Raw genomic sequence first — 119257 nt, 5'->3', positions numbered from 1 at the left:
AGGAGTCCCCGAACAGTGCCCCACTTTTTAATAAATGTCATGCCCTATGAAGACGATGAGCAGTCAAGCAGCAAAGGTCTTCTCCCCAGTGTTCAGTTAAAATGAGCTGTGAGAGGTACAGTGGTATGGCAGAAGGAGGGGGTGGGTGTCCAGGGCCTGGAAGAAAGCATTCCACCAATGGGAGGCTAATGCTACCCCTAACGCTGCAAAGCTCCACTGCTTCAGCTGTAGAACCCACCCACTGAGCATGTTTCCTGCAGACCCAGAGATGAACTGGAACTAATAGGCTTAGCTGCCCTAGGGAGATGACCTGTAGCCAATCTGTGGGGTGTGTGTGTGTGTGCTTTCTCTTAAATGGAAAAGTAGACATTCTGTTCAATTTGAAGCATTAACTTTCTATTCTCCTTCCACTTGGATAAAGAAGCAGGAGTTTCCAGCCACTCAGTTGAGCTTCCACATCTTTTTCAGTTTGAAATGAATTTTATGCCTTGTCATTTGGATGACAACTTGCAGTCAATCTGTTTACAACCCAATCTGATGAGTAAATCCAGTGTACGTTGGAATGCAACCTTAGGGCCAATTCTAGAAAGGTTTCCACAATAACTTCCTCCTACGAAGTCAGCATAGTTTGGGCACCTAAATACCCACAATTAATCATGGCATGACTTTTTTCATATAAAGATAGCTCCTTCATAGGTTGTTTGGTACCACCGGTCACATCATTAGTTTCATGAGTATATCTCTGTAGGAGAAGAGACATCTTAGTAACAACAACAACAACAACAACAACAAAGTTGGAAGGGACCTTGGAGGTCATCTAGTCCAACCCCTTGCTCAGGCAGGAAACCCTATACCATTTCAGACAAATGGCTGTCAAGTCTCTTCTTAAAAACTTCCAGTATTAGAACATTCACAGCTTCTGGAGGCAGGTTGTTCCACTGATTAATTGTTCTAACTGTCAGGAAATTTCTCCTTAGTTCTGGGTTGCTTCTCTCCTTGATTAGTTTCCATCCGTTTCTTCTTGTCCTGCCTTCAGATGCTTTGGTAGAATAGCTTGACCTGTTTTTTGTGGCAGCCTCTGAGATATTGGAATACTGCTATCATGTCAGCCCTCACCCTTTCTTCATTTATCTAGACATTCCCAATTTCAGCAACTGTTTCTTATATGTTTTAGCCTCCAGTCCCCTAATCATCTTTGTTGCTCTCCTCTGTACTCTTTCTAGAGTCTCAACATCTTTTTTACACCATGGTGACCAGTCTTCTTAGACCAGTCTTTCATAATCTACAGTACATCCTCCAGAGGACCGCAATTCCTGCAGGTTCAGGTCAGCATGGCCAGAGACTGCATGGGCTGGGGATTTTGAGAATTAGGAGAGCATTAGCCAGGTAGGAAAAAGATTAGAATGTAGGGGCTTGCTCTATAGATCAGGGGTCTTCAAACATGGCCCTTTTATGACTTGTGGACTTCAACTCCCAGAATTCCTCAGCCAGCATGCCTTTGCATTCCTAGAGACTGCTCCTAGCCAAGTTAGGGACTTTAAGCATTTAGTGTCAGTAAATTGGGTTTAGGATTAAAAAACTAAATTTTGCTGTGTTTCCAGATGAAAACACACATTAAAGAATTATGACAATTCAACTCAATGTTTCCTAAGGCTCTTCCTCTTGATTCAGTACATAATTTGTTTCAGATCCTGAATCAGATTTGAAACAAATGCAAATGGTTTCTTTTTCCTTGGAGGCATCTTTTCTCTTCAAATAATACATGACACCTTTAATCCTGCAGCAATACTTTGGAATTAATGATTGCAAATTAAATGTTTAAAGTTCCTTTACAATAGTATTTTACAGACTGAAAATGAGAAGCAGCACAGCCTATCCATCTTCCCATACCATTATCCTATTCATGTATTTTGGGCAGGATTGAACTATATCCCCAGGGCCTAGAAAAGCAAATCCTTACAGTGCATACCAAGCTGTAGACTTCTTAATCTTTAGAATTTTAGTTTTAGGCAGCATTTTAAAAATGCCAAGCTCTAATAAAAACTGTTACTCATTTTTATTACATTATCTTAGCATAACATGTTATACAATTTGCTCTATCCCACACACCCTCCTACAAAATTGATGGAAGTTGTACTTGGAGTATTAATTTATTTTTCTGATGTGATGTACTAAAGGAAGAGAGTCACCGTATGCCTAATTACACCCACTGTAGTTTAATTTTGGCACTAGCCTAATACAACCTTTGGTCACATGTACTGCTGAAAAGTGGACCCCATAAGTTTTGGTTGAAATAATGTGGAAACAAAGGAAATAGATTTTTAAATTAAGAGCAAGAGCCTGTCTCTATGAATAATACATTCTAGACAGCTTTGGGTGACCTTTTATTATGGACAAAAAAATAAGATTAAGATTCAGATTAAGTTATGGAATGTATATATTTGCAGTTTTGCCAGTGAATGCTAATAAAACAATTTGAAATTAAAATACTACAGAGTTTTGAAGTGGTTGTAGCAGTGTGCTAATGGGCCATTTAATGACAGCCCATCTTTAGCCTGTGAATAACCACAAGCCTACTTAATTTATTTATTTATTTATTTTATTTGTATACCGCCCTTCTCCCGAAGGACTCAGGGCGGTGAACAGGGCAGTACATATTAAAAGACAAAATACAAAAATTAAAAAAGATTAAACAAAATGCCCATGAATAAGTTAAAACACATTAAAAAAGTAGGTTAAAACACATTAATAAAACCCAACCCCATCCCATCAGGCCAGGCCAGCTTGTTCGAACAGGTAAGTTTTTAGATCGCGCCGGAAGGAGCGGAGGTCAGGTGCCATCCGGAGCTCGACCGGAAGATGGTTCCATAAATCTGGCGCTCCCACAGAGAACGCCCTCCCCCTGGGGGCCACCAGTCAGCATTCTTTGACCGGTGGTACCCTGAGGAGGCCCTCTCTGTGGGAGCATACTGGGCGGAGGGAAGTTGACGCCGGCCGCAGGTGCTCCCCAAGGTATTCCGGACCTATGCCATGTAGGGCTTTGTAGGTCATTACCAACACCTTGAATCTCACCCGGAAGACAACTGGAAGCCAATGCAGCTCGCGGAGCAGAGGTGTAACATGGGAGTGTCGGGAAACTCCCAACACAACTCTCACGGCTGCATTCTGTACCAGCTGGAGCCTCCGAGTGGTCTTCAAGGGTAGCCCCATGTAGAGAGCGTTGCAGTAGTCCAGACGAGAGGTCACGAGCGCATGAGTGACCGTACATAAGGCATCCCAGTCTAGATAGGGCCGCAACTGGCGCACCAGGCAAACCTGGGCGAAGGCCCCCCTAGTCACAGCTACTATATGGTCTTCTAGATAAAGCTGTGAATCTAGGAGGACTCCCAAGTTGTGAGCCCTATCTACGGGGGGTAATAACTCACCCCCCATAGAGAGAGATGGGATATCCTGAATATCCCGAGATGCCGGTACGCACAGCCACTCGGTCTTGTCAGGGTTGAGTCGAAGCCTGTTCCTCCCCATCCAGACCCAAACCGCCTCCAGGCAGCGGGACATCACGTCGAGGGCATCACTGGGGTGGTTTGGGGTCGAAATGAAAAGCTGGGTATCATCAGCATATTGATTATACCCAGCTCCAAAACCACGAATGATCTCACCCAGCGGTTTCATGTAGATGTTGAACAGGAGAGGCGAGAGGACCGACCCATGAGGGACTCCACAAGCGAGAGGCCTCGCTGTCGACCTCTGCCCCCCTGCCAACACCGACTGCGAGCGTCCCAGGAGATAGGAGGAGAACCACTGAAGGACCGTGCCTCCCACTCCCAATCCCCTGAGACGCCGCAGCAAGATACCATGGTCGATGGTATTGGAAGCCACTGAGAGGTCTAATAGGACTAGGACAGAGGAATATCCCCTGTCCCCAGCCCTCCAGAGATCATTCACCAGCGCGACCAATGCCATCTCCGTGCTGTACCCGGGCCTGAAGCCCGATTGGTATGGGTCTACATAATCCGCTTCATCCAGAACCAGAGGAAGCTGATGCGCCACCACACTCTCAACAACCTTCACAAGAAAGCGAAGGTTGGAGACCGGACGAAAGTTATTTAACACAGCTGGGTCCAAGGCAGGCTTCTTGAGGAGAGGTCTCACCACCGCCTCCTTCAAGGGGCAAATGAGTGAAAACTGATTTCTCATTATCGTATCTGATCCTAAGTTTTAAATTTTATTTTTCCTCATTACTGAATGCTATTTTAAAGTCAACCATTCATGACTGCGCAGGTATCTTAATTTCAAATCACACTAAATCATCATGTATAAGAAGCTTTCAGGAATTCCTTTGTGGCTGCATGCTGAGGCTAGAGAATGCAGCTCAAGGAAAGGGCAGCCATCTCTATAGCCCAGATTGCTTTACAAAGTGGTTATTTATTACTACTATAAGCTCTGTCATCATATCTCCTGAGACTGCAGAGCCCCAATGAGACCAAGCAACATCAAGAATTCTTTCATGTCCTTTTCTTCAAATCCCTTATTTCCACAGTCAAACAAGTGAGTTCTACATCCAAAAGAAAAATGGAGAATGCAGAAAATAGGAATGGCAGGGAGGAAGCATTTCAAGATTTGGATACATTTAAATAGTAGATTTTAAAGTGCACTTCCTTGACCCTGGTGCCTTTTGGGGATGCTGACGAGCAATTCCCATAGTTATCCAAGGGAAATAGTTGAGGCTGAAAACAAGTTAAGGAACGTTCCTTGATACTCACTATGTTCCAAATTCTGTAAAATCTCAAGAAACCATCTAGTTTGCTAGATCATCATCATCATTGTAATTGACAGCCACTGTGTAAGCATGTTTGAGCATGTCTGATAGTGTGGAATTTGGCCTCAGCAATTCCTGGGAGTTGCAACAAGCAATTCTTTCTTGGGAGTTTACTTCTTGTTCCTGATGTCCCTTTTGGACTCTAATTCCACATACATTTGTCTTCCACAAACCTGTGTGACACTCTTACCATCTCCTAAATTTAAGTTTTTGTTTTCCTTTTTTTATATAACTCAAAGTGGCAGCAATAACTAATTCTCTTGCCTCCCCACAACCACCCTGCAAGGTGGATCAAGCTGAGAGAGAGGAACTGGCCCAAAGTCACTACCGTATTTTCCGGCGTATAAGACGACCCGGCGTATAAGACGACCCCCTACTTTTAAGAAGTTTTTCAAGGTTTTGTCTTATACGCCGAAAAATACTTACATGCCCTGCCCGTCGCAGAGGAGGCGAAGGCCCGACTGGCCCCGCCGGCCCTCCCACTGCTAACGCGTTTCTGCCGGCCCCCGAGGCGCAGCGTTTCCCGGGCGGCAGGCAGCGCCGGAGGGCAGCCGCCACCCCGCCACGGCCGGCGCCCCTCCTGCTTCCCCCCCAGGCCTTGAACTTCTCCCATTGGGCGCAGGGCGGGGCAGATCCGCCCGCAGCTTCTTTTTTAGAACTCGTGCGCTTCCCTCTCACTGTCAGCCGAGGTGCGCTCGGCCCGGGCTCCCGGTCCCTCTTCCCGGCCGGCTTCCCGCCCTGCCCCTCATGGAGCTGGACTGGGCGTGCAGCCTCTCGGTGTGGCTGCTTTTCCTGGGCAGCCTGGCGGTGCGGCTCCTGCGCTTGGACCTGTTGCTGAGCCGGCGGCTGCTGCTGCGCGTGGGGCTGCTGGCCGTCCTGCCGCTGCCCCTCAGCGCCGTGCTCACGGCGGCTGCCTGCTGGCTCTGCTTCTCCCGTCCTTGGTGGCTCGCACTCCTAGTTGCAGCGCATTGGAGTAAGCGCCGGCAGAGGCTGCTCTTTGGTCACCCGCCAGGAAACTTGCCAAACCGGGAGAGCGACTGCCGCGCCCACGCCCCTCCTGGGACGCCGCGCCTGCCTGCCTCTTAAAGTGCCCACCCTGCATCCCTCTGGCCAAGGCAAAGGCAGCTGATGAGGACACCGACCTCGCTCCACGGGCGGCGAGAAGAGCTGCCACGTCTGGGGACTCCTCCTCCTCCTCCTCCTCCTCCTCCTTCCCCCCTCCCGCCGCCCTCTCGCCTCACGAAACGGCCGCGCAGCTCCGATCCCGGCCACAAGGCTGGCTCATCTCCGACAGCACCGCCCGGCGGAAGCGCATCCCCACGGGGGGGAGAGCGGTGCTGGTGACAGGTGAGTCCGGCAGGCGCGAGGCCCTACCCTCGGGCCAAGAGCCAACGGGCAGCGCCGCCTTCGCGTGGAGAGAGCCGCCCGACGCTCCCGCCCAGCCGTGTCCCGGAGCCGCGCCGGAGTTAGCTCAGTTGCGCGGGGCGGCCCGGCTTTGCAAGAACGGGGACGCTCGACTGATTTGTTTTTTTTCCGGCGTATAAGACGACCCGGCATATAAGACGACCCCCCAACTTTTGAGAAGATTTTCATGGGTTAAAAAGTCATCTTATACGCCGGAAAATACGGTATTATTATTCCCTTTTCCATCTGAAATATTTTATTTACTTATTACAGTTCTTTTACTTTTAAATGGTTTAATACATTTTATGTTAAATACTAAATTGCCCCAAGCGTCTACGAGGGAGATGATTTGATGTAGTGATTAAAGACTTAAGAAACTTCTAGTCCCACCTAAGGCACAAAGCCACTAGTCACTCTTTCTCAGCCATAGAAAGCAGGTAGTAGCAAACTACTTTTCAAAACCTTACCAAGAAAACTGCAGGGATTTACCAGGCAGTTGCCAGAAGTCAGACAGAACAGAATAGCAGAGTTGGAAGGGAACTTGGAGGTCATCTAGTCCAACCACCTGCTCAGGCAGGAAACCCTATACCATTTCAGACAAATGGCTGACCAGTCTCTTCTTAAAAACTTCCAGTGTTGGAGCACTCACAACTTCTGGAAGCAGGTTGTTCCACTGATTAATTGTTCTAACTATCAGGAAATTTCTCCTTAGTTCTAAATTGCTTTTCTTCTTGATTAGTGTCCATCCATTGCTTCTTGTCCTGCCTTCAGGTGCTTTGGAGAATAGGTTGACTCCCTCTTCTTTGTGGCAACCCCTGAGATATTGGAACACTGCTATCATGTCACCCCTCGTCCTTCTTTTCATTAAACTAGACATACTCAATTCCAGCAGTTCTTCATATGTTTTAGCCTCCGGTCCCCTGATCATCTTTGTTGCTCTTCTCTGCACTCTTTCTAGAGCAGGGATGTTAAACTGGCGGCCTGCGGGCCAGATGCATCATGCGCAGGCCACACCCACCCCGGCTTCGCAAAGGCAAAAAACGTCATGATACATCACAATACATTACGTGACACGATCGAGTTTGACACCTGTGTTCTGGAGGCTCAATATCTCAATATCTTTTTTACATCGTGGTGACCAAAACCAGATGCAGTATTCCAAGTGTGGCCTTACCAAGGCATTATAAAGTGGTATTAACGCTTCACATGATCTTGATTCTATCCCTCTGTTAATGCAGCCTAGTATTGGCTTTTTTGGCAGTTGCTGTATTGGCTTTTTTGGCAGTTGCAGCACAGTGCTGGCTCATATTTAAGTGATTGTGCAAGATCCCTCTCACAGTTAACTGCTATTGAGCGAGGTACCACCTATACTGTACCTGTGCATTTAGTATTTCTTGCCTAAATGTAGAACCTTACTTTTTTCACCATTGAATTTCATTTTGTTAGATAACACCAAACACACACGCACACTGTGGGTGCATTCAGATTAACGCTTTCCTTTGCTCAGTGAAGATGCAGAATGCTTCCACAAGGGGGAGAAATTCCATAGGTGAGCAACATGAGCCAGTGACAGATTAAGATAAAGGCGTCTTCCAAGTCAACCCTGACAACAAAAGAGAAGTGGTTTCGGCAAGTGCCATTGCATTCTGGGATTTTTGTTCATTCAGCATTAGCCTACAGCAGTCCTTGTATGGTTTAATGGTCTTCTATTAAAATGCTAATCAGACCCGAAATTGGGTGCTGCCTTGTACTATGTTAAAGCGTCAGATTAAGTTTGTTTTGTTTGATTTCCTTCCGTTCTGTGACATTTACTCTTAGGAAAGGGCGCCAAGGACAGCAGCGAGGAAAGAGAAGCCAAGTGACAATTGTGATTATTTCGATGTGATACTCCAGGCTGGCACTTAGATTGCGGTCTCCTCGGGGCACATCTCCATCCTTCGATTTACTGTCCCGTGAAGTAACGTGCTTAACAATATTAGGCGGAAGCCAACTGCGTCGAATGGGCGACAAAGCAAACTCGGAATTAAGGCAGGCATCAGAGAGGGAGAAAGGCAGACGCGCTCTGGAAGAAGCCGGGAAAAGGGAACTCGGGGGAACGGATCCCGCCGGGCCGCGCTGCTTTCTTCTGATTCGCAGAGCAGGCAGCTAAGCGGGAGGGGGCGCCTTACCTGGCTCAGGTACGGGACGGGAAGTACCTGCTGCTTTGGGGATCACGTGCCTCGGAGGGGAGGAGGCGGCGGCGGCGGCGGCGGCGCTGTCGTCGTCGCGGGAGAGCGACTGCTGGGTCAGAGCGAAGGTGCTCGGCCGACGGCGCGGAGCAGGTAAAGAAAGGCGGGCATGGCGGCGGGGAGGGGGAAGGGAGAGGTGTCCTCTTCGGGGTTTGCGGACTTTGGCATCCCCACCAGCGAAGGCGAAGGCTTGGAGCGCTGCCCGGGAGAAGGAAGGCAAGCCTGCTTCTCCTTCCCGATCCTCGGAAACCGAGGGTGGGGGGGGTTGTTTGTTTTCGCTTGCTTGTTTTTGACCGGGTGTCCCATTATTAAGCCGGGGCTTGTGCGGTTTTCCCTTCAAGCGAGAGCGGTTGGCGCGCTCTGCCTGGACCTTCCGAGCCCGGCGCCGGAGCCCACTTTGGCGGTTCTCCCCTACAACTTCCAGCTGTTTCCCGGGAAAGGGCGGGCGGAGCAGGTGCCCGAAATGCGAAGGGAAAACGGCTCCTTTGAACTTGTGGTGGGGCTTTCGGTGCGCCCTCCCGGTCTTTACTTCTGCTGGGAAGGGAAACATCTGGGGGCATCTGGGGGGAGGGGGAGGGGATCCGATCCGGCCGAGGCCACGAGCAGTTCGTTGGTGCTGCTCGCTGTTTGAGCGACTTTTCGCTGGGTTGTGCTTCCTCAGCGGCCGGGTTAACCATTGAGTAACCTGCTTGAGTTTTCTCGCACTCCAACCTGGGAAACCGAGTAGAGGGAGAGTTTGTCTTCCGCTAGGAACGGAATTGAGAGTTGAGCCAAATCTTGTAAAGCAGGGGATGAGGAAATTCATGGACTTTTGCGATTAGGAGATGCAACGAATCTCTCTCCCTGTGTGTGTTTCGCGTTGCCCTGGCTTCTTAGAAAAGGCTGGCATTCCCTTGATCCCCACAATACATTTTACAGTTCTGTTCTTACATGTACGTAGTGTAGAGATGTACTCTTAACTCCACTTTCTATTTGTAATTTCCAGCCTCATTGTTTATAAACCATCTCTCCCCCCATATATATTTCCTAATTTAGAATCCCCACTCTGTGCACCTGATGAACTGAACCACAGCCTAGCAAAGCTTTTGCTATATATTTGTTTCTGAAAGTGCTACAGGTTTCCCTCTCTGTAAGCATGTACCTTTAAGAACCTAAGCCCTTTGTGGAAAAGCCTAGCATTTCTGCAACCATCCCAGCAGGTAGCCTACTGAGAACAGCCTACTAGACTGTGGGTTACTTTTCTGCTCACCTCTCTTTGTCTAAAGTAGACTGTGCAGAGGACAAGATTTTTGAATAAATAAAAGCAGTGTCATTGGCACAGGTAGGAGGTGGAATATGAGCAGGTGTAACTCCTTTGCAGTTTTTCAAAGTACTGAGGCCTTGGCTCCCTTTGCATCTGGTCACACTGGAGAATTGTTTTCTGCAGAGGGGAAAAGTGACTTTTCTTGCCTTGTCAGGAAAGTTGGTCAGAATTCTGTGAAATTTAGTTGTAGGAACCAGTGAGAAGATAATGTTCATAGAAATTGTAGACACTGGTCTGCCAGAATTCTCTTTGTTAAACTTTCAGTTGCACAGAAGTAAACATTAGATCAGATTTTTTCTAAAAAAAATGTGGAAAGCCGTGTGCTTGTTCTCTCTGGCTGGATTCACACAATGCTCTAAGCTAGTGGTTTTCAAACATCTTGATCTCGGGCTCTCTTTACATTTTTAAAATAATTACGGATTCTGAAGAACTTTGGTTTATGAGGATTTTATCAGTAGATATTTACTGTGTTAGAAATTAAAACTGAGAAATGTTAATTTATTTGACCTTGAACATTTGCTGCTCAAATCCATAATGTGTTTTGATTTGCTGCTCAAATCCATAATGTGTTTTGATTTAGGCTTATTGTGATACATGGAGTCAACCATATGACTGTAAACCATAGTTTGAGGTTTAGGATTACAGTACTGTATATGTGAATTAGACTACTGATGCTTGTTGAAACTTACCAAAATAGAGTGTAAGTGTATTAATCTCGCCCCTTGCTTACCTGTAACTGTTTAGAATACAGATGGATTGCCAAGATTTGAAATCATTGTGGTTATACTGTATGTGTGCTGATGGGTAGGGCCTTCATATGACTTGACCAGGCTTGAAACTTTTCAGTGGTTCAAATCAAAAGGAAGAGGAAGAGGATAGGGAAGATTTACTCATACCACGCAACCATAAAAGAATTGGCAGCTTTACACTGTGTTTTATAAGGGTGGAACTTTTGCTTGGACATTGCTTCATCTGAAAACCGCCCTATCTGAAATCTAGGATGGCCCAAGTTCCTTTCCCCACTAGACCTCTGTGCCTTAATGGCCAAGCAGAGATCTGATGACATGATTACCTGCTCAGCAAACATAAGTATGTCCTGATAAATCTTGCTCTTTTTGAAAATGTGAAAAGTGCAGGAACTGTGATAACAAAAAGAACACAATAAAAGTCCAGTTTTCTCTCTTTCATGCCTTGAAGTGGTAAAATTAACTTGAATATACCTCTGAAATAAAAAGGTTCAGATTCTCAGAACTTGGTTGTTGTTAGAGAAGGTAGATCAATTTGGAACAAAGTGGAAATGATTCGGGATATCTCTAGGTTCTGTCTAACGCACAGTCAAAAACTGCTGAAACTGTGGTATTAAAGATAACACTTGGTGTAAGCAATCCCTGTATAGGTTACTCTGTGATTAGTCCCTGTGGTGCTTGTCTTAGAAAAAGAAGTTCAAAGGTAACAGGAGAGGTTTACCGGCTTGGACTTCTGGATCGGCTCAAGGACTTGCTGAGCAGCCCTCTTGACTCACTGGCAGAATACAGACAGTACTCTGAATTGTAGGCTAACGTCCATGGATAGGTTCACACATGGCATGAAGATAAAAAATGGTAGGCTGACTTTGGGGGCTTATTTCTTCCTAAGGGAGCTTAGCTCCATACTATGATTCCAGCGGCATGAAATCAACTTGTCTCAGTGCAAGAGAATTGGTGCCACCTTTTGACCAGTGACTCATGAAAGCTTCCTAAAGATCATGGGAATGAGTCTGTCTCACAGCTGACTTTTTGCTCGGGGCTTCCAGCATTAGAATATGGTGTCAGAAGGAAGAAGAGGGGAAAACAAAACACCCCTCTGAGTCAAGAGACGTTGGCAACTGCAGACTTTCTGTGTGGAAATACACAGAAATTAGTTCCTGCATCTACTCCAAGAAAGCACTGTAATCTAAGGCAGTGCTTTTCAACCTTGTAGGATGCAGGTGGTCCTTGATTTATGACCACAATTGAGTCCAAACTCTGCTACTTGTCAGGTGAGTTCCACCCCATTTTACAAACTTTCTACAGCTAAGTTAGTAACACAGTTGTTAAGTGAATCTGGATTCCCCATTGACCTTGCTTCTCAGAAGGTTGCAAAAGGCGATCACATGACCCTGAAACATTGCAACCCTTTTAAATATGGCTGCCAAGTGTCCTAATTTTGATCTCATGACCATGGGGATGCTGCAATGGTCGTAAGTGTGAAAAATGATCGTAAGTCATTATTCTCAGTGCAGTTGTAACTTTGAACAGTCACTAAATGAAAGATTGTAAGTTGAGAACTGTATAAAATATACTTGGATGATCAATTATTCATTTAATCTAGATCCATCTTGGTAGAAACAAAACACACCTTTTATTTTATTGGTGGCAGCCACTAAGGACTTACTTAAGTGTCAGGGATTTAGCTTGGTTCCTTGGTTCTCACATTTCCCACAGGAACCAAGCTAAAAGTGGTACATTTACTATCTTTTGAGATCTACTCATGTAAAAGAGTTTTTCCTTGCTAGCCAGATGTCAGCATGAGTTAAGACCCAAGGTGAGTCCTTCCTAAGTAAATAGTTGGGAGTTTTATGAAAATAAGAATGTAATTATTTCAAGAGCTAGATGGGATAACTTGTTAAAGTGCAAGGAACAAAATCACTTGTTGATGCTAAAATATTTATTATTTTTGATGCAAGAAATATTTAGAGATATTAGAAGTAACCATTTACAGTAGGCGTATTCTTATTGGCTGGGGGTGATTCTCTCTCTCTCTCTCTCTCTCTCTCTCTCTGAAAAAAATCAATATCACAATTGTTCCTTTGTTGAAATGGTACACTGAGATTGTTTGAAAGTTCCACAGAAACGTGATGTTTAATAAGATAAGAGCAGCCAACCTTTTTTTCATCCTACATAGACAAAGGCATTTTTCTGTTCCTGGTAAGGAGGGAGAAGACAGCTCTTTGGAAGCTGGATTGCTTTAGGGATAATCAGGTTGATGTGGACTCTGACGAACCTTCCCAGACGGGATGGCAAAGAACCCGAAGAGGATGTGCTTGTCTCACTCTGCCAAACTGGAGTAATTTGGGGGGAGCATGGTGATCTTGAGACTGGGACTAGCATGGGGAGGGGTTAAAATTTTCCTGCCACGGAGATCCTGATGTAGGTGCTATTTTTCCCCTCCCTGATAATTGCAGTGGGGAACAAGTAATTTTCATAAAGATTGTCCAGGACAAAGTGGTCTTGACATGCTTCCCAGCAGCCTTTTTTTTTTTATCAAGGTGGCTGTTTCTTTGAAATGCTGGGACCTTGGATTCCTGAAGCCCAGTGTATATTGGAAGCCTGCCCATGAACCTGATCAGAGCAAATGGTTGTTGTTTCCTGGTGTCCTGAGCAAGCACTGGAGCAGAAGATAATGGGCAACCTTGCAAGCTTTCCTTATTGAACATAGCTGCCCTTTTGGTATTTGGGCAAGCTTTCTTAGGCCATTCCTTTTGCTGATGAAAGTTTTTCAATAAACGTCCTCAAATTACATCCACTTTTACCTATGCATAAAGTGAGGTGAGCAACGCTTTTTAATGCACCGTGCAGAGGCTGCTTTCATAGAAGGTGAAACAACTATCAATATCACAGGCACACTTTTATGCACAAGGAACATAGGCTAAGATGTAAATGCTGTATACACGTGTTACATTAGAATATATCCAGAGCTGTTAATACAACTTGCATCTGGAGTAATCCTTGATTTACAAGTTTAAGGTCAGATTAGTTTGGATCTTTTCAGGGTGATCAAATTACATTTCTCTTCCCAGGAAAGGGTGTGTGCATGTGTGCGTGCGTGCATGCATGCATGTTCAAAGGGCAAAGTGGAGATAAATCCGAAAGCTGTGCTGAGGGAACAATATAGTATTTCTTTGGGCAGGCCTAAAATAGCTCTTTAGGTCCCTGCTACTGTGCATTAAACAATGAAAGTCACTGCCATAGGACATGCTAATGCTTTCAGAGATGGCTGGTGGTGTATTCATTGGTGGCTATTACCCACAGCCTTTTGTTTGCTTCACGGCTTGTCTTGCTTGGGAACCTTTCCATCATAGCATCTTGTGGGGTGGTTGCTGGTAGACTGCCAGATGAGGTGGATGTGTGATCCGACTCAGTAAGTAAATTCCTCTGGTGTGCTGATTATTAAGCAATCCGGTTTTGCTTTCCGCCCAGGAAATGAAGCAATTGCTGATGTGTACTCCCATTGAACTAGAAACTAGAAACTTGAGGGTATGTTCTCTCCTGACAGTCTGGCAGGCAGTTGACGGGGGTTCCTGGAGTGAAGAAATCATGCATGGACCTGGCTAAATGGGAAACAATCTGTTCTGTTTTTTAGAAAAGAAAGAAAAACTTAACGTAAATATCCAACTATAAAGATTTGATAGAGCCCTGGAACCCCCTTGATGTTGTAGTATAGATGAGTGAACAACATCTACTGTGCACTCTTCTTTTGAAATGTTAATTAATTTACCTTTTGGCTAATTGGCTTCCTGTGAATACGAAATAACTCTTTATTCCCACCTTATCCTGAAGATCTCACTAAATTTATTCATTTATTAGATTTTTATCCCCTCTTTATTACATTATAAGTAACTCAAGGTAGTTGAACATGCCCAATGCTCCTCCTTCCTCCTGATCCTGAATCAGTGTCCTCCACAATTCCCTTATCAGTCCGAGGGGGCATGCTGGTTATGACCTACATGTAAATTATTGACTAGTCCGGCTGGGGAACTCTCATTGCTGTGTATTTGTTTGGTTTTATCCATCCTTGCTGAGTGATGTGAATCAAAACGTAACTTGCTCAAAGCCCTTGGACCGCTCTTCGTCTGGGTCTCAGTCCTGCTTCCACTGGGCTGCTTCTCTAAGAAACATAATCTAAAACAGGGGCGAGCATCTAGCAGGGTCATCTAGCCCTTCAGCACTCTCCAGCTGCACTGCTGACATTGGGAATAAAAAGGTTAGGTGTTTGGTGAAGAGATATTGTTGCTCCGAAAATAAGAGCCCAGCCCTATTTATATGGTAAAACCTAATTTTCCTGACTTATTCCTTATGACCTCAAAGTAAAAATTACAGGAACCCATGTTAAATCTTAATGCTTAGTCTTTACATTTCCCTTCATTCCATCCTGAGGACATATTGCAAGGTAGGGCAATACTGTTATCATTTATACATAGTTCTTAATTTGCACCATTGGTTTAGCAATCGTTCAAAGTTACAACCACCGTCCCCACACTTGCAGTTTCCCCATGGTCATTTGATCAAATTTAGTTGCTTGACAACATGTATTTATGATGGTTGGGCAGCACGCAGGTCATACGATTGCCATTTGTGAACCTCCCAGCTGGCTTCTGACAAACAACGTCAAGGGGAGAAGCCAGATTTGCTTAAGGATTGCACAAGTCACTTAATCATTGCAGTGATTTGCTTAAAAACTATGGCAAAAAAGTCATAAAATCAGGCACAACTCACTTGTTTAGCAACAGAAATTCTGGTCCCAACTGTGTTGAGGACTAGTTGTACAGTTTGTGAGTTAGTGGGTATCTTCCTTAAAGTCCCCTTAATAAATTCATGCCAGAGGTGAATTTTCAATTGGGCCTTTCTGGTATAGAACTACGGCACTCAGGCTTTCAACCTTTGTGATATGCTAGTTACATATAGCTCCATCCTATACCTCACTCATGTTACAGGTAGCTTTTGACTTGCAATCACAATTGAGCCCAAAATTTCTGTTCCTAAGCAAGACCATTGTTAAGTGAATTTTGCCCCATCTTATGACCTTTCTTGCCACAGTTGTTAAGGGAATCACTGCAGTTGTTAAGTTAGTAACCTGGTTGTTAAGTCAATCTGGCTTCTTCACTGAGTTTGCTTGTGAAAAGGTCACAAAAGGTGATCACATGCCCCCAGGACACTGAAACTGTCATAAATACATGCCAGTTGCCAAGTGTCCGAACTTTGATCATGTGATCTCAGGGATGCTACACTGGATGTAAATGAGAAAAACAGTCATATCTTTTTTCTCCTGTAACTTCCAACGATCACTAAACAAATGGTTGTAAGTTGAACTTACCTGTACTCATAGATTTCAGCAGAACAACTTCTAAATGAACCTGTATAAGAATGTAACCCTGGTCCCTTGAGCACCCTGGCCCGTCTGCTTTTTTTGGCCCAGAAGGCAATATGGCTCATTTCCAGTGATCACTCCAGGCACCTTCCTTTTTTCTGCCCAGAGGGGGATTGAAATGTGCATTAAGATTACTTTTTTATCTGCATCAGGAGAGGGGAGAGGCTTTGGGATGTTGCGTTCACTTTAGGGAGAGCAGCAAAAAAAAAAAAAAGGTCAGTGATGAACAATATAGCTGGGTGGATTTTGAAAACCTGATGTAATTGGGTATTGAGAAAGAGTGAGTGAATGAAAGTATTGAGTTACAGGAAAGGTAGAATTGGTCCTGACTGTTTCCTTGAGTTGTTATTCAACAAACAATATTTGGGGCATGCAATTTGGGGGAATGATCGACTAGGAAAAACATCTCTCTTTGTCGCAAAGTTCAGGGATATGGAAGGAGAGGGCAGCAAATGTAATGGATGGATGGGATCAGGGAGATAATTGGGATGTCCTTGCAAGAATTGCAGAGGGTGTTTGCCCATATAATCAGCAGGGTTGGGCCTGACTTAATAGCCTTAGCTAACCAAATACAAGTTCGTAAATGTTGAAGTATTTCCATCTCAGTGGAACATATGTATGTTTTTGTGGGGACGGCAACAAACAAGGATGTCTGTGGAGATTCTCAGTCATTCGTGTTGTCTCATAGTTGTCTCAAAGGTATTTTTTTTCTGGGCTGTTTTTTGTTTTGTTTGAGGCAGAAGAAGAAGAAAATGTTTCACTTCTCATGCAAAAAGCTTCATCAGTTCCGATGATGGGAGAGAGGGGAATGGGAGGATAGGTAGTGACAATTGAGACTGGATGGTAGAGGGATGGAAGGATAAGTTGTGATAGGATGGTAGTGTGTGTGAAAGGATTATATTTCTTTGCAGTCTTCTGGTCTCTCCAGGCAGTACAGTTTGCCTCACATGAAATACTGAAACAGTACTTTCATCTGAATGGGATTTCTCATCAAATCTCTCTTGATTTTGTAGTTTTCAATTTTTTAAAAAACAAATTATTTGATTTTTCAAGTGTGTTAATGATTTAACATATAAAAGGAGGAAAAGCACCATACAACAACACAGAAAAAAACATAAATAAAATAAACTAATAAGAGAAAAAACTGTTAGAATACCTAAATATAAAATGAAAAGCTCAATTCTTAAACAAATTGAAATTCAATCAGATAAAGAACAATTGAATGGCTGACCTCAGTCTATCCAGTTCATATTCCATCCAGCGATTTATGTCAATGTGAAAGAATAAAACAATATATTTAGTTATATCCCCTGTATAGGAAAGCTAAATCTCCATAACTGATTTTTCAAATGTGATTTAACTTCACATTGACATCTTTAATGTTTGTTTTCTCAGAAACTTAGTGAATATTAAACCAAAATAATGGCACAAGAAAACAAGGGCAAAATGTGTGAGTTGTGTCTCTTCCAAAATATTATATTTCTAATATACAGAAACCCAATCTATACAACATACAAGTAGTCCTCAATTTACAACCATTTATTTAATGACCATTTGAAGTTACAAAACGGCACTGAAAAAAGTGATTTATGACCATTTTTCTCCCTTATGACAGATGTAGCATCGCCATGGACACATAATCAAAATCTGGCCGCTTGGCAACTGGTTCATATTTATGACAGTTTCAGTGTCCTGGAGTCCTGTAATCATCTTTTGCAACCTTCTGATGAGCAAAGTCAATGGGGGAAGCCCGATTCACTGAACAACCACATTACTAACTTAACAACTGCAGGGCTTCACTTAAGAACTGTGGCAAGAAAGGTCGTAAAATGCAGCACTTTAACAATTATCTTGCTTAGGAACAGACATTTTGGGCTCAATTGTGGTCATAGGTCAAGGACTATCTGCATTGTATGGTGCATCTAATATTCTCCAGAAAGAATCTTTGGTTACATTTTAAGATTGCAAGATAGGGTTGCTTTATTAAAACAAGATATTCCAGGTCTTTGTTCTAAATTACTTGTAGGTTATACCCAGGGCTTTTTTTTCTCGTAGAACGCTCAGAACGGAGTTCCGGCACCTTTTTTGGATGGAACCGTGTAGGGTAGGCAAGGCGGGTTGTATGACATGTGTGAGTTCCGGCACCTTTTTGTTTTACAAAAAAAGCACTGGTTATACCTATCTAACCTTATATCTATCTAAGTGCTATTTTTCAGTTATACATAAAAATTAATAGTTGTTTGGGAACCTCCAACTCTTTTTCCAACAATATTAATCATGTAGGAGTTTTGGGCACTGCTAACGCATGTTTCAAATAGCAAGCATCAAAATAAAATTTATGCTGTCCATATTTAAGTCATTTTTACTATAATCTGTTGAATGGGAAATGAGACAGAACCAGCCTTGTAAATGAAAAAAGTAATACTGTATTAGCTTGTTTAGCCAATTGATTAATTATGTGTCACCAAAGCATTCCAAGTGATCACAGATAATCTGCATGATTAGTCAAATTACTGGTTTGTTCTTGTTCCCATTTTAGGTGTCCTTGCCTGCATCTGATTCAGAAAATCATTTAGGCAGAGCTCTAAAATAATCCAGTAGTAATCCAGCAAACTATAAACCAAATCCAGAGATCTTGTTAAGCCACAGTTGTAATAAATAAGCTAATAAACAATGGTATCAAACTCTGGCTTACTTAGTTAAACAATCCATGGGTTACCACTGGTGCCATTGAGAATTATTCTAAGCTATAATGGCTAAATGAAGTGTGCTCTATCAACAAGAAGCAACAGAGTATTCTGTCTTTCTTGCATATGTGCTTGAATGCCGCTTGTCACTTAGCATTTTGCAAACTATGCTTCATGTTTATATAAGGGTATGCTTTAAAATACTACAAAAGACAGTGGTGAGAAATTAAATGCAGGCAATGTCTCCCAAGGAACAAGTTTATGAATAACAATTTATGGAGCATCCTACATTTATGGAGGATTATATTACATTGCAGGACAGAATGACTGATCTATTGTCCCGTTTTTGTGTGTGGATGTGGGGTGAAAAAATGATCAGAATTGCCATGTTGGTGGAGAGCAGAATGTTCCGTGGCTATACCAAAAAATGCAGCAAGCCAGTTGCAATCCTGTTCCACATCCCTAATGTGTATTCATTCAGAAGAACATCTAATTGACCATTTGTTCAATGGAAGAAATATCTTCTGATGATTCCAGACAATTTCTGAGTTGTACTAAGATTGTGGGAGGCCCAGATTTAAATCTAGCAGTTGTCTAGATATTTGAGTATCATTCACTTTGTCTCTTTCTTTTCCAGGGGCAAACAAGCCTGGTGTTTCTCTCCCAGGACTTTCTTGCAGCAGAAGAACTACTTGAAGAACTGAACTACCTTTGGGAAGCTGCTGCAGTACAGGCAGAAGTTGGTGCCAGCAGCCTTTCTTCTGCGGCAGTGGGGACTTCCTCCCCTCATCCTGTCCCTCTCCTGGTTGGAGAGGTGGGCAATGGCTGGCTCTGGACAACTTGCATTCCTTCTGACAGTGTCTCTCCAATCCCTTTTGCATCCTGCATGGGGTCAGGGTGGGTGAGCTACCTTTGCTGCCATAAAGGAAAGAAGAAAGGGCTGGCTAGAATTTGGGGAGGGAATTTGGCATCTCTGCTGGCTGGTGGTTTGTGCAGTTGCCTGTCTGCTAAGTGATTGCCTGGAAGAGTGGATTGTGTCCAACAGTCAGAATGTCTTCTCTAAATTACTTTTCCCCTCCCTCCCGAAACTTTGAAACTCTGTATCTGCAACAGTTTGGACAGTAAATATCCAGCTTATACTACAAATTCTAGGAATTCTATCTCCAGTTGAAGTATGATTGGCTTTCATTGACTGGCTTTATTTTGATATCTTAGACTGTAAAGTATTTAGCAAGAGCACAATGTCATAGTTAAACAGTGCTCCATGTCAGGTATCATTATATGCTTATTTTTATTTGATTTGTTCTACTTACAAGCCCCCCCAAATGCTAAAGCAAATCTAAGGGAATAGGCAATAAATTAATGAAAACATTTGAGGGGGGAAAAACAGGGAAAAAAATCAATGATAAACCAGATAATGTACCATTAAATACCATGTTCTGAGAAAACAGCATAAATAATAAACCAATTAAAATATTCAGTTATCAAATTAAATATGGAGCCAGAAATCACTTTTCCCCAAGGCCTGCTGAACAAAGCCAAGTCCTCAAGCTTTCCCAGCAGGCATGGGTGGCTATGGTGAATGGCTGCCGCGAGGCCCTGTTAGACTGCAAGTTTTAGTGTAGGACCAGGAACACCTGCTTCCATTGTTTATTTTGAGAACGCTCCATTTATTTAAATTTAATTAAGTTGAATTCAATTTAACCCTTGAATGTTTGATTGTTTTGCATAGCTTTCATTCTGAACTGGATTTTAAAACTTGGAAGAGTTTGAATACAAACATTTCAATTTTGTTGTTGAGTTTATTCTGTTGCACAAACTACCTTAGGGGACTTTAGTCCATAAACGTAGCTTAGAAATAGTTGTAATAAATAAACTATGCAACATTATGCACACAATCTATTAAATTTGAAGTGTCATGATTTGCCAAATACATATTTGGAAAATATTTGACTTCCAGTTTGGTAGAGCGGAGGGGCAAATTAGTTTGTGTTCAGAGAGATCACAATTATATACGTGCCTTGTTCTTGTAGTTTTGATTTCTCTGCAGTCTGAGAAAGCCCGTAGCCTTCAAATTTCTGCTCATTCAAATATAGTGAGACATTAAAATAATAGATCAACTAAAATCCAAATCCTTTTCTTTCCTCCGTGGCTGAATTCTGAATTATTTCTGAATTTTTTGCCTCTTGGCTAAATCTCACCTACAAATTGCAAAACAGTTTCAGGGTATAGCTCAGACTCCTTCAGGCCAGGGAATGAGATCTGGCTAAATTGTTGGTGCCCTCCTATCACTCTGGGCGTGGATTCTCTGAAACTTGGGAAGACTGCTGAAACCTGGTGGCTCCACCTCGTACCTTCTCATACCTGGAACAGCGCTCAGGCCAAGGCAGAAGTGGAATGCCTGGGAGCAGAAACTGTTCAAACACGAGCCACACCTGCCCCAAGAGCAAGGTGAAAGCATGTCAATGGAAGTTTCTTTAAAAAACAACACCACCAGCAATTTTGTAGTCAAGGGAGTCATTTCCTAAATGTTGCATTTCTGGGTGAGGCTTAACAATCTTGCTGGTATTTGGGACATTTTAAAAAGGAAACTCATGGATGGAGTATTCATTTTGAAAAGATCGTTGAGCCCTGTGATAAAACACAGATTTCCAAATGAGTCTGAAAATGTATTTATGTAGGCAGGATTTGAATTAAACTCTGTGGAAGTAGTGTATCTATGTTTCTGTTTCGCTAATGCCAAAACTTTAACTTAGGTATAAATAGGGCAGGCAATGTCCCAGTAGTAAGCTTAAATGTATGAAACAACCAACTCTAACTAGCATTGGGAATTAGTGAATGATTGAAGCTATTCCTTGATGACCATTTCTTTCTGGCACTACTACCCGGGATTGTCCATGGATATTTTATTTTATTTTATTTTATTTTAATTCCATTTATATCCCGCCCTTCTCCGAAGACTCAGGGCGGCTTACAAGCTTAACAGTAGCCTTCATTCTATGTATATGTCTGCTTATTAGGGCTTTTGCCCCCCCCAAGCGGCATTATTACGAAGTCAGCTTAATGCCCCCAACAATCTGGGTCCTCATTTTACCTACCTCGGAAGGATGGAAGGCTGAGTCAACCTTGAGCCTGGTGGGACTCGAACCTGCACTAATTGCAGGCAGCTGGTGTTACTTACATTATTTTTATTCAAACAAAGAAGAAACAATCCAGGTGAACAGGTTAGAAAACCATCTATTTGCCACATTACAAAGATGCCTGGGTATATTATGTCATAACGGTTAGTTACTGGGTGGCATTCCATTTAGTTGTGTATGGCTGGATAAAAAAAATCCCATTACCTTGGATAGATTTGATTTCTTGGCTGGTGTGTTATTACAAATCAACTTGAAGGAAAGACATGAATGGAGTATCATTGAGATCTGTGCTGAACCCTATGATGTTCCATATTTTTATTCATGATTTAAATGCTTCTGTAGGGTGTTATTTTAATCAGACTGGAGATCTAAAGCATGTTTTATGCTCCTGCATTTAGGTCCAAGAATAAAGGTAACTGAGTAAGGTGGCAACAGTGTGTATGAAAAGTCTAAGGGCCGACATTGTTGCCAAGCTGACCATGATCCAGCAAAGTGGCAGAACCACTAATAGTAAAGGCTAATTTTCATTCAGCAATGCTTTCATCTGCAATACCATGTCCTACTTATGGTTAAATGATATTTTAAGAAGAATTGCAACTGGAAAGTCCAGAAAAGCAGCCACGATGGTCAGGGGCATAGACATGACAGAATAGGGAAGAAATTGACTAGGGTTGAGGAGGGAAGATTGGAGTGATATGATATCAATTGTCAAATATTTTGGGGGAAAATAACATCTAGAACAGGCATATCAAACTCGCGAAGTCACATGATGTCGCGTGACGTATCGCGACTTTTCCACCATTGCTGGCAATGGGGTGGGCGCGGTTTCAGGATGATGCGTCCGACCTGGGGCCTGGCAGTTTGACATGCCTGATCCAGAAGATGGAGCAGAATTCTTTTTTGTGTTCCAGAGAACAGAAGTTATTCCTGAAGACAAATTAGATGTGCAAACCCAATTAGAAGGACTTTCCTAATAGACACCAATTTTGAATAGACTATGCTATGAGACTGTGTCCTTATTTTTACTGGAGGGACTTAGGGAGAGCTTCAGTAGTCTCCTATCTGGAATGCTGTAGTTTGTAACGGAGAAGTGTTGTACAACATCATTTGCAAGATTTCTTCCATGGCATTAGAGCCAGGTATGGGGCTCTTCCTGTATTTCTAATGCTGTTTTATGTCTCTCCAAGGTTCCTCCACTGACAACAGTACTGCAGGGCCTACAGCAGCGCCATCCACTTCTTCCAAAGGCCTGTCGGTAGGTGTCTCGGAATGTGAGCTGAGTTACTAATAGTTCTTGAGGGAAAGGTATAGTAACCCTAGAGCAGGGATGTCAAACTCAATTTCATTGAGGGCTGCATTAGCATTGTGGTTGCCCTCAGGGGGCTGGGTGGGTATGGCCAGGGTGGGCGTGGCCTACTGGGTGGGCATGGCTAGAGTGCATATGGCCTACTGGGTGGGCATGGCCCTTCCCTCACTGTTTCCAGGATGGCTTCGCGGGCCACATGAAACCACTTCGCGGGCCGGATCCGCCCCCCAGGCCTTGTGTTTGACATGTCTGCCCTAGAGCATTTTCCCTTCTTTCCAGTGAATGAGAAGAACACAGCTGATGTTTGTGTTTGATATAGTAAAATTGAGAATTTATCATTATACTAATATAAGATTGGCAATGTGGAACATCACCACTAGATGGTGCCTATTGACTCACAAAGTACTCAGCTTTTTAAAAGAGACAGATCTTGAAAGATAGTTGTGTTCTCACATGAGTACCTATAAAAGTGCAGACTTATACACAAACATAAGTATGCATTGGCAGTGGGAGGCTGGATCTGAGCTGTATTTTTGGTATTGGAAACAAACAAATATAGAAAATCTTGCACAAATTCTCTGCTTTCTGTCTGTGTGTCCATCCATCCTACCATAATTGATAAGGGCTCTGAACCTGAGAAGAAGCTGTGGCAGTTTGGTGAATCAAATAATGAAGCAGTGTGTCTTTAATGTGATTCTTAAAGCAGATGAATCTTTTAAGCTTTTAAAATGACAGTCTGTTTGTTTTATGGAGAGTAGGGGTGCTCGGCTTGTGCGAGATCTCAAATATCTTTTCTAAATATGTGCTCTGGCTTAGCACATAAACAAAGCTGTGGCTTTGGATAGCAACATTTTCTTTAGAGAGTCCTCGAGTTTACAGCCGTTCATTCAGCAACTGTTAAAAATTACAATGTCACTGAACGAGGGACCCTTATGATGGATCCATGAAGTTGTGCCCATTGCACCTTCCCTGCAGTCACGTAATAACTATTTGTGAACTTCCTTGGTCACTTCCCACAAGCAAAGTCAAGGAGAAGCCACCAGGGAAAGCCACAAGCTGCTACCATAAGTTTGCTTTTTCCACTTTTTTTCCTGAGGAACCCCACTACGGAGTATGTCTGCAATATCCCCCTGCTTCCCATGCTCCATAACGTCAGGTGGTCCAGAGGTTGTTGCAGTAACCAGGACTCCTGGGGTTTATGCGTTATGACTATATTGCTTAGCAACAGCAATCCCAGTCCCAATTGCCATCGTAACTCATGCACTGCTGTACCAGTGTGCTACAACTGTTGATTTGTGCAGCACAGACTGCAAGGGGTGGGTAGCAGCTTTTTCATGTTGGGCTCTGCCCTGCTCTGTTTATGTGCTGAACAGCAACTAACTCTGCTCTCCTCCTTCAACTCTTCCTCTCTGCAGAAGGCGGAACTTGAAGCTGCCATAGCTGTGCCTTGTGTTTTTGTAGGCCTCCTGCTAATTGGCCTTTTGGTTTTCATGGGACTCAAAATTCGGGAGAAGCGTCAGACAGAAGGGACCTACCGGCCCAGCAATGAGGAACAGGCAGGTACCCGGGTGGAACCGCAGACCAACCTCAAGCTGCCTCCAGAAGAGCGACTTATCTGACAGAGGGAAAAAGGACTCACGTTTGGTGTGCCTCTTTGGAAAAAACTGCTTAGCACACTGGACTAAAAAAAAAAAAAGAGACTGAGGAATGGACCTGTGAAACGAGAAGATCCCCAGTATGGTTGGCCGCATTCCCAGCTGGCTGGCTAGCTATGAATAGCTGTCAGCGGAGAAGTCCTAAATGCCAGGAAGAGGATTTGAAGGCAGCCCGGGAGGTGGTGAGACCTGGTAGAGATGCAAGGTGGGATCCTGCTCTCTGCACCTGGAAAGAAAAGGCCCACCTGGATGCTGTGGGAACTGACCGTGCTGGTTGGATACCCTCTGTTTTCACTGTCCTCAAGGACAAGTCTTCCTAGACAAGGATTGACTGTGCAGCCAGTGGGAACGGTTGGTCTTTCTGAAGGGAGAAGGACAGGAAGGCTGCTGCCTTGGCCCAGCTGGTGGATTCTGGGAAGGGATTTCAAGTGTGTGCTTTTTTTAAGTGTGTGTTGACCTCTGCTTTTAAGAATACCACTTTTTAATAAAAGCCAATCTCCCTTTTTTTGATAAGGGAAACAATGGCACCACTTCGTGAACTCTGCGGTGGGGAAGGGGTTAATGCACTCAGTTCCTCGATAGAAAGTTTATTCTGAAATGATCTAAATACATAAATGGAGGACATCACTCACACCAAGCAATAAAATGAAGGAAACCATAGAAAGTCTCATTCAATCTTACCGAGCCATCTAGAAATTTTTGCTAGACCTCACACATATGAAACATGCTGTCTATTTATTCTTTGGTTACAAGTTACATCTTTCACGTGTCTCATTTTGAAACACTGGGTCATTCAATTTATATCCTATTTTTATTTTCTGTAACTCAAGGCTGGGTATGTAATGCTCTCCTGCCTCCTGTTTTCTCCACAATCACCACTTTGGAAGTGGGTTGGGCTGAGAGAGAGTGACTGGCCCCAACGACCCAGCTGGCATTCCTGCCTGATGGAGGACTCTCTTTACCCAATTTTCTGGGCCTTGCATAGAATGCACGCAGCGTTTCTTTGATGCAGTGATGAATTAACTCTGGAATAAGGGCATAAAGAGACATCCAGGCTTCTGTACGGGCAATCCTTGGCTTATGTCTATCTTTTAGTGATCATTCAATGTTACAGCAGCACAGAAAAAAAGTCACTTTTGACTGGTCCTTGCACTTACAACCATAACAGCATTCCTACCATCACATGATCAGAATTTGGGCACTTGGCAACCATCATATATTTACGATGGTTGCAGCAATCCCAGGGTCATGTGACCACCTTTGTGATCTTTCCTTTCAACTTTTGACAAGTAGAGTCAATGGAGAAAGCCAGATCTGCTTAACAATTGTGGCAACAGATCTTAAAATCGGATGTGACTCACTTAATGACTACCTCATTTAGTGACTGACGGCTTGGTTCCAATTGCAGTTGTAAATTGAGGACTACCTGTAGCCATCCAAGTTCACGGGTGAAAAGCTTGTTTGGTGTAAGAAACTTACAAAGGAATATTTTAGGCTTTGGCAGACACTAAGTGGCAGCACAGTACTGCATAGCAGGGGTTCCCCAGCCCCTGGCCCACTACAGGGCTGTGGCCTATTCAGAACTGGGCCCCACAAGAGGTGGGCTAGTGTATGTACGCAGTTCCACTTGCATGAACGGCTTCCCAAAGGCTTCTCTCCTGCGTGAGTGGAGCTGCGTGTGTGCATGCACTCTGGCCCGCCTCTCACGCAGCCCAGTTCCCCTCTCCCCCCCCCCCCCGTAACCAGGCCGCCAAGCCACCTGCTCCCAATGCTCCAAAAGCAGAGCGATGAGAGCAGAGGCTGAGTGGGATGAGTGCACTCTGCTCAGCTTCACTGACTCACCGAGGCTGCCTGCGCAGGACACCTGATCCATTTTTGGACTGTCGGGGCAGCCTCCGTGAGTCTGAAGGAGCACGAGACACTGCCCCCAAAGGCTTCTCTGTGCCAAAAAGCTTTTGTAAATGGATGAAAGGCTTCGGGGGAGCAATCTCATGCTGCTTCAGGCCTTCCGTCCCTTTAAAAAAGCTTTTGGCATCGGGAAGCCTGAAGAAGCGCGAAACTGCACCCAAAAAGTACACATGTTCCAGCCCACTGCTCGCGCAGCCCAGTTCTCCTCTTCCCCCCCCCATCAGACCACCAAGCTGCAAAGGTTGGGGACCACTGCTGTATAGTACCATATACAGGTAGTCCTCGACTTACGACAATTGAGCCCAAAATTTCTGTTACTAAGTGAGACAGTTAAGTGAGCTTTGCTTCATTTTACGACCTTTCTTGCCACAGTTGTTCAGTCAGTCACTGCAGTTGTTAAGTTAGTATCAGGGTTATTAAATGAATCTGACTTCCCTATTGACTTTGCTTGTCAGGTCACAAAAGGTGCTCACATGATCCTGGGACACTTCAACCCTCATAAATATGAGTCAGTTGCCAAGCGACTGAATTTTGATCTGAAAGGAGGATTTTTAACTCAGGTTTGGACAACTTTATTGTGTGTGCATGTATGTGTGCAATGGAAGCTACAGCGGGGTAGATAATTTCATGTATTTCTTATTTTAAAATAGCAAGAATCAATGTTGCCTATAGCTGGAAGCACTTGGGGGGCTACCAAAAAGTATCTATCTTAACAGAATAATTAAAGTTGACCCAATGCAACTTGGAAGCTGAAGAAGTCTTTAAAATCACCCACTAGATTTTTTTTCCCCTTCAGGAGTAACCTCACCCTTATCTCTTTTAAGCCTTAAGGGATCTTATACTACCTTACTGCTGCTTGCTAAAACTAGCTATTTCTGGCTGCTCTTCCGTAATTATTTGCATAGCAACTGGACCTAGAAAGGGCTTATCTTAGTTCTGTATTATTGGTCTGATGGATCCCTAGCTTTATCAATGCAGAGGGGCAAAGGATTAGTTTACAGTTTACAGAAAAATGACCTGCAAGGGATCTCTCTCTCTCTCTCTCTCTCTCCTCCCCCCTCCCTCCCTCCCTCCCTCTCTAACTAACTAAGCTACTTTTCCTGATATGCTGTTTGAGAAAGGTTGACATGGGAAGCAGTCTTCCACACTCGGCAGAGGAAAGGGGCTCTGCCCAGCTCAAGAAATTCATTTATTGAAATAGGAATGAAGCCCTGCCAGTTGGCTGCACATGAACTAAGTGCTCCTTTTCCTTTGTGCCATTGACAGACACATCCCCACCATCTTCTGCTGCTCGCAGTATTTTTATGTGCCTGGAGAGATGAAGCCCTTCTACACTGCTGCTCCCTCTCCAAAGGCCTCCAGGTTCAAAGGGTAATTATGACTCAAACACAGAAGGTTCTTTTCTCTTAAACATTGTCTATTTTCAGGATGCTCTTTCAGGCCTCAAATCTTTTCTTCAGTTCCAGCACCTTAGGCTGCATCGATTGCCGAGAAACTAACTGGGACGGTAAGCTGGTGACTCTCCCTAGGTTCTTCTTTGCTACAGAGTCATTGGCTTTTGTTTGTAAAAAGTCTGCAGATGCTTGGATGGTGGAACTACTAGCAATCAACGACTCTACCTTTGGGTTCTCCTTGATTGGAGGTTCAAGGGTCTGGTCATTCCTACATTCTTGTGGCAGCTTGGTAGCAGTGTGGCTCTGTGGTGTAACTGAACTAGGAAAGGCAGTTTCAAGATCTGCCTCCTGGGTCAACGCTGCTTCTGATGGCTCATTGCTAGCCTCCTGGAAGGAAAGAGTGGGGGTGTCCAGACCAGGACTACCTTGCAGCTCAGGGGAGCTGTGGACCAACACCTCATTACTTGTGCTTGCAGCTCTGGCAGACAAAAGCAAAGTGTTTGACGCGTTCTCTTCATCCGTGTAGCCCAGGAACACTCTGTCCTCAGACAGGGAATCATCAGCATGGTCCTGTTCTTCAGATAGGGCTTCATAAAGAGCCTCTCTACTGGGCCTCAGCTGCAACAGGTCAGAAGACAACGGGGTCAATATTCATGCCTTTCCAGTGGCAGCTCCATTGCTGCAGTGGCACCTCTTTACAGGCACCCAGAGTCTGAGCTGGTGGGGCCTACCTTAGTATAGAAGCTCTCCTCTTCTAGGTTACAGAAATCCAAGCTGCGGGTTCCGTAGAGAGGCTGTTGAGCTTGGCTGGACTCCAGCAAGTTTAGTGTCTCAAAAATTTCACCTAAGAGGTCAAACGTCTCTGCATTCAGGCATCTTTCACCTCCCTCAGGTTCCACAGAGGAGTCTGGGGAAGGTGATTTGAAGGAAGCTGAAACATCCCTGGAAGATAAACATAGGAGAGCTTGACATTGTGAGGCAGTTGATAAAATAGAAAGGAAACAATTTTATTAGCAATTGGATTTAAGTAAAGGATTTGCTAAAATGCGTGTGTTTCACTTCGTCCTCTCTGTAAGGCTCTTCTCACAAAAGGTGCAAGGGAACTAATTAATAAAACAGATGAATTTGTGTTCTGAAGCTGAGATTCAAAGTTAATATTTAGGGAGCTACCAGATAAGCTAATCTCAGTCTGGGCTTGCACAACGCCACCAGTGGCATTCATGGGGTGGTCAAAGGGGAGGAGCCAAATTAAAGCAGCAGCATTTTGTCTCTGCCTCTTATGGTTATGTGGTGTGATGCTGCGTACACATACGAAAAGTGTTGGAGCTTGTGAAACCACAGGGCTATGCCACTTCATTTTGAAAAAACCTTCAGTCTTGCACAGAACTCTGAACACTTTCACTGTATATTAAAAAGCACCCTGAGTGGCAAGGTTTTTTTATATTTGCTGTGAACACAGGCTATATGCAGACCCTATGTAGACTTTTGTTCCATGCTCTTTTGAAAACTCTCCCCAAAGAAACCTCTCCCCAAAGATATATGTCTGGTTTTGTTCAAGGAGGGTGAGGTTCCTGCATTTGCCCAAATGAGGAACTCTTGATAAGTGGTACTCATCTAAATTCCACATTGCCACATTTTTAATGAATTTAAATTGAGGTATTTAGCTATAATGCATTAGCAGAGGAAATAGTATAGGTTTGACTCTCTCACTAAAGAGTAATTATCTTGTTAATTTACCATTAGTTAAGAGTTAGTGACCCCTGTTCCAATGGGTTTGAAAATATGATTTGTAACAGGGACAATCTTTTGGTTACTATTTTTTTTCTGCAGCTGGATTTTTGACTCCATTATATAAATGAGGGTGTTTCAAGTACTGTACCCAACTGTTGCTCTTCAGCTAGTAAAGGTAAAGGTAAAGGTTGCCCCGCACATGCGTGCTAGTTGTTTCCGACTCTAGGGGCCGGTGCTCATCTCTGTTTCAAAGCCGAAGAGCCAACATTTGTCTGAGGACGTCTCCGTGGTCATGTGGCCAGCATAACTAGACGCCAAAGGCACACGGAACACTGTTACCTTCCCACCGTAGTGGTCCCTATTTTTCTACTTGCATTTTTTACGTGCTTTTGAACTGCTAGGCTGGCAGAAGCTGGGACAACTAACAGGCGCTCATTCTGTTATGCGGCACTTGGGATTTGACCCGCCAAACTGCCGACCTTCTGATCGACAAGCTCAGCGTCCTAACTCACTGAGCCACCGCGTCCCTTTTGCTCTTCAGCTACAAGGATTTAATTACTCTTCCCACTTCAGGGGATCCTCAGTCTTTGAATGTCTAACATCTATGTGTGTTTTCATCCATCTCTTACATTACTGCCTATGTCAACAACCACATATCTTACAAAATCTTTTCTTTCTTTCTTTCCTTCCTTCCTTCCTTCCTTCCTTCCTTCCTTCCTTCCTTCCTTCCTTCCTTCCTTTCTCTTTCTTTCTTTCTTTCTTTCTTTCTTTCTTTCTTTTCTATAAAAATATGCTAAAGTGATCTAGGCTTTGGAAATTGCAAGTCAATTTTCTACAATCTGAACAGAGATAAAAAGGTCCATGGAAAAGTAGATAACTGTATGATGAACATACCCTGTATAACAGGGCAGAATTAGTTTTTCCAGAGCCAATACTCAAGGTGAAGGTGTTTTTCTTTTTACCCCTGAACATTTTCAAAAGAACAAATATGTAAATCCCCAAATTTTGAAAAAAAACCTTTCAGGGCAGAGGTTTCCAACCTTTTGGGCACCATGGACTGGTTCTGTGGAGAGAGGTTTTTCCGGGGACCAGAGAGTGTGTGGTTTTGTGTACTGCCTGCACCCCATGGATGGGGCTTTGCTTGTTTGTGCGGATCAGTTGCTGACGTGCCATGGACTGGTACCGGTCCACGGACCGGGGGTTGGGGACCCCTGTTTTAGAGGATTTAAAAATCTCAACCTAATTCTGAAACATGACAATTCTGTAGTGTTTCTATCTTGTTTCCTGAGAAGTAAATTTTAACACAGCTTACAGCTTGAGGTGATGTGTACAGAGTTGAATTGCAACCCTTTGATTGAACAAAGGCTTTTGGTTTTTTTCACATAGGCCTTCCCTTTTTTTGTCAGTGTGGTTTGTGCAGAAGCATTTCCTACAGGCTGAGCCCCTTCTCCCCCCTCAGGCATCAAAGGTCCTTGGGACAGACCTGAGACCCTACAGAACTCAGCTAAGAAAGCAGAGCAGCGGTCAGAGTAAGAAGAAGCTAGTGGAACCCAGCTGTCCTCCATTTGTTCAGTTTGTCCTACCGTTGAGTCTCCAGTTCTGTCTCGCTGTTTGTTCTTTGTGGTCGTCTGGGGCGAGACTGAAAAGAAGAGAGGGAACTTCAGTCACCATGCAGCACTGGACTTGTAAGGGAACAGCCATCGTTTTTCTTGCCAGTACTTTGATGTTCTGAGGATAGACAAGTTAATGGAACCTTTCCTTTGGGATTTAGAGCTGTCTATGGGTATTCCTTGATTTATAACCATTTGTTTGGTGACCATTCAAAGCTACAACGGCACTGGAAAAAAAATGGCTTATGACCATTTTTCACACGACTGTTGCAGCATCCCCATGTCACCTAATCCAAATTTGGATGCTTGGCAACTGGTTCATATTTATGACCATTGCAGTGCCTGGGGCCATGTGATCACCTTTTGCAACCTTCTGACAACCAAAGTCAATGGGGAAACCAGATTCACTTAACAATCGTGTTACTAACTTAAGAACTACGGTGATTGTGGCAAGAAGGCCATAAAATTGGGCAAAATTCACTTGACTGTCTCACTTAGCAACAGAGGTTTTGGGCTCCGTTGTGATCATAAGTCAAGGAATATCTGCATTCCTCACTTGAGTCATCAGAGCCCGAAGCCCCAAACTGACTTTCCTGCAGATATGGTCTGGCACTTCAGTCCTCAAAAGTCTCAGCAATGGATCTTGCTGTCTGAGGATTTCTGGGAATTGGAACCCAAAACATCTGGCAGATGACCAGTTGGCTTAGTTAGATTCCTGGGATGGGATGGGGGAGGGAAAAGATTCATTTAAAGATTTCCAAAACATCAAAAATGCAGCTTTGTGAGGCACTACCCTTTGATATTATTTTGACACTTGTAGTTGACAAAAAAAGTAGTGGCATATAATTCTTTTTCTCCAGGGTTAGAAAACATGCCTGCAAAAAAGGTTGTAACAGAAAGAAAGCAATGACCCTTAATTCCTCTAGGTGTTCTCATTTCTGTCCAGAGAAAGCTTTTGTTCACAATCTCTGAATCAGGCAATTAAATATTTTGAATTTTGCCTGCATGCATATAGATGGGTAGAAAGTCCCATCTGCAAATATTTTGCGTTATTGTCCTTTTACAATGAATTTAAAAGGAAGCATGCACCTGTCTGTTATTAAGAGTCTGCCATAGAAAATGTCTAGGACTTTCAGAAGGCTATAATTCCCAAATTATTCAGGGGAAGCCATTAATAGTTCAGCTGACACAGAATAAGATAGTTTTATCTTGAAATTTAAATTTATTTTTTATCCTGTGGTACTGTTACTTTCTGCTTTGTGAAAAATATTTTGGGGTTTAGGCATATTAGAACTTAGATGAACGTTAACTGAGTTCACTTCACATAACTGCTCTTCTGAGTTTTCTTCTGCAGCATACAGTATACAAAATCTATTTGTAGTTAGCTGCTATTAATATTCCAGTTATTTTCTCCCCTTCAGCCCCAGGGCACAAGAGCATAAAATTGCATTCTAAGAATAATTATGAGACATAAAGGGCCATGAAAGGTCTATTTTGTAAACCTATGGCTGGTGACGATAAAAGTCTTGTTTTTAAGCACCAAACAAAATGATTGAGACTGAGCTATACTGTACAATATATGATGGCCTTAAAGTATCTTATAATTTGGATTCCTGTTCAATTACTTATGTTTTACTCCTCACTACTGCTTATACAAGTTGCACACATTCAAAACTTTCTGCCCACATTTTTTAAAAATAAAAAATATGCCCTTCTCTAGGTTTTTTTTTAGTTTTGATGCAAGTGATTCCAGAATCTTGTACAATTGCTGCAGAGATCTGCTACAGAGGACACCCAATACTGTATCTGGGCCATGAAGCAAGGGACACCAGACCTGTTCCTCTGCTCTTGTTCATTTCCTTCCCCCAAAGCTCCCCTCATCTGGCTCCTTCCAGTCTTTAAGCCATTAACACTTCCATTCTCTCAATACCTTCCCAAAGTGCTGGGTGATGGGCAGTCTGCTCTGCAGGTTCTCAAACTGTTTGTTTCTGGTAGGCAGGATGGGACTGGAGATCTGACTGTCATTCAGGGACTGTTCTTGCTCTCTGGACTGGTGTAGAGTGGAATCCTAGAAGAAAACAGCATCTTATGGAGCATTAGCTCTGCTTTCCCTCCCTACTGTATTCTTCCTGGGGAGTCAAACAAGGCAATAGCCACACATACAAAGTCTGAAATATGGTTGCTAATGTGACCTAATGACACAGTAGACCAGTGATGGTGAACCTTTTAGAGACCGAGTGCCAAAACCACAACCCAAAACCCACTTATTTATCGCAAAGCGCCAGCGCCGCATCAGCATTGTGGTGTCCTCAGGGGGGCCATGGGGGTATGGCCCACTGGGTGGGCATGGCCCACTGGGTGGGTATGGCTGCGGTTTTAATGGCAGACTGGGTGGGCGTGGCTGGGGTGGGCATGGCCACTTCAATGTTGCTCATGGGGGGGACGCCTGTGGGGGCCGGGTAGGGTTGGGGGACACCCAGGGGGTCTCTGGCAGGTGGGGTTGTGGGAAGGAGGACCAGCATAGATGGGGGGAGGCATGCAATCCTAGCTGAGATTGGGGGGGCCATGGCGCCGATGGGGATCTGGCTTTCCCTTGGCTTGCTGGGAGTGGGTGTGCTCTACCACCTCTACTTGAGCTTGCTAGCTGGCCACTTTGCTCCTTTGTGCTGGGTGGGGCTGCCACTCCGGGTGGCGGTGGTGGCCTAATGGACCTGCGCAAGCTGCTGGCAGCGGTGGCGAGCATGCCCACAGAGAGGGCTCTGAGAGCTGCCTCTGCCATGCGTGCCATAGGTTCACCACCTGGCAGCACACCTGGCAGCACACCACCACTGCACTAGATAAATGTTATTCAGGCAAGACAACTTGCACAGAAAAAGACCTAATATGAAAGGGCTTTGGTGACCTCTGAGGGGGTTATGCTACATTAGCATACTACATGCAGTGTTTTTCATCTTTGGCAACTTGAAGATGAATCAGCTTCAACTCCCAGAATTCCTCAGCCAGCATGGTTGAAGTCCACATGATTTCAAATTGCCAACATTGGAGAAATACTGATTTACTACCTGCTTTTTAAAATGAATTTATTCCTGTTCTTTTTACCTCCTTGTGGACTTTGCAACAGGAGTAGTGTAACATGCAGACATAACTGCACTTGTATGGTAAAATATACTACTATCACACTGTTCCCCCCCCTTTTGTAACATTTTTTAAAAGTAGAAGATTGAAATAGGAAAGAAAATTGTCTCTTACTTTTATGCGGCTCCTTATGTTTTTCAACCTGATTTTGGCATGACCTTTGGCCTGGAACATACAAAACAAAGTGATAAGTATAATTTAAGGGCATGTAGTAGGAGGGAAGAAGACAGGCATGGATCATCGCAAGAACCAGCTTAGTTGTTTGTGTGTGTGTGTGCATGTGTGCATGTGTGTGTGTGTTTGTGTGTTTCCCCCTCTCATTTCCCCAGAGACATTATTACCAACTGTCCTTTGAAAAGCATTTTCAAGGCATCTCCATTTGTTTGATTTTAATGAATATTTGTTATACCGTCACCCAGTGTCACTTTGCAGAGTGAAATGGAGTCAGTATATAAATTTAATAAAATAAATAAGTAAAATACTATACTGTACTTTTATTTACCATTGTTCCGGAATGGAGCTTGTCTCAAAGGAGGATTAGCCTGAAATGCTTCTAAATTATGCACATCTATATCCAGTATTTATACATCTAGTGCACCTGTCCATCCATATATATATATATATATGTTAAAAAAATTGGCAAGCCAAAAAAATTTACACAAATATGAGCTGCCATTGCTGTGGCTACTGCCTGTAGATGGCCTTGGGCTAGGCTGAACAGGAAATAAGATTTGTCCCGTGTCTGGGACTAAGCAAGTGTATTCTGAATGCTCAACAAACATTTAACATATATATATAAACACTCCTTTTCCATCAGGCTGGCCTGGACTGACAGGGATTTTAATTATGTTTTTAATTTTTAACTTAATTTTAATTTTAATTTATTCTACTGGGGCTATTAATTTAATTTCTTTTTAACTTTTGTATTATTGTATTTTATTGTTGTTAGCTGCCCTGAGTCCTTCGGGAGATAGGGCGGCATATAAGTCCCAATAAATAAATAATAAATAAATAAATAAATATTCCTATGTTTTCTTTACTTTTTTTATTGCAGTTGTTTTTTATTTTTCTTTGTTTTCAATTCTGTTTTTTTTAGTTTTGCAAACAATATATTTAAAAATAAATAAAAATATTATTGTAAGACATTTCAGGAGATGTGTGGAAGAAGAAGAAGAAGAAGATTGCCTTACATATTGATATGCATTCTTAACAGCTGGATTGGTCTTATTCTTCACAGTACTGATCAGGGCTCCTCCACTTTTCTAGTGAGAAAAGATCAGAAATGACTATTAAGAGCAAGGCATTCAAGCCACATTCCACTGCAGCTATTGAAATAAGACAAGGAGACCCCTGGGTGGTCTGACTGAGTAGAAGAGCAAAGGGAAGTTATGGGAAGTCCTACAACAAATCCCAAGTGGACAAGGAAGCTCATCCAGCAAAATGGTGCTGAATTTCTAACATACAACAGGTCCTTTTAGCAGCCTATTTAAAGGAGACTCCCTGTAAGGTAGATTGGAATTATCCTCATATTGGAAATGTGTGTAAGATATCTTTGTGGCGTGGACAAAAGGTTTAGGACCTGGAGAGCAGGTCCATGACAAAATTAATATTCCTCCTGATCTCATAGCATCACTCTCATAGATTAGACTGGGGATCAACATGCAGTAATTGAGGAAATTCAGAGAGCAACGTCTTCAACCTAATCCTCCTAGAAGATTATTAAAATTTGGGTTGAATTCTGGCAATTCTTAGGTGATTTGTCTTGAGATTTATGGCTGTGTTAAGGAGCCTTCTTATGATACCAACAGAAGAGAATATATGTAGCTCAGGGTTGAACTGTGGAATCCATGCTGCTCTCTGAACTTGACTGTTTGCTGGCAGACATTTCATTACCAACTAAGTAACATCATCCATGCTCAATGATGATGAATGCATGGATGATATTATCTAGTTGAGTAATGAAATGTCTGCAAGCAAAAATCCAAGCTCAAAGAGCAACAAGGACTCCACAACATACTTGTGAGCATATTAGAGGAATGTCTCTCAAACTGGTTTTTTATTTAGGGTGACTGCACAAGGGTTGCACAAATTCTTTGCTCCATCTAGTAGTAGTCATCTGGATTTTTGCCTTCCAGATCTATCTTCAGTACAGGTCTATTGGCAGAGCCTTGTAATAACTCCCCAAACAAGAACAAGTTAATCATAAACATGAGAAGATAATTAGGTGAAGACATAACTGCTATTAAAAGATAAATGTCCTTAGATGAAAATGTATTTCTTTACCTTGAGGTTCTCCACCCACAGCTGATAAGAGTGCATACTACCTAGGAAGGAAGGGGGCACAGATGAGTTGTCAATCTGGCTGCAGGCCTTACAGAAAATGAGACTTGAACTGCATATTCAGCATAATGTATGTATCTGACCTACAATGTCAGTGATCTCTCAGTAGTTCTTTTTCTATTTACTTTGTGTATTTTTAACAGAAGTTAAAAAGTAGCCCACAAAGGAGAGGATGTTAAGAAGAGCTTAAGGGCTTTTGCATATCCATTGACCCTCAACAAGGAAACAAAAGAAGGTGGGGTCTACATTACCTGGGGACAAGCTGCTGTCAATCTCTTGTTCAAAGAGGTCAGAGAAATCCTCATTTGCATTTAGCTTTTCCAGCCGGTCATTGATGAACTGATAGCATTGCAAGATTGGGAAGAAGTAGAAAGGACCTTATTAGAATAAATAGGAAAGAACCATCTTCCTTTGAAGCGAAATATTTGAGTTGTTCAGCTGTGGGTTTAGTATGCAGAGACACATTTATGGTCTCCTCCTGCTCTGAGATGTGGGAATATGACAAGGAAGTAATATTAAGGAGATTTTTGAATTCTCAAAAAGGCTGAGGGAAAAAAAATCCACTCCTTTTTATCTGATCTTTCAATTCAGCCATCCCTATATAGTAGAAATTTGAGTGGATTAAATATTCTAGTAATGGACCATCGATTTGTATAAAATGTGTAGGCTCTTTGCTTGCATTACTCAGGAGTCCATATGTAGTTGACTGTTTCCTGTATTTGCCCGGGGGTTGGCTTGTGAAGGTTTTTGCTTTGGGGGCTGAATATGATAGCAGTCCATTTTCCGCCTCCCCCTGGATTTGCTTGAAGAACTAACTGGGAATCCACCTTGTTCACCATTGTGTACCTCCTTAAACAGCTGCAGATGCACAGCCCGCTGGAGGAAGTCCTGCATGGCGCTGGATCCCTGCTGTAGGAAATTCTCTTGGGAAAAGGAAGTATGCTTTTCCTGTGAGAAAGAGGGACAAGGAAAGGAGAGGTGATTGACAGCAAGTGTGTGACCAGGGTGGATGGGCAGAGACTGGACTAGGGAGGCTAAAAAGAAGAAGTGGTGGAAAAAATTAGAGCTGGGGAAAAAAGAGGAACATCCCTGGAATATCCTCCTGGATAATGAACACAACAGTGGAAATTGTAGAACCTGCTTGCTTTGAGAATTTCTTTACAGATCTATCCCAAACAATGGCATTCACTTGCAATCCCAGATCCTAAGCAGTTTCTATCTGTCCAGCAACATCAAAGTGGTTTTAGATATGGACTTAACCGAATGATGTTTGCAATGATGCTATCATGTCTGTGTATGACCAGATACTGATTTTCTTCATTGGAAACTTGTCTCTGTTCTAGAATTAAGTATGCTTTTTCCATGTTTAAAAACCCTTTAAACAAAATAATAAAAGTGCACTGTTGCATGAGATAAGGTTTCAGATTTTTAAAGGCTCATTTGTATGAACATCTTTCCCTTTAGTATTTCACCAAATATGAAAAACATGCCTGGGATTTTATTGAGGATTTTTTTTCCACCCCCCCAACTAAATTAGTCCTGGGAAAGCTTAACCTCTATTTAACATGTTGATTGTTGTCACCACAAGGGGAGGGGTTTCTATTGGGTGTTTTTATTTGGGGGTTTATTTCTATAAGCCACTCAGAGTCACCATGTGTGAGTTGGGCAGCCACATAAATTTTCTGAATAAATAAAAATAAAAGCCTAGCCTCCTGCACCTGTGAAGCTACCATACTGACACCCCTTGAGCTTGAAGGCTCAAACAAAAAGCAAACAAAAAAGCAAAGGGGTTTCCCAACTACCAAAAGTGACCACCCCCAAATTTGTTTTTCTTTACACACACACACACACACACACACACACACACACACACACACACACACACACACATATATATATATATATATATGTTTTCTGAGGTTTTCGCGGGTGCCTGTATGTGGATCCTTGGTTTTTCGGGTTTTTCCCCGCGTAGAACTAAAGGTGTGGGCGCAACGTTTCGACGGAATCCCATCCGTCATCATCAGGCTTTAGCTTCCTTCTTCTGGTATGAAGAAGCCTAGCCTACGAAAAAATCTACGAAAACAAATATATATATATATATATATATATATATATATATATATATATATGTATATATATATATATATGTATATGTATATATATATATATATACAGTGGCATAGCGTGGGGGGTGCAGGGGGGGCGGGCCGCACCGGGCGCAACATCTGGGGGGGCGCGCTCGCACTGAGCTGCTCAGGGAGCCCCAAGGGCTGCACAGAGTCGGCTTGGCTCCGCTCTCGAGCTGCTCTTCCTTGCAAAGCGAAACGAGTCCGGCAGGTGAGATGGGCGGCCACATAAACTGAATAAAATAAATAGAAGCGCCCAACTCTCCGCCCAGGCTCAGGCCAACCGCAAGCGCCCCGCAGGCGCCCCGGCAGGCTTGGCCGAGCGAAGACGGACCCGCCGGCCGGCTGGCCTAGCTTCGTGCGCATGCGTGGCTTTATTTAGCGGGGCTCACGTGCGAGCTTGAATGCAGCGGCTCTTGCAGGTCGGAGCCCCGCCCAGCCGCCCTCGAGAGGGACCCGGAAGCATCCCGCATGCGCGCGACTCTTGGAAAGTCTACGCCGCTGCGGGGCGCGTCTTTTCGGCGGTGCCATGACGTCACCGGGTTAGGGGGCGCAAATTGCCTCGGGTGCTGACAACCCACGCTACGCCACTGTATGTATATATATATATATATATATATATATATATATATATATATATATATACACAGATGATTCTTACTTAATGTGTTTTGATTAATTTCATGTTGTAAATCCACCGTAAAATTGGGGGGGGGAAAGGAAAGGTATTTTTCTTTCTTATTATGACTCTCCTTTCTTCTCCATCTCCAAAGTTTCTGTGGAAGAAAAGGGAGCTGTGTAGAACTTCCTCTTCCAGCTGGTGGCTGAATGAAGAGAAGAAAGCACTCACCAGACTGCAAAGGAGCCCCTCGCGATAGCTGCCAAAGAGAAGCGCTTGGGCCCTGAGAAAGGCTCGGGCAACTCCATCCCCAGTGGCTGCAGATTGCTTCTTAAGCTGGAACTTCAGTAGGGAGACCTGGAGACACAGAGAAGGAGAAAAATATATACTCGCCTAAAACCCAGAAGCCTTTCCTGACACTGACTGGGTTGACACATTTCTACTAAGCAATGCTATGCTAGAAAGAATGATTTATAATGGACAATGGTTGGGTCTACATGTACTAAGATGTCATTGCTAATACAACCACAGTTCTACACGGTGCCCCAGGTGTCACTAGAGCAGTATCCTATCCTGTGTGTCAAGACCTGTTCCATTAATTTTTTTTGTGATCCACACCAATGTAGTGTGGTGTGAAGGTTTCAGATTGGGCTAAATCATGGTGCTTGTTGGATAATTTTGGATAAGTTACTCCACTTCAGCCCATCCTACCACATGGAACTGGTTGTAAAGATAGTCCTGGGTGTCATTTTAAGCTCTTAGGGGAAAGAGTTGGTGTAAGTGTAATACATCTAAAAAATTGAAAATTAGGACCTTAATGATACCAGACCTGAGCAAAGCAGAATTCTTCATGACCACTAGATGGCAGCAAAGGAATATAGAACTCCTAACTTCCAGATTTTTGCAGCTGAGGTCTAATAACTTGAGTCCTCACTTGTAAACCTTACCAACCGCTGACACCAGCTCAGATTTTTCTAATTGCGGCTAACTAGTTTTGCATTTTGCAAGAAAACATTTCAAATCTTCCAGTTGGGAAGTGTCCCCTCTTCCAATTATGCCAGTGGTATTTTCAGGAAACGTGGGGGAGGGGGAAAGGAGAGAAAAACTACGTAGGGTTACATATAAATGCTTTAGTTAATTTAAAATGAAAATGAAACATTTGGAATTAAAGTTCACATGATTTAAATTTTACATCAGGAGAAACCAGAGTGCTGGCAAGGAGGTCAGAGCTCCTTATGTAGAGAATAATAAAAGAAGGCTCTGAGTAGTCATAAGGATTCTAAAACACTTGCATTTTTTTAAAAAAAAAGTCTCAAGAAAGTAATACTAACAACATCACTTGGGAGATTTTCCAGGTCTTGGAAGGGTGATTCCATTGTATTGCTATCAATGCTGAGAATGACGACATCTTCCAGGGCTTTGGTCCTCACGCTCTAGAGAAAGCAAAGGGAGAATTGAGAAGCCAGAAGAATAGAAATTTCCTTAGTCTTCTTAGCTTGGCTCACCAGAATCAACTGCTATTACAAAGATGACAGGAATGAAGAAGTAAATAAGGCCAAAGGTGTACAAATGCTCCAACCTGCTGCTAAAAAATATCCACAGAACAATCTTAGGCCAATCTTAGGCCAGTTATCCTAAGGACAAGGTAGTTTTGCAGTCTCACCTCCATAAGGCTTGTGTGGACTCCGATGAGATAAGGCATAGGGGCGCTGTTGGTGAAAGAGATAAATGTTAGAGCTAGCACCAGTCATTTCTGGGTTCCTAGCAGGTTAGGCCCTCCTAGACCCAGTTTTTTTAAAAATACACTGTGATACTTTTCCAGTCCCAGTTTTCTTCCCTCTTTTAAGAAGTGCTGTTTCTTTAGGAGTAAAATATATTTGAGAAGGGCAAGAACGTGCAGGGCTGAATTCCCTTTTGACGCAGATCTCTGCAGTATGTGAAGCCTTCCCTTCACAAAGTCTTCCGTTAAGATGTAACCAAAATGTGGCCAGCTCAGAACAGATGGTAGTGCCACAGAAAACGGACTCCTCACATACATTCTTCAGGCACCTCCTCACTAACTATGACTAAACCCAAGAACTACAACCTAGCCATACAAATGTCCTCAAAATAGTCTCATTTGGGTGATAAACAACATCAAAGTCAATATAATGGCTGGGGAACCATTGAAGCTGCTCGGCCTACAGAAGCTGACTCTCAATTGAGGAAGGTGCAGCCACTCACCAGCAGTAGTCCAGGAGGTGCGGAGGCAGTGCAGGGATAAAGATGTGCTGCCAGTACATGGGATACAACAGGGAGGAGGAGGCCTGGACACAGGCTGTCAGCTACAGGGAGATGAGAGACACACCTTACATTAGAGTAGACTGACCCTGCTTGGAAGCTGAATAAGGAGGCAGGGCTTTGCATAACTCTTCTTCCCAAAGTGAAATGCAAGTAGTACTTTCCTCCCAGACATGCAGAGGATTGAGATTTGAATCAGTAGCCTCCTAGTCACTACACATGCAGGGATAGTGAACATGGGTGTGGAGGGAGCAGGTTTGTGTCTGCAGTTTACTCGCTCAACATGCTAAACAGTCCTGATTTCTGTCAGCCCTGCTTTAGGCATTAGGGAGTAAAAGGCCCTAGGAGGATATCGTGGTAGACTGCTACTGTGCAGCCACCGAGGGGCACAACCAATGAATATGACCCAGTTCTCTGTTTACACCTTCATTGAATATGGAGGAGGAGGGCCAGGGAATACAATTAATTGATAAGACGTATCACAAGACATCAGATCAGAGGATCCACCTTTGTGAGAGCTTTGTGCCAGGTGGGAACACTTCGCTGGGTAGAAGAAATGCAGATGCCTTAACAATTGTCATTTCTAAATCCTTCCCGCCCAGGCCCAGCTTAGCGCTGAGCTCTTTGCCTTGTGTTTCCTCCAGCTGCCCGGTCTCACCGTGCTGAGCTTGCTGCTGGTGAGCAGGATCCGGCGCTCGTGGAGGAGGCTTGCGTAGAGGTGCATCATGTTATTTATGTCCACTGCCACAACAAACTCGGTCAGATTTCTCTGGGGGGAGCCAATACTTAGTTAGGTTCTCTGGTAACAGCTTCAGCAACCAAACCTGACTCTAATCTCCATTTCTCTCTGTTCTGTTTCACCACGGTAACTCAGTGAATCTTTTTGCCACTTTTAGTGGTGGCTTTCACTGACTCCCAGAGTCTATTTTTAATGCCAGACCTTAACTTTGAAATGCAATTGAAAAATAGTACAGGGAAACATGTGCAGTGACTTCCATAATGTAATGACATTCAGCCCTGCAAATTTGTGATTATGGAGGTGATCTTTCAAAACTGGGGAGTTCTGACTTACAGAAGAAAATTGTCCGTACAAGGCAAGGTACTATATTCTGTGACAGAAACGCTATAACTTACATTGTCAGGGATGGTGGGCAGTTTGCCAGGATCAGGGGCAATGAAGTAAGCCTAGAACAGAGAAATAATTAATTAATCTAATCTAATTCAATCTTTTAGGGACGCGGTGGCTCAGTGGGTTAGGACGCTGAACTTGTCGATCGGAAGGTCGGCAGTTTGGCGGGTCGAATCCCGAGTGCCGCGTAGCAGAGTGAGCGCCTGTTACTCGTCCCAGCTTCTGCCAACCTAGCAGTTCGAAAGCACATAAAAATGCAAGTAGACAAATAGGGACCACTATGGTGGGAAGGTAACAGCGTTCCGTGTGCCTTTGGCATCTAGTCATGCCGGCCACATGACCACGGAGACGTCCTCGGACAAGCGCTGGCTCTTTGGCTTTGAAACGGAGATGAGCACCGCCCCCTAGAGTCGGAAACGACTAGCACGCATGTGCGGGGGAACCTTTACCTTTACCTTTAATTCAATCTTTTATATTTTAATGTAATGACTGCCTACTCCAGAAGAGTCTTGGTAGCCATATACAGAAGCAGAGAGCTGGTAATAGTAGTGTTGGTTAAAGTAAGCAACAATCTAGCAGATATGCAAATAGAAGGAATCTAATTAAGGCTACATGCTACATTGCACTACAATAGTTGTGACTGATCTTAACAATATTTTCACTTTTAATTAAATGGAGACGTGGGATGTTGTAACTTAGTTAGAGAAACATCATAAGGAGTGATGGTATTTGAAGTTTTCTTCTATGTGTTATACATTATTTTTCCAATTTAATTTTTCTTCCCAAACCTCCAAAGCTGGAAAGAGAAAAAAGAAGAATAAAAAATGCAGGCACATTTTCCCCTCATTCCTAAATTGTACCTCATAATTTTGATTGAGGAAATAGTTGCTGCCCAATAAAATTAGCAATTAATCAGATTACCTTTGCCCAAAACTACAGTTATTAAATCCTAAACCCATAGGGAAACCAATTATGGATTTTTAATGTAACATAAGGAACAGTGATTTGCAGCCCATAAGTCACCCTAGTCCCAAATCTGGAAACTGCAGAGAATTCTTAAGTCACCCTGCCATCATTTGTTGGTGAAGCTAACTCTCAGCAGCACTGTTTTGAAGTGGAAAATCAAGGTAAAGATAATACAAAAAGGCATTCATTTGGACTATTGAAGCATGCTCTACATGGGATTGTCCTTGAAGACCATCCAGAAGCTTCAGTTGGTCCAAAACACAAGATTGCAAATGAGTCCATCCCAATATGCCCATGTGACAATGCTGCTCTGTGAATTGCAGGGGCTTCCAACAGGTTTCTGGGAGTGATTCATTGTGCTGGTTATCGCCTTTAAAGCTCTACATGCCATAGGAATGGGTTATTTGTGGGACTCTCTTCTCCCAAGAACATCTGCCTTCCAAGTTCCTTCTTTTACAGTATTTATTGTTTCTTTTTTGTTATTTTATACCTGCACCACCCAGAGTCACATTGCTGGAATTGAGTCGCTTTATAAAGTTAAGAACATGTTACAAATCAAGTAAGCATTTTAAAAATATAAGCTATATTTTTTTAGTCCACTTGGGGTTAGGGTTAGGGTTAGGATGACCTTGGGGTCATCAACACAAGAACATTATGGGTGGGCTACACTTCTTTCCTGCATAAGATACAGCCTATATACAGTATGGACTGCCTCATGCAGGCCATAAAATTTGTTTGCATGCCCATAATAAAATATGCTCCTGGGGCCTCAGAGACAATGTTTGATCCTTCTGAAAGGAAAGCAGAAACAGTTCTAGGCACACTCCATGCATACAACAGAATGAGATGAGAACAAGCTGGTAGAATCATGATCCCTCCCATGCTGGACGGTCTCCAGATGTTTGGAATGTAACTCCCATAACTCAAGAGGCTAGATTGTTAGAAAGCAGGGAAGTTGAATTCCACTGCATCTGGAAACTGAATTATGCTCATTTTTTAAAACATTCTATTATGCTAAAAATGGAAATAAAAAACATAGTAAATGTAGTCAGAGGAATGGCAAAGCCATGTCTGGACTTGAGTTAGAATCTTCTTCATTTTTTTTACTTTTTTATTTAATGCGGTAAGTCTTAAAAATGAGAATAAGGTTTCTTCCACATGCAACTTCAGCTGGTAAAACCAATTCTGCCGCCCTCAGTGGCATGCACATACCTGCAGGTTGCAGTTATTCCTCCACAGCAACAGTGACATAATTTCCATAAGCAAACATGGGTAGGACCACAGCAGACATCAGACTGTGACTTACCAATGCTGTCCCAGTGTCCAGATTCCTATTTCTGTTTTGCCTGTTCAGATCTGTCTCAGAAGAAATTTTCAATTTACTTGCTTTTGAGTCCTTATAGAACAAAAGATGATTGAAAATGAAGAAAAAATGGGATTAGTATTCTGAGCTAGAGACGCAGAACAAAATTGCAGTTAGTAAGTATAGATCACAAAAGGTGTTACTTAGTCACCAAATCTCTTATGGTTACAAACCTTTTCCTAACATGAATTCAGAATCTCTTTCTATAATTAGAATCTGTTGATTCATGACCTGCCCTCAGAAACAATGGCAAGCAAACAATGGCAAACATATTCTGTGTGATAGACTTTCAGATTTTAAAGCATACTATCATTGCGCTTCTCAACCTTCCTCACATCAAGTTTTCCCAGTTCCTTCAATTTCCCTTCCTACGGTAGGGCTTGATTACCTGCCCCTTGATTGTTCTCATTGCACTCCACCAAACCAATTCCAGTTTGAATAGATCCTTTCTAATGTGTGGAATCCATTAGTTATTTACTAACTTAGGATGGAGTCCACAACTTGGAGACTGACCAGTGCAAAATGAAGTGGAACTACGTACTCACTTGATAGGGAAATGATACCTTTCTTAAAAGAACATAAATTTGTTTTTTACCTTTTTTTTGCAGCCAACTCACACTACTTGTTTATATTCTGTCCGCAATCAACTCCAAGATCTTTTTCAAAAGCTGAATAGTTGAAAACAGAAAACACCCTCCCCATCTGGAGCAGAATTCACATTGGAATAAAACTACTCAGGTGCTGCATTCCATCACATTAAAACTTTTCATTCTCAAACTTCAATGGGTGCGGGGATCTCTGACTGTCTCTAACATGTCTTTTCTACACATTATTACAAATAATGTTTTTCTGTGTTGTGAAAGTATCCATTTTTATTGCTAGACAAAGATGCAATGCTCTTATAAAAGCAGATAAAACTGAACTAGAAGGAATTGCGAAACTGATAGATTGGTTTCTTGATACAATTGGTCTCAGAAACTGTCTGGAAAATGAGTGAAATACTACAAGAACTAGGGAAGGAAGCCCTCCCACTTCTACTGGACAAAAAAGAATAATTGCCTAATGTTTCAGATGTGCAAGTTCAAAGGAAGAAATATGTATGCGTCTGTAGACAGAAAATTGGACTAAACTAATAAGCATTGCGAAGGGACACGGTGGCTCAGTGGGTTAGGACGCTGAGCTTGTCAATCAGAAGGTCGGCAGTTTGGCGGGTCAAATCCCGAGTGCCGCGTAACAGAGTGAGCGCCTGTTACTCGTCCCAGCTTCTGCCAACCTAGCAGTTCGAAAGCATGTAAAAATGCAAGTAGAAAAATAGGGACCACTACGGTGGGAAGGTAACAGCGTTCTGTGCGCCTTTGGCGTCTAGTCATGCCGGCCACATGACCACGGAGACGTCCTCGGACAAGCGCTGGCTCTTCGGCTTTGAAACGGAGATGAGCACCGGTCCCTAGAGTCAGAAACGACTAGCACGCATGTGCGGGGGAACCTTTACCTTTACCTTTAATAAGCATTGCAAGCATCTATTGCAAGCATTGCCACTATGCTACTATTAGCCATTGTAGTATCCCTTTTTTTCTCCTAAAGGTAGGGGATGTGGGCCTGACTTATGCTCACTTTTTAAATGTAGCCTGCATCAATCAATTAATTAATTAAATTTATACTCCATTCATCCCACTATTGAGCAATTGTGGGCAGTGTATAAGTGTAATAAATGAACAAAATTTAAAATCTGAACAACAGTAAATAATAAAGCACTTATATGAGCATAAAGGTGCCAGGCTTGAGTCAAAGGATGTCTTATTTTATGGCTAGGAATTTCTTAAAAGTTTTTTAAAAACTCTGCCTTTAGTTTTTTATAAATAAATCAAGCCATTGAACATGCTTAATAGTTCTTTCTCTACCTATTTTCCCCACAACAACAATCCTGCAAGGCTGAGAGACGTGACTGGCCCAAAGTCACCCAGCTGGCTTTCATGCCTAAGGCGGGACTAGAACTCAGAGCCTCCTGCTTTCTAAAGATGAATGTATCTTTGCATTTAATAAGCAGATTTTTTCAAGGTACAATGGTAGGCTGGGGGGACAATGACAATTAACAGGCAAGAGGATTCAATCTTGAAACTTATCAAATGGAAAGTGACCTCCCTCCATTACTATCATTCCAGGATCAATGGAAAGTTTTTCCACAGGCTCAAAGAGAAAGAATTAAATCCCTAAATCTGGATTTATGGAACTCCTCCTCCCAGTTGACACTAGGATCTCAGCATGCAATGCACTACCTTTCTTCCTCAAGCATACACTGACTCACTCCTGATTTCTTATGAGGTGCCATCCTCATTTGGCTTGTGTGTGTAATTGCACTTGCTGAACTGCTGCAACTCCCACACTGATGTTTAAAGTGGTTAAAAACTGATTGCAGCTGTGTTAGGATTGTCACCTTGGAACAAAGATTTGAAGTTGAGCACGGTACTTACAAATTCAAGGATGACGGGGCTGCAGAGGCTAGGCACAGGGTAGAGATACAATGCAGATAAGAACTCATCCAGCTCTGCGAACTGGCATGGAAGATAAAGGCAGAAGTTATACCCTTGAATGAAAATGTTAGGAAGAGCAGCAAGGGCAAAGAGGATCTGGGGGCATCTCTGACCTTGGAACGGATCCAGCAGGGTGCTCACTCTTACCTGCTCTTTGGCTATGCTTTCTGCAATGTAGTTCAGGATCTTGTAGAAGACTTCAAACCAAGGTAAGTAGCTGAAGGAAGAAGCAATGGCAATAATAATAATAATAATAATAATAATAATAATAATAATAATAATAATAATAACAACAACAACAACAACAACAACAACAACAACAACAACAACAATAATAATAATAATAATAATAATAATAATAATAATAATAATAATAATTTGGAAGGGACCTTGGAGGTCATCTAGTCCAACCCCCTGCTCAGGCAGGAAACCTTATACCATTTCAGGCAAATGGCTGTCCAGTCTCTTCTTAAAAACTTCCAGTGTTGGAGCATTCACCACTTCTGGAGGCAGGATGTTCCACTGGTTAGTTGTTCTAACTGTCAGGAAGTTTCTCCTTAGTTCTAGGTTGCTTCTCTCCTTGACTAGCCAATATAAAAATGATTTTATCATAAATACATACCTTATATCCAGATACGTTCTGGTTTGTCCACTTCAGGTGGCCAAGAAAAGTGTTTTGGATTATAAGTCACATAACTGCTCACCACTGGGTAGGCTGAGTGGGGTTTATGGACATTACAATCTAAATACCAGGAAGGATGGTATTGAATTGCCAATCTTTAACATACTACACGTATGCTGCAAAAATACAATCGCAAGATGGCAGAAAAACAATTTTCTGTTTCTCTTTCTTGCTATCAGTGGTTGCAATGGATGCAACGGCAGTGTTCACACAATACTGTGAACCAAGCAGTGTAATGACTGCAACAGTAATCCTGTCCTCAACAGTCACTACTAGTCAGAGAAACAAAGGAAAAATTCCAATTCTGCATATGGCAGCTTCATAAGCTCCTGCTGACCATGCCAAACTATCTGGTTTTAGGAAGAATTTAATCTGCGGTTCTGTAGATCAAAAGCTCATTGCCATCTTATGGGCTAATTTTATTGCAGAAAGAAATAATTTTTTAAACACTCAAAGCAGCAGCACAACCATCTCATTCTGCAAAAGGTGGAGCTGGGGGAGAGAGCAAGAGAGCTAATAGTTACTAAGCTAAAGGCCACTGATGGGCTGTGTTTACTCAGTGTGCTTAAACCGTTTATTAATTTATTTTCTGAGAATCAAATGAACTGGATTTGCACAATATGTTGAAGCTTCCATGCCTCCAGCCCCAAGAGTAAGGTAATGAAACTTAACATGCACTGACATGATCATTACACTGCTTGGTTAACAGTAATGTGTGAACACCGCCAGTACATCCATCCAAGAGGAAGACTGGAAAGAAAGATCTGGTGTATTGCTATTGCTGCATTTTCAGTGAACCTTTTCTTCCCATCAGACCAATAGAGTGTTTTCACAACGCTCAAGAAGTTCAAGAAGGCTTCTAAAGAGGACTAACTTGAGCCTCCGACCCAGGAGGAGCCCCTTGTACCTGAGGAGACACAGGCAGGCTCGGAAGCCGATGGCCAGTCGACAGAAGCCAAAGTGCTGTTTCCCCTCCACGTCGGTGAGGGCAAAAGTGAAGTGCTGGACTGTGGGGCATTCCTTGGCCCTTGGAAATAAATGGGGAAATAGTGTCAAGGAGACATATATTATGATGGAGAAGAAAGCAACCAAACATCCTACAAAGGCTGACCAATTTATCACAGCATATATTGTTGTAGGCATTGCCTATTTTGATATGTTAATTATATTCCTTAATTCACGGGTAAACTATATGCAGGGCTAATAAGTCCCCACCCCGGTTCTCCCTCTCATCTATATAGGCACACAGAACAACATAAACACGTGCATATTGAAGTGGCTGAAAGACCACTCAGTGACAGCTGGCTCGTTAACAAGGTTTATTTAGAACAAGGCAAGAAGGTACAGACGGGCTCGGCTTTTATAGCCGGCAGCCGGCCAGCCGGTCCAATCAGAGACCAGTCTTTTCGCGCCGCGGTTCTCTCCTCCAATCGTCTCTGCGACTTCTGACAGCTCTCTCCTCGTGGCTGGGCGGTTCCGCATTGTTTTGACAGCCGCGAGCTGTCAACTGGTTTGCGCTTGCGCTTTGCTGGGGAATTTTGACAGCTGTCAAAATTCCCGCGTGTTCTCCTGTCAGACGGCTTTACCTCATAACTTTAACACGTTTAACAATAGTAATAACTTATTTACATATAATACACATATATGTAGGTTTTCCCTTCTGGGAACAGGGAGAGAGGAGCTCTTTGCCAAAGACAATTCCAGTGTCATGGTTCCGATAAATGAAACCCATCAAAAGAGCTCCAAGGCAAGAATTCTTCCTTAAATAACATTTTATTAGGATACACAGTATTGGCACTACATAGCTGAACCCAAAACTAAATTCCCTTCCCCCAGATAAAAAGTAACAAGTTGCAATTCCCAACCCCCTGGAAGCAGTCATAAATCACATTCTCCAATTAGCCTGAAGCACCAGCTCCCTCTCCAGCTCCTCAACCCACCAAATGTTATCAGTTTGTGTCCTTGAGTTCCCATGGAGTTGCATTACTATTATGGATAGCTGAGCTCAAGCATTCACCCCATCCCCCTTATACATCAGATTCCTAAACAGCAGAAAAAGCACTCTGAAAGCAGAGTAAAAAATGGCTGCAATTTCCCTCAGTTGTCAGAGTGAGAACATCCAGTTTAGCAGGTTGGGACAAGCACGGTAGAGTTTGGGCTAAGAATGCTGGGGGTGGTGAGTGAAATCCTCTCCTGTACAATCCTAGGGATGCACCCAACTTGGGATCAATGGGGTTAGGGGGAGTAAAGTCTCCATGTCCAGTGGCCCTGGCCATTTGTTTTTCTCCTGCCCTTGGCCATATGGAAATGCCAGTAGAATAAATGGAGTCCTAACTCACATGGAGATCTGCATTTGCATTCAAACAAAGGTGAATCCAGCTCCTTTTCAAACTTAAAGTTGAACACTTGGAGGTTGGAGAATGAAGAGAACAAGAGCAGCATGCTTACTCTCCTCTTTACTCAGTTGAATTTTTCAAAAATTTAGGTGAATGCTGAACAAAGCTGAAATGGGAACATGAATTCAAAATGAAACTAGGAGATGCATTTCCGCCTAACCCGGATACAGATGAGAAGCCTACAGGGAACATATTAAAGCAGGCATATGCAACCCATGGCCCATGAGCCACATGTGGCCATGAACAGCTAGTAATGCAGCCCCACAAGATTTTTTTAAAATATTAAAAAATAAAGGAAGTTTGTTATTTACATACATTAACTATATTATATATTTTATATGTGGCCCAAGAAGATTCCTCTTCACTCAGGGTAGCTGAGGGTAGCCAAAAGGTTGGACACAACTTCATTAGAGATTTATAAAATCATGCACCATGCAAAGAAAATGGATAATGGGAAGAATGTCTCATAATGCTGAGGACCAAGAAACTTGAAAAATGGCAATTCAAGACATACAAAAAGATGTTTTTTTCACAATGGGCTAAATACAACTTTGGTAGTGTTTGTAGATGACTTATAGAGAAATTTGGAAGTGTGGGGATCCTCCTGTTCTTATCCTGTTAGATCTTTGAGAAGAGTTTAATACCACTAATCATGGAATCTGTCTTGGCTGTCTGTGGGAATTGAGGAAACTGTTCTGCATTGGTTTCGCTTCTTCCTGAATTGATGGAGCCAGTAAGTATTGATGGAGAAGAGATAAAAATGTGTTAGATTGGAGTGGTGGTGGTTGTGGTGGTTATGGAGTGTTACAGATACCTTTTTTTCCCTTCAAATCATGACACTTATTTTGCCCTTTAAAAATCCCCCAAGATTCCCTAAGTAATCACATGAATTGGTCTGAGAACTCTGGGAGCTACAGAGTGAGGTCAGCATGGGGTTGCTAGTCTATAACCCCAAAGATGACTCAGTACCATTTGTGAGCCAAGCTACTGTGTAATTAATTGGTACAAGAGAGTGCTGAGAGTGAATGGCTAAAATGGCATTAAAAGAAGATCAGTGGTGACCCTGTACTAGAAGCTGCTTGCCAGTGAATATAATATTAGTTGCTGGCAGCTGAGGACCTCCTGCCTGGTGATTCATGGGTTTTCATTGAGGCTGGTGGCATGAACTCGCCAATGAACCCTTACTTGCTATTTCTACTCTCCTGTTCTGGCTTGAAAGTGGAGATTTCCCTTCATTTCTTTCAACTGAAAAGCACTTATGAGATGAACATTTCCCCATCCAGGAGGAGCCTTGTTCTTTCTTCCCCTTGCCCACATTCAGTTCTGGGGAGGGTGTATGCCTTCAAACCAGAATCATGACTCATTAGAGAGAGAGGAAGCACTCTTTCCAAAGTGTCGACATATCTTCGTGCAAAGAGCAAGATTGAACAATCCACCCTAACGGGAACTATCTGTTTTTGCTAGGGAGAGAACGGAAGACAGACACAGCTCAGTCTAGCTAGCAAGGTGGAAAACTCTTCCGGCGGATGAAAACTTTCTCTTTACAGTAGGCTTTTTATTGTGGTTTATTTCCTGTTTTTTTTTCAGAATTACTGCTCTAAGATCAATAACTGATCTTGGGAGACTAAATTTACATGACCTGGACTACAAAAATCCAGATGACCATAGACAGTACAAAAATTTAAGAGTATTCTCTACTTTTCTAACATGACTTAGCAATCGCATGGAAATTTCTAGCCCAAATATGAAATGCTCTCCCACTGTTTGGTAAAGTGGTTTTGCCTGAATCAGGTACTGATATCAGTGTCTTACAGACTTATTGATAAACAGTGCCATTTCCAATAGATCAGAGAACAACTACATCTTTCTTTTCATTGTTGTTAACGTTGATAACATTGCCAATAGGATTTAAGGCATTAGGCATATATACAGCTCATTCATGCAGGAAAAAGACATTGTGAATATTTTGGTCCTCCCTAAATGCAGCTTGTTTCAGTACAGGTAGGTCCAGTTTAAAGAGTTAATAATCTATAGAAAAAGGCAGTTTAGTGTAGTGGTTTAAGACATCAGATTAGAAACCGAGAGATTGTGAGTTCTAGTCCCATCTTAGGCACAAACCCAGCTGGAACAGTTTAGGCTGGTCACTGTCTCTCAGCCCTTAGAAGAACAAACCATGTCAGCAGATGGAAGCAAGCTTAGGATATAAAAACAAAGACGATACTGCTGCCTTTTTTTGGATCCTGAGGGTGATGGTAGTATGTGCCTTGAATCAGTGGGGATTTTGGGCACATGGATCTACAGGTGAAACTCGAAAAATTAGAATATCGTGCAAAAGTTCATTTATTTCAGTAATGCAACTTAAAAGGGGAAAGTAATATATGAGATAGACTCATTACATGCAAAGCAAGATAGTTCAAGCCGTGATTTGTCATAATTGTGATGATTATGGCATACAGCTCATGAAAACCCCAAATCCACAATCTCAGAAAATTAGAATATTGTGAAAAGGTGCAATATTCTAGGCTCAAAGTGTCCCACTCTAATCAGCTAATTAAGCCATAACACCTGCAAAGGGTTCCTGAGCCTTTAAATGGTCTCTCAGTCTGGTTCAGTAGGAATCACAATCATGGGGAAGACTGCTGACCTGAGAGTTGTGCAGAAAACCATCATTGACACCCTCCATAAGGAGGGAAAGCCTCAAAAGGTAATTGCAAAAGAAGTTGGATGTTCCCAAAGTGCTGTATCAAAGCACATTAATAGAAAGTTATGTGGAAGGGAAAAGTGTGGAAGAAAAAGGTGCACAAGCAGCAGGGATGACCGCAGCCTGGAGAGGATTGTCAGGAAAAGGCCATTCAAAAGTGTTGGGGACTTTCATAAGGAGTGGACTGAGGTTGGAGTCAGTGCATCAAGAGCCACCACACACAGACGGATCCTGGACATGGGCTTCAAATGTCGTATTCCTCTTGTCAAGCCGCTTCTGAACAACAAACAACGTCAGAAGCGTCTTACCTGGGCTAAAGAAAAACAGACCTGGTCTGTTGCTCAGTGGTCCAAAGTCCTCTTTTCTGATGAGAGCAACTTTTGCATCTCATTTGGAAACCAAGGACCCAGAGTTTGGAGGAAGAATGGAGAGGCACACACAGCAAGATGCTTGAAGTCCAGTGTGAAGTTTCCACAGTCTGTGTTGATTTGGGGAGCCATGTCATCTGCTGGTGTTGGTCCACTGTGCTTCATTAAGTCCAGGGTCAACGCAGCCGTCTACCAGGAGATTTTGGAGCACTTCATGCTTCCTTCCGCAGACGAGCTTTATGGGGATGCTGACTTCATTTTCCAGCAGGACTTGGCACCTACCCACACTGCCGAAAGCACCAAAACCTAGTTCAATGACCGTGGGATTACTGTTCTTGTTTGGCCAGCAAACTCGCCTGACCTGAACCCCAGAGAGAATTTATGGGGCATTGCCAAGAGAAAGATGAGAGACATGAGACCGAACAATGCAGAAGAGCTGAAGGTCACTATTGAAGCATCCTGGTCTTCCATAACACTTCAGCAGTGCCACAGGCTGAAAGCTTCCATGCCACGCCACATTGAGGCAGTAATTGCTGCAAAAGGGGCCCAAACCAAGTACTGAGTGCATGCTTATACTTTTCAGAGGTCCAATATTGTTCTATGTACACTCCTTGTTTTATTGATTGCATGTAATATTCTAATTTTCTGAGATTGTGGATTTGGGGTTTTCATGAGCTGTACGCCATAATCATCACAATTATGACAAATCACGGCTTGAACTATCTTGCTTTGCATGTAATGAGTCTATCTCATATATTAGTTTCCCCTTTTAAGTTGCATTACTGAAATAAATGAACATTTGCACAATATTCTAATTTTTCGAGTTTCACCTGTACTCATCTTATTAGGGGCACATCAGGATATTTGGATTTTTGAGCATACAGGTCTTTAGCTAACAGAGCTGTGTTAGCCAACAGGTAAATTGAGTTTATGGATTCTTGGGTCTGAACTAATTGTTGGCTTTTGTTAGTCAGTGGATAGATTGGGGTGACAAATCATTTTGCAAAGCAGAATTTTATTGCATGATGAGTAGGGCTGTTCTGTTCCTAGATAATTTTATCAGTGCAAAGTCCTATTACTTTTAAAGCACTCTGACTTTTCACCCACCATCTGATTTTCAGGAGTCCATCTACAGTGTTAACCTAGAGCTGGGTTGTAAAGGAAATATTCAAACTTGGTGTTGCCTTGGGCTGCTAAAGTCTGACCCTGATTCACACATGTATTTGGGAACCATCAAATTAAGCATAAATAAAGAGGCCAAGTGATGAATCTGTGTATCAGAAAAAGCAAAATGGCTAGCTTCCAGAAATCAGAAAGCAAAATTTTCTAATGGTCAAGATTGCTCATTAAATTGCTATTAAAAGCAGTGGTTGATTAAAAAGTCAATAAAGTTAAATCACAACAGAGCATCTTTTTCATCTTTTTAAAGTGCATATCCATATCATCTGGAGAATTCCCATTGCTTACCTCTCTATATCAAGAGGGAAGCAAAACTTGGGTAGCATCTGGATTGATTCCTATAAGAAGAAGGAAGAATCTTTGATCATTATATTGCCTGGTTTCAACAGTGTCTCACAGAAACACAAGAAAGCATAACCAGGAAATCAGTTGCATAAAATATGGAATATTATGCAAACCTATCCACGAGTACTTGGAAGGAATTCCCAATTACCGTACTAACTTTGATTCAGACTACATTATTTTAATCCCATAAGTTAGTCCTATAGAAATGTTTTATATGATTATAGGTTGCTTTCATCAGCCAGTTGCACCTCCCTCAGAAAAATTCCATAAGGACTGGGAAATTATAAGATCCACCTGTGCCCCCTAACAAAGATAAATCTATTCCACCACCCCAGTTTCAGAAGTTTATGTGATTATTCTTCAGGAACATATATTTATGGTTGAACCATAACTCATTATCTGAAAAGATAATTGTTCACCCTCTTATCTTCAACAGAATTCATATCAGGCAAGCTTTTGAACATTGTTTTGAATCTCTAACTGCCCTGCTTGTCTTCTATGAAAGCCAAATGCTCTTGCACAGTTTAACTTCTGGGTGCAGATTCATATACAATGATAAATCAGAATCTCAAAGAAACCAAGCATATCATAAGAAACTACATCCTGGGCATGAATGGCCTTAAAATTATTTAACATAAATATATGCCAGGGATTATAGCCTATAGCACGGGTGTCAAACTCGCTGCGTCACGTGATGTGTCGTGATGTATCATGACTTTTTTTGCATTGGCGGAGCTGGGGTGGGTACGGCCTCCGCATGATGCAACCGGCCCATGGGTTGGCAGTTTGACACCCCTGGCCTATTGGGTCTCACAGGTAGTTCTTGCTTAACAATGGTAAGTAGGATTGGGAACTGCTGTTGCTAAGTGGCACAGTGTCATAATATCATGCTTTATGAACACAAGTCTCAGCACTGGCAGTTCCAACAGTCTACAGTTATTGTTGTTAAATGAATCACCATGGGTTGTTAAGTGAGGATCTTAAAGGTAAAGGTAAAGGTAAAGGTTCCCCCGCACATGCGTGCTAGTCGTTTCCAACTCTAGGGGCCGGTGCTCATCTCCGTTTCAAAGCCGAAGAGCCAGCGCTTGTCCGAGGACATCTCCGTGGTCATGTGGCCAGCATGACTAGACGCCAAAGGCGCACGGAACGCTGTTACCTTCCCACTGGAGCGGTCCCTATTTTTCTACTTGCATTTTTACATGCTTTTGAACTGCTAGGTTGGCAGAAGCTGGGACGAGTAACAGGCGCTCACTCTGCTACGCGGCACTCGGGATTCGACCCGCCAAACTGCCGACCTTCCAATCGACAAGCTCAGCGTCCTAACCCACTGAGCCACCGCGTCCCTAAGTGAGGATCTTACATGACCCCAACTTCCAAATTTGCTTATTGGAAGCTGGCAGGGAAGGTTGCAAATTGTGATCACGTGACCGTGGGACACTGCAATAGTCAGAAATTTATTTTATTTTATTAATCAAATTTATGTAACTGTCCATTTCACAAAATGTGAGTCTGGGTGGCTTACAATAACTGAATGACAACAAATATAAGCCTAGTGCCCAGATAATGATCACATGACTGCAGGGATGCTGCAATGGCTGGAACTTTTGAGGATCAGTTGTAAGTACTGTGCCACTTGTTCAGTTGTTGTTCTAAGTTTGAATGGTTGCTGAATGAGTGGTTGTTAAACTGAGGACCACCTCTAGTTGGTTATCGAACCAACAGGGACAGCAAAAATATAGAAAAGCAGAAAAAAATGCTTAGTCCTCTTTAAACTAGCATTCTTTTTTTAGCTCAGCTCATACATAAATATATATCCATCATGCTCTTTGCTTTCAGAGTAAGAACATTAGAGAAAGTGCAGAAAAGAAGTAAGCAACAGTCAGCCAAAAAGATAATGGCATATAATATTTGCCCATAAATACATTAAATATCCAAGGAGACATCACATTTCCTCAGTTTATTTCTGGCTCAGTGCTGAACCATTCATGTTCCTTTTATTTTCACATGTGCTTTACTTTTCTCATATCTTATCAATATCTTAACTTTCAACTCCAGAATTGAAGTAAATGCTGTAAATAGCAATAGAAACAACACTTCGACTTATATACTGCTACACAGTGCTTTACTAAGCAGTTTACAGAGTCACTATATTTCCCCTAACAATCTAGGTCCTTTTTACCAACCTCAGAAGGATGGAAGGCTCAGTCAACCCTGAGCCTGTCAGGATCGAACTCCTGGCAGTGGGCAGAGTTTACCTACAATACTGCATTCTAACCACTGCACCACCAGGGCTCTAAAAAAATACTAAGAAATGAATTATTAGACTTATAGTGACACATTGAAGAGTGGTATTGAAGTAAATGCTATAGATTGATTCCAAGAAATGAATTCCTACAATCCATTGCATTTACTTAAATTCTATTCTTCAACATGTCATTGTAATTCTTGTTGAAATTAACTATTCCCATACATATTTCTAAAGGACTCTTTTTAACATCTCTTCAGTTTCATCCTAAATAATTTCATCACTTTTCTTTTCAATTCTAATCACCACTGGAGGCTTGTTAACATATTCAGTCCTTTTTATTGACTTCAAAAACAAATTTTGGTAACATCCATTTTCCTATGTGTATTTTCCTCTGTATCCATCGGCAATCTTATTTAATTATTCAAACAAGGATCCTTTTTCATACTTTCAATTTCTACCACTCAAAATAATTACAGTATGTTTCTGTCTGAAATATGATTGGTTTCATTCTGTTTCAACCTCTTTCCTCATCTCCATTCCAAACTGCTTTTACATGCTATCACAACAATCTAGATAGCACCAGTTCATACTTTTTGACATACAGTTTAGTCCTTATTCCTAATTAAATCTGCATCTTCACCAGCTCCACTTTAAGATCTGACCACCTTCATTCAGGTTGCATCCTTTCCCTTTCTCTCACTTCCACAGACACACAATATACCTCTTTTCATTTCTCTCATCTCATTTATTATCAATGTTCTTGGTAATTCACTCCTATTACATTCTAATTTGCTATGTGCCTTGGTTGTCATCATATGAACCTATTGATATTGAATTTGCTGCCCAGCTTGTCTTGGGTCAATTGAGGGTTTAACATCATGCTGTTTAGTAAGATAGAGAAGGTGTTGACTAAGTTACTATCATTAGTTGTGCCTACTCCATGGGCAGCATTCTCTGCTAATAATTCAAGGTTTATCCAATTTATATATGCTACAACATATACAGTAGGTAAAGGTAAAGGTTCCCCCACACATGCGTGCTAGTCGTTTCTGACTCTAGGGGCCGGTGCTCATCTCTGTTTCAAAGCCGAAGAGCCACGGCTTGTCCAAGGACGTCTCCGTGGTCATGTGGCCAGCATGACTAGATGCCAAAGGCTCACGGAACGCTGTTACCTTCCCACCGTAGTGGTCCCTATTTTTCTACTTGCATTTTTACGTGCTTTCGAACTGCTAGGTTGGCAGAAGCTGGGATGAGTAACAGGCGCTCACTCTGTTACGTGGCACTCGGGATTCGACCCACCAAACTGCCGACCATCTGATCAACAAGCTCAGTGTCCTAACCCACTGAGCCACCGCGTCCCTGCTACAATATATAACTCCAACCAAATTCCAATTTTACCCTGAGCGTGTTCATTACAATTCTATGCAAGCTAGCTTCCTAAAGTAAATGCTATTTTCCAAGTTTATGAGCTGTATCCTAACAAGTAGGAGGTTTATACAGTGCACTGATACACATTCATGATTCCATGGTTGCAAATCAGGGCAGGTTTTTAGCTTATAAAACCTGGTTCTTTGAGGTGATCAGGAGCTTCCATGAGTTTAGCTGTTCATGCTGGCAGGGAAAAAAAGGAGCAGGCGGCATGCATTAGCACCCAGCATATTCATGATAAGAAAGGATTTCAGAACTACAGAAGAAGAGGCAGAAAAAAATGACACATAAGTTTGTTCTGGTTTTTGGAAGGCAAAGAGTGGAGAGCTACATAGAAACTCTACAAAGGAGACAGACCTGGTCATCAAAGTCCAGTGGGAATTGTCTACGCACTTGAGGATCTGCACAAAAGAACAGAACACAGGTCAATATACAGAACCCAGGCACTTTAGTGTAAATGAAAGCAAGATCCAGGTCCCATTTTTCAAACGGTATCCAGGCAGCGTGGTTCTCTTTTGCAATTTCTACCTTTTGGAGATTTAAATTGCCCCAACCCTCTCATCCTTTAAATGGCCCTTGAAGGCCTGGCTCTTTCCCCAGCCACTGTCTTAGGAAGTCTTTGTCTTGTATTCGGTGTATTAATAACCCAGTTATGTGTTTTTAATTTGTACAAGAATGTGCCTGGCCCAAAGTGACCCTGCTGGTTTTTACGACTAAGGGAGGCCTAGAACTCGCAATCTTCTGGCTGTTAATCCAGCACTTCAACCATTATATCAAAATGCCAAGTAAAGTAGGACACCAAATCTCAATGGGGTTGGGGGAGGGGTGGGGGAGGGGGGAATCAAATAAAAGAACAGTTTTGTAAGGGTTGGGGGAGACTGACTACACAGTTTAACTAAGTCACCAGTTGCCAGCAGTTATTCTAGGGACATCAACAATTCCTGCCATTCTCCCATTCTTTCCCCCCCAAAGCAGCCGAAATATTCATGTCCACTACAGTTGGCACTTCCACTGAGCTACCTTAGGGAAGGAGCTTAAGGGGCAAAGTGGGTGATTAAGCTTCTGCAAGGTTTAAGGCACTAATTCTACCCTGTAACTGTCCCAAAGCCAATCCAAGTCCCAGAGACAGACGGTAGAAACATTCAAAGCTGGGAAATGAGCCACATTGTCATTACCCTGAAAAGGTAGGAAAAAGAGATTAAAACTGTGGGTTTTCAGCCTGCTGATTAGATCCAGCAAAGAAAAACTACCGTACTCTAAATCCCACACTTTTAGGAGAGTCTGGGAGGAAGGAGGGCTCAGGCACGGAGATGTTGCTTTTGTTGTAGCACCAATATTGAGGCTAGTCTGTCTGTAGAGATAAGGTTGGCTCCCTCTTTGTTGATTTTCTGCAAGTTTCTAAAGACCTTTCCCTGCTCCACTATCCCAAGACCCTTCCCTGATTTGAGTTGCTGTTGCCATCTTTGGTTGTCTTTCTATTTTTGTAATGTATTTTTAATTTTTCATGGGATTCATTTTATATTTTCTATATGCACTCCGAGAATTGATTTTGATTGTGGTAACATAGAAATATATGCTTAATAAACACATACAAATAACAACATAAAATATTCCTGGGTGTTGTTAGATGGAAAAGTTTTTGTAGGGCTTTCTAATCCTCTGTAATAAATTTATTTATCCAGCCTTCTGATACCTGCATACAGTGCAGAATCTGGCAATATTAATATTGATGAATAATAATTGATTATGTGCATCATCATTTTTGATAGATAGATAGGTAGTAGATAGACAGACAGACAGATAGACAGATGTTCTCCTTGAATATCTGCCCCTCATCTAGCTTTTTAAGCCTAATACCTAGTTAGGTTTCAACAGTGCAGTTTTGTAAAAGAAAAAGGTGCCGGAACTCACACATGTCATACAACCCACCTTGCCTACCCTACAAGGTTCCATCCAAAAAAGGTGCCGGAACTCCGTTCTGAGCGTTCTATGAGAAAAAAAGCCCTGGGTTTCAAAACCTTAATATCCACTCTGCTAAGTCTGGTTATTATCAACTAGGCTCTCTGGGGGCCTTCATAAACTACATCTTCTTTTTATTAAAGTGTGGCTTCTGTTAAATTCCCTCCAAAAGATTATGTCTAACAGAATTGAGACTCACCATCATCTGCAAGTGATGGACGAGCAACTTCAAAGAACAGATCAAATATTTTCTGTGGATTTTCTCTGGGAAACAAAAAACAGTGGATTCAGTAGCAAACCACAGAAGTCATATGAACTTAGAGAAGTATGACCTTTATATCGGGAATCTAAGAGAGAATCTTTTCTTAGAACAAGATAAAGGTATAGAATGGAAATAAACAGCTTTTGCCATATTTTCATAACTAGAGTTTCACAATTTCAATTCCCATAATTTCCCTGCTAGAAGAAAAATTGGCCAAGCTCTTTGGAGGACACCAAGTTGGGGAAGCTCTTTTAGTGGCATCTTACTTTAGGTCTCACTACAGCATGTTACTGTATTGGCATGTGAGAATGGCTTTGGGAGGTAGGAGGGAGAACTGCAGAGTGGACAATGGGTTGTACAATGTATCTTAGCCCACAGATGGAGGGGGGCATGGGAAGCATTTCAGAAGGGGCCTCCCTGATTTTTTAGAGACCAAAAAGAGAGGAGGGGAGAAATGCTTTCAGTCTTGCAAGGTTCTGTTTAATGTATCCTTATAATAAACACAGAGCTAGTATTCCTGGTTGTGCTTCTTGTATGGACTACCTCACAGGGCTAATAGGTACCTACAGGGCTAATAGGTACCTCGTGATCCTCCCAGCCACTTTTCAATCCAGAACTAACCCAGTTTGTGGCTATCCTGATTAAAAAAATCACTCCCTTATACTGGTGGCAGATGACTTGGGATGCCCTTATCAGATTGAGATGGCCAGATTTATAAGAACCTTAGTCACTGAAAAGACAGTTCTAAGGCCATCACTTCCGGCCATTTTTACAGTTACTGTTTTAACACCCCCCCCCAAAAAAAAGGAAATGTGAAAAATATCCCAGATAGTGATGACCCAATTGGGTTTGGCCCTGTAATGATGAGGGAGGCTTACGTTTCTTTCTATCCCATTTTGCCCCATTTCCTATATAGTGTCATGAGACAAAAAGAATCAGAGAGTAAGAGGAAAAAAACTTATAGAAAAGCCCAATATTTGTGAAGACAATCCAGGCCACAACAGAAGACATTTTAACACTGGAATAGCTAACCGTCTCTTACTCACAGGACAAAACAAAGGTAATGTCACAGGGAGAGAGCAGGGAAAAAAAGTGTTTCCAGGACATGTTTTTAATGCAATTAGGTAGCAGAGCAGAAAAGTCCCTAAAGCAGTTTCACATGTAACTGCCATTCTCCAATCTGTGATGCTACCTATCCCCACTTCTGGGCTCTTAAAATCAATTCCATATACTTAAGAATCCTACTACATAAATACATTTATTTGTAAAAAAAAAAAAAAGAATCCCATTACATCATGAGCCAAATACTTTACAAGCTAAGAGCCTCTAAGGGCCAGTCATGTACCACCTAATCCAACTTTAGTGCTCTGGGAAACTCTTCAGTCTTCCTAGACCTAGATCATCTGGCTGACTCAGCAAGAGCCTTTGTAAGAAGTAGGCCGGGATAACACTATTTTCAAAGATGCCAACAAAACAAAACATGGGAGAGTTGTTTTATTTCATACTCATACTTATGTATTGCAAAGGATCTGGCTGAGATAGACCTCCTGTGAATTTGGAGGAGCAAAATGTTTTTATTTCCCAACAGATCAGGAGATCAGAGATCTTAGCTGACTTTCTGCATTACAAAAGTAAAACTGAAGTACACTTAAAGTGAATGGACTGTTATGATAGGCCACCCCAACCCCCCATCCTGCTTCTTGAACCTGTCTCAAGGTCTTACTTGATCCGAGATCCCATTGTCCTTGGCTCATTCCAACAGAATCATCTCACTGAAGGACCAAATGAAAATCTTCCTTCTCATCTAGATTGAACTTCTGGAAACTAAAAATTGTTTCAGAGCTCAGTTTGGTAGATCTCAAAAAGTAGCATTTCCTCTTGTGGCTTTTTGTTAGAGGAAGTTTGTACAGTGTGACAGCCTTAGTTCACTGCAGAGTGAAAACTTCAGCAGGGGACGGAAGGAGGTATGGTGACTCTTTTGGTCCGTTTCTGCTGTATTGGTGGATATCATTGCTTTCTTGTTCTTCAATTAGGATCACAACGGATTTGAAGGCCAAGCAAAAGTGTTAATAAGCAAAAATGCAAAATTATTTTCTTTCAAGAATTTTGCATAGTTAAATAGATGCAATGGTCTTCAATAGCCGATGGCTTGTGTGGAAGCAGAGATATTTTTTTTAATGTGTGTGCATATATGCAAAAAAGAATTAGAATTAGAATTTATTAGAATTTATTAAATTTATATGCTACCCTTCTCCCTAAGGACTCAGGGCAGCTGACAACAATAAAAAGTTAAAAAACATAAAATACAAAATTTAAAAAAGAATTAAATCATAAATGTAATAAATACATAACAATTAACCCAATAAAATCTAATTTAAAACTATAGTCAGTCCAGGCTCGATTGTTGGAACATCCATGTCTTCAGGTCACGGCGGAAGGACCGAAGGCCGTCTGCAGCTCCGGAGGCAACTCATTCCAGAGGGTCGGCGCGCCCACAGAGAAGGCTCTCCCCCTAGGGGTCGCCAGCCGGCATTGCTTAGCCGATGGAACCCTGAGGAGGCCAACTCTGTGGGAGCAAACCGGGCGATGGGAGGTTGACAATGGCAGCAGGTGGTCTCGCAAGTACCCCGGGCCTAAGCCATGTAGGGCTTTAAAGGTAATTACCAGCACCTTGAATTGCACCCAGAGGGCAACTGGAAGCCAATGCAGCTTGCGCAGGAGTGGTGTAACAAGGGAGTATCGAGAAACTCCCATAAGCACCCGCACGGCCACATTCTGCACCAGCTGAAGCCTCCGGGTGCACTTCAAGGGCAGCCCCATGTAGAGAGCATTGGTGGTATGTTGATATGTATTTTGTTGTTTTTGTTGGGTTTTGTGGGGTTGATGTGGATTTTTTCAATTTCGTTGTTCTGTATGGGACAATGACAATAAAGATTATCGTATCGTATCGTATTGCAGTAATCCAGGTGAGAAGTGACAAGGGCGTGGGTGACCATGCATAGGGCATCTCGGTCCAAAAAGGGGCGCAACTGGCGCACCAGGCGAACCTGTGCGAAGGCCCCCCTGGTCACAGCAGTTAGATGATCCTCCAAGTTAAGCCGTGAATCCAGGAGGACACCCAAGTTGCGGGCCCTTTCTGAGGGGGGCAATACCTTCCCCCCCCATCAGAAGAGATGGAACATGTTGGACAATACGAGATGCCAGTATCCACAGCCACTCAGTCTTGGAGGGGTTCAGCCTGAGCCTGTTCTTTCCCATCCAGACCCGCACCGCCTCCAGGCACCGGGACATCACGTCAAGGGCATCATTGGGTTGGCTCGGGGTGGAGATGAACAACTGGGTATTATCCGCATATTGGTGATACCTCACCCCCAAAGCCACGGATGATCTCACCCAGCGGCTTCATATAGATGTTAAACAGGAGGGGGGGGGAGAGAACCGACCCATGAGGCACCCCACAAGTGAGGTGCCTTGGGGTAGATCTCTGCCCCCTGCCAATACAAACTGCGAGTGGCCCGAGAGGTAGGAGGAGAACCACCGTAGAACAGTGCCTCCCACTCCTAACCCCCCGAGCCGTCGCAGCAGGATACCATGATACCAGAGAGGAAAAAGCTGGGGTATTTTAATAGAGGCAACAAAAATGAAAACAACTTCAATTTGTGCATCTGAAAAGAAACAGCAATAACATTTGGGTTGTACCAAAATGCTATTAAACTTGAGAAATGGGCAATGCTGTAAAATTGGAATACTTGGTTATCCAGCTCCAGCAGAACAATGGATAGGGCAGTATATCTTCATGAAAACCTTTATACTTCATTTATTATCAATTTATAGAGGTTTTGAGGGGATGATGGTTTTACTAGGATTGTCACTTGGGAGAACTTAGTGACTGGAATAGTCACCACTGCCTCTTCAATTGGCTTGGAAAGATCTGTAAGAATGGGTGGGAGGTGGCAGTCATGAGGCATTTCTACACTGGACTCTGCACGCAATTCAGAACCATGTTTGTATCTGTTGGATAACACAGTTTGATGTTTGGGGTTCCATTGCAGTGTATTTGAAACTGGAACAAAGCTGGTGCCTTTGCATATTGCCATGGCTCAGCTGAATATGTTGGCAACATGTTCCTCATTTGCAGGAAGGCTTGCCTCACCACACTTCTCAGTTTCTGGGTTGATATTTTTCAATAGGAAAGATGAGTTCAAGTTTCCCCTCCTTTGGCTGGTTTTTTCCACATGGGCAAAAATCAAAACAACATGAATGAAGGATATGGATGAGGTGTTATATATGCCAACCTTGATGCAAACAAAGTCATCACTAAAAGTCAACATGGGTTTGTCAAAAACAGATCATGCCAGACAAATCTTATTGCATTCTTTGACCGAGTGACAAAACTAGTGGACCAGAGGAATGCTGTAGATATAATTTACTTGGACTTCAGTAAGGCATTTGCTAAAGTAGATCACAACCTACTACTTGATAAGACAGAAAAATGTGGGTTAGATAGCATCACCACCAGATGGATTCGTAGCTGGCTGACAGGCCGTACTCAGCATGTGGTCCTCAATGGAACTGCATCTACATGGAAGGAAGTGTGTATTGGGGTGCCCCAGGGCTCTGTTCTGGGCCCAGTGCTCTTCAATATCTTCATTAACGATTTGGATGAGGGGATAGATGGGGAACTCATCAAATTTGCAGATGACACCAAGCTGGCAGGAATAGCCAATACTCCAGAATATAGGCTTAAAATACAGGAGGATCTGGACAGACTCGAACACTGGGCGCTATCTAACAAAATGAAATTCAATGGTGAAAAAAGTAAGGTTCTACATTTAGGCAGGAAAAATCAAATACACAGGTATAGTATAGGTGGTACCTTGCTCAATAGTAGTAACTGTGAGAGGGATCTCAGAGTCCTAGTAGACAATCACTTCAATATGAGCCAGCAGTGTGCTGCAGCTGCCAAAAAAGCCAACACAGTGCTAGGCTGCATTAACAGAGGGATAGAATCAAGATCAAGTGAAGTACTAATACCACTTTACAATGCTTTGGTAAGGCCACACCTGGAATACTGCATCCAGTTTTGGTCACCACGATGTAAAAAAGATGTCGAGACTCTAGAAAGGGTACAGAGAAGAGCAACAAAGATGATTGGGGGACTGGAGGCTAAAACATATAAGGAACGGTTGCTGGAATTGGGTATGTGTAGTTTAATGAAGAGAAGGGTGAGGGGTGACATGATAGCAGTGTTCCAATATCTTAGGGGCTGCCACAAAGAAGAGGGAGTCAAGCTATTCTCCAAAGCACCTGAAAGCAGGACAAGAAGCAATGGATGGAAACTAGTCAAGGAGAGAAGCAACCTAGAACTAAGGAGAAACTTCCTGACAGTTAGAACAATTAACCAGTGGAACAACCTGCCTCCAGAGGTGGTGAATGCTCCAACACTGAGATATTTCTCAGATTATATATGGATGTTTGATTCTTTTCCTAAATGAAGTGTTTAGCATCTATAACATTTAAACTTCTTTATCATTGTTTTCATCCAATTTTTAAAGCTATCAAGATCATTTTGTGGGTTAAGTATCTTCTAACAGGTGGTGATTAACCAATTTTGTGTCCACTGGAATGTTAGTAAGCAGTTTTGCTATGTCTTCCTCTAAGGCTAAGCCATTGTTTCTCAACCTTAGTTGAATTCCCCAGCCAGCATGTGGGAGTTGAGGTCCATACATCTTAAAGTTGCTGAGACTGAGAAGCATTGCACTAAGTCAATATCCTGATTGCAAAGATTCTCAAGGTAGGAGCTAAGAATGTCTTGATTACAAATAACCAGGGCTTTTTTCCTCATAGAACGCTCAGAACGGAGAGTTCCGGCACCTTTTTTGGATGGAACCTTGTAGGGTAGGCAAGGCGGGTTGTATGACATGTGTGAGTTCTGGCACCTTTTTCTTTTACAAAAAAGCACTGCAAATAACTATATAGCAGAATTTTGTCTTAGAAAGTAGACTGGGTCAAGTCTAATAAACCGGGGTTCAAAAATCAGATTATGTTGTTGGACATGAAATGTTTCCCAGTAGATTTGCAGGAATAATTCTAAATCCTATTTGGCCCCCGGCTTGGCTCCTAGGGAACTTTGAGAGCATCTTTTTCAAATGGAAGTAGCTTGCTCTGCTCTTTCCAGTGGAAATGCTTAATATCCCCCACATGAGGAGAAGAGAGAAGATTTGAAACCAGAAAAGAAAGTTTGTCTGTACTAGCATAGCATCCCACTTGAGGTCCAATCAGCCTCTGTCTGGGGAATCTTTCCACAGAGTTATGAAAGCAAAGCTCTTTTGTAGTTCTTTGGAGACCTAACTGTGGTGCCATTAGCTGGGTTTGTGTTTTGATTGTTAGGTTTGCTGATTGCTTGTAGGGATAAGTGTTTTAATTCTGGTTTGATTGTACATGGGGTTTTTAATGGATTGTTCATCTGAACTGATTGATTAATTACAGTGGTCTGTCATTAAAAGGAAGGAAATAAATAAATGTGGGGAGTTGACTGATTATAGTGCCCAAATAAATAAATACGTTTGTAGTTTAGAGTGGTTGTCCAGAGTTTTGCAGCTCAGATATGGTAGCCCCAAATTAGATAATAAGTCATCATAAGGGAGGGGACTCCTCTCATGCTAAGGGAGGGCATTCCTCCTGTCCACTTCAACCACAGTGTTGAAGTTGAGGAGGTTCTGGATAAGGTGCCACTTCTTTGGTTTTATTCCTGCATTCTCCCTCCTGGTGGGCTCCCCATTTCTCCTCTCCACTTTATCACACACTTGTCAGATACTGTGCTAACATTCTCACCTACCCCCCCATTCCTTTTAGCTTTTGAAAGACTAAATGCACTGCATGACAAAGCTGAGGAAGGAAGAGAAAGATGGGGGGGGGAAAGCAAGACTTGACTTCTGCAAATGTGTTTGCAAAGCCGACTTCTTCCTGTTGCAGATGGGACTATGAGGGGGAGAGGATGACACCCTTAGATGCTTCTGATTTAGGAGCCAAGACACCTCCTCCTCATTCCAGTACAAGCTTTAAGGCTGCACTGTGAACATGGGCACCCAAGCCATGGGCGACATGGAAAGTCAATCCAGTTTTTCAGGAGAGACAAAAATGCACGGAAGCCCCACCTTCACTCTTTTCTTCATTTCTCACTGATTCAGTTCAGCTTCTCCTTTTATTTTTAATGGAGTGTAACCGCACTCCATCCATTATTGGTGTCAGCTTTTTTAATGTTGTTCCAAGACAAGATAGTGAAAGGACTGTTGGGTAACCATTGTTGCATTCATTCTGAGACTGTTAGCTGGAAATGATTTTATTAAGATAAATAGTTATAGTTCAGCCTGCTGCTCAGTGCAGGAATTCTCTTACCATCCTTGGTAGCTAGCTGCCCAATCTTCAGCAAGGAGGGCCTTCTACTCCCCCACCCTCCAGTTCCATTGTCTGCAGCTATTATCTTTCTAATATTTATCTTGAAGTTTTTTCATTTCAACCTGCTGGTTCTCTTTGATTGTTGCTCTCACAAGCAATGGGTTGAGACTTCCAAAGGGTGTGCTAATTACCAAATTAGACATTCTCTGTGGCACCTGCAGGGTGTAGCTGCTGAGTCTTCAGGAGAAAAAGGCTTTGAACTAAACCTTTTATGGTTCTGGAATGAGGATGGAGGGACATGTTAGTTATTTTCTGGAATCTGACCCAGGACTAGCAGTCCTGGATTGTTTTAAAATATTTGTGGACTTCAACTCCCAGAATTCCTGAGCCAACCATGCTGAGGGGAAAGGGAGAGGTTTCCAAGCTGAGCCATGCTGGCTCAGGAATTCTGGGAGTTGAAGTCCATGAGTCATAAAAGAGCCAAGGTTGCCTACCCCTGGCCCAGATATCAATATCTCAGTATACATCTTTTTAACATTTTTTAAAAATGTGTACTCTTAAATCTTTTGTTGCCATTACCGCAGACTGGGGTACTGTTAGATTTGCAAATGATCAGGGATTAGCTGTTTACACAATTATTTTTCTTTTATCTAAGTAATGGAATAAATTTCTATTTATGCAGCCTTTCTGAGAAACTGGCTCATTGCACAAGGAGAAGGGACAGAATACCATAGATGATATCTCCAAAACTGATAGAAAAATGCCTTTGTAATGCCTTTTTGTTTTCATTGTGATGGAAACAGGGATCTGCAGCACAGTATCAGAAAAGCATCAGGCTAATGCACTCAGGGATGGGAGCTTTAACTCCAAAGGAAAGACTGAGTTACAAAACTGTAGTTGGATGTCAGGACAAAATCTCAGATAACCTGTGAAATGATTGCTCAGCAATCAGGCTTTGATTTGCATTTGATGAAACCTAGAATAAGAGATATACCAGAGGCCAAAGAACCACTAATGAGCAGATAAACCTACATTATTTTCTGGAAGAAAAGTTATTTTTACTCAGTAAATTTTCAGAACAAGAAAAAAGGGTTTTTCCCTAATTTTACTGCTGACAGGTTAGTTTTTATTATTACTGTTGTTATTTTTAAGGAGTTTTAAAAATGGAGCAGTATCATCACATGAAAGTCTAACATGTATATCTCTATATTGCTTCTAGGTGTGCTGGAATTTTTATTTTACATTATCTCTGTTATGTACTGAGCTTGTGGTACCATGCCACGTGAGCCAATGGCTCCCTTGAAACCTAGATAGACCGCCTCCAGCCTTGCTATTGGTCAACCTTGGCAGGAAGCATGGGTTCCATTCCATTGGCTGCTGCTAGAGGGTTGGACTGCATATATATATAGTGGCTGGAGACGGCCCGGGTTAAGCTCTGTCATAACTAATAAAGGATGTGTTACTCTCTGAACAACTGTGTGTTCTGTTCCCCCCTCCCAAGGTACAAACAGACAGACAAGCAGGCACGATTCACAAGGGTTAAGTCTTTATGCTGTAGTAATTGCTTTCTGATAAAGCCTTGGCAGCAAGATACCCACAGTCAGCCAAAAATAAGCTCGTTACCTCAAGCATCCGCTGAAATGAGATAACTGCCAAACAATTAATCCAAGTAACAATCCAAAAACAGAAGTGAATAAGCATTGTCAAGAATCCAGACCAGAGTTTCAAAGATGTGACCAGAAGTTGTTAGAATTATTGTTCGTCACAAAGTTCTGAGAGCAGCCACACCCCCTTTTATACCTTGTGGGGTATGGCTCAGTGACTCAGCAAATCCCTGGCCCTCCTACTCTTCCTACGCTGCTGTAAACGCTTGGCCCTGCATCTTTCTCGGGTGTCTAGCCATGATTCATCTTCGCTAGCCTGTATCTGCTGCAGCTGCTCAGGCTCCGTCCCACCCTGGCTAATTACAGGCTGCTCCTGTCGGCCTTCAGATGGAGACGGAGGCCTTGCCAGAGAGGAGGACCCTGGAGAGGGAGGCCTTGCCAGAAGGGAGGGTCCCAGAGAGGGAGGCCTGCCAGTTCCTCCCCATCATCCTCAGAGTCCTCTTCCTCAGGTAGGACAGGCTCGGGGGTCGGGGCCACAACACTGTGTGTCTTCATTCCAACTCACCAGAGCCCACGACATAACAGTGGTGATGAAGGTGGGATCCTGCTTCACTGTTTGAAAAGAGCTAAAGTCAGCGAGGGGTCGACAAGACGCGCTGGTGGGAAGAGGCATTCCCCCCCCTCCAGGCCGGCTAGTAACGCTACTCTAGTGGCCGCGTGCTCAGTGAAAGCATTCCTGACCCTCTTGAAGCAGGATCTGTGAGCACCGGAATCAAGAAAGATGCCGAAGGTCGGCAAAGTAAGAGAGTTCGACATCAAACATCCAGAAGACTGGCCGTCTTACCACTCGCAGGTGGAAAACTATTTATGCGCAAACCAGATTGCGGAGGAAGGTCTCAAAGCTGCCACGTTGCTGTGTGTTTGCGGACCAGCAACATTTGATTTAGCTGAAAATCTCTTCACACCTATGCCCATCAAAGCCGTATCATTTGCAGATCTCAAAAGGAAGCTGACCGGACATTTCCAGCCAAAATTGTTGGAGATGGCGTGGCATTTTAAGTTCGACCAGAGAGTGCAGCTACCCAGAGAGACAGCTTCAGAGTTTATTGCAGGCCTGAGGCAGGCCGCACGCCTCTGCAAGTTTTTGAACTTAGAGGAACGTCTGAGAGACCGGCTCATCTGCGGCCTCTGAGACAGAACATTACAGCAAAGATTGTTCACGAGACCCAATCTCACATTCTCAGAGGCACAGGATGAGATCATGGCTGACGAAGCCACTGGGGGAGCTGTGCAGACCATGCAGCCCTCCAAAACCCTGAAGGTTGAGGATTCAGTCCATTCAGAGGTCACCAAACACGGCGGAGAATCACCAGAAGATGAAGAACCCGAAGTCAACAAGCTCCAACAACAACCGAGCACACAAAACTGGAGAAGCCAGCAAAGAGAGAATGATTACAAGGCACTTCTCTTTCCTAGATGTAAGGGGTGTGGAGGCAGCCATCTTCACGGCAGTTGCAGATTCCGCTCGGCCACGTGTAGAGTGTGCGAAAGAACCGGCCATATTGCCGTAGTCTGCAGAGCCCGCCAGAGAGATCTGAATTCCAAAGTTATTTTGTCAGGAGACATGAGTTGTCTGCTCACAAGGGTTGCATTTTATGGGGCAACAGGGTCGTAATTCCCACCTCATTGAGGGATAGAGTCTTACACTCTCTACATGAAGGCCACCATTGCATTTTAAGGATGAAAGCCTTAGCTAGAAGCTACCTTTGGTGGCCTGGTCTGGATAAGGCTTAGAGGGTCAAGTTCATGGCTGCTATACTTGTCAGCAATCTCGGCCTGAAATGTCTCAGGCCCCAGTTCACAGGTGGGAAGAAAAACATACCCCCTGGTCCAGGGTTCACATTGATTATGCTGGGCCCTTTCAGGGACAACTTTTCCTGATAGTTGTAGAGTAGACAGCCATTCAAAATGGCTGGAAGTCACCCCAGTTCCTAATATGACTACTGCTAGGACCATCCAGGTGCTGAGAAAACTCTTTGCAACACATGGATTGCCTGACATTCTGGTTTCTGATAATGGGGCTCAATTTACTGCTGCTGAGTTTCAAGCTTTTCTCAGGGCCAACCTCATCAGACACGCTACATCTGCACCATTCCACCCTTTGTTGAACGGGCAAGTTGAACGGGCAAGCTGAATGGTAAGGACTACAAAGGACTAATACTCAGGCGTATTATCACAGGTGACTGGCATCACAGATTGGCTGATTTTCTGCTCTGCCAGCACTCCACTCCCTGCAAAGCTACAGGTAAAAGTCCTGCTGAGATTCGTTGGTGGAGACGATTAATTACTAAACTGGACAGGTTGCATCTGGACAGGGTGGCAGCAGAAGCCTCCAGACCAAAACCCCCGAGGGGGTTGCAAATAGGTGATTTGGTTTGGGCCAGAAACTATGGGACAGGGAATTTGTGGGTTCCTGGCAAAGTAACTAAGGTGTCAGGGCCCCTATCTTATGTAGTGGGGGTGGAGGGGGATCGAATGATCAGAAGGCATATTGACCAATTAAGGAAAAGGTTTCCAGAATGGTCACTAAGTAAGGACCGTGGCATAAGTCCCTCCAGAAGTCCTCACATGGGCACCCAAACCAGCCCACACTGAGACCACCAGGGTTTCCCCTCCTCAGTAGAAATGGATTCCGAGGATGTACCAGGAAGCTCGGAGGTGCAACATGGATCCCCTGATCTGGCAAACCAGCCGAATCTCAGCAATCATTGCGCTTATGCTACAGAACTGACTGACTCTGGGGTGGGCCAACCAGGTGAGGTCAGCCAGAGCTTACTCCTTCCCCTGGACAACGAAGCACAAGGGGACTTGGGTCTACCCAGCCTGCCGGGTAAGCTGATAGACTGCAAAGTGGGGGGATCCCCAAGGCATTCATCCCGGATACACAAACCTCCAGCATATCTATCTGACTATGTTGTAAAATGAGTGTAAAAAATGTGTGACAAGTGTACCCCTACCTACAGAAATAGGGGTGATTTGAACTGTCTGGGTGCAAGCATTTTCACTGAGATGTTCTTTAATCTCATTGTAGTCACATCTGTAAAGGTCGTGTTATCCTACACTGAATGGAAAAACACCATTACTTATTATTTGTATTTTGTTTATTTTGTATGTTGGTTATTGGGAGTGATTACTAAGTCTTGGCTGTTGTCAAGTTGTTTGGGGAAAAATTAGTTTGGTCTTAGGGGGAAGGAGTGTTATGTACTGAGCTTGTGGTACCATACTGTGTGAGCCAACGGCTCCCTTGAAACCTAGACAGACCGTCTCCTGCCTTGCTATTGGTCAACCTTGGCAGGAAGCATGGGTTCCATTCCATTGGCTGCTGCTAGAGGGTTAGACTGCATATATATATAGTGGGTGGGCACGGCTCGAGGTAAGCTCTGTCATAACTAATAAAGGATGTGTTACTCTCTGAACAACCGTGTGTCTTCATTCCGACTCACCAGAGCCCACGACATAATAATTTCAGTAAAAACCTGGGCAGAAAAAAAGCCATTTAATCAACACAACACTAAGAATCAGGAACCTCCTTCTCTATTACACTGAAGCTTTTGGTTGGCTGTGAGCATCAGGAAGAATTCAGCAGGACTCTCCCCGCAGCCAGAGCAAATGTATATATGTGGCCTTTTAAAGAAACACACAGGCATACGCTTTTGTGAGTCATTTAAAATAGTTTTCAATAAGAGATTGTCCGAAATGGTATAGCAGGTGGTTGAACTAGACCTCCAAGGTCCCTTCCAACCGTTATTTCATATTTGGTGTTACTATTATGTCAGCAGGTTCATATGAAGACACAACCAGGAGCTACAAATAGTGACTCAGAAATAAATTATATGCAAGAAATGTAGACAATGGCAACTGAAACAGATGATCTGAATAGACCTCAGGATCTTTCAAATAGCAATAGTAGCACATAACACAATTAACTGAATAATGCTTAGTTAACATTCATAGCCAGACAGGAAACTATGGTCTTTATTCAAGCCCAAATTGTCTTAAGGTATCTTGTAATCAGGATGAAGTTGTTGAATGCACAACGTGAATTTGCCCCACCTAATCATGCTGAATTTGTTTCTTTTAAATTACAGATGGATAATTTCTGTGTTAAGGAAGAAATAAGGTCCATGAACAATGCACAAGAAGATAAGTAAGGGCTTATTTAACAAAGGTGATTTGAAGAACACATTTGTTGTAAGCGGATGAAGGCGTCTGCATTTAAAAATAACTTCTGATTCAGATGCATTTTATATATAGTGCAAAGATTTATGGTCTTGGCAATAGGATTATTGAACATAATTAGTCATTTTTCAGTTTTAAAAGTGGTACTTGAAAATACCACAGTCCATCTGGTAAGCTCTTGTGGTCTAGGTGTGGTCAAAATGAATACTTGTTAAATACATGTTTTCCCCCAACATGGTCATCAGGATTAGAAAAATATTGGGGCAATGAAAAACACTTTTTAGTTATAAAACACACGGCCCCTATCAATTTGCTTTGAGCTCAAGGCTGCTGCCATAAAAATAGATTTATCCCACGGAGACAAAAACTGTTTCCCTTTCCAGAATTGCCAGCTTGCATTCCTTAACAGTAAAACCAGAGCTTGTGAAGTGATAAGACTCACCCAGGAAATAATCCAGTGGTTTAGGAGGCCACGTGTATCTGCTTCACTATTTTCAGCAATCCAGGGAATGAGTGCAAGAGTACATAGATGATTGGCAAGCACAAGATGTCTTTGATAAAATATGAACTTTACACATAGGCTGGCTCTAGTTATTTTTGAACTGCTGCACATGAATGCTCCTCCCGTCGGCCCTTTTGAGGTAGTCCAACCAGGAAACCAAAACCGGGAGTACTAATAGTACCTTTATTGTAAAGTTACAGTAATCTTCCAAGTCTGAAAGCACTTCCTCTCTCCCTCGCCTTTACTTTCCAGAAAGCTAGGATCCCTTAGGAGAAACTTTCCCCTGGGCTCAGATGTCTCTTATCACTGTTGTCTAGGCTGCAGCTCTTTCTCCCGTTTCCCAAGCTTATTGTGGCAGCCCATTACACTCTCCCCTTGCACACAAATCTACAGAGGTTCCTCTCCTCTAATATCCTGGGCACCATTGTACCACTGCAATCTCAGATTTCTAGTGTTAACCTGATTGTCAACGTTAGTAGTTGGTTACATTATGACCAATACCTTAATAGTTAAAAAATGGGAGGGAATTGATCTGTAGGAGTCCATGATTTGAATAGCTTGCAGTGAGGGAAACACCTAGCTGTTTCTCTGAGATTATTTATTTATTTATTTATTAATGGGATTTATATCCCGCCCTATCTCCCGAAGGACTCAGGGCGGCTAACAACAAAACATATAATAAGTACAGAAATTAAGATAAAAATAAAATTAAAATCATCTGTGCAATAAATTAAAATTAAAAATAAATTAAAAATTGTAAATATAATTAAAATGCCTGTCAGTCCAGGTCAGCCAGGTGGAAAAGGAGTGTTTTGAGGCCGCGGCGAAAGGACTGGAGATTTTGGGCCATCCGAAGCTCAGGGGGGAGCTGATTCCATAGGACTGGGTAACTAAGAAGTCCCTGGGAAAAGATCCTAACATTTGTGTAACTATAAGTGAACCATGATGACTAGTGCCATTGCTTGTTGAAGAGGATGGCCGATAGAAAATCAGAAAGCAGCATTATGGAAACTGACAGGTTACCAAATCTATAATAAAGGACCTTGTGCTGCAATGGCTGCTGAGCTCCCTTATGCACAAAGGATGGGTGAACTTACCTCCTGTGCGTAGCTGTGCACCTCAGTAATGTCACAAGAATGCCTTCAGCTTTTGGAATTGAGGTAACATGACTTCCAGTGGGTCCTTGTCACAATGTCTGCCCCCTCCCCGCTTCTTCCCCCATCAACATTGATTGGTTGGATTTTCCTGACCTGGGGAACAAAATACTATGCTTGCCTTGTCTATTTCTCATTCTGGCTCCTGCCATTCAAATAGGGTTCAATGTCACATAAGGAACATAAACAAAATCCAAAGAATGGCACAGTGGTGTCCGGTCAGTCTTCTTTCCAACCCACACAGAGGCACATTATGAGGCCTGACAGTCCATAGGGTAGTGAATTACAATGCAACCTCTTTGTTCTGGGGTAGCTGACACCAGATTCCACCAAGCAAGGGCAACAAAGACTGATGCTGGGAGAAGTTTTGAGAAAAACGCCAGCATTCTTCATGCAGTGCTGTGAAGGCCTAGTAAATGTTGCCAAACTAGTCTTTTCTTGGTGGCTGTCACTAGTGAAATATTTCTGCTAAACTTTCCCCTGTGATGGCGTATTAATGATACCCACCCTTCTAAGGCAAGTTTTGACAATCCTCCAAGCCCCAGTAGAATTAAAAATTCTCCCAATCTTTGAGGTCATAAGAGAGGACAATCACATATTGCAGAAAACTCACAAAGCCCAGATTTTTTTTTCCACTGCAACTTTTTCAACAAATGCAGCAATACCTTTAGGAGGAATGAAGGCCAGCGAACCATTTACATGGAGGAAAATGAAGCACATTCAGGAATAATAATCCAATTAGAATGAAAGGTTAAATGAATTAAGGATGAGTTTATCTCAAACGTACCTCCCACATCAGCTAGATGAGAAAAGCAAGCAAGTGGTAATGAAAATTATGGAGAAATGCCCAGAAAAGCATATTATCGGCCCTGGTTGAATGGACAGAACTGATGCTTCTAGGGCATCAAAGGAGGTGCAGTGTGTTACCTTGTATTGGTCTTTGGTGATACCTATGCTTTGCATGCTGAAAGCCACAATTTTCTCCTCTTACACAGATAGGAGAGCAGTGCTGGAACATTGCTAACTTCATTCAGAATAATGTTGCCAGAGCTAGCTAGATGGCTAAATGGTTCCTTAGCATTTTAACTATCCTTAGTTAACTATTTAATTATTCCTTAGCCATTTTAACTATTCGTATTATGCTATAAATCTGACATTTTCACGCCAAAAACAATAATCTTTTATTACAGTATCCAGCACTAGCCTTGACAGAGTAGCACTGCCTTTCTGTTACTTTCCTTGTTGCCTAGGATTTCCCAGCATTACTGTGCAATGGGTAAAAGATACAAAGTGCTTTTGCATAGTAACATCTTCAGTCATGCATAAGGGTAAATAAGAGAACAATAATGCTGGGAGCAACAACACTTTGCAATAAATGCAAACAGGTTACTCCCATCCTCTTTTTATCTTTGATGTAAACCTGATCACTTTTACATGGCTTCCAATTAATGGGGGATAACAAACTTGAGGATCCAAACTGCTGGGTTAGTGTACACGCTTCCCCTCCGTGCTTACAGGGACAACTTATAAAACTTAAAACGAGAGTTATATGACTGCCTTGAGGCTCAGTGCAAACCTAGCCACTTGCCACTGAAAATCAGAAGGGGAAAGCTTTACAATAAGAGTGTCAAAGAATATTGGAGTCTTATTTAATACTTGGAGGAACCTGACTGTGGCTATCATGAAAGAGAAGATAGACGATATTGCAACTTTATTCTCAGAAAAAAGGAAATGAGTGGGCAAAACGCTCCTGCCCAATACCTCTGCTTCTTGGGAGTGCCTGCTTATTTATATTAATGTTCTTATTTATATCTCAAATTTCCTCCCTAATCTCAAGGTGATTTGCAGAGCGATTTTTCTTCATTTTATCCTAGCAATTATATTGTGGAGTAAGCTGGGGTGGATTCAACTGGGTCTCCCCTAGTCTAATGTAGCATCTTAATCACTATATCACACTGACCACTGACATTATTTCCACATATTCAAATATTTTGGGAAGGCACAAACTAAAAGAAGCCAAGATTTTAAGGAACCCAATTTTTTCACCTTATGTAAACTAATGGCATTGTCCAGGATGCACTGAATCTTACCTGTCTGCCTCCCAAGCTCATCTCGGAGATGCCCATAAACCTAACATCCCCTTTCCTTCATAATAATAGTCCCAGACCTGAAGCATAGACATCAATGAATATACTGTTTGGGACACCAGGTTTAACCAATCACAGAAAAATATCTATGTGGTTGCTAGGAGTCAAAAGCGATTTGATGGTACATAATTATCATCAATCAGGTTAAATCTTCAGAGTAAAGCAAAAAAAGAGAATCAATTATGCCTTTCCCAGTCCTGAGGGTCATATTGCTTTTCCATTTGGTGAGACAGCATAGCAGAGTGGTTGGACAAGGGCTGGGAAAACCCATGCTCAAGTCCCAATGCAATCACAGAACTCTCTGAATAAATTTGGGTCAGTTGCTCTATCTTACTTCAGCTTATCTCATAGCGTCAAGCCCCCAATAGCAGCACATGACCAAGAAAGGAAGGTATGCAGTGTCATTTATGAGGTTTAAGGTCAGGGTTAGGCTACAGTCTTGAAAACTATGTAACTATACTCCAGCCTTCATTTATAGTGACTACATTAAGAAAGGAGTTCTGTGAGCTATTCCATCCTTTCTCACAGATTCCATCACAGACAGAAATTTGCTTAAGAGATAAAGAGGAAATACCCATCAAATCCTTAACTTCTAAGTTCTGAAAGCCTCCCTTTTTCTTTCCTAGATTCTGAGGATGCAAGGGTTGTTGTGGGGATGAAAACTAGAGAAGGTCACCATGTATGCCACCTTAAACACCCAGAGGAAAAAAAATGGTATATAAATGCAATACATTAAGAGACAGTGAGAAAGCCATGCATTTAAAAGGTAGATTTAAAACAATGTGAAACCAACATTAGCCTGAATAATTTTTCAGTAGTTTATTGTGGAGACATACAATTCTTTGATAACAAATACACTCAAAGGGGGGGGGGAGACTATATTTTATGCTAAAGGACTGTTCCCCATTCTCCTCAACTATCCCCCCCCCCTAGTTCCATTAATCTTTCCTTTAAGCCCAACCTGGATGAAGCAAACCCAAACAAATGCAAGTTACAAGTTAGCGCATACTCAACTTTGGAAACAAAAACTTACATGACACACAGAACACTCAAAGACAGACATCACACAGAGGGATGTGCATGAGATATTGGGTGGAGGGAAAAGAAAAGAGGAGGGGACTGGGAGAGAGGATAAGATGAGAAAATATGTTGTTTAGCGCTTTTAGCTAGAAACATTCCCAGTGGCTGCCATTCCTGAATACAACTGAGAAGCCTGTTCTTCCTCCTTATACTAACACAGTACTCCTATATGTATTATTCCACCCTGCAGAATTTGAGATAGGCAGGCGGGCAAACCTCAGAAGATTCCACTCTTAACATCCTTTAGGCTGGCTTAGAATGTTCCAAGTCTTTGCCAAGGCAGGCAAACATGGTCCAATATGGTTCAGAAGAGTGGCTGGAATAAAGAAGAGGAATAAAGGGCAGGAAGAGAGTCAAAGAGAAGAGCAGAAGAGAGTACAGAAGAAAGATCATGCAACTTCCTCCTCTGCCTCTTCTTCAAACTCGCCTTCTTCAGCAGTAGCATCCTGATACTGCTGGTATTCTGAGACCAGGTCGTTCATGTTGCTCTCGGCCTCTGTAAACTCCATCTCATCCATGCCCTCACCCGTATACCAGTGGAGAAAGGCCTTGCGACGGAACATGGCTGTGAATTGCTCTGAGATGCGCTTGAAGAGCTCCTGGATAGCTGTGCTGTTACCAATGAAAGTAGCTGACATTTTAAGGCCACGGGGTGGGATATCACACACAGCTGTCTTGACATTGTTGGGGATCCACTCCACAAAGTAACTGCTATTCTTGTTCTGAACGTTCAGCATCTGCTCATCCACTTCCTTCATAGACATCCTGCCTCGGAAGACAGCTGCTACTGTCAGGTAACGCCCATGTCGGGGGTCGCAGGCTGCCATCATGTTTTTGGCATCAAACATCTGTTGTGTTAGCTCTGGTACAGACAAGGCCCGGTACTGCTGGCTCCCACGACTGGTCAGAGGGGCAAAGCCAGGCATGAAGAAATGCAGGCGAGGAAAGGGAACCATGTTCACAGCCAACTTGCGAAGGTCAGCATTGAGTTGGCCAGGAAAGCGGAGGCAGGTTGTTACACCGCTCATGGTAGCAGAGACCAAATGGTTGAGGTCTCCATAAGTGGGAGTTGTTAGTTTGAGGGTACGGAAACAGATGTCATAGAGAGCCTCATTGTCAATGCAGTAGGTCTCATCTGTATTCTCCACCAGTTGATGTACTGAGAGGGTAGCATTGTAGGGTTCCACTACCGTATCTGAAACTTTGGGTGATGGCACCACACTGAAAGTGTTCATGATACGGTCTGGATATTCCTCACGAATCTTGCTGATCATCAGGGTACCCATCCCTGATCCAGTGCCCCCACCTAGCGAGTGGGTAAGCTGAAAACCCTGGAGACAATCACAGCTCTCAGCTTCCTTTCTTACCACATCTAGGACAGAATCGACCAACTCAGCTCCTTCTGTATAGTGGCCTTTGGCCCAGTTGTTCCCAGCACCGCTTTGACCTGAGCAGCAGGAATTGAGGGGGGGGGGAAAGGAAGAGGATAAAAATATTTGGTTTATTGTTTGCCAGTTGCAATGAGTTCAATGAATGCTTGCTATAAATTAATTTTCACTTTCTCTCATTCACTTTTTCCCCCTAAAGGCAAGCTTCCTCAGTTGCTAGGTTACCAGAGGAATCAAATCATTTCCAGATGAGAAAACAGAAGAATGCTAATGAGATGGACTCAAGCCCTAGTATCCAGCTTCTAAAATTAGTTGGGGCAGGAACTTGGTGGGCATCAAAGAAGATATTCACAAACATTTGGGCTTTATATTGCTGACTTCAGTCTTACCGCATCAAAAATGCTTTCATTATTACAGAACATTACTGATACATCTCTATTGTCAATCACTTCAAATTCTACATAAGGTGTAATCTTTTGTAGTGTGTGCAGAATGTAAAGTAATGCAGCAATAAAGGAAGGTGTTGCTATCTTATTTTAGCTTCTTTCCGCAGGCACACCTTATACATAGAGTGGTTTAAATTAAGAGCTTCTTTGCAGACTTAATGCTGCTGCTGGGACATGGCAATGCACAGCTTGCCTTAATACCTCAATGTTCTTCCCCTTTATCCCAGAGCAAAACGAAAAAAAATACTTTGAACATCTGCATACCAGAATGTCAATGCATATAAAAATCTACATAATATTTTGGAACAGTCTGCAAATAGTGTCCTAATAGCTCCAAGGGAAATGAGTTGTGCAAGAGCCTAGCTCATATCTGACATCATAATTACACCACCAGTTAATAGCAACTGTATTTCACTCGAACATCATACAGAAATATTTGTGTGATCTTGGTTTGCCCTACTTTTGTTCCATTTGGATTTCAATGTCACTGGATTGTAGAAACATAGTGACATTGATCATTGCTTGTTAAAGATATACATGTTACTAAGTGATATCCCTAATGTGTGAAGTCTACTCTCCTATCAGTCAAGACTTATGGACAGGGCAGAAAGAGAATAGTTGTTTTAACACTGGAAAAAAATTAAGACTAAGAAACTCATGCATCATGATAGCAATACTGTATATATCCTGTTCTCTGACAACTCCTGAATTGAGTCTTTCTCAACAGCCGGTCAAACAAATCTGGTTCAACAACACTGAAACAATTAATTTCTAAACAACAGATGCTGAATTTGTAGTTTTGTTTTTGCTGTAAATCATATTATTTCAGATTTTTAATTAGTTGTAAATTAATAATTCAAACAGAGCGTGAAGAAGCACGTTTAGGGAGATAGCTGCAGTATGCAAAATTTCTGGTCTAACTTGACTGGAGAATAATTGCAGAGTACCTCATCAATGATCCTTACCAAAGACAAAGTTATCAGGCCTGAATATCTGTCCAAAAGGTCCAGATCTTACAGAATCCATGGTTCCAGGTTCCAAGTCAACCAAGACAGCTCTAGGCACATATTTGCCACCTGAGTAGAAAAATAACTTTAAGAATCTCCCTGCTGACAAATCAGAAACAGTTCAACACATTTAATCTAACATGCTATGTCTGATTAAGATTTGCTTTCAGGGTTACTATGGTTTCATCGTGATAGCAATACGGCCATTCTCCCAGCAGGATTAAGGAGAGATACTAACAGATTTAGAGAGAAGAAAATGGTTGGATTCATAAAAAGGACTGAGGTGACAATGAGTTATAGATTATATACTAAACAAAACTGAAATCGTCATATATACAATAAACAAGTTAGGGAAGGCCTTATACCACCACATTGTACTTTTTGCTCAGCAAACAGCATGTTTCACTTAGGAACCAAAAAAGACATGTTCGTTTTATTTTTTCCATAAAAAAAAGAATATATCAGCTATCAGGATAGAAGTGGGCAGAAAGGAGATAACATTGAACAGAATAGAGGCAGCGAAGAGAGAGGTCTCTGGCACTCTGAAATGCAGGGAACCTGACCTGAGGCTTCATTGTAGTAGACGTTGATCCTTTCCAGTTGTAAGTCACTATCTCCATGGTAGCTGCCGGTGGGATCAATGCCATGTTCATCGCTGATGACTTCCCAGAACTGTTAAGTCAGGGAAAAGGACAAAGAATTAGCGACAAATCCTTCTGAAAACCAGACTGGGGTCACTTTCATGTCAAGGTTCTACCCCATATTTGGGTAGCTTTTATGTGGGAGTGTAGTGCGACATATCATCAATTTATCCTGAGGGGCTTCAATACTGGACTGGGTTCATTAGCAGGGAGGGTACCATCTGGGTTTTCCACTAAAGGTGCCAAAATCACAAAGCCTTTTTCCATGAGTCTCTAGTGCAGCCTTGCAAAGCAGGCAGATACATTTCTTTACAGCTGATGGCATTTGTCAATATGCACCTGTTGCATAGGACAGCAATATAAGGGGGGGGGGGAGGTTAATTGCAGCATTGCCCCCTACTTCAGATCATTTTGCCAGTCAAACGGCACATATTAGATCTGCTACCAATTATCTCAAGGCAAAGGTATCAATTCCTCTTCACTCAACAAGCTCTTATCTGTCATCCTGACCTCCAAAGGAATTTGTGAAATAGACAGGATTGAGTTCCACAGAGACATCAACCAGTCATCTGATTCAGTACTACGGCTTTCAAACTTTCTACCTTCAGGGTACAATTTTTGAAAGGTCTAGTAGGTAATCTAAGAGACACCCACACCAGGCCATACTACACTCTGGGCAATAAGAAATTCAGTTTTGACACTCCCAACTCCCCTGTACTCCCAAGGACACTTTTATCCAAGTACAACGGAGACGATGTCTCATATGGTCCCAGCAAGGTTTTGGAAGACAGGATTTGGCTGCCTGCCCTTAATCATTTAAGCATCTGCTGCTGCCTGCTGAGGTTAATACACAAACCATGAGAAGCTTTACTGTGTTTCATGATCTGTTGCCATAACTGCAGCTGGAATTCATAATCTTTTGGGGAAATGAGAGGGTGATAGTAAATCTCATACAGTACTGGTAATCCTTGATTTACAACAGTTCATTTAGTGATTGTTAAAAGTTACAACAGCACTGAAAAAAGTGAGTAATGACCATTTATCACACTTACAACCGTTGAAGTAACCCCATGGTCATATGATCAAAATTCAGATGCTTGGCAACTGACTCATATTTATGATGGTTGCAGTGTCCTAGGAACATGCAATCATGTTTTGCGACCTGACAAGCAAAGTCACTGTCAATATCCAGCTCGAGAATCCAAATACAACCCCAGGTTCATTCCATCTCCAAAAATCTTACTGTTTATTGAATACACTGCATAGTAATGTTGAAGTAATACCAACATCAATTCATAGACTTAAAACAATAATTTTCCCAGCCAACCCCCCCCCCCCAAAGCCTTATGTAGTCCATATAAACAAGTTCACTTTGTTATGGGAACCGCCTGCTTCAAATCCACACCTGTTATGGTGTCCTTGAAAAGGTTTCAGGCTCTCATGGTCTTCAGCGGAATCATAGAAGTCTTGTTTCTCCTTCTCTAACCCACTCAAAAGTAACATCTCCCCCCGCCTACAGTAAAGGCAAATTGAAATGCAGAGGCATATAGCTGCCAAAGTTTTATCCTTGAGTCACTAGGGAAGCCAGATTCACTTACAACCATGTTACCAACTTAACAATGGCCGTGATTCACTTAACAACTGTGGCAAAAAAGTCATAAAATGGAGCAAAACTCATTTAACAAATGTTTCACTTAGTAACACAAATTTTGGGCTCAATTGCGGTTGTATGTCAAGAACTAACTGTACTTTCTATGATCTTAAAAGCAGTTTCTTCATCACAGCCTCCAAATGTTTAAAGTGCATTCACTATCCTATAAAGTAGACTCCAAGAATGTGCCCCACCCACTGCAGGATCTATGCACCAACTTGTGTCTCCTCCTTTCTCGGAGAAATCTAGTGGATGATTGCAAGAATGGGATGTACAATATGCTCATGGGACTTATTTTCATACCACAGAAGAAGATTGCAACAGGATAGTTTTAACTATGTATACCTCCCTGTTTAAACCCTAGGAATTCAGCTGTAAGCTAAAGATTAGATATGATGTGTTTAATGATTAATTATTTGATTCATAATATGTTTTTTCCTATATAATATTTTGCATATCTGTATTTGAGGTTCTGGGTCTGATTGTCCAGGAACCCAGTGGCCATCATTTTAGGATACTTCAGTAAACTACTGTAATTTGTTTCAGGTCTCCAACTGTTTCAATTCATATAATAGAGGACTTTTTTTTTCTACAAAAGCTTTCTCTTTCCGCATCTCCTAGATGTATATGTTCTAAGTGTCTGTGCTATGGGATATAAAAGCTTTGTAGATGTAGAAATATTTAGTTTCGCTTCTTTGCATCATAAATGCATTGCCTTTTTCAGATCAGTGGCCCTTGGGAAGGTGAGGGAAACTTGTCTTTTTGCAAAGGCTTGTTTTAGCTATCTTTTGCAATGAGAAGAGGAAGAAAACATTTATTTTCCCTCTTAAGTTTAAGGAAGAATCATCGCTCTGTGGTAATACATCTGTTACTTTGCCGACATTGCTATCTTGAAATAGGACAGATATAGTCTCTATCTGTAGTCCTGGAGAGCCACTGACCAAACTGTTGGCAGTACTGAATTAGGCAACTCATACACAAAACTGATGGATCAGAATGAAGATCTGCTGGTCCAGCATCTTGTGTCATAATACACTGAGCTGGATGTCTTGGCTCAAGGAAGCCAACAAGTGGGAAGATGAACACAACCAAACTACTCTTTTTCACTCATGGTGGCTTCACACACAGAGCTATAATTTACAAACCACAGTGCTGGGACTGCACTGCACTAAGCAAGACAAATAAATCATATTATGAGTTAGCATAAAATACGAACTCAGCCAATTTAAACAGGAACATAGGAAAACTTCCTTTCACCATTGGCAACCAAGCAAAAGGATCAGTGTAATTCCTGAAATGTTTAAACTTTGAAGTGCTATTATTTTCCCATTTTGGGCATATTAGCTGGGGATCCTGTCTCCCAGCCAGAGTAATGAATGTTGCTGGGACATAGGAGCCTTGGTGGAGCAGTGGGCTAATGCCTCCTTAAGTAACACCAGCTGCCTGCAATTAGTGCAGGTTCGAGTCCCACCAGGCTCAAGGTTGACTCAGCCTTCCATCCTTCCGAGGTAGGTAAAATGAGGACCCAGATTGTTGGGGGCAATTAAGCTGACTTTGTAATAATGCCGCTTGGGGGTGTGTCTGAAAGCCCTAATAAGCAGGCATATACATAGAATGAAGGCTACTGCTAAGCACATTGCTTTGTGCTTAATTGGAAGCCGCCCTGAGTCTTCGGAGAAGGGCGGGATATAAATGGGATTAAAATAAAATAAAAATAAAATAGTATTTAAACTACTAGTTCTTATTTCAAGTTCTTGTGTTAGATCTTAATTCTATTGGATCCTCTACCACAGCAGGATTTAAAACAATTTGATCTAAAGTTGTTGTTGGTTGCACCTTAAATAGAAAAATTCAGAATACTATTTATGTTAACTGTGCAGAACAGGACTTTTAAAGAACTGTACTAAATTATGTTGGCAAAGATAGCAAAACTGACTGTTTTAGTTAAAGAGAACAATCTATATACGGTAGGTTTTTTTCCCCTACTTGGAAACTGCTTCTGGACTTTGTGCTTGAAACGGAAAAATATGCAACTTTGATTTTAGGCTTTGTTGACTAGAATGACTTTGTTGTTGTACAAATGGTTTGAACTGTTTAGAATGTAAAGCCAAGGGCTGAAACTCACTCTTTTTGTATTCTTCCGCAGCAAAGAAAATTCAGAAGTCACTACTTATTTTTACTTCCTCTTTGTACTTTTCTTCTTCCTCTTTGTAGACTTTGGTTGCCATTTGTATTTTATCTTATAATAAACTTTAATGAACTATTAAAACTCGTAATACTAAATTACGTTAATTTCAAACAGGTAGTCCTTGACTTACAAGCAATTGTTTAATGACCGTTCAAAGTTACAACAGCAATGAAAAAAGTGACTTATGACCAGTTTCCACATTTGATTGTTGCTGTATCCCCATGGTCACATGATTAAAAATTCAGGCGCTTGGCAGCTGGCATATATGGATGACAGTTGCCTTGTCCCGGGGTCATGTGATCACCCTTTGTAACCTTCCCAGCCAGCTTCCAACAAGCCAAGTCAATGGGGGAAGTGGGATTCACTTAATGACCTCATGATTCACATAACTGCTGCGATTTGCTTAATGAACTGTGGCAAAAAGGTCACAAAATGGGGGAAAACTCACTATCTTGCTTAGCAACAGAAATATGGGACTCAATTATGGTTGTAAATCGAGGAGTACCTGTAACTTGTACAAAAGGAAACAGAAGGTGGGCTTATTTGTGTTTCTAGAAATCTATTATACTGTACCCTGGCTTATTTTTGCCAGTAGGATCTGGGAAGCCTTCCATTCAAACATGCCCACTACTTCCCCTCACAGAAGTAGGGAAGCTCTCCCTTTTTTGTCTGGCCTACTTCTCTGGGCCTTGCAGCCCAGGCAGCCTGTGCAGCAGGTTCTCCCTACTTTGTGCCTGCTGCCACTCAGCTTTAAATGGAATTCCTGGGTCATACTTGTCTCTCTCACATTCTGCTGCAGCATGAGTGGCAGTTTCTATTTATACCAATCGCCAGGGAAAGCAGGCGGGGCTTGAAAAGCCCATACGTCGGAAACTTGACACAAGCTTTTGGAGGATGAAGACTAGGGAGATGCAGACACGGCCATGTCCCTTAAAGTTCCCCTCCGCACACACACCGTAGGGAAAAAAACAGAGTGCAGTCGCAGAGAAGGAAACACTGCAATTATAAATCCAGCACGTGAGCAAATGACAGGCCTTAGCAATTGCCTGGATTGCTGAGGAGTTCTTCCTACGGCCCCAATCAGGTGCCAGGGCACTTGCCAGGCTGCAGGGAAGGCTTAGCAGCAAGGACACTGTCCAGCTCAGCAAAACTCAAGCACTTCACTGCCCTTCAGGCTGAGAATTTACTGCCATGGTTCGTTTTCATTTTTCTCCCCATATTAGGAAGAGAAATCAGAGGTTAGACTCTCCTGGTTGCCAAAGAGGACTCAATAGCAAAATACAAGATTATACATCTGACAGAGCCTTAAAGTTAAGAGAGATTGTTTATTTTGACCAACAATAGCCACAACTATTTCACAGCTTGTAGGCCAGATTTGATAGCGGTCATATCCAAGTCAAAGAGAAGGAGTCACTTTTATTATGGCGGCAGGTGGAGAGTTCAGATGCTGCCTTTGCATGTGGAGAGCACACCAGATTTCATTGCTGTAAATCAGGGGTCTCCAAACTTGGCAACTTTTAAGACTTGTGGACTTCAATTCCCAGAATTCCTCTGCCAGCCCTGCCGGCCAAAGAATTGTGAGAATTGAAGTCCACAGGTCTTAAAGTTGGCAAGTTTGAGACCCCTGCTCCAAAGGCTGAAGCTTTTGCTGATACCAGCTTGGCTTTGCAGACTGGAATGTGAGAGTTGGGGACAAATCCTATCACTAAGAAAGTACACTGAAAATTGTACATAAGCCTTTTAAGTTCCCTGTGAAGGGAATGGGCTGCTCTGTTTTTTAAATTAAGTTTTGGAACCTCACAAGATTTAGCCACAAGTTAAGTATCTCTTTTAAGAGAGGGACAGGAAGAAAAGCTGCTCATTTCGTTTAGGGAACCACAGCATATTCTGTGAGAGGCCTTGCAGCAAGATAGCTGTAAAAAAAATACATCAACCACATGAGGGATACTGGGAATGGTAGCCATATGTCAGAAAGTCAAGGATGCCTTCTGAAGCAGTAGCCAGGCTGGTAACTAACTGTCTCTTTTCAGGGAGATACAAGTTAACAACAGCTTGAGGTTATTCATACTGATCCAACCCCAGAAACAGCTTGTTGAGCTTTCAAAAAGTAAAATGAGCTGAGCAATGGTGACTCATTCAGACTGCAGGGGAAGGCTCCTACCAGGAAAAGCTCATTTACATAGCTAATAGGCAGCCAGGAAGAAGCACCTCTTTCCCCAATATTTTTGCAAGGAGGAGAAAATATCCCAATTACAATTGGTGAGCTCCCCTTTGGTGCAGTCTTAGCTGGAAGTGCCCAGTTTTACCAGCTCTGTAATAGTTCAGCCTCAGCAGTTAAGTGTTAAGTGATCTCCTAGGAGGAGGGCTGGTTTAGTAACAATCCAGTCCCTCCATCAGTGAGGGAGGAAGGAGAAAGATCAAGGTTCAATTTTCTCATATATCCATAAACCTATAACATTCATTCTTGATGTGAAGAATTGCGTTGCTAACAAGGGTGGAGCACTATTGTGGGGGAGGAGGAAAAGGTGTGCCATGTTTCTGATCTTCCCCTTTCCTTAGAACTGGTGGGTTAAGCCAGCAGTTTGTGGATACAAATTAACAAAGGAAGCTCAATTTTCTAAGACAGTTGAGAGCTGGCTGCAACTTTCTAGAAATGTTGGTGAAAGACCAGATTGCCTTACAAATTCCACGTCAACACAGAAGTCCATTGTGGCCAGGAAGAATACATTAGTTGTCAGAATTAAGATCAAAGGTAGTTCTTTAATAATGACTAACTCATTCAGTTGTTATTTGCAGTTACAATGGTGATGAAAACATAACTTTATGATCAATCTTCATTTGTGAGCTTTGCAGCTGTGTAAAGCAAAGGAAAACTGAAGTAAGATCATAAGGACAGCCATGGTGTCACATAGTAACCATTTCATTTAACAGCTAAATTGCCAGTCCCAACTGTGGTTGCTAAAGGAGGACTACTGTATGGCATTCTAAGGCATACCAGGAAAAGTAGATATCAGATGCTTTTGAGTGTTTCCCTCCATACCTTGCCATTAGCTATATTGGCTGGGACACATTCTGGAGGATACCTGGTTGGCTACGTCAGATAATATATTTTATTCCAATCCACTGATAGCTGTGAGAGCTGGGGTTAAGATATCTAGGGCAGCCAGGCTGTGGGAATTTAAGAAACAATTTAAACAGTTCTGAACACAATCTAAGAAGCATCCTAAAAAAAGTGCATGACATTTAGAGATGCTGTGTAACAAAGGAGGAAATGTCTTAAATAACTCAGTGTATGTCACGCACCAGCTTTGCATTATGTGGCATCTTACAAATAAGCTGCTGGGTTATAATACTCCTTGTTTAGCCAGATGCAACTCAACAACATATGTGGAGGGGAACAGGAAGTTCTTCATAGTCAGCTTTATGCCCCAGAGGACACAGTTTTTACCCTATTTCAGGCCAATTTCTTACTGGAGTTAGTTTTTCACAAACTCAGTTACAACAAACAGGTTACAATAATCTAAGTGCAATGAAGTCAGTCAGGATTTGGCTGGATTTGCGCCAAAAGCTCGGTGCAAACGTGCCTCTTGGCAGACTTCGGGAAACGCATCCCGGGCCCGATATACTCGGTCATTCAAAAACCACTAGAGGATCGATCCGCGCCCGACAGAAATCAGAAGGATGGACGCGTTGCTCCCCCCCCCCCACCGTCTTTGCTGGGATTTCTTCAGACGACAGGGGACGGTGGAAGCCATTTTGGCGGCCGCATTGCAGAAAGATCCGCCCACTCTCGCCACAGGTTCCCGGTTAGAAAATGCGGCACGAAGCTAAAAGGGCTTCTGCCAAAGGCTCTGAACACCCAAGCCACTCTTCTCCCCTCTGCCAACGCCGCGCTTTCTCGCCATTTCCCAATCTCCCCACTCTACGCTCCAGGCACATTCCAGTAGGGAGCCATTATGGACAGGCATTCCCGAGGAGGACAGGAAGAGAGACCAGAGCAGCGAAATTTCCCGCTCAGCTCCCCAACCCCCTCAAGAAAATTTCGATCGCATTGCTCTGGATGCCCCCCCCCACGCGCCTCGATCCCGAGCGGAGTGGTTCTATTAAGCTCCTGGAGGTCACGTTAACACCATTCCCGCCCTTTGTCTCTCCGATCGCAACCTTCCCGAAAGCCAAGTCGGGGAAGAATCCCTCCCCCAGCCGCGTTTTATTTTATTTTTATTTTATTTATTTTAATTCCATTTTTCCCCTCTAACCTTGGCCCCGATCTGGTTGCCGCACTGGCCGGCTTGCAGATGCACGATCTCCCTCATGGTTTTGCTGTCGGTTGCTTTTAGCTGCGCGTAAGCTCTACTTTCGACTTTCCACGTCTCTCTCTGGCTTCAGCCCGTTCCGGTAATGCGCCTTAAATGGGGCTCCGCCGGGGAGGGAAGGGCTAGTCTTGCAGCGACTGCGCATGGGCTGCACTTGACTGCCAACGCCCTTTCTCGCTGCTTTGCCAGGCGGTAGCGCGCTGTATGTGCGTCTGGCGCGTCTCTCTGGGAGCCGAAATGTTTCCCGCCTGCCCTGCCGACGTTCAGGTGCTCTTCTGTCAACTCCTAGATGAGAAATACCCGAAGCCTTTGTGGCATCTCCGAAGACAATCTCTTCTGTTCGGATCGGGGTGGTGGTGTGTGTGAATGGATAGGCGTACTTGTTGTTGTTAGTTGCGAAGTCGTGTCCGACCCATCGCGACCCTATGGACAACGTTCCTCCAGGCTTTCCTGTCCTCTACCATTTTCTGGAGTCCATTTAAGCTCACGCCTACTGCTTCAGTGACTCCATCCAGCCACCTCATTCTCTGTCGTCCCTTTCTTCTCTTGCCCTCAATCTTTCCCAGCATTAGGCTCTTCTCCAGTGAGTCCTTCCTTCTCATTAGGTGGCCAAAGTATTTGAGTTTTAGCTTCAGGATCTGGCCTTCTAAAGAGCAGTCAGGGTTGATCTCCTCTAGGACTGACCGGTTTGATCGCCTTGCAGTCCAAGGGACTCGCAGGAGTCTTCTCCAGCACCAGAGTTCAAAGGCCTCAATTCTTTGGCGCTCAGCCTTTCTTATGGTCCAACTTTCACAGCAACTGGGAAGACCATAGCCTTGACTATACGCACTTTTGTTGACAGGGTGATGTCTCTGCTTTTTAGTGTGCTGTCTAGGCGTACTTAGTGAGGCGCTTATTTTACTTGCCTGCGCGTGTTAACTGCTGCTCCTGCAGTGGGATATTTATTTTGTATCCTAGGATAAAACAGCTTCGGAGGTGATGAAAAACCAAGGGGCATCTCTTGCTACAAAATGAATAAAACTTAAAGTAGACATTTAGCTCCGAGGATGGGATCTAGTTCAGTTTTGAGGAGGTGGAGAAGATGCTTGTTTTTGTCTGATGTACTAATGTTGTTGGCCACCTAATGAGAAGGAAGGACTCACTGGAGAAGAGCCTAATGCTGGGAAAGGTTGAGGGCAAGAGAAGAAGGGGACGACAGAGAATGAGGTGGCTGGATGGAGTCACTGAAGCAGTAGGCGTGAGCCTAAATAGGCTCCAGAAGATGGTAGAGGACAGAAAGGCCTGGAGGAACATTGTCCATGGGATCATGATGGGTCGGACACGACTTCACAGCTAACAACAACAACACTAATATTGTTTGCCCTCGTTTATTTATTTGTAATTTATTTGTCGTAGGTGGGAGAAAATGCGTACCTGGATGCAAGGAGTGGTATATATAGGTCATTGGAGTGTCATCAGCCTATGGACTTTTGAAAGAAGACTTGCTTGGATTTACATATTTATATGTGTTGAAAGAAAAATCTTCATCAGGGTCCAGTCCAAGCTGGAAATGAGCAAAATGGAGACTGCTTTAGAAAGTAGTTTATTGAAGAGGAGAGCCAGACAGAAAGATGGCTCTGGGAAAGCTGACCACATATAGTAGGGAGTGGTGGGTTTTTATACCTTCTTGGGCTTTTGTTTGGAGTTGTTCCTGTGTCATGAGCTTTGACCTGAGTCTGAGTGTGCCTTTCTGGTATTCTGATGGTGGTAGGTTAATGCTATTATGTCCCAAAGGTCATATTCTGTTTCCCTAGGGCTGTGGCTGATGACCTTTGGTCTTTTTGGTGTGAGGGATTGTTGATTCTAGGGATCTTTGTCTTTCTAATCCAAACTTCCTAGCTCCACTCTTTCTAACAAGATTATCACATCTGCATTTCTGCAGACCTGGTTTCTGTTTGGGTCAGAGAGACTTTTGGGGTGGGGTTGGTTTCTGCCTTTAAGATCCTTTGGGGAAATATATCCTGTCTTTTTAATATTTCCCAAAATATTTCTTTCTCTGGATTCTTCCCACATATGTATGTATAACATTATTATGTATTTATATGTATATGGTCCAAGTTGCAGTAAACTATTTTGGGCAATGTTTGAAAGACTGGTATTCTGGATCAAGCTGTTGTATAATGATTTTTCTCCTTGATAAGACACCTGTGCTGGTCTGTATAGGCGGATATTATCACTGATAACAGCTCTTGCCAGATAGCTGAACTCATCAAAATATCTTTTATCATCCAGAAATATCTTTATTTGCATGCAGAGTAGATTACAGCAGATGAGGTGAATTAGATGATAACGCACGATATTTCCAAGGTCAAAAGACAGTATCAACTCACAGTGTCTGCACGTGTGTCTGCCGGTTATGGAGGAGCATGTGTATCTGCCGGTTATGGAGGAGGAGATTACCCAGGGAGAAGAAGGAGGAAGTCCATCCCAGAAAGGGGAGGGGTGTAAGGCACATGGTCAGGAGAAGGAGGAAATATGTCATAGGGAAGGAGGAGTTGGCTGACCAGGTCAAGATAGCATATTATAATTTCCCCAAACAACCACGTGGTGGCAGCACACTCCCCGTCTGGTATTTCATAATACCACTATAAACTTGATACCGGTAGGTATGCTAATACAAATAAATGGTTGTGATTTGCTTGTTGTCTTAAAACACCTGAGAGATATAAGGAATAAACATGCATACATATTGCAATAATAAGAACTGCCATTACAGGCCTAAAACAGTCTAATTTAAAGTTCAAATCACTTTTCTTCTTGAAGTCAGGATCCAACCAGGAAAGGCTACGAGTTCAGTCTTCAAGAGGCAAAAGCAGGACAAGCTCTGTGATGGGTCTGATGAAAGTTTTTATGGTGCCTTGCTTTGCAACCTTTACTTCCACTTTACGTACTTTCCCATCATCACTGGGAATGGCCTTCACGATGATTCCCTTGGGCCATTCAATTTTTGGAACTTGTTGGTCCTTGAGCAGAACAAGGTCTCCAACTTGGAGATTAGGGTTGTGATGTTGCCATTTTCTGTGGCCTTGCAAAAGAGAAAGATACTCTATCTTCCATCGATTCCAGAAGCAGTTGGCGAGGTGTTGTACTCTCCATTGATCGTGGTATAGATTTCCTGTTTTGAAATCTCCAGGTGGAACAGGAACAGATCCAAGCTTTTGAGTGAGAAGAGTAGCTGGAGTGAGGATGGTTGGGAATTCTGGATCTGTGGACACTGGAACAAGTGGCCTTGAGTTGATTATAGCAGACACTTCTGCTAAGAAGGTGGTTAAGACCTCATGAGTGAGCCTTGTAGAGTTCAAGTCCATAAGCATAGAGTCCAATATTCTATGTGTAATTCCTATCATTTTCTCTCATGAGCCACCCATGTGTGAAGAGTGTGGAGGATTGAAGATCCAAGTACAGCTCTTTTCAGCTAAAAAATCCTGGACTGACTTAGAATTGATTTCTAATTCTCTGCAGGCTCCAATAAAGTTAGTTCCACAGTCAGATCTTAATGACTCTACTGGTCCTCTGATAGCAAGAAATCATCTTAGAGCATTAACGAAACATGAGGCATCCATGGATTCTAAAACCTCAATGTGTACTGCACGCACACTCATACAAGTGAACAGTACTGCCCAATGTTTGTTATTTGCTTGGCCACCACGTGTTTTACGTGCTGTTACTGACCATGGCCCAAAAACATCCAGACCAACATGAGTGAATGGTGGGTCGGTGCTTAGCCTGTCAGCTGGCAAATCTGACATTTGCTGTTGCTGATGCCTTCCTCTTAGTGTGTGGCATTGAACACAGCTGTGCAGTACAGCTGTAATCTGTCTTTTTGCTCCTACAATCCAAAGTCCTGCCGCTCTTATGGCACCTGTGAAATGTCTGCCTTGGTGCTTAACCCCTTCGTGGTGGTGGAGAGATGATGGCGAGCAGGTATAATAAGAGGATTCTGTTCTCGCTCCCCCACTTTGGCCTTGATTAAACGTCCACCAACCCTTAGCATGCCGTGAATGTCTATAAATGGGTTCAGGTTGGCAATTGGACTATTTTTTGGAATATTCTGCTTGTCATGGATACATTTGATGTCTGTGCTAAAAACATTCTGTTGTACACTGTGTATAATGATCAGCTCACTTCTAGCAATGTCTTTTGCTAATAGAGGGTTTTTGCACAAGTGCCAGCCTTGACATTTAGTGTCACCAGACTTGGTGTGATAACATTGTGCAATGTGTACTAACCTTGCAATGGTGCATACAAGCGTTGTCCACGTGGAGAACCGTTCAAAGCGTTGACAGTCCATGATGGCTCTTTTCTCAGATCTGGTGAGAAGGGTCTTGACTTCAGGACAAATCTCTGGATTGTTGTCAGGATCTTGAAGATTGAAGACCTCAGCTGTGCTTTCTTTTGTATGATCAAGAAGGAACTTAGGACTTTTTAACCAAGAGGAATTTGCAAAGGCGCTTGCCGACAGAGGCCTTGTGGCATGATCTGCAGGATTAAGTTCTGATGGAATGTAATGCCATTGTTCAGGCTTTGAGGATTTCCTGATCCTTTCTACACGGTTGCTGACATAAACATAAAAACGTTTTGTCTGGTTGTATATGTAACCCAGGACAACTTTGCTGTCTGTGTAAAATCTAATGCCATCTGTCTGAATGTCCAGCTCATGCAATATGAAATCTGCAATCTCTACAGCCGGTACAGTCCCGCAAAGTTCAAGCCTAGGGATTGTGTGCTCAGGCTTAGGTGCCAACTTGGCTTTGCCAAACAAAAACCCTATGTGAATCCGATTGAAAGAGTCTCTTACTTTGAGGTAGGCAACAGCTGCTATGGCCTCAGAGGATGCGTCTGAGAAGATGTGAATTTCCTTGGTCTGACTTGCAGCAAGGGAAGCTGGAGTATAGCAGCGTGGTATATCAATTCCATCCAAGGCGTGTAGAGATTGTTTCCAGGACTCCCATTTTGAGAGCTTGTCTCTTGGTAGAGGAGCATCCCAGCCTTTAATAGTCTCTGATAACTGTCTTAGTAAAGATTTACCTTGTATGGTGATGGGAGCTACAAATCCTAGTGGATCATATAGGCTGTTCACAACTGACAGAACACCACGTTTGGTGAATGGTTTATCTGCAGAGCTGACGTGGAAGCCAAAGGTGTCCTTTGATAGGTTCCACTGTAGGCCCAAACTTCTCTGTACAGGGGGCATGTCCATTCCCAGATTAAGGTCTTTAAACCCTGTGGCATGATCACCGGGCTGAAAAGCTCTCATAACTGGCACTGTTTGAGGCAAATTTATGGAGTCTGAGATTAGCCTCAGAAAGCATACTTTGTGTTCTTTGGAGCAGGTCTATGGCTTCTTCATCTGTGGGTAGGGATTTGAGTCCATCGTCCACATAGAAGTCTTTCTCAACGAATTGTCGAGCATCTGCACCATACTCCTTCTCACCTTCAAGAGCAGTCCTTCGTAGACCATATGTTGCAACAGCAGGTGAGGGACTGTTTCCAAATACATGCACTTTCATGCGATATTCAATCACTTCATTGTCCATGTTGTTGTCACAGTACCACAGAAACCTTAGGAAGTTCCTATGGTCTTCTCTTACTTTAAAGCAATGAAACATTTGTTCAATGTCAGCAGTTATGGCGACAGGTTCCTTTCTGAACCTCATGAGTACACCTACAAGGTTGTTGGTTAAGTTAGGACCTGTGAGAAGAGCATCATTCAGGGACACACCTTGATGCTTGGCACTGGAGTCAAACACTACCCTCATTTGCTTTGGTTTGCGTGGATGATACACACCAAAGAAAGGCAGATACCAGCGCTCATCATGTTCTTGCAGAGGTGGAGCTGGCTCAGCATGGTCATTGTCAAAGATCCTTTTCATAAAGGCAATAAAATGGTCCTTCATTTCAGACCTATTCTTTAATGTTCGTTGGAGTGAGTTGAGTCTAGATAAAGCTTGATCGTGATTGTTTGGGAGTCTGACTCTGGAAGTACAAAAAGGTAATGGTGCAACCCAGCTGTTAGACAAGTCTTTGGAGAATTCAGTGTCCATTATGTTGATGAATTCTCTGTCTGCAACTGACATGGCTATTTTGTTGTCATCATGTGTAGTATGAAACACTGTGCTGCCTAAGTCATCATGACAGGTGACAGGGGTAACACCAGATACCTGGATGATGTCAAGAGGCTTCTCCTTTACTTCATAGTGGTGAGGACATTGACTGAAGTGCACGCCCATTACTTAAAATGTGAGTTTTAAAGGAGTTGATCTCAGACGGTGTGCACATCCTATTTAAGCATACATCTCCCACTATTACCCAGCCTAGGTCAAGTCTTTGTGCATATGGGGCATCATCAGGTCCATCGCACTGCTGGCGTATTTTATGAACTCTGAGAATGTCTCTCCCTAGCAAGAGTAAGATGTCAGCACCCATGTCCATTGGAGGAATGTCAGTAGCCAGGTGTCTTAAGTGGGGATGGTGATATGCAGCTTCTGGAGTGGGAATCTCTTCCCTGTTATCTGGTATTTGGTCACACTCAACCAACAATGGTAATGGTTTGCCCTTCTTTGAATTGATATGAGATATCATGAACCAATCAGCTGTTCTGCCAGAGATCTCTACACGACCAGAGCAGGTGTTGAGCGTATATGGCATTGCATATCCCTTTATGTCAAAGATATCAAAGAATTTGGGTTTGACCAGGGATCTGTTACTCTGCTCATCTATTATGGCATACATCCTGGTAGCTCTGTCAGGCTGACCCTCTGGATATACTTTGACTAGACCTATCTTGGCACAGCATTTGTGACTGAAATCTCTCCCACACACTTCAGTACATGAAGATATTTGTAACTGGAGCATGGCTTTGTTGCTCCCCGCCATGATTTGAAGCGGGTTTGGATGCAGGAGGTTGCTGTGAATTGCCCGGAAGTAGAGCAGGATGCATAGCTGTAACGTGCTTGTCGCTATGGCATTCTGTACACTTGACAGAGGCTTTACAATCTTTAGCAAAATGGTCGTATGAAGCACAGCACCTGTAGCATATTCCAAGTTTTTGGAGAACCTCTTTCCGTTCTTGTATAGTCTAAGCTCACGACATTTCCTAAGAGGGTGAGGTTTCTTGTGAATAGGGCACTGGCGATTAGGATTGTCATCTCCACCACCTGAACCACTCTGTTGAGGAGGAGATGGTACAGGGGATGAGATGGCCGTTTTTTTTGTAAACACAGTTCTACATAAGTCTCTGTGTTGAGCTGCTGAGTTAACATACCTTGTTGATGATGATGAAGCAGGCACACTGAGTTCACCGTAGTTGAAGCTGGGATCATTTCTTCTCCAGGCTTGGTGGCTGATGAACCTGCAAAAATGTGAGAATGGGGGAAAAGAAACACCATAGCGTTCTTTGTAGACTGAGCCTTGCTATGTCCATTTTTCCTGCAGGCCGTATGGCAGTTTTGACACCACTGGATTGACACCATGGGAGGTGTCCAGGTAGCTTAGACCAGGTAGACGTGGGTCTGATTTTGCCAATTCTATCTCCATGAGGAGATCACTTAGTTCCTGAAGTTTGTGATTGTCTTTGTTGCCTATCTTCGGAAAGCTTTGTAGTCTTTTGAATAGAGCATTCTCTAATGCTTCTGGGCTTCTGAAGGCTTGTTCAAGTCTTGCCCATGCAGCGGCAAGACTTGCGTCTGGAGAGTCAACATGCACTGATCTCAGTCTTTTAACACGATCTGCAGATTCTGGCCCCAGCCACTTTATGAGTAGATCGAGTTCCTCCTTGGCGGTAAGGTTGAGATCAGCAATAACAAGTTTGAAGGTTGATCTCCAGGATCTGTAGTTCTCTGGACAGTCATCAAACTTTGAGAGGCTAGTGGTGATGAGTTCTCTACGAGTCATATGTCTGGCGTAGTCAGAATGGTCTGATCTCTCACTCCTTGATGCCAAAGAAACTTGTGGGACTCCTTGGGCATGAAAGTTCTCTGGTGAATAAGGGTGAGGTATGCCAGGATAGAAGGATGTTGTAAGAGCATTCAGCTGCGGTGATCTCTCACTCCTTGATGCCAAAGAAACTTGTGGGACCCCTTGGGTGTGAAAGTTCTCTGGTGAATAAGGGTGAGGTATACCAGGATAGAATGCTGTTGCAAGAGCGTCTAGCTGTGGTGTAGTCCCTAAGGCCTGAGCTGGCTGTTGATTCAACCGTTGTTTATTGCTGGAAGTTACATTGTCATTGGTGAGAGGTGATGCAGTTTGAAGTGTTGGCGCACCTGTGTTGTGGTGTTGAAGAGGTGCAGGCTTTTGCAGGCTTGGGGTCTCTGTGATGTTTGTAGGAAGTACAGTTGACGCATCTGCGTTGTAGTGTTGAGGAGGTGCAGGCTTTCGCAGGCTTGGGTCTCTGTGATGTTCGTGGGAAGTACAGCTGATGCACTTGTGTTGTGGTGCATCTCTGATCTTCCCAGTCAAATTTGGGGAAAAGGCAGTTTCCCTTTGGAGAAGACAGACAGTGAAATTTTGGTCCTGCATTTGATTTCACAAAGCCTTGGAGATCGCAAACAGTCTCTCTTTGCAATAAGGAACATTTGTAAACATTCAAAGTAGATCTGAGCAGAAACCCATTTGCATTTCAAAGTCTCTCCAAATTACTTTAAGACGCTGGCTAGAAATTCAATGGCAAAAGAGACAGTAAGATTTTAGCGGGTCTTTTGGCTGGTCTCAGGAAGACAGGAAGAGACAACAGTTCACAGAAACACAAATCCTAGAAGCACGACTCTGTCTCTTGCAGAATCAGCTGGAGAATGGTGAATTAAATCATCTTTTTTATTGCAGGCAGGCAAGGAATTCAAACTGTCTTTTGACTATTCTGGATCAAGCTGTCTTATAATGATTTTTCCCCTTGATAAGACACCTGTGCTGGTCTGTATAGGCGGATATTATCACTGATAACAGCTCTTGCCAGATAGCTGAACTCATAAAAATATCTTTTATCATCCAGAAATACCTTTATTTGCATGCAGAGTAGATTACAGCAGATGAGGTGAATTAGATGATAACGCACGATATTTCCAAGGTCAAAAGACAGTATCGACTCACAGTGTCTGCACGTGTGTCTGCCGGTAATGGAGGAGCACCTGTATCTGCCGGTTATGGAGGAGGAGATTACCCAGGGAGAAGAAGGAGGAAGTCCATCCCAGAAAGGGGAGGGGTGTAAGGCACATGGTCAGGAGAAGGAGGAAATATGTCATAGGGAAGGAGGAGTTGGCTGACCAGGTCAAGATAGCATATTATAATTTCCCCAAACAACCACGTGGTGGCAGCACAACTGGTATCTATGCAGGCTGGAGCACACTGCTAGCAAACAAAATAAGTGGATCCCAAACCTTGGAGGTCCCTGATTATCTTGATTCATTTCAGTTTGAATTCACTCCAATCAAGTGTAGCTGACTCTATTGCAGTGTTTCTCAACCACTTGAACACCTGGGGACTTCAACGATTCCCAGAATTCCTCTGCCAGCCCAGCTCTGCCTGAGACTGTGCTGGTTGGGGAATTCTGAGAGTTCAAGTGGCCAAAGCTGAGAAACCCTGTTCTATTGGTTAATCTTCAGAAGAGGGACAAGAGGAGAACAAATCCCCTTTAGACTTTTCAGCAGCTTTTGATACTGCTGATCACAATATTTTAGATTGCTTTGTGCATTTAGGAAAGGGGTTTTATTTTTATTTACTAAGAAAATTACAGAGAATTACTTTGTTTGGCTGTGTCTCTAAGCCCTGGTCCCTGAGCTTTGGAATCCACAATATTAACATCTTTACAAAGCTAGTAGGAATTTGGGCAATGATACATGGTTGACATTCAGGTCTATTTTCAATAATACCACAAAAAGGATGTTTTAAATCAGCACTTGTATGTAGTGATATATTAAAGGCCAATACATTGAGGTTGTCTCACTTCACAAGCAGAGGCTATAGGGCCAGGTCATTTCCAAGTACAGAAATTGGGGGACATGACCATCCAGACTGATTTCATTCCCTAAGTTTTGGGTGGCCCTAAAGTCATTTATCATTTAAGATCCATGTGACTTCTCTAGCCAGAAGTGTCCATTACTATGGTTCTGAAATTGCACTGAAAGCACTGCAGCAAAATCACAGTGGTGCTAGAGAAGCAGAATTGTTAGGTATTCTTAAGAGTGCTGTGAATTGAGAATGTTTGGGAACTCCTGGCCTATTACCATTTTTCAGCTGGTATTCCCATTACAGAATACCCTTTTCTGGTTTGTGATAACCCTGTTATTATATCATCCAGAGTTTAATAGCCTCATCTTGGATTTATCAAAGTTCTCTGTGTGAATCTATCCTTTTGTTTGTTTGGAATCTCTCACAATTTTGAGGATTTTTTTTAAAATGAAATCGGAATTATTAGAGGAGTGCAAGAAAATGGAACAGTCTGATTCTCCCATTGTCCCCAGATCTGTTCATCTGTCCAGAAAGAGCTATTTAGAACATAGAAAAATAGAATTGGAAGGGACTTTGGAGGTCTTCTAGTCCAACCTCCTGCTTGAACAGGAGATCCTATATCATTTCAGACAAATGGTTGTCCAGCCTCTTTTTGAAAGCCTCCAGTGATGGAGCACCCACAACTTCTGAAGGCAAAGCAATTCCATTGGTTGATTGCTCTCCTTAGTTCCAGGTTGCTTCTCTCCTTGATTAGTTTCCAACCATTGTTTCTTGTCTTGCCTTTTGGTTTTTTGGACAATAGTTTGACCCCCTTGTCTTTGTAGGAGCCCCTCAAATATTGGAACAGTGCTATCATGTCTCTACCCAATCCTTATTTTCATTAGACTAGACATACCCAATTCCTGTAACTGTTGTTCATACGTTTTAGCCTCCAGCCCCCTATTCATTTTTGTTGCTCTTCTCTGCACTCTTTCCAGAGTCTCAACAACTTTTTTTGTATTGTGGTGACCAGAACTGGACTCAGTATTCCAAGTGTGATCTTACTAAGGCTTTGTAAAGTGCTACTAGAATTTCATGTGCTCTTGATTCTATCCCCCTATTAATGCAGCCTAGGATTGCACTGGCTGTTTTGGCTGCTGCCGCACACTGTAGTAAAGAGAATAACAGTAGCTTGTGGGTTGCTGAACCTTGCAATCTTTCTTCTAAAGGAAAACAGTTCCACAAAGTAGCACCTCAGTCAGTATTAAGCTGGATGAACAGAATGGTACTGCATGCTTTGCAAAGGGTATTAATTACCTAAACTCCAGAGTATCTATTATCCATTATTATCCTATTACATCTTGGCATTAATGGAAAGCCTGAAACTACAGGAGGAAATAAAAATTAGAAGGGCAGGAACTGGGATTTGTTTTCAAAAAACAAAATTGCACATATTTTCTTTTTTCTTTTCTTTCCCCTTTCTTCTCTCCCTCCCTCCCTCCCACCCAGCACCTTAAACAATTGGGTTTAGAATCCTGTTACAGCAGTATGTAAATACAAAACAATATTAGAGCAACAAAAAAGGAGCATTTATGACTCAATGCCAGAGTTTTATTCTCCCATTATGACAAATACTATCCAGGTGAAAAGCCTGTCCAAGCTTCTTCCTAGTTCAGAGGATGATGCTTCTTGAAATGTGGAGTGAAAAATAATCAAGATGGTGACAGAAGTCAAAACCAAGTGGGGCTTTTGGTTGTACACTCAAAGTTGCCATTTTGATTTTTTTACCCTCCCCCATGCTGTTGCAAGGCCTAATGAGGAGGGCTACAAACATCCCATTTTCTGCATCTTTTCTGCACATGTCTTATTGTCTTCTTTTTTGCAGAAAAGGCTTTGTTTTTCTCCAGGTGCATTTTTATGCACATTGAACCACTTCTGGCCACCCTGACTGTTTCTTGCTGGGGATGTTGCTTGTGAAACAGCAAAATTTAGCTATTGTTGCCCTCATTAGTAGGGCAGTTCCAACCATGAAACCAGTTCCACTCCTTTTTAAAAAATTGTTTGTTTTTATTCCACCTTATTTTTACAAATAACTGAAGACGGCCAATATATCCAACACATCTACCTCCTCCTATTTTCCCCACAACCACCATGTGAGCTGGGTTGGGCTGAGTGGCCCAAAGTCACCCACCTGGCTTTCATGGCTAAGGTGGGATTTGAACTCATGGCTTCCTGCTTTCCAACCTGGTGCTTTAACCACTAGATCAACCTGGCTCCTGCCTCTGTTTAATCTGTGTCAGTTGTGGGTGCCAATGTAATTCCTAGAAATAATTCATATTTATAGGTCTGTGGGGCTGTAAATCTCAGAATACCCAGATGATATGACCAGTGGGGGAAGGAACATTTACAGCAATTCTGTATTGTATTATTAATCCCTTACTGAAATAGAGGATGGGAATGACAACCACCTTGTACATTTTTTCATTCACACAGATATTGATATTAAATTAATTCTTACAATAGCCCCCTAATAAAGGACTTAAGAACTAACATCTTGCTTTTTCATCTTCTTGCTCTTTCAAACTAAATTGAATGTGACATAGCCAGATCTCCCCTCAGTGCTACACAATGCACATGTTTTGGTGCCAAAAATTGGCAAGCTACATAGTAGTTAAAACATTCCTATTTCAATTTCACTTGTGTCTGTCATTATTCACAGTCCTGTTGAAAACAGAGTATAGCAAGCTAGCCAATTCCCAAACCAAACAAAGCATGTAGAAATATAATACATCCATTTAAATGGTTGCTTCCAGCTACAGTCAACAGATCAGGCTTTCATCCAGTATCAGTCAGTGGAATATACTGTAGATCAGAGGTCCCAACCTTTTGGGTACCAGAGGCCGGTTCCGTGGAGAGAGGTTTTTCAACGGACCAAAAGGTGTGTGGTTTTGTGTGCTGCCTGCATCTTGTGGATGGGGCTTTGCTTGTTTGTGTGGCCCGGTTGCTGGCATGCCACAGCCCGGAGCACTTCCTAAGGATGTAGATCACATCATGGCTGGCTGTAAGCTGAGGGCATACACCGGTCCAGTAGTATCTGTCCTAGACACTAATATTTGAACATAGATCTTTTTGACATTTATATGTTATTGGGTTCTTCTAATCTAGTTGAAATGTTAATTTATATTGCTTGTCCATGTTTGATATGCCATATGCTATATAAAATAAATAAACCCTCTAAGTCTAAGGAGTAGAAAGAGAGAGTGAACAGGCTTTGTAATCTGAATTTGAAAAAGGTTTAATGGGCAGGTTTGAAGTGGTTGAAAATGCTGTAGGATGTAATTGATCCCTTCTAATTCACTAGATTTCCTGTTTACTTTGGGAATGGCTATTTACTGCCTAGAAATCAGATTGACTATATGCTCTGCAGGCAAAGATGGAGAAGCTCTATGCAGTCAGTAAAAACAAGACCAGGAGCTTCTCGTTGCAAAATTTAGAGTTAAATTAAAGAAAGTAGGGAAAAGCACTAGGCCACTCAGGTATGAACTAAATCATATCCCTGATGAATACACTGTAGATGTGACAAATACTGTAGATTTAAGGAATTAGATCAGATAGACAGAATGCCTGAAGAACTGTTCTGTTCTGTTCTGTTCTGTTCTGTAATGTTTTATTCCTGAAGAGGGTTTCTGAGTCAACAAAAGCTAGCAGGATTTGGCAACAGTCAGTTTACCAGATACTTTAGGGGGCACTGTTGTACCACATTTAAAAGCCAGGAGATTGTCACAGGTGCTCCTCAGCTTTCTGACCACAGACCAGGCAACTTGTATGTTTGGCTTCCTGCTAAGTCTCTTTTCCCAAATTCCCAGATTCTTCTTCTCAGAAGTCTTTTTTTCAGCAATTCTCTTGAGGAAAGTGCCTAGAAGGACAGAGATTCTTTCCTCAGCAAAAGAACCAACAACAGAAAAAAAAGAAAAAAAATAAACATCTGGGCCCAAGTCCAAGTTATGGGTTACTTAGCAGTTCTTTCTTTCTTTCTCAGTAGACTTTCCTTGCTCTGATTTTGAATGCCTACATTTGTCTGTCCTGTTTTTTGCACTCAGTGCCATCTTTCAGGTAAAACTCCCGCTTCCCCATTGTAGCATTAAGTCAATAAGAGACAAGTTTATAGTCTGATGAAGCAAATGCCCAATAAGTTTTTATTCTGCAATAGCAGGTTGGCATCACAGCCTGGAGGTTTATGAAACCACCAGTATCTATCATGCTGGTTGGTTGCATTCAGTTCGATTGTGTCAGAGGGTCTATCAGTGTTCCAAGTCAAGCCAAATACACTTCTCCTTGAACTATCACAGGCACGTTTCCACATGTTATCTCTTGGGCAACAGATCTTATGAATGAGGGGAACTTGTTCTATGGTATAATCTACTTCCCTACCACCCTTCTGTTGGGAAATAATGAGGCATAAAAATCCTCACTCAATAACAATAATAGGGAAATCATTCTAAAACATGCATCCCACAATTTAAAAAAACAATTTAGGAGACACACTTAAAAGTCTTCTGCTGAAAACTAAGGGAAGGATTGCCAATTGCAGCTTTCAGGTGGGAGCAATCCACAGCTAGAAAGGCACATAGGAGACAAGCACCTTCCCAGGTGTAGGGCCAAGAGCCCTCCGTGAATTGTCCTCCATAAGGCCTCTCTTGTAGAGCTTAGTGTCTGGATTGGTCTATGGAAAGATAACTAAGTGAATCATTGCAATTGTTAAATTAGTAGCACCATTGTTTAGTGAATCTGGTTTTCCCATTGCCTTTGCTTGTCATGACCCTGGGACACTGCAACCTCATAAATATGAACCAGTTGTCAAGCATCCAAATGTAAATCACATGACCATGGGGATTTTGCAATGGTCATAAGTGTGAAAAATAGTCATAAGTCACTTTTTTCAGTGCTGTTGTAACTTCCAATGGTCACTAAATGAACTGTTGTAAGTCGAGGGCTACTTGTGCTGGGAGGGAGTAATGAAGTACTTCTAATGAATTTCAAATAATATTTCAGTAGCCATTTTGACATTATAGCTAGTTTTCTAACATGAAGCTTCACTTCTTGCCTTCTTTCACAACATTTTAAATTTAACTGCCTGTTTGTGAGATTGTGCACATGTATTATCAATCCAAATTTACTCAAATGTAGTACATATATGTACTCAAATCAGCTCAAATGTAGGTAGGAGTAAAGTTTTACATGTAGACAAGAAAAACCAATTGTACAGGTACAGACTAGGTGAAACTTGCCTTAATGCCAGTATAACTGTGAGAGGAACCTTGTTCAAGTGGACACACCAATAGTGTGCAGCCGCCGCCGCCAAAAAAGCCAACTCAGTCATAGGCTGCATTAACAGAGGGATAGAATCAAGTTCACATGAAGTATTAGTACTGCTTTATAAAGCCTTAGTAAGACCACACTTGGAATACTGCATCCAATTTTGGTCATCACAATATAAAAAAGATGTGACTCTGGAAAGAGAGCAGAAAAATAAGGGGGCTAGAGGATAAAACATATGAAGAACAGTTGCAAAGCACAAGAAGGCAAGACAAGAAGCAATGGATGGAAACTAGTCAAGGAGAGAAGCAACCTAGAATTAAGGAGAAATTTCTTAATAGTGAGAAAAATTAACCAATTGAATGGCTTGCCTTCAGAACTTGTGGGTGCCCCAACACTGGAGGCTTTCAAGAAGAGACTGGACATCCATTTGTCTGAAATGGTATAGGGTCTCTTCTTGAGCTGGGGGTTGGACTTGATGACCTCCAAGGTCTCTTCCAACTCTATTATTCTGTATTTTTAAAAAAGGTAAAGGTTCCCCCGCACATGCGTGCTTATTCTATTTAAATAATTCCACTGCTGGATGAAGGTCTCTTGGTTGAAGGTTATGGACTATAATCTAGCATCCTGGTCCAGTGTGGGTCAGCAGATACTATAGATGTTTTTTTTTAATTTCCCAGTCTAGGTCTGAGTGCGACCAACTGGCCCAAAGTTACCCCATCAGCTTCCAAGCTAAAGAGAGAACTAGAATCTGGGTCTTCCTGCTCCTAATCTAGCACCTTAAACACCATGTCACACTGTCACACATATTTAAAACTTGTCAAGGATAGAAAAGTCTGGTTTAAGGCAAGGATGGATAATTTTTTGGACTTGCCATAGCAAAGTGAGAATCTGTTACTGAAGAGAATTGAAGCCAGTGATGATCAGGGCTACTTCCTATTTCTCCTTTCCTCCTCCCCATGCAAGAGCCCTTAGGGAAGGGACAGATGGTTGTCAGAAGATAGAACCAGTTTGCTGTAGTAATTAAGTTACCAGGCTAGATGGGGAGAAGGTGAGTTCTCCTCCTGCCTGAGGCATAAAAACAGCTGAGAGATCTTGAACTAGTAACTCTCCCTCAACCCAAGGATGGAGTGAAGGGAAAAACCTGGCAAAAAAATCCTGCAGGACAGATAGCTGTAGGAGTTAACCCTGACACAACAGCACCAAATCAAAAACAAAACATCCCCTCTGCCAAATAAAATACAATAATAAAATAAAGTGAGAGGGAACTCAGTGTTTCAATTAATTGTTAATAATTGAACATTCAAAAGTACAAAGGCAATTTAGATGCTTTTGAAGGAAAACAAGAGTGGATATGACACGTGATACCAGAAGACAGCACCCAAGGCTTTGCAGACAGCTTCACTCCAAAGTTTAAACTAGATATTCTTCCAGAGGGAATCGTGAAAGTGCCATGAGAAGCTAATTAATTAACTAATTAAAAGCTTCTGTGTAACTCTGGGTTTGGCTCCTTCCAGGCAGGCTTCTGCGAGGCAGGTAATTTTATTATGTCTGCCTTGGGAATGACTGACAGATGTAAGTTAGGGCTACCTGCTGTTAAAGGAGATCACTTTGCCTCTTGCGCCTTGGCAAAAATCAATATCTTGGGCAAAATGCTTTCAGTCCACAACAGTGCTTAAAGCATCAATTCATTAATACAACTGGTGGTGGGCAATAGTTGCCACAGAGTGCAAAAAATAAAAATAAAAATGGGGGGAATGTCTTTTAGAGTGGTGCCTATCACAAATTTTAACACAGATGGTATGTTCCACTAACCAAAATATTTAGAAGCCTTCTGTAGATGTCACATAACACATGGAGCAATTTTAACTCAGGGTGTTTTACGAATTCAGGCTGTCTTATAGTTTATGGCTCAATGTATCAAGTGAACTCGGAAAACTGGTTAAAATGATGGGTTTTAATCATGGGCTAGAGTGTGTTGGGAATGTACCCATAAGATAAAACATTTTTTTTTTAAAAATGGAAGTGAAAATTATTTGATAGTCCTTTTGAATATTGTGATAAAATATACACTCAACATCATTGCTAGACAAATAGGTTTTCAGATTTCTGAAGGGCTACACAAGCCTGTCAGACCTGTTTGAGAAGACATAACAATGGGAGGAACTGAAGAAGAAAAAATACTCTAAAGACAGAACAATGCTGGTTGACCAACTTACTTTGAAGCAACATAAACTGCAGACTTTCTCTAACCTTAATTTCATTGTTTTGTGTTTGACTTTTTCTGGTGGATGTTCATTCATTGCCTCTCCAGTGGGAAATATGAGAACCCATTAGAAAGGTCAAGAGCTGATTACTTCCCCCCCCCCAGCAGAAGGCCTCTTTAACATGGATGGGAAAGTTCTTAAACTTGCTCTGGGATACTCAGTCATCCCAAAGAACTTGCATTATTGGTATCAAAGAGAATCTTTTCCCAAGGCATCAGCTTCACCCCAGTTATGAGTCTTCCCTGTCTCCACAGGGATACAGTATATCCCAAGCAGCTCTCTGTGCCCGAGAGGTAAATGAATGGAAGGGCGATCCTGGAAGGAGCAGACTTTATGGGTTGTTGTTGATGATAATAATAATAAGGCTGACTGTGCAGCCCACCATAATAATAATAATAATAATAATAATAATAATAATAATAATAATAATAATAATAATAATAATAATAAAGAAATACTTCATCTTTCCGCTTACATAAGCATAGAAGCACTTAAGGAGTCTTGTACAATGAAGTGAAATACAGATGTTGACTTGAACAAGTCTTGTGAGTTGAACAGTAGTAGCTGTGGTCTCCCTGTTAATTATGCAGCTATAACACCAACCTTCATCTTTAAGCAGCCAATTATAGCACAATTTAAGTGCAGAAGAACCAGAGACAGCAATTTAAAAGAAACTGTGTGGAAGAGTCTAAGGGCTACAGTGGATTGTTAGTGGTGCCCTCAAAGTGGGTACAGCCCTGGTTTCCTTGAGTTAGGAACCAGGGGCATTTCACTCTGGTTGGTTTACAGTAAAATCCCAAATGGTTATGTGGTATCCTCCCTCCCCTGCTGATCAACCACTGAAATCAGCACTGTCATCAACACTGAGCCATATGATTTCTGGGAATCACATGTTGCATCCTCCCTTTTCTAGGGCAAGAGGTGTCTTCAGAGTTGCAAGTTCATTTGCATGAAACTACTCTGCCAGCCTTCTTCAACCTCCCAACTTTTGGATTGGCTGGGAATTGTGACAGTTGCAGATCCACATATCTGAAAAGTCTCCCAGCTAGATAAGCACCAGGTTTATAAAGCTCTTTTGTTTTGGCTGCTTGGCCATTTAATTAAATATTTGCCTATTCAATACATGTTGCATTTTTTTCTTCCCCTCCTTCAAGTTCTCAGGTAGACACATAGTCATGCATCTATGGCTATATAATTACCAGAAATAAAGCAGGAGATCCTCTACAATCGTGTTTTTTTAGCGTGGCCTGAGGATCCCTGTGGGTTGCCCAATATCTGCTCCAATCTGAAAGAACTTTTTTTCTTTTACTAGATATTGAAGATATTTGCAAAAATTTAAAACAATGACACTATCCTCATTTTTATTTGTTCTAAATATGTAGGTTTCTATCATGAAAAATATTTGTTAATATCTAATGGACTTAATATTGTTATTTTACATGATTCAACTAGGGATGCATCAATTTAATTTTAATGTGGTAAATATCAGTACAGATACTGAAACAGAAGCTCCAATATTTGGCCCACATGATGAGAAGAGAGGACTCAATGGAAGAGGCTATAATGTTGGGAAAGACTGAAAGCCAAAGGAGATGAGCACCGCAGAGGATGAGAGGTCTTGGAGACAGTGGAGGACGGGGCGGGCGCTGATGTCCTATGGTCCATGGGGATCATGAAGAATCAGACATGACTTAGTGAGTGAACAACATCAAAATAACAGTAAATCTAACTCATACAAACAAAAACTCTTTGAGGTTGCTCCATAATTTCTAAAAGTGGGGAGGCATCCTGAAAGCAAAAAGTTTAAGAAATACTGGTCTATGGTTTGGCATAAGTATTATTTAGAAAGTATTATTTAGAAGAGGGCTTTATGACAATCATAGACCTATTCTGGACCTGTTGTATTTGACTGCAATAGTTACTGTTAGATGGCAGGAAAGCTATCTAGCAATTGTCTGGTTTTGTTGCAGCTCAGTTGTGATACAGTATACCCATTCCACTGAATTTCCATCTCACACCATGGAGGCACAGAATCCAACCCCTTTCTTCACACATACTAGTTGCCTTGTTTGTAAAGCCTTTCTAAGTTTACTGGCACCATTGCTTCTTCTACAATAGCCACTGGCAATGAGTTCCATTGATTAAGTGTGCGTTGCCCTACCCTTTTGTTAAAAAAGAAACCTGGAGAACAGACTGCGTTCCATCCAGGTTAGGAAGATGAGCCTTTTCTTTGTCACTTTTTTTTCTTTTTCACTGCACTGGCAAGCTCAGCAAATCTCCAGGGGCTGATTAGGAAGGCACATCCTTCTGCCTTCTTAGCTGGAGGAAATGTGACAGAGGTATCAGGATTCAGCAGGAATACAAAAGATTAGTTGTTCTGCAGTATCACTTGAAACCTGCCTTGTGAAGCCAGGATGAAACCACCAGCACAGATTGGGAGGGCGAACAAAGAAATAGCTGCCAGAAAAAAGAAGAAACATCCCTTTAAAAACATCTCCCCAAGATCTTTCTTTTTTCAGGTGCCTTATTGAATTGAAGGGAAGGGTGAAATGGGCTCCTGAATCTACAGTTCCAAAATGCAGCATAAGAGGAAGCATAAGGAGTTTTGAAATGCAAGTCAACTGCACCACTGTCAAATACAGTCTGTGCTCAGGGAAATGGGACCACACTATATGCAAGAAAAGGTTGCCAGCAAAGTTCCAGGTCAGATACATATCAGCTAAATTTGCACAGAAAGCTTAAGAATGGATTTAGCATGTGATATAAACACCCAAACCTGACCAACAGTGACTAACTTTAACCCAAGCTGCCTAGCATTGTTCTGGGTTCCACTGCCCTTCTTGGCTGAGGCCCATCTTGAAACCAGCCAAATCCAGCAAACTGCAGGGGAATTTCCAAACCTTGCCAGTGCCTTTGTGGAGAAAATGAGCTGGAAATCCAGAGCAGCCCCTCCCCCAAAGGCAATGCCTCTTCATTGTTACTATTTGTGAGATTTTATACCACCTTTCCTTGCTCAAGGTGATATTATTTCGCACTCCCTCCTCTTCCATTCCCCACTCCCCACAACCATTCTCTGAAGAGAATCACTCCCTAAAGGCCCTGAGGAAGAACTCGAATGGGGGTCTGTAAAATCGGTTGAAGGGAAGGCAGGGACTGCAGTGACTTGAAAGAGAGGCAACAGAGACAGACATTTTCTGCCCACTCAAGGATGGCTGGAGGGCATGTCAACTCCCTGGACAGTGTCAGAATCCATTTATATTTCATTTCTAACTCTCTGTGCAAACCCAAATCTCACCCCCCCCCATTTGGATTCTGCCATTCCCAGGGAGGAAAGGGAATAAGACAGCCTTGGTGGAGCAGTGGGCTAATGCCTCCTTAAGTAACACCAGCTGCCTGCAATTAGTGCAGGTTCGCATCCCACCAGGCTCAAGGTTGATTCAGCCTTCCATCCTTCCGAGGTAGGTAAAATGAGGACCCAGATTGTTGGGGGCAATTAAGCTGACTTTGTAATAATGCCGCTTGGAGTGTGTGTGAAAGCCCTAATAAGCAGGCATATACATAGAATGAAGGCTACTGCTAAGCTTGTAAGCCGCCCTGAGTCTTCGGAGAAGGGCGGGATATAAATGGAATTAAAAAAAATTGCCCTCATCTCTTTCCCTTAGATGTAACTTTTTGTTTATTCAGCCTGCCTGTTGGCCATCACAAAAAGGTAGATGAAAGGAATCCGCGGCCTCTCTCTCTGATCCACGAGCAACTAAGAAAGGGGGTGGGGGGAATTCTGGCTTGTATCTCCGGATGGAATGTGAAGGGGAGGAAGTAATTGTGTTGCGAATGGACTGATGGTTCTCCCTTTCCCACGAGGGGTTTGACACCTGAGACTTGACTGATCCGGGACTGACCAAATGAACTGAGGGGTGGGTGTTTTACACGAGGACACTTTAAAAATATCAATCTGTGAGAAAAAATTTCAGATCCTGTCTATTATACCCTCTGTCATCTATGTCTTAGTAAAAGTTCCTGCTTGGACAATCTTGTCTCCAAGAGTCTTTCTTTCTTAAGATGTGGATTGGAGTGGGTTCTGACAAACAAGAAAGGCCCTATAATCTGAAGGAATTGGCTTCTTTCCTGCCATTGACTGAGTCTCAGTGGCCATCAATAGACTATACAGAGGATCTCTGTTGCCCTTTAGACAGCAGGCCCCACTCATTTTGGGAGTTTCCCGATACTCCCATGTTACACCTTTGCTCCGCGAGCTGCATTGGCTACCGGTTGCTCTCCGGGTAAGGTTCAAGGTGTTAGTGATGACTTACAAAGCCCTTCATGGCATGGGTCCGGATTACCTACGGCAACACCTGCGGCCGGCGTCAACTTCCCTCCGTCCAGTGCGCTCCCACAGAGAGGGCCTCCTCAGGGTGCCGCCAATCAAAGAATGCCGATTGGTGACCCCCAGGGGGAGAGCGTTCTCTGTGGGCGCGCCAGACCTTTGGAACAACTTACCGGTTGAGCTCCGGACGGCCCCCAACCTTCGCTCCTTCCGGCGCGATCTCAAAACTTTCTTTTTCGAACAAGCTGGCCGGGTCTGACCGGATGGGGTTGGGTTTTTATAAATAGTTTTAATTGTAATATGTATTAATTTTAAGGGCATAATGTTTAATGGCTTTTTAATTTTTGTATAATATTTTTATTGTGTATTGCCCTGTTCACCGCCCTGAGTCCTTCGGGAGAAGGGCGGTATAGAAATCAAATTATTAAATTAAATTTTCAGCAGAAAAACCAAAATTAGAGCTATGCCAGCCAGGATTTACAGGCTGTTCCACCATGTCTGAGAATTGTAATTCTCAACGGCTTTTCTGCAATCCCTGACAAGTTGCTTTTTGTGTTGCCAATTCCAAGAACAAAAGTTGAAGCTATTACATCGCTCATCCGTTATAGATTTCCTCTTCCACGTCATCTATTGTGTGCTTCAGTGCTCATCCTGAATCTACTCCCAGTTTGCTTCCTGAGGCAGCTTCTGGATTTTATAGCCAATTCTTTTTTCCCCTTATAATCTCCATTTCAGGCTCAGCTTTCAGTTTATAGTATTGGAACTGCATTAGACTGATAGGTTGACTCTGAGACTAGTTGAGGCGACATCAGAAACCTGCATTACCAAGGCACTGGGTGGTTTTTTTTTTAGAAAATCAGCTTTCCTTAGAATGGAAATGAACTGGAGAGGGCAAGACCTTGTGTCCCTTATTTTAGAAACTGGGAAAAGTATTATATGAAAGAGGCAAGGAGTCCAGCAGAACTCTTCTTTGCTGCCACCCAGGATTCCAGAGGTTTCTTAGGTTTTTCAAGAGGACAAAAAACAAAATGTTAATACTGTTAACTTAAGGTGAAAGAAGTAGCGTTGATAGGAAAACCTTTTTTCAAATCCCTGCAGCTCTGTTCTTTCTGATGCTTCTTGGCTGGGCCCTGTGCTTTTCCCATGAAAAAGCCTATGCAAATGGCTATAACAAAAGCAAAGAGCAGTGTTTGTCCCTACAGTGAAACAGTAGCTATGCTCAACGCTTAGATGGACTTGGCAGTGCCAGCTTGGGTCTATTTCCACTCCCATCTTGGCCTCAGAGATCTCATGCCTCCCCCTCCCCCAACAGCCTCAGTCTATAGATAAAAGGAACCATTCAGCATGATCTTAAATGGAGGCCGAAGTTCTCTCAGAAGATTGCAATGAAGAATGACAAACTGGGGGTTGAGGGAGAGCCGGTCTGCCAAAGGCAGGCATCTTGATTATGCTATCCAATTCCCTTGTGAGGGAAGCACAGGCTGGCTTGGGCTCTGCCAGGACTTGCTGTGGGTATTATCTGAATGGCTGTTATATACTGTACAGAGGTCGTGGAAATGGCATTTTGCCCAAATTATACAAGTGTGGAAAACAACAGCTGATTGTTGTTTTCCACACTTGTATATTGCAGAGGGCAAAGATTAAGATTCCTGAGTCTGATATCTTCCATATGTTGGACTACTCTCTTAATCATCCAGTAGACTGGCTAAAGGGTTATTGACTTGGTCCAACATATTTGTAGGACATTTGGTTGGGGAAGGGTGGAAAAACGGAAACACCCAAGAATCTATAACATTTCATTCTGAACCAATCTGCTATCATTTCTATCTGTCTATCAGCTAGCTAGCTAGCTCTATCTTGGGGGAGAGAGAGGGAGAGGGAGATTTTATGACTCTAGAAGAGAGTCAGTGGGAATCACTTTTCAAGCTGATTCCCCTGAGCCACACAGAGTAACAAAAATCCCCATCCCAGTCTCATAAAAAGGAAGCAAACTGCTCACATGCATTTTCCTGAGGTTTGCAAGAAAGCTGAGAACCTTTTGTGGAGGCAAGTTATCTGAGGGAGGGTCAGTTACAGTAAAAAAAAAAAGTGAACAAAAGCACTGACTGCTTCTAAAAGATTCCTGACTGACTTGCTGCCATCCGTTTGTTGCTTTTTAAAGCTCCTGTGATCTGTGGCGAAAGGACAGCAAGTCCGCTATTGTGCAACAGGGTGGCTTCCCCATTCACTGACCAGGGTTGCATATTGCTGGGTTGGTTAGATTAGGAGAGAAGGGATATGTTAGAAACTGAGACAAGCTTTGGAAACAGGATGCTGAAACCCTGTGGGAAGAGGAGACAGGTAAAGGTGGCTCAGAATGAGGCAAAACATCACATCAGTAGAAACGTGCGTAGCCCAGAGGTTCTGTAGAACCAGACAAATTGAAAAGAAAATGTTTGTTGCAGTTTCATATGGACAAGGATAGTCAGACGTCAGTAGGAAGAACTTACATCTTCAAAAAAGGAATTACGTTCTTTGTATATATTTTTTGTATACATGTATATGTATAAAGGGACGCGGTGGCTCAGTGGGTTAGGACGCTGAACTTGTCGATCAGAAGATCGGCAGTTTGGCAGGTTGAATCCTGAGTGCCGCATAGCAGAGTGAGCGCCTGTTACTCGTCCCAGCTTCTGCCAACCTAGCAGTTGGAAAGCACGTAAAAATGCAAGTAGAAAAATAGGGACCACTATGGTGGGAAGGTAACAGCGTTCCGTGTGCCTTTGGTGTCTAGTCATGCCGGCCACATGACCACAGAGACGTCCTCGGACAAGCGCTGGCTCTTCGGCTTTGAAATGGAGATGAGCACCGGCCCCTAGAGTTGGAAATGACTAGCACACATGTGCGGGGGAACCTTTACCTTTACCTATATGTATATATATCTTTTTGCATCTCTCCATCTTTCTTTCTGATTGTTAGTTTTTATGTGTATGTTCTGTAAAAAAGTTAATAAATTATTCTTTAAAAAGGCATCCCCATATCTGTGCTCTGCCTTCCCAAGGAAGCTCATAATATTGTAATAATCTTTTATTTTTTTAAAAAACCAATAATTAACTTACCCTACAAATTTAAATAACCTGCCAGTGGGGAAAAAAACCAGTATGCTACAAAGGATTTCTAACCATAGTTTGGCTTCAGGCAGAGAATAATTAGCCTCATTTCATTCTCATCCAGGTAATGAGTAGATGTGCTGTAAATTATAAGTAATTGTGTCTATCTTTGCCACTGTAGTTGCCAGCCAAAACAATATGAAATTGTATTTCCACTCAGTGAAAATATTCTAGACCAGGGGTGTCAAACTCAATTTCATTGAGGGCTGCATCAGCATTGTGGTTGCCCTCAGGGGGCCGGGTGGGTGTGGCCTGGGTGGGCATGGCCTACTGGGTGGGCATGGCTAAAGTGCGTATGGCCTACTGGGTGGGCATGGCCAGCTCTACACTGTTCGCCTCAAGGGTGCCTATGGAGGCCTGGGCAGGAGTGGGACAGATCTGAGGGTCTCTGGCAGAAGGAGGGTCTCTGGGCCAGGGCCAAGGCAGTGGGGGCCGTTCCCTCACTATTTCCAGGATGGCTTTGCGGGCCGCATGAAACCACTTCACGGGCCGGATCTGGCCCCCGGGCCTTGTGTTTGACACGTCTGTTCTAGACCATGGGTGTCCAACCTGGCAACTTTAAGACCTATGGACTTCAACTCCCAGAATTCCCCATGCTGGCTGGCCTCTCCAAGGATATCTGGGGAATTTGTTCTTCTAAACCACAATAAAATCAGCCCCAAGACCAACCCGAGTCTGTCTTTCCTATCATGTTAGCTTTTTCCAGCAAAGCACCTTCTCCTCTGGACACTGGATTTGTGTCATGTTTTACAACTGGTATTGGTTTCTTCCAGCTACTTCTCAAGCTCAGAAGCCCAGAGATCAGGAACGACAAAGCTCTCTCAAATCTCAGGGTAGAAACATCACTTCCCATCTAGCCAATTCACTTTTAGGTTAGGATAAGATCATTTTAAATCAAGGTCTGAGGCTTGAAAACATTTTGAGTATATTTCGAAACACCCTGTTTCAGAGCAGAATTGCTGCCCTCAACGTGAAGCACTGAATTACACAGGTCTCAACATTTCTAGGCAAAATAGCCCTTAATGGTTGGGGAAGAATTACAATTCACATTTGGAGGGCATCAGCTGGTTAAACGCTGGAGTGAATAGCTTATGTCCAAGCTGAAACTTTCACCTCAGAATGTTTCTCATTCAATTTTTGTCCAGAAGATAAGCATGAGAAAGTCTATGACAAAAAAAATAAGTACATCAGTGAAAAAACAAGAACTGTTAACTTCATTTGTTTTTCAAAGTTCCATAGCAGTGCATCTTGTGACATGTTGGCTACATGTACCACCATAATTTTTTCCCCAACAGTCTGTGGTCTCCAACTCGGGCAGCACAATCTGCAATCCATCTGTTACAGGCCACAATCTCCCAGCGATTGGACATTCCTTTTCCTTTGTGCTGGATTATTAAGTAAGAAACACACATGCAATCAGGGCCCACTTGACCCTCAGCTGGACTGCATTTGTTTTAATAGGTCCCCATCACAAACTGTGATTCCAGTTAGCGTTTTCTTCATCCCTCACTTGAATTGTTGCTTGTTAAATCCTCCACCTTCCTTCCAGAGTTTGCTTCCACTCAGGGCTTGATTAATAATTAAGCTAAGTACACAGAAACCCAAGGCTAACTCAAGGTCCTATCATTCAGCAGTTCCATAGTAGCTTCTCCTAGCTCTCCCTTTCATGTAAACAAAGAACATTCCTTATCAAAATGCATTTGTCCATTGTCCAGTCTTTATCCTCCAGGTAAAGGATTGCATAAAAAAAAATTACAAGTAGTCCTCAACTTATGACCACAAATGGAAAAATTGTTAAGCAATTCAATCATTAAGGAAGACATCACATAACTGCACCTGATTATATTTTTTTTGCTGTGACCATTAAGCAAAGCTGTTTGTGATCTTCCCTGCTAGCTTCTCTATTGAGCTTGCTTTTTGGAAGCTGGCTTGGACAGTCACAAATGGCTATTATGTGATCCTAGGAGGCTGTAACCTTTGTAAATATGAACTAGTTGTCAAGAACCTGGATTGTGATCACATTACCACACTCTGACACTTGACACATGTGAAGACAGTCACAAGTCACTTTTTTCAGTGACATCATAACTTTGAACAATCACTAAAGAAAATGGTTGAACTAGTCTGCTTCCCTCCACAATTTATGGTTCCAATATCTTGCCTGCCTGGAGTCATGCTTAAAAGGTAATCTCATACAGGACCTTTCTGAGTAATCCACTGGGATCAGTGCTTATTTTTGATTAGACATAAGTAGCAGGTTAGGATTTATTTTCTGAAAAACAGAAGCAGACAAGCAGCAACAGTGGTGGTGTTTGGTAGGATAAATATTAGGGATGCAAGATTTTTCAAGGTCATTTTGGGTATGTGTTTTAATGAAAAAAAACATAGTTCTTGTGCACTTCCCCTCTTCAGGCCTCCGAGTTCAAAAATTGGTGGCTTCAGAGATTCCCAGAAAGGGATTCACAAAAGCTAAACAGGCCAACTGTTAAAGAAATCTGTGGATTCTTTTGAGTGTTTGGTGATGCAATTTCCCTTTCATGATGCATATGAGCAGAAGTGAACCAGTCATACCTGGACTGCATTCATTGCATCTAAAAGTAATCTTTACTTTCAAGTAGGTTTAGCAGTGCAACTAAAGAGGTATTTGTAAACATACTTCAGTATGTTGTAACGATCTCCTAGTTTTAAGTGGAGTTCAAAAGCAAACTACAGGCACCCAGAATAAGAATTTAATGGATATAAACATTGTCCCTGTTTTGGCTTACTCTTAAGCAAAATAGCCAACACCAACAAAATGTTGAAGCGTCATTAAACCAGATAAGTCTTTCAATTCTATCAATTGTTTTTTTGGTTTCTCTGCCATCCACCCTTGTCTACTAACAATTAGTGAACATAATCATTGCTCAATAATGTTGCGAATATCCATCCTTTGTCTTCTACTTTTCTAAATTTGGACCTTAAATTTGTCAATCCTTGTGCAAAGATTCCCTGAATCTGTAAATGCTTCTCTCTTCTATGCTTTCCTGCTTGCTTCACTGAAATGGCTAATAATTATTTATTTTTATTTATTTTAATT

General features: G+C 42.6%; 3 protein-coding genes across 5 annotated transcripts; 1 reads left to right on the top strand and 2 right to left on the bottom strand.

Annotated features, from left to right (window-relative positions):
- The first annotated feature begins 8430 nt into the window (after window positions 1–8430).
- CRB3 (crumbs cell polarity complex component 3) lies at window positions 8431–27660 on the top strand. 2 transcript variants are annotated; one of them, XM_081317916.1, is made up of 4 exons: window positions 8431–8544; window positions 19244–19503; window positions 22934–23001; window positions 24468–27660. In XM_081317916.1, exons 2-4 carry the CDS (start codon window positions 19428–19430, stop codon window positions 24669–24671), a joined length of 348 nt encoding a protein of 115 aa, XP_081174042.1. In that variant the 5' UTR covers window positions 8431–8544; window positions 19244–19427; the 3' UTR covers window positions 24672–27660. The 2 variants fall into 2 exon arrangements, with proteins under 2 accessions (XP_081174042.1, XP_081174043.1); XM_081317917.1 differs by lacking the exon at window positions 8431–8544 and adding an exon at window positions 11645–11771.
- Window positions 27661–27711: 51 nt separating this feature from the next.
- DENND1C (DENN domain containing 1C) lies at window positions 27712–63246 on the bottom strand. 2 transcript variants are annotated; one of them, XM_081316535.1, is made up of 23 exons: window positions 63134–63246; window positions 61348–61412; window positions 59547–59590; window positions 55457–55506; window positions 49432–49551; window positions 47990–48059; window positions 47783–47863; window positions 45255–45344; window positions 42988–43038; window positions 42512–42622; window positions 41797–41897; window positions 41237–41282; window positions 40905–41006; window positions 39805–39930; window positions 37672–37773; window positions 37077–37164; window positions 36769–36809; window positions 35676–35747; window positions 34600–34650; window positions 33281–33418; window positions 31324–31379; window positions 28741–28951; window positions 27712–28627 (listed from the first exon to the last, which is right to left on the bottom strand). In XM_081316535.1, exons 1-23 carry the CDS (start codon window positions 63148–63150, stop codon window positions 28052–28054), a joined length of 2409 nt encoding a protein of 802 aa, XP_081172661.1. In that variant the 5' UTR covers window positions 63151–63246; the 3' UTR covers window positions 27712–28051. The 2 variants fall into 2 exon arrangements, with proteins under 2 accessions (XP_081172661.1, XP_081172660.1); XM_081316534.1 differs by having other exon boundaries at window positions 47783–48059.
- A 15992-nt stretch (window positions 63247–79238) lies between these two features.
- TUBB4A (tubulin beta 4A class IVa) lies at window positions 79239–91278 on the bottom strand. The gene is made up of 4 exons (XM_081318462.1): window positions 91112–91278; window positions 82939–83047; window positions 82334–82444; window positions 79239–80981 (listed from the first exon to the last, which is right to left on the bottom strand). Exons 1-4 carry the CDS (start codon window positions 91166–91168, stop codon window positions 79924–79926), a joined length of 1335 nt encoding a protein of 444 aa, XP_081174588.1. The 5' UTR covers window positions 91169–91278; the 3' UTR covers window positions 79239–79923.
- Between the last annotated feature and the right edge of the window lie 27979 nt (window positions 91279–119257).

This window comes from Vipera berus, assembly GCF_964194415.1.
Source record: "Vipera berus genome assembly, chromosome: 2".
NCBI classification, from domain to species: Eukaryota; Metazoa; Chordata; class Lepidosauria; order Squamata; family Viperidae; genus Vipera; species Vipera berus.
The sequence above is the reverse complement of the archived record's forward strand: the minus strand, read 5'-3'. Positions and strand labels throughout refer to the sequence as shown.

Bases quoted from the DNA above. Each gene is read 5' to 3' on its own strand.
- CRB3 (XM_081317916.1), top strand. From the start codon at position 19,428: ATGGCTGGCTCTGGACAACTTGCATTCCTTCTGACAGTGTCTCTCCAA. The intron at 19,504-22,933 runs GTGGGTGAGCTA...TGTCTCTCCAAG, and splicing joins GCATCCTGCATGGGGTCAGG to GTTCCTCCACTGACAACAGT. The intron at 23,002-24,467 runs GTAGGTGTCTCG...TCCTCTCTGCAG, and splicing joins CTTCTTCCAAAGGCCTGTCG to AAGGCGGAACTTGAAGCTGC.
- DENND1C (XM_081316534.1), bottom strand. The intron at 43,039-45,254 runs GTAAGTCACAGT...TCTCTGTTCTAG, and splicing joins TGGACACTGGGACAGCATTG to GCTTACTTCATTGCCCCTGA. The intron at 28,952-31,323 runs GTAGGACAAACT...TTTATCTTCCAG, and splicing joins ACAGAACTGGAGACTCAACG to GGATGTTTCAGCTTCCTTCA.
- TUBB4A (XM_081318462.1), bottom strand. From the start codon at position 91,168: ATGAGGGAGATCGTGCATCTGCAAGCCGGCCAGTGCGGCAACCAGATC. The intron at 83,048-91,111 runs GTTAGAGGGGAA...CTGACTTAACAG, and splicing joins GCAACCAGATCGGGGCCAAG to TTCTGGGAAGTCATCAGCGA. The intron at 82,445-82,938 runs GTCAGGTTCCCT...TTTTCTACTCAG, and splicing joins CTACTACAATGAAGCCTCAG to GTGGCAAATATGTGCCTAGA.